The sequence below is a fragment of the Oryctolagus cuniculus genome, chromosome 2, assembly GCF_051225735.1.
Source record: "Oryctolagus cuniculus isolate XC-2025 breed Fujian yellow rabbit chromosome 2, ASM5122573v1, whole genome shotgun sequence".
Lineage (NCBI taxonomy): Eukaryota > Metazoa > Chordata > Mammalia > Lagomorpha > Leporidae > Oryctolagus > Oryctolagus cuniculus.
In genome coordinates, this window is record NC_142868.1 from 204431698 (window position 1) to 204574056 (window position 142359).

The 142359-nt window shown below is 53.9% G+C and overlaps 2 protein-coding genes and 1 long non-coding RNA gene across 7 annotated transcripts; 2 read left to right on the forward strand and 1 right to left on the reverse strand.

Moving 5' to 3' along the window:
• Nucleotides 1-22241: 22241 nt before the first annotated feature.
• Nucleotides 22242-103995, reverse strand: TPO (thyroid peroxidase). 3 transcript variants are annotated; one of them, XM_070069763.2, is made up of 19 exons: nt 103141-103260; nt 91071-91204; nt 90760-90974; nt 89182-89280; nt 88543-88627; nt 85785-85954; nt 60204-60336; nt 54101-54230; nt 51869-52075; nt 46083-46589; nt 42329-42587; nt 41025-41195; nt 39612-39849; nt 38795-39003; nt 37508-37675; nt 27462-27593; nt 26084-26183; nt 24539-24656; nt 22242-22733 (listed from the first exon to the last, which is right to left on the reverse strand). In XM_070069763.2, exons 4-19 carry the CDS (start codon nt 89273-89275, stop codon nt 22695-22697), a joined length of 2760 nt encoding a protein of 919 aa, XP_069925864.1. In that variant the 5' UTR covers nt 89276-89280; nt 90760-90974; nt 91071-91204; nt 103141-103260; the 3' UTR covers nt 22242-22694. The 3 variants fall into 3 exon arrangements, 1 of the variants encoding a protein (XP_069925864.1); XR_016230676.1 differs by lacking the exons at nt 22242-22733; nt 24539-24656; nt 26084-26183; ... (13 more) ...; nt 90760-90974; nt 91071-91204 and adding exons at nt 99223-99520; nt 99676-99921; nt 100788-100902 and having other exon boundaries at nt 103141-103995; XR_016230677.1 differs by lacking the exons at nt 22242-22733; nt 24539-24656; nt 26084-26183; ... (13 more) ...; nt 90760-90974; nt 91071-91204 and adding exons at nt 99223-99520; nt 99676-99921 and having other exon boundaries at nt 103141-103992.
• LOC149128224 (uncharacterized) lies at nt 103733-106264 on the forward strand. Its single transcript, XR_016230678.1, has 2 exons — nt 103733-103858; nt 105769-106264. It is a non-coding gene; the product is annotated as an uncharacterized LOC149128224 (long non-coding RNA).
• An 18966-nt stretch (nt 106265-125230) lies between these two features.
• TMEM18 (transmembrane protein 18) lies at nt 125231-132546 on the forward strand. Of its 3 annotated transcripts, none has more exons than XR_016230680.1 (6): nt 125232-125398; nt 125955-126075; nt 128165-128219; nt 130428-130521; nt 130603-130784; nt 132053-132546. XR_016230680.1 is itself a non-coding variant. In XM_089327887.1 (5 exons), exons 1-5 carry the CDS (start codon nt 125342-125344, stop codon nt 130690-130692), a joined length of 417 nt encoding a protein of 138 aa, XP_089184013.1. In that variant the 5' UTR covers nt 125231-125341; the 3' UTR covers nt 130693-132546. The 3 variants fall into 3 exon arrangements, 1 of the variants encoding a protein (XP_089184013.1); XR_016230679.1 differs by having other exon boundaries at nt 130603-130761; XM_089327887.1 differs by having other exon boundaries at nt 125231-125398; nt 130603-132546.
• The last annotated feature ends 9813 nt before the right edge of the window (nt 132547-142359 follow it).

Below are 142359 nucleotides of genomic sequence, written 5' to 3' on the forward strand. Positions count from 1 at the left end.
CTGAGTCCTCCGCTTCTGCGGGAGACCGGAGCCCTGCACGCAGCGGCTGTGAGCTGTACCGAGCGGCTGCCCCTTCGCACCCCAGTGTGGTCCGTGGCATCTCTGAGGACGCGGCCTCTCTCGCCGCCGTTCTCGTGTGCCACGAGCCAAGTTGTCCGTCGTGTCCTCTGGTCTTTTTCACAACTCCCCGCGACGCGTGTTGGTGATTTGTGCCTTTTCTCCTTTGTGTGCGCTCACCAGGCTTTCCTGAATGACCCCGTTTTGTTTCACTGGTGTCTGTGTGTGTGTGTGTGTGTGTGCGCGCTCTCTTGTGGTTTTTCTCACACTGAAGTTAGATTGCTGTTCTTTTTTGAGGTTTTTGGATAAACACATTATTGATTTTCATTCTTATTTTTAATAAATAGGTGTTTGTAGTTATATGCTCTTTAAATACTCTCCAAATGCATCCCACTAGCTTTGATATTTCATAACCTCAATATCATTCAGTTAAAATATTTCTAAATAACATTTTGATCTGGCCTTTGATCCATGAGTTAGAGAGGTGTTTCTCTTTTCCAAATATTTGGAGATTATTCTAATTGTCTTTTATTAGTGGTTTTAGTTTAATTCCACTTTTGCAAAGAACGTTCCCTGCCATGTGTTCAGCACCTTGAGATTTGTTGAGCTTTGCCGTAGGCTGAGCAGTGGTCTCAGCAAATTCAGGTTCTGGCTGAGCACTTCGCCTGTCTCAGTAAATTTCCCACAAGTACCTGGAAAGAACCAACTCTCACTGCCGGTGTGGTGTTCTGTTTATGACAATTAGTTTAAATGTGTTGACTATATTGTCCAAATCTCCTAAACTCTTGCTAACTTGTATCATATTTATCAATATTTAAAAATGTCCGACTACAGTTGTGGATAGGTTTTTTCTCTTTGTGCATCTGTTAGTTTGGGTTTCATGTAGTTGAACCTGTGCTATTAGATGTGAGCATATTTCTCATTACATTGTTTTGAAAGTTTTCTACCATGTAACAGTTGTACATTTTTATGGGCAACAATAAGGATTTCAACACACACGGCGTCCAGGCAACAAGCCTTCCCATTTCCTTGTCTTTGTGTTTGTCACCCACCAGCTCCGCTCCTCCAGTGCTCTGTGAGCTGTCATCACCCCCTGGCCACTGTGGACCACCAGAACTTGTCTGTTTGGTACCCATCATCCAACCTCCATCGGTGCCTCTCCCCGACCCCTTCCCAACCTTAGTGACCACCATGCCATGCTCAAACAGACTTTAAAAAAAGAACAAACTTCCCCATCTGAAGGAAACATGCAGTATGCGACTTTTTGCATCTGAATTATTTCACTTTACACAATGACATCCACTTCGCCGCAAATACCAGGTATGGCTGAATAATGCTGCATCGTGCATATATGCCACAGTTTCTTTATCCGTCCACCCACTGGCACCAAGTTTCCCACATCCTCAGCAGCATTTGTTATCTTTCGTCTCACGTGAGAAGTAGAACAACGCAGAAAGTGAGACCAAGACAGAGCTGCCATTGGCTGGTTCACACTCCAGGCGTCCCCAGTGGCCCAGGTAGGACTGGGCCGAAACCAGGAGCTGGAAACTCAGTGCAGGTCTCCCGTACGGGTGACAGGGACCCAACGACTTGAGCCGTCACTGCTGCCTCCCAGGGTCTGCGTTAGCAGGAAGCTGGAGTCAGGGGCTGAAGCCAGGAATCAACTCAGGTGCTCCGATGTGGGAGGTGAACGTCTTAACTGTGGGCCTCCCACTAGGCTGAGCACCCACCCATCTTCTGACTTTTTGATAAGAGCCGTTCAGACTGGAGTGACGTGATACCCACGAGGTTCTGACTCACGGAGTCCTGGTGGTCTCTGGGGCATCTCCAACAACTCAGGACAGGGTGAAGCTGTGAACTTTGGGGTTAACTCCCAGGCAGGTCTCTGCCCCCCCCCCCCGCACTGTGCTGGGGGTGGGAGGGGGGAGGGAATGATGTATTTTCCCATTGTTTTATCAGCAGGTTCACACCCTTCAGGTTGATAGTTGAATCTGCCTCAAAACAGTCAGCGTTCCAAGGAGGTCAGGGCCTTGGAATTCCCCAGGGACAGGCGTGGGGCGGGGGTCTGGCTGGGGGCCCTCACGAGGCTTTTGTTTTTCCTCCTTGGCCTTGCTCTGCTGAGTCACTGTGGCCATCTACAGGCTGAGGACATCCTGTTTGCTGTCCCCAGCAGACCTCAAGCATTCAAATACATCTGCACAGTGGTCCACTTGCCCAGCAGAGGGGTCAGCTGGGGCCGGCGTGGGCCAGCGTGGGTGGAGGACTGGCTCTCACGGGGGAGATTCCTTACGTCTGAGTTGCCTGAATGGCTGTGTCATCTCCTCTCCAACCCTGGGAATGCAGCTACGGCGTGACCACGGGGGAGGAGGAGCAGCCTCGCAGCGCCCCAGGCCCACCCTCCCGCATTAGTCATCTGCAGCTCGGGGCCTCTGGGGAGCGCGGGGCCGGGGCGGCCCGGAGCCCCGAGGAGGAAGCCCAGCTGTGGGGGCTGGAGTTTGCCGGGCAGTTAGGGCAGGAGCAGCTGAACTGTTGACACTCAGGCAGACGCTGGAGTGATGCCAACACTTACCCTCAAAATAACCCAGAGGTAATGGTGGCAGAGTTGTTATCGGAGCATGATGACCGAGCGCAGGACAGCCGGGGCTTTTACTAACTGTCGTGCATTTTCTCATTTTCCTCTGATCCTCCATGGAGGGGGTTTCTACTGGCCGTGGGGAGTGTGTGTCCCTCACCGTGCTGTGCATCTGTGTGCATGCACATGTACACACAGGCAGATCTGCGAGCACACACGTGCTCACACACATGCACATGTGTGCACATGCGTGGGTGCACACACACATGCACCGCTGAGGAGAGTACTGCTGAGCCGGGCCCTGCCGCCCCACTGGGTGGTCGCTCCACTGGGGGGTCTCTCCAGAGAGGAGGGTTTCTCCACGGGGGGGGGTCTCTCCACGGAAGTCTCCAGAGGGGGGGTCTCTCCACTTAGGGGGGTGTCTCCACTCAGGAGGTCTCCACTGAGGGGAGTCTCTCTGGGGGGGTCTCTCCACTGAGGTCTCCACTGAGGGGGGTCTCTCCACTTGGGGGGGTGTCTCCACTGAGTGGGGGATCTGCTCTATTTTCCCACTCGTTTCATTTATTTCTCCTTCCCATTTCCCACTGCGTTCACGGGCAGCTGGGTTCCACGCTCATTATCTCCCTCCACTCCCGAAGGCCCTGCCCCACCCTGCCCCTGGCTCGGAGCCTGCGCCCTCCTTCTCACACCTGTGACCTCACCTCTCACAGCTGCCACGTTCTCTCCATTTTTGAAAGGACAGTAAATGCAACTCAGACTAACGACTGCTCCCGGGGAATCAGCTGTGTGTGTGTGTGTGTGTGTGCACAACTGTCTCCTTCGATGGGGAGAATCTTTTACGGCTGTATTGCCCCTAACTGAATGATCTGCAGATGGAGTTGATCGTAGCCCCGGTCCCATGGCAGGGCTGCTCACAGCCTGACGTGGGCAGGGTCCCTTCCAGCACAGTGACCCAGGGTGGCCGAGCAGAAGAGCAGAGGCAGGGTGCCCATGTACGGGACGGGCTTCTCTGCAGTGGGGGGTCCCTCTCTGAGGGTCACTGCCCGGGGGCTGGAGCTGGCCTTCCTCACCAAGCTTCTTGGTGGCCCTGCCTGTTCGCGGGTGCTGCTTCCTGCCAGGCAGGGAGCCCCAGCACAGCTGCACAGTGGGGCAGCCACAGGGTCTTCTGCCTGCCCCAGGGCGGTTGCTTCCCTGGCTGACTGACTTCTGCGAGCAGGGAGGGGCTAATGCTGAATGTCCGGGGTGCCAGGATGCTGGGCTGCTTGGGATGGCGCAGAAGCCATCTGCTTCCCAGAGTGAGTTCTGTCCCAGGTCCCCTGCACCTTGCAAGTGTGGATGGCATGCAGCGCCCCCCACTGTTCGCTCCTGGAATCTGCCTCACTCCCTGCAGCAGGTGGCTTGCAGGCCCTGGTGCGGTGGCGCCTGTAAGGCCCTCGATGACCACAGCAACAGAGACCATGACATCCTCTGAATTTTAAACCTTTCCTTGCCTTGTAATAGAACTGTCAAGTTTGGCCCAAAAACCTGGAGTAAAAGCAGGTTCTCAGGCCGCCGTGTGGCTGTTCAGTTCCCTGAAATGGGGGAGCCACATGCCACAAGCATGGCCAACCCTCCAAGAACAGAGCCCCCTCCTCCCGTGACCTCCCTGCCTGTTCCTGGCTGGAATGTAGAAGTGATGACTCGAGGCCGAGCAGCCTCCAGACCACGAGGAAGGCATCCCAGCAGGGGAAGGAGCTGTGGTGCCTGCTGCCTGCCTGGCAGCCCCCCCCCACGCCCGCTCCCAAGCTCCTTAGAAGAAAGAAGGGACCCCCGAACGCCTCTTCACGGGGTCCTGATCACGCAGACGCCTAGCAAGCATCACCAGTTCATGACTGCAAACATCGCTGTGCAGGGACCAGGGGCGGCAGGAGACGGAAAGGGCGTCTCCGTGAGCAGGAGCCGGCCGCGATGTCCCTCCCACAGGGATGGTCCAGGCTGTCCCACCCCCCTGGGAGGGAGGAGTCATGCAGCACTTTAAGCCCTTCAGTTACCCCAGAGCCACTATTGTGCCCATTGGACAGCGGGGAAAACTGAGGTTCACAGCGGTTGCTTGTGCCCAAGTCCCCAGCTCATGGTCTGTCCCTTCTGCCTGGCCCTGGTCTCCAGAGCCACTGAGGTCCACGCCCGGCACAGTGTGGGTGTTTGTAGGGGTGAGTATGCGTGTGGGGGTGACCATGTGCCGTGGGCAGGAGAGCACTGGACCCTCTTCCGTTCTGAGTCAGTTCACCCACACGGCGGCGGCCTCGTTCCCAGTGTGCCCGTCTGCCAGGGAGAGTGGCTGGAGCCACACAGGCTGCGGGGGTCCCGTCTCCCCCCACACTCGGGAACTCCCCAGGAGCAGACCAGCCTCTGGCCACTGCAGGCTCAGGTGGCCATTTCAGCCTGGGCTCTGGGGGAAGGGTGCTGGCAGGACCACCACAGAGCCGGGTGTTGGCCAGGCCCTGGAGCACAGCGAGGCCAGCATGGCTGTAGGGGTGGAGGTGTGTGGTTCTCATTGTCTGTGGTCCAGGCCCCGGGTGAGAAATGCCTGGGAGGTGGGGATAGCCAGGCTGGGCGTCCACTTCCAGAATGTTCTTCCTTTGGAAGTTGGAGGACTGGCCGGGAGGATGCTGCTATCCAGGCTCCCACCTATGCACCTCCAGAACCACAGGGCCCACCTGACCCCTTCCCGATGCCCTCCTGGGTTTACAGTGGGGATCTGCTGACACAGAGGAGGGAGGGAGCTGTGACTGAACGTGGCCACACAATGGATGGAAGTGTCCTGAGCTGGCTGAGATCCAACAGCGCCTGCCTTCGCTGGTGCACGTGTGGGGCAGGGCCTCCCATCTCAGGCTGGGCCAGGCTCGCTCCCACGGCCCTGCCCGGGAGAAGATGAAATTCGGGCCGGGGGTTTGCTTCCTACTGGGCATGCACCGCACCAGCCAAAGAACTCTGAAGCTGAAACACGTGTCGAGAACCATCTGCAGTAGGAAGGTAGATTACATGTTTCATATTTCTAATCAGAGCACACAGTTCAAGGAAGGGTCAAGAATCCATTACAACAAAGGACAGAAAAGAAAAACCAGAATGGCGCACGTGTGGCACAAAGTGCAGTGAATCGTCCAGTTCGTGTGCAGGGAACGCGGCATAAAACCACCACTGACGGGGCAGGTGCAGCAGCACAGTGGGTGACGCTGCTGCTTGCAACACCAGCATTCCATGTGGGTGCGGGGTCCGGTCCCGGCTGCTCCACTTCCTGTCCAGCTCCCTGCTTACGGCCTGGGAAAGCAGCAGCAGATGGTCCAAGTGCCTGGGCCCCGGCACCCACAGGGGAGAGCGGGAGGAAGCTCCTGGCTCCTGGCATTGACCTGGCCTGAGGAGTGAAACAGTGGATGGAAGACCCCTCACTCTGTCTCCCTCTTTCAAATACTAAATATTAAAAAAAAAAAAAAAAAAAAAGGAGGAAGTGGAGGAGGAGGAAAGAAAACGTCTGGCCGTGGGAGTCTCAGACAGCCTTCGGGCTGATGCAGATACACGCGGGCTCCACTGAGGAGTTAGCTTAGGGCCGCCTCTTCTCCCTCGGTGGCCTTTGTGGCCCTGAGGCCAGCGTGAGCCTGGCTGTCAGGGCGCTGCGATCCCTCCCTCCTCTTAGTGGACGTGCTCCCATTTCAGCTCGATCCACACCACCTCTGCTCATCTGTCAGGAGGGGGGGTCACGCGCAGCGGCGTGGTGCAAGGGGCTGCCTGGATGCCAGCTCTGAGCACGGGCTCAGCCACCCCGGCTGCACTTCCAGCCAGGGCTCCTTGGGCACAGCAACACCCGGGTCCCCTGGGCGCCGACACCTGCTCGGGTTGTTGTGAACGTGCCTGGTTCCCGCGACACGGCAGGCACTCGAAGCTTCTTCGAGAACGAAGCTCATCCAAGGCACGTGGCAAAGGGTTGGGCAGAGCAGTCATTCACTCAACCAACACGAGTGACCCGCAGTGTGGTTCAGTTCTGCTTCCGTTTGCCAAGGAGTTCCATTAATCACCTGCTTCCTTGAAACACCGCCTGTGTGGGCCTCTGCGCACAGCCCCCAGCCCCCCAGGACCCACCTCCACCCCGAGCTACTGAGGGAGAGCTCTTGGGCTTTGCGCTTCTTCCCCACAACGGCACAGCCTGGCGTCCTCGGTGCCACCTGGAGGCCAGGCACTTCCCCCCTCTTCACTCAGCAGACTCTGCACTGAGTGCCACGCGCGTCTCTTCCCACCCCCATCATCACGTGTGTCATCTGCTCCACCCTCGCCGTCCAGACAAGGGAAGTGACCTGGCTGTGGGCTCCCACTCACCAAATCGCCCCTCTTCTGACACCATCAGTCCCAAACTGGCCTTGAGTCCTCCTCGGCCCCAGGAGGAAGGCCTCCCCCTTCCACCCTTCCTGCGCCAGAGGGAACGCACCGCACCTTCCACCTCCCCAGGTCACACTGGGCCCCTCCCCGCAGCAGGACAGGGGAGCCCAGCCCTGCTCCTACAAGGGTGGCGGGGGTCCCTGGAGTTTGGTCGCTGGGACTCTCTGTGAATGCTCCGTGTGGGCGAGGCTGGGTACAGCAGCTCTCCATGCAGCCCCAGGATGCAGTGGTACCTCCTCCTCGTGGTGGAGACCGGGGTCTGGGAGCTGGCCCCACCAGGCAGCCTGTGCCCCGAAGCTGTGGGGGCATCCAGCCCACACCCAGGGAGGCTGTGGGGAGGGTGGGAGGAACCAGGATTTCCTCAGGCGATACACCCGGACCCATGCCCAGGCAGGCCCTTGAGGGGAGTGGGGGCTCTTGGCTTCCTCGCAGCCTTTCTGGGCTGTGTTGCTGGATCCCAGGTCAGGAGGGCAACACCACGAGCAGTGGCTGCACAAGTGTGGACCACGGGGACCCCACGGTCTTTAATTGTGCCCGGAGCAGGAGGAAGTACTTCCTGTACCCAGATTAATGCTACGGGGCTCTTGGGAACTCCACAGACCGTGAACACACATGGAGTGTGGCACGGTGGTGGTCCAGCTGGGCGCGGTGCTCTGGGGAAGAGTGAGGTGCCTGAGCCGAGTTCCAGCAGACACTGTGAGGTAGAGAAGGCTGGGTGAGGAGGAGGATGGCGCAGGGGCAGCCATGGACAGGACGGAGAGGGAAGTTCAGGGTGATTGGACCACAGCACCCACACATGGAACATTCCAGAACTTAGGGGAAGAGGACCCCGGAAGCCAGTCCCACTTCCTGGAGGTGGGTCCTGGTGAGGCTGAGTGTCTTCTCCAGACAGTGTCAGAATGGGAACTGTGACAGGGAGGCCTCCTCCCGGCCAAGGCCAGGCTGGGCTACAGGGGCACTGCCCACCTCGTAGGGCTCCCAGGCTGGGCTGTGGGGGCACTGCCCGCTATGTGGGGCTCCCAGGCTGGGCTGCAGGGGCATGGCCCACCTCGCAGGGCTCCCAGGCACCCACGCTGCGCCAGGTGGTGACTCCGTGCAGAGAGCCGGGGCTGTGACTACAGCCCCTGTGTGCAGCTGTGGCCCACGGTGAACACTGCAGCCAGGAGACGGGCCAGGGCCCCCTCCCGAGCCCTGAGGGAGAGGGCAGGGGCCTGTGGAGAGGGGGATAGAGGAAGAGCACTGGGGAAGCGAGATGCCCAGCTGGCCGCACTGACGCCTGCGTGGACGCGAGGCATTGTGAACGCTGTGGCCTCACAGATGGGGGCACCCTGTGGCTGCACCCTGGAGGACCGGGCTACACAGCAAGCAGCACAAGGGACCAGGGTTGCTGGAAGGGCTGGGGCTGTGCATCTGCGTTGGCAGCGTCAGGCGGCCCTGCCTGGAGGCGGGCAGGGGAGCAAAGCTGTGGACGGGGATTGTGGGGTCACTCAGGGTGGTGCCTCTAAACCAGATGCCCCAGACCAACACTGAGTGAGTTCCCAAGCACAGAGAACAACTCGGGGCTCACAGGAAACAACCGGAGGCTCATGGGAATGACCCCAACGATCTGAGAACCACCCCAGGCGCATAGAGACCCCAGTGACCCTGAGAACCATGCAGGCTCACAAAGACCCCAGGCGTATAGAGAACGACCCCAAGGCTCTCAGGGCACGGCCCCAACAACCCCGAGAACTGCGCAGGCTCACAGAGAACAACTTGAATGAGCCCGAGAACAACCCAGGCTCACAAACAACAACCATGAGGCTCAGAAGAAATGACCCCGGGCTCACAGGAAGGACCCCGGGCTCAGGGAGGGCCCAGGGCCCTGGCAGCTCGGGCGCCGGAGAGCTCGCGTGCCCTCAGCCTCAGAACACCTTCATATCAGCACAGGAAGTGGGCGTCTGACTCAGCCGGCCTGGGTGGGGCTGACAATGTGCATTTCCAGTGGGTTCCTGGGGGTTCCAGACCTGACAACCACCACCCGGCAGCCCAGCGAGCCACCTGCGGCTCACCTCTGGAATCTACACGGACGGCCTGGCAGCCGAAAGGCCCTCGCCCCATATCAGAGTACCTGGGCCTGATGCCGTGACCTGCTCCCAAGCCAGCCTCCCGCTGATGCCGACCCTGGGAGGGACCTGGGCTCCCGCCGCCAGCCTCCTGACAATGCCGACTCTGGGAGGGACCTGGGCTCCCGCCGCCAGCCTCCTGCCGATGCCGACTCTGGGAGGGACCTGGGCTCCCGCCGCCAGCCTCCTGCCGATGCCGACTCTGGGAGGGACCTGGGCTCCCGCCGCCAGCCTCCTGACAATGCCGAGCTTGGGAGCACCTGGCTCCTGCCGCCCACGTGGAGAACTTCTCCAGCCTGCAGGACCTGCACCTGCCACGCGCACAGAGGGTCACCTGGCACTTGTTAATGATGAGGGACGGACCCCCAGCAACAGGTTTGTCCCATTCACCTCTTGCTTTGGGGCCCTGCCCTCCAGGGCACAAAGCCCCACATCTGTGAGATCCTAGCCGTCAGTCCTGGAAGAGCGTGCGGGACACTCAGTCATGACGTCGCTGACTTCAGCCTGGCTCAGCCTCAGCCGTGGCGGGCATCTGGGGACTGAACCAGAGGAGAGGACAGAAGATCTCTGTCTCTCAAATAAATATAAAAAAGCTTTTAAAAGGCTGTAAAAAATAAATGCATGAAATAAAATTTACACAGGAGGCTGAAGGATGCAGGAGACACCAGGACCCAGGCAGACCCTGCGGCGCCACCCTCAGAAGCGCACCCTCCTGGGGGCCGGCGTCCTGGCGTGCCAGATGAAGCCCCGCCTGCAACATCGTCATTCCACACGGCTGCCGGTTCAAGTCCCGGCCGCTCCACCCTGCTCCTTCCTTGCTCACAGCCTGGGAAAGCAGTAGACGATGGTCCACGTGGGAGACCCAGATGAAGCTCGTGGCCTCAGCCTGGCCCAGCCCTGGCCGTTGCAGCCAGCGAGTGAACCAGCAGATGAAAAATCTCTCTAACTCTTTCAACTTGCACTTGAATTCCTTTCCCAAATCTCCAAAGCCTGTGCCAGCTGCTCCTGGTTCAGCCTTGATTCCACGAAGGCAGAGTCCATAAAATTAAACGAGGTGTTTGGGGAACGCTCAGGCAAGGCCTGCAGGAGCAGGGCAGACAGCGCCCGGGCCCCACCTCTAGTGAGGAAGGCAGCACCGTGGCGCCCCTGGGCCTGCAGTCCGAGTTTGTGAAGTGTGGTTTCTTGGCCTTTGGGCTGTGTCCTTGTCTCTCTGGCCCTCCTATCTGCCAACCCCCCCTTTTCTGAGCTCCCATCCAGGAGTCCAGCTAACACGCTAAGCCTGGAGGGCCTGCCTCTGCAGGGACTCCCCGCGCCACCTCCTGGCGGCCCTTGGCTCCTCCTCCCTGGACAGGAGAGGCAGAGGGCCGGCGGCCGGCGCTGTGCTGCAGCTCAGGGCCCCAGCGGATGTTGGACTAGGAGGCGCTGGTGTATTACTTCCCTGTGGCTGCTCTGACAAATCACCACAGACTCGGTGAGACAGGGAAACGTGACGTCTCTCCCATCGGCATCCCGGCGTGGGCAGGCCGCGCTCCCTCCGGGGGACGAGGGAGGATCCTTCCAGCTGCTTCCATCCTCAGGGGCTGCCGGTGTCCTGGGCTCCTGGGCTCTGTGCTGCGATCACCATCTCCACCAGTGCCCTCTGCGGAGGACCCCTGTGACGGTGCCGAGGGCCCACCTCCCCCCAAGTTCAGTCACGGAATCCCACCTGCGAAACTGCAGATCAGTGGGACGGTGGGGACCTCGCAGGAGAGGGGCCTGGAATGGACACAGGAAGTCCCAGAAACGAAACTGGAGTTCCAGCTTTTGTCCACACCCAGCGTCGTGGAGGCTGAGGGGCCCTGGGTGCTGTTGGAGCGCTGGGTTTGTGGCCAAGCAGAGGGCACCCCTGCCTGGGGCGGGGCTTTATGATGCTCACCTGTGGGGAGTAGGGCCCGTCGTCCGGGAGACAAATAAGTACTAAGACTGGACAAATAAATACTGAGGACAAATACTGAGATTACCGAGACTAGACTAAACTACTGGAACTGCTAAGACTAACTCTATGCATCTGATCTCCCACAATATGGTGCTGAGAGGGAGTAAACAACTTCCACACAGCTGCCTCACCCACTCGACTAACAAGCTGCAGGAGCTGATCCTGCCCCTGATTGGAGGAGAGCAGTGTGCTCAGCGCGTGGGGAGAGAACACCAGCAGAGTTGGGAAGAGGACTATAAAGGAGGAGAGAGACAACATGCACCAGGAACCCTTGAGGAACTCCTGAGAGAGCCGGCCGGTGACGGTGTGCCACTCCTCCGCGGAAGTGGGGAAGTGGTGGGGGTGCCACCCCTCTGTGGGGGGTGGGGTGGGGTGGGGTGGGGTGGCAGCAAACCGGGGAAGGGCCGGGGAAAGAAACAACAGCAAATCCGTTGCTGCTCCTCCATGAGCCTGTGGAGCGAGCGACACTCACCCCTCCCTGGGGCGGGGGGACCTTTATGGAGCTTGCCCCTCCCCAGGCAGGGGGCTTTGTGAAGCTCACCCCTCCCCAGGCGGGGGGCTTTGTGGAGCTCACCCCTCCCCAGGCAGGGGGCTTTGTGAAGCTCACCCCTCCCTGGGTGGGGGGCTTTGTGAAGCTCACCCCTCCCTGGGGTGGGGGGCTTTGTGGAGCTCACCCCTCCCTGGGGCGGGGGGCTTTGTGAAGCTCACCCCTCCCTGGGGCGGGGGGCTTTGTGGAGCTCACCCCTCCCTGGGGCGGGGGGCTTTGTGGAGCTCACCCCTCCCTGGGGTGGGGGGCTTTGTGAAGCTCACCCCTCCCTGGGTGGGGGGCTTTGTGAAGCTCACCCCTCCCTGGGTGGGGGGCTTTGTGGAGCTCACCCCTCCCTGGGGCGGGGGGCTTTGTGAAGCTCACCCCTCCCTGGGGCGGGGGGCTTTGTGGAGCTCACCCCTCCCTGGGGCGGGGGGCTTTGTGGAGCTCACCCCTCCCTGGGGTGGGGGGCTTTGTGAAGCTCACCCCTCCCTGGGTGGGGGGCTTTGTGGAGCTCACCCCTCCCTGGGGCGGGGGGCTTCGTGGAGCTCACCCCTCCCCGGGGTGGGGGGCTTCGTGGAGCTCACCCCTCCCCGGGGTGGGGGGCTTCGTGGAGCTCACCCCTCCCCGGGGTGGGGGGCTTTGTGGAGCTCACCCCTCCCTGGGTGGGGGGCTTTGTGGAGCTCACCCCTCCCTGGGGCGGGGGGCTTTGTGGAGCTCACCCCTCCCTGGGGCGGGGGGCTTTGTGGAGCTCACCCCTCCCTGGGGTGGGGGGGGCTTTGTGGAGCTCACCCCTCCCTGGGGCGGGGGGCTTTGTGGAGCTCACCCCTCCCTGGGGCGGGGGGCTTTGTGGAGCTCACCCCTCCCTGGGGCGGGGGGCTTTGTGGAGCTCACCCCTCCCTGGGGCGGGGGGCTTTGTGGAGCTCACCCGTCCCTGGGGCGGGGGGCTTTGTGGAGCTCACCCGTCCCTGGGGCGGGGGGCTTTGTGGAGCTCACCCCTCCCTGGGTGGGGGGCTTTGTGGAGCTCACCCGTCCCTGGGGCGGTGTGGGGAGCAACTCAGCCTAGACTGTTACTGGAATTAAGACTTATTCTATGCATCTGCTCTCCCACAATATGGCGCTGGGAGAGGAGTAAACAGCTTCTACGTAGCTGCCTCCAGTTCAACCAATGACCTGCAGGAGCTGATCCTGCTCCTGATTGGAGGAGAGCAGCGTGCTCGGCATGTGGGTAGCAGAGTTGGGATTGGTGGAAGAGGACTATAAAGGAGGAGAGAGACAACATGCACCAGGAACATCTAAAGGGAACATCCGGATAACATCTGAGCAGTCCCCGAGAGAGCCGGCCGGTGGTGTGCCGCTCCCCCGGGGAAGTGGGGAAAGTGGCTAGGGGGAACCGCCCTTCCACGGAGGTGGAAGGGTCGGTAGCCAACCCGGGAAGAACCAGCAGCAAACCCGGGGAGAGCCGAGCAGACAAAAGAACAGCGCAGGGTCCTGTGTCGTTCCTCCGCGAAGAGGGGGAGCGACAGGGCGGGGGGCTTTGTGGAGCTCACCCCTCCGTGGGGTGGGGGGCTTTGTGGAGCTCACCCCTCCCTGGGGTGGGGTGGGGGGCTTTGTGGAGCTCACCCCTCCCTGGGGGGGGGGCTTTGTGGAGCTCCCTGCTGTGAAGTGAGGTCCGCCAGGCTTCCTTGGGCAGGACTTCAGAGAGGAGCTATACCTCTTTTTTGTTGGAGTCCTGGTTCCGATCCCTCCTGTCTCTTGATCTGGCCGGCTGGCCCAGCACACTGATGATTCCCACCTGAGCTCCTGTGTGGGGGTGGTGTGACCCGGTGCTCCTGAGTCTGGGACAGGTGGAACCGGCTTGGTCCACTGGGAAGCCTTGTCCTACTGGGGCTCTGACGGACCCAGACTCGCCCTGCGGTGGACGATCCGGCGTCTGGGCCGGAAGTGCTGGGTTCTCCAGGAGCAGCGAGAGGCAAGCACAGCCCAGGCGCATATGGAAGCACTCCCCCAGTGAAACCACAAACCCCAGAGCCCGTGCTCACCGCCGTGTCGTCCAAAGCCTGTCGAGAGGAAATTGGTTTTCCAGTGTAGGGGTGGGGAAGGCAGTTGAACGCTGCAGCAGAACTGGTTCACACGCAGCCTTGGACAACAGCACAGAGCTGCTTCCGGAGCAGGCTGTGTTAGCTCCAGAGCTCAGAAATGAGGAATCACTTCAGATGCGTGCAGCCGCACATCCAGCCAGGAGGGATTCCGGAGGTGAGGACCCGTCTGGCCTCAGGTGGAGATAGCTGGGGGTCAAACAGGGGCCCAGAGAGCTCGTCGGGACCTTGGCTTCCAACAAACGCTCAGGCAGGTGACTGCCCTCCGCCTCTGCCTCCAAAACATTCCGGAAGCACCACTGCCCCCATTTTACCTCCTCCGTCCCGGTCCCGGACACAGGAGACGCACTTGCTCCCGGGCCACCGCTCCTCCACCCACCGGAGTGCACCAGTAGGTGGAAGACATTCTCCCTGGCTCTGGCTCTCCCTCTCTGTATAACCTTGCCCTTAAATAACTATTCTTTTTAGTGGAAGAGCCCTTGAAGAAAAGACCACTGCTCTGTGGGGGTCTGGGGAAGCCCAGGGGCCAGGGAGGGGCTTCCTCTGTCCAGTCGCCTGGTGTGGGGTGGTGCTGAGGGCAAGGACAGGGCCGCCACCTGCTGGCACGCTGGCCCTGGTGGCCAGGAGCCCCATTTCAAGGAAAGAGAACAGTTGTGTGGGTTTTTGCATCCAGCTCGGCCCTGATGTCCCCTGGCGCCACTTCCGGACCAAGGGCCAATGGTGCTGCTGCTGGCTGTGCCTTGCTGGCTGTGAGGTGAGGCTGGGGCTCCCACCAGGGGCTTGCTGACTGCAGCGGCTGGGCGGGCCAGGGAGCTGCCCTGCCCTGCTTCTAACCTGCCCCTGCCCAGCCCCTCCTCAGGTCCTGGGCCAGGCCCCGGTGTGCTGGACATCGGTCCCCCCGGGGGCGCCCATCACCCGCGGAGGTGCTGTGCAGCATCCGGCAGCGCGGGCTGAAGGTCACATCCCGGGAGGCGGTCAGGACGCCCACCCACAGCTGCAGACCCCAGTGCGGCACGCGTGCCCTCATACAACTCAATGGGGCGGACAAGGAAACCGTGTGCGCCCCTGGGACCTGGGACGGCTCCGTGACAAGGCCAAATCCTGTCTAAAGCGCTGGAAACCACGCCTGGCTGGAGCGCAGGGCGACGCCCTCTGGCCCTGGCTTGCTCTTGTTCCCCACCGGCTCTCACCAGTTCTGTTCACCCAGAACACTGCTTTCTGGCCACAGATGACTAAGGAATACTTCTTCCCCACGGTTTTGTTCATGAGGAGCTGCAATGCACCCTACTAGCGTGGGGGCGGGGGGCGGGGGTACGAGTGGGAGGCCCCCGCCTGGGGTGGGGTGTACAAGTGGAAGGCTCCTGCCTGGGGCAGGGGGGGTACAAGTGGGAGGCTCCCGCCTGGGGCGGGGGGCGGAGGGTACGAGTGGGAGGCCCCCGCCTGGCCCCTGCAGTGGTCACTGCTGAGTCTGAGCTCTCTTCTGCCAGAGAAGCCACTCTGGGGACAGAGGACAGAGCACGGGGAGGGACAGCTGGCACCGCGCAGGGCCCTGGTACTGCACAGGCAGGAGACGGGGTTCCTGCCTGGGGCTTGTGTGCCAGCCGAGACTGCCCACGGGGAGGCTGGGGGCCACGCGAGCTGAGGAGCTGGCAGACAAGGACACTGGCCGGTTCCAGGTGAGCTTAGACGACCCCGTGCCCTACGAGAGATCCCATCTTTTCTCTCTGATGCGGAGAGACAGCTGGGCGGCAGGGCCCAGCCAACGGTTCTTGGGCTGGGGCCCGAGGGGACCGGTCAGCCCCACGGAGCCGTGCCTCTGCAGAGCCTCTGGCCCCAGCAGAGCGTGCAGCCCTCTAGAGGACCCACCCCATCTCCTCTTTGCAGCCGCCCATGATGGCAGCCACACTGAGCACCCAGGCTGCCCTCCGGGAGAAGTCTGGGAACACCCCGCTTTCTGGCGTGCCCCAAAATGATTCCCGGAAGCTGGAAGGAGTGGGTTCCTTAGGTCTATGGAAAACTCAGGGCATGTCCTCCACCCTCTAAGAAAACAGGTTCCCAGCTCATGTTTCTGTCTGCCGAGCAGGCCGATGCATCAGGCTTCCTGTGACTCACCAGGCCAGCGTGTGGTCACTCTGAGCAACGGTAGCAGTGCAGAGTGCCCGCCGGACATGCGGCCTGTGCTGGCCACGTCCCCCTCGCCAAGCACCTTGTTCTGAGCCTCACAGCAACCACAGCCAGACAGCTGAGCCCTGGGTGGTGCTGCTCGTGTCCAGGACCCGGTGGCGGCACAGGCGCTGAGCACTGCCCTCTGGTGTCCATGGTGTGACTTCTCCCTGCAGGGCCAACACCAGCTCCCAGGCCCCTCTGTGGGAGGCGGCACCTGCACACCTCCTGCGGCCTTCCCCTGCGTGGTCACATGACCTGACTTCTGTGAGAGAACTCTCGCGGTGGGTCTCCTGACACTGGGCACACCCGGGCAGCGGCATGATCAGGATTTCCTTGTGTGGGGGTTCCCTGCTCTTCCCAGGGTCTTCCTCGCAACACCTCCTCCACCTCTAGGAGATGGGACCCCGGTCGGTGCCATCACACGCTCTTCTTCCCAGCCAGAGTGTGCAGCCTGCACCGTGGGAGGTGACAACGCCGCTTCCCTTGAGCACACGCAGACCAGCACCTATTCTGGGCTGTCATCAGTCTGCTCGCTCCGCTCCCTTTCAAAGGGTGACTGCAGGGTGCAGAGACATCCCCCCCGCCCGCCGAGGCTGGCTGTGTGCTCCCAAAGGCCCCTGGGCCCCATCTCCACTCCTGTCCGAGACAGGTGCTGGTGAGAAGCTGGCGTGAGTGGGCTCTGGACTTCATGCGGGGAAAACGGGGCTCATGCCAGCGCTGTGCCGCCTCCTCTGCTGCCCTGTGTCTCCTAGAGATGCTCGGCTTCCCAGAACCCTGCGTGTGCAGGACAGCTTCCACCCAGCGCCTGTGCATACCTGGGGACCCCTGGCCAGCGACCAGCCCAGGAGTGGGGGACCCCTCATGGAGAGGAATGGGAGCCCCAGGACGCAGCCAGCAGGAGTCACAACACGAGAGCCGCCTGATGACCCCAGCCCAGGCCTGGGGTCTCCCAGCGAGGCCAACACCGTGGAGCAGAGTCAGACCCTGACCTGAGAACCCGTGAACGGGACGCGTGGTCACCGCACACTGAGCAGTTCCGGGGCCACCGGAAGCAGGGCAGGACTCTGAGTGCAGCCTCTCCCTGCTCTGGGGGTTGACGGAGGGGAGGGGAACCAGGAAGGTGTGGCCCATTTCCTGTTACCACCAAGAAGTAACTTGGGGCAGGCACCCACGTCCCACATCAGTTCGAGTTCTGCTACCGCTCCAGAGTCAGCTTCTTGCTGATACGACCCTGAAGGTGGCGGTAGCTGGGTCTCTGCCACCCACTTGGGGGTCTGTATTGGGCTCCCACTACCCAGCCAAGGCCAGTGCAGGCATCTGGGAAGTTAGTCAGCAGCTGGGAGCCCCTGCTCATAATCTGAACACCTGTCTGTCCAGAGGAAGGGAGGGAGGAAGAGAGGAAACAGGATATACCGAGGCTGCAGTGGACCCGGCTCTGGTGAGGGAGCCCTGTGTGAGCCACACGGTGGACAGCAGCATGGTGGGAGCAGGTGCAGGGCAAGTCAGAGCCAGAGATGGGGCCAGTAACCACCTCCCACCTGGCCACATCTCTTAGAGGTCACACAACATAACACACTGCCAGTGTGGACCAAGTCCCTGCCAGGAGCCCCTGGGGACATCCTAGCCACGTCCTCACCACACACCGGGGACCAAGCCCCTGCCAGGAGCCCCTGGGGACAGGCTGCATCCTGTTTCAATCTTCAACAGCGACCATGTGCGTTGGCCACGTCCCCTCCTCCTCTTCCACTCCTCGGTGGACAGTGAGCAGCAAAATGCCCCTCCCTGCGGGTAGGGCTCCCAGGCTTCTGCAAGAGGACGGGACAGCGCTCTCCTGAGCCTGGCTTTGTGAGAGGCTTTGTGTCAGCAAAGCCCAGTGGCTCAGCCCTTCTGCTCCCGCTCTGGGTGGTTTGGTTCCAGATAAAATGTCCTGGTGTCGGTACTGAGGCTGGCACTGTGAGGCGGCTCCACAGCCTCCACGAAGCCTCCCCCGGCCTCCACCTGTCTGCTTCCTGTGGAGGGCAGCCAGCCCTGGACGTGCTGCCTCTCAGAACGGCTCAGGGCCAGCTTCCCGATCCCCACAGGGGAAGAGGGCCAAGCAGCAGGGGCCGAGCACCGCCGGGCAGCCTCAACCACCTCGTGCGGAAGCTTCTGCACCGGCAGGCCAGCGAGCGGTGGCCGCAGAGGCGCCGGGGATGACCTGGGAAATGGGTGCCCGCCCCAGGTTGGGGACCACAGCATCCTGGGCGATCTGAGGACGTCGGTATGCAGGAAGGACAGGACGGAAGCTCAAGCCACGCGGGAAGCATTCCTTCCTGTTCACGGCAAAGGTGTAGGAGCTGCAGCAGGGAAGGACCTGGAGGTAGTGCAGCACAGCCGTCAGCTCGGCCGCGTGAGAGGGGCTGGGACCCCTGAGGCTGGGTCCTGCCGAGCACCCGCCTTCAGGAAGGGCTGTGGGCTCCGGGCTCCAGGGCTGGGCACGGGCCCCCGGGGGATGACTGCAGAGCCACAGCTGTCCTGGTGCCTCGTGAATCAGTCCCAGACGCTGCTGCCTTCCATGATGTGCACCCAAGGTCTGTGACTTGCATTTGCCTTTATGTCCCAGCTGATGCCAACTCAGCACATTTTACTGAGCCCCCGCCCTGCCCCTTGCTCTGGTGTCCAGACGGCGCCTGGCCTGGGAGCATGCTCTGGACGACGCAGTCCGCCCAGCACCGACTCCACCACGGTGCCCAGCCTTGTACCCAGGGGTTTGTGCACACGCGTCTTCTGCGGGAGTGCGTCACTTCCCACACTGCTTACAGGAGCAACGCACAGAACCCAGAACGTAGGGGAAATGCTCAGGTGGCATCCCTGCGTCCCTTGCTGCACCCTGCTGAGGTCGGTCTGCACCTGACCTGCAGTTTGTCGTGGTGTTTGGCCCCAGTGGTGACCCCAGGACTCCACAGGTTCCCCAGACACCTCCGACCTCATTCTCCACCACCTTTTCTGGGGCAGGCGTGACGCCCAAGGCCCAACCCCTGTGCTGCCACATGCTGAGCTGAGTGGCTACTGACTGTGAGCTTGCGGCATGCAGGAAGGTGCCCCTCACTGCTGCTCGCTCCCTGGCTGCTCCCCTCTGGGCCCAGGCAGAGACGTGCATGTATAGGCTTAAAGACCCTCCCGTGGCTTAAAGACCCCTCCCGCAGGCCCGCAGCCCCCAGCACAGTGGACGGCGAGACTGAGAGGGGCACAGCACCGACCTGCTCATGCTGACAGCAGCCGGGCACTGCTCGCCCTCGGCGGGCTGTGGCCTCCTGCCCTGGCCACGGTGGGCTCTGTGGGCTGTGGGCGCCGGCCCCACCCCTGGGAGCAGCACATGTGGTTTGTGATTCTCTCTCCAGTTTTCTCTTCGGAACTTAGAAGTGGTTTCTGAAACTTATTACTGCTTTTAAAATATTCTAAGAATGTTTAATAGCGAAGTGAATTCTCAAGGCGCCCACAGGAACGCTCTGAGAATGTGTTCAGTGCACCGCGGGAAGGCTGAGGGATGCAACGTGGTATAGACACGGCACTGCTCAGCCACAGCGCCCCTTGCCACGGAGGTGGCCGGCCGTGAACCTGGCAAATTCCAGGCTGAGCTTACAGTAACACACAGGGGTCCCGGCCTTTGTGCGCAGGTGTCGGGGCCTGGTGGAGGACGAGTTGGCCTCTCAGGACAAGAGCCTGGAGGTGCCGGGCCGCCCCAGAAGAGCCCCAGGCTCACTTCAGGCACAGCAGGACTTTGGGCCTGGATTCTCACCACAAAACCAGCCCAGCTACGCCCCTGCCTCCTCCCCTGCCTGGGCACTTGGCGGCCAGGGTCAGTCCGCCAAGACACACAGGGTGTGGTGCAGGACAGGCTCTGCCAGTGCCAGCAGGCCTGGGCTGCACAGCAGGATGCCTGGGACCCTCTGCTTTTGGGGAGGAGCCTGTCTTGGGTGTGGACAGGGAGGCCAACCGTCCATACCAGGGCCAAGGGCCAGCCTTGGACCAGGTCCTGCTGTCTTCCTGTGAATGAGCTGCCTGGATGTGCAGTGACTTAGTGCAGTGTCTGGGGAGCAGCAGGAAGTGGGGTGGCACAGGGGCAGCCTGTTCTCCACGTCCTGGGAAGGGCCAGGCTGTTCTGTGCACCAAGCAGAACCAGGAGGGCTGGGCCCTGCCAGGCTTGGTGTGCACATGTCAGCACAGGGCAGTGGAGGGTGTCCACGTGCCGAAGGGTGTCCACGCCTAAGGCCCACGCCCATAGCAGGGCAGGTGGAGAAGTGGCCACACATGAGGTCCACACCCAGCGCAGGGCAGGTGGAGAAGTGGCCACACATGAGGTCCACGCCCAGCGCAGGGCAGGTGTAAAGTTGTCCACGTGTCAGGCCCACACCCAGCCCAGGGCAGCGGCAAGGCATCCACGTTGTCAGGCACATGCCAGAGCAGGGCAGGTGAAGTGTCCACCCATCAGGCCCACACCCAGAGCAGGGCAGGTGGAGAAGTGGCCACACATGAGGTCCATGCCCAGCGCAGGGCAGGTGGAGAAGTGGCTACACGTGAGGTCCACGCCCAGCGCAGGGCAGGTGGAGAAGTGGCCACACATGTCCACGCCCAGCACTTTGGAAAGTCTTACAGAAAGGCGGCTGGATGAGAAACGCTTGTTGCTTCCCCAGACGCCCAGCAGGTGGCGCTGCCTGACGGAGATGCTGAGAGTTTGTTCCCTTCAAGGTCACTTCACCCAGAACCACACAGAGCGAGAAGCCCATGACCCGTAGGCGCCACGCAGGGCAGAACCCTCGCTCCCAGGTGCTGCTGGGTCCACGTGTCCACACGGGTGGGGCACTCACGATGCTTGCTGACTGACCCGGCCAGCAGGAGGACACAGAGGCCCCAAAGGCCAGCTCTGGTGGGAACATCCTGGCTGTGGCGGGCAATGCCTCCAGGTGGGCAGGGCCCTTGGCTAACTGTGAACTGCTTTCCTCTTTTGTTAAACTTGAGCTTGCTCACTGACTCAGCATCCACTTCTGTGCCCAGGACCAGCCACGTCGCTGTCCAGCCACGGCTGCACAAGGTGCCCTCTGGGATAGGTTCCAGGGCTACCATGCAGGACGCCAGGGGCCCCAGTCACAGGCCAGCCTCTGGCAGTGTGCAAGGCTCCTCTGGGAACAGCACCAGGGAAGTGACCAGAGGGAGGCCAAAGGGGAAAGAAATGGAGCAACTCCCAAGGTACCGAGCCCCGCACAAGCCCGCTTAGATTTTTAAGTGGGTCAGACCCGGCAAAAGCGCTCCAGACCCGGACAGCAGGCCAGCTCGGTTCTCACCCCAGTGCAGCAACCAAACTCCCAGCTTGGCCAGGGTGTGCAGGGGCCGTGCTTGGTGCTGAGGGGGTCACGACTGGTGGCTGAACTGGCCACGCCCACACTGCACTATCCGGGGATCCCATGATGTGGGCTGTTGTTCCTGGTCAACTGTTCACCGGCACCGCCTAAGAGGTGGGCGGGGCCGAGCACAAGGGCTCCGAGGCCGGCTAAGAACAAGTTCATTCCCCAGAGGGCACAGCAGCGCCAGGGCTGTCTCCCGGCCACCCATGCCGCAGGAGGCTCGGAGGCAGAGGCGGACTCGGCCGGTGGCGTGGCCTGGCTCCTCCGTCTCCCAGCTGCTGTCCCCTCCATCTCGGCCGCCCTGTGGGGGAAAACCTCAGCACCCTGGAGCCCAGGCCATGTCCCCGTGGCAGGAGCAGGGTGGTCACCACCGGGCTGTGCTCATCTCTGCGCCATCCTCCCACCCTCCACAAGCTTTGCATTAACAACAGGAACGGACGGAGACACCGCCCCTCCGCGAAGCGGCCCTGCTGAGGTGAGCGGCGCTCCCCGCGCCTTGCTCCCTCTCTGGTGGCGCTGCCAGCGGTTCTCATGGGCTGCGTCCCCGGGCAGACGCGTCCCCTTGTGCCTGGTCTCTGCACGGAGACAGCTTTACTCGGCCGCACCTGCTCTTGTCACCTTGGGCCAGTGAGGCAAGCCCCCTGGTTCAGGCCCTGCTCAGCAACGTAAGGAAGCCGGCGAGGGCTGGCTGTGGCCCCTGCAAGGACAGCTGGGCTGTGTCCCCAAGGGACAGGGGGCAGGGGAGGCGAGGAGGCACCTGCACCGAGAGGTCCCCAGGAGCCGGGCAAGCACAGCTGCTGGCTCCCGCGTTTGGGGGGGGGGGACGGCCGCGGTGGGGGAGACTGACCAGGAGTGGGGGAGCTTGGGGGAAGGGCAGGACAGCAGAGGCACGGACTTAAAATTGGAGCACAAATCCTGCGTCACTAAAATAAACCCCAGGCAGGACGGCAGTGTGACGGGGCCTCTGAGGTTTATCAGTGCGAGGGGTGTGTGGGTACATCTAGGGCACCCCAGCCGGAACCAGTGTTCATGGGGGGGGTGCAGAGGGGGAGGCCGGGGGTTCGCTCTCAGGACTGAGGGACTGCAGCACAGCGCGGGACTCCTAGGAGAGCAGTCAGAACGGCAACTCCCAGGCGTTCCCGGCCCGTGCCAGTGTGCCCCCACCAGATGGCACCACGAGCCCTAGCAGGGCTCTGCTCTCCACGGAGGGTTCGCACCGTGTCCAGCGTGGCCTCCGCGGCAGCACATACATCATGTGTGGAGACGTCCCAAGCAGGTGGCCGAGGCAGCCACGCTCCTTCCGACTGCACTGGGGAGGACGTTTCTGGCTCCAAGCTTCGTGGTTTGCTTCTCGGAGGCGGCCAGGGATGCACACTGGGGAGCACAGGCTCCAAAAGCAGGGGCTCCTACCTGCAGAGAAGGATCTGGGACCCACAGGCGGGCTCCTGCGGAAGGCAGGGAGTGAGACACCTGCCTCTGCCCTGGGTGTCAGCCCGGCCCACGGTGCCCAGGAGTGGCTGGGAGGCGAGCCCAGGTCCCCAATCACACACCTGCCTCTGGCCTGGGTGTCAGCCCGGCCCACAGATGCCCAGGAGTGGCTGGGAGGCGAGCCCAGGTCCCCAATCACACACCTGCCTCTGGCCTGGGTGTCAGCCCGGCCCACAGATGCCCAGGAGTGGCTGGGAGGCGAGCCCAGGTCCCCAATCACACACCTGCCTCTGGCCCAGATGTCAGCCCGGCCCACAGATGCCCAGGAGTGGCTGGGAGGCGAGCCCAGGTCCCCAATCACACACCTGCCTCTGCCCTGGGTGTCAGCCCAGCCTCCGGTGCCCAGGAGTGGCTGGGAGGCGAGCCCAGGTCCCTGTCCAGAAGACCTGCCTCTGGCCCACGTGTGGCTGGGACGAACGTCCCTTGTGCACTGAGGCTGGCCAAGGCATCACTCCATCGGGGGGCTGGTGCAGGCTCCCAGGACAGCTCTGGTGGGGGCATGCAGCAGTCCAGATTGGAATCTGATGTTGAACTGACAGACATGCAAGTTCTGTATTTCTGTTGCGAAGCCGGATGTTCTGATGGAAGCTTGTGGTTCCTTCAGTGACACGGAAACCCAGATGGCACTGCCACTCACCATGGCCACGTGCCGGGCTCGGGGCTGCAACCGCCCTGTCTCCCGGAGGCTCTGCCTGTGCCCCATGCCCGCTGCTTCTGAGAGCCCGGGAGTGGGACTCGCACGGTGGCTGTTTCACCTGACACTGTGTTCGGAGGTGGGAGTGCTGGAAGGCACTGAAGCCTGCTTTCGCACGTTAAGCACAACTACGCCTTGGGAAGCCAGTGTTTTCCAGGCTGGCGCTGTGGTGTAGCAGCTAGAGCCACTGCCGGCAGCGCCAGCATCCCATGTGGGCACTGGGTGGAGGCCCGGCTGCTCCACTTCTGATCCAGCTCCCTGCTAATGCACCTGGGGAAGCAGAGGAAGATGGCCAGAGTGCCTGGGCCACTGCACACATGCAGGAGACCCAGAGGGGTCTCCTGGCCCCTGGCTTGGCCCAGCTCCAGCCACTGCAGCCATTTGGGGAGTGAACCAGAGGATGGATGACTCATTCTCTTTCTCTCTTTCTGTGCCTTTCTGTAACTATTTTTTTTTTTGAAAGATTTATTTATTTGAAAGTCCGAGTTACACAGGGAGAGGAGGAAAGGCAGAGAGAGAGAGGTGTTCCATCCATTGGTTCACTCCCCAGTTGGCTGCAACGGCCGGAGCTGCGCCGATCCCAAGCTAGGAGATTCCTCCAGGTCTCCCACATCTTCTACTGCTTCCCCAGGCCACAGCAGAGAGCTGGATCAGAAGTGGAGCAGCCGGGACTCGAACCAGCACCCATATGGGATGCCAGCACTGCAGATGGCAGCTTTACCCGCTATGCCAGGGCAGCAGCCCTGACCTCTGTAATGCAGCCTTTCAAATACACACATCTTAAAAGTCAACACTCTCAGGTTCTAGCAGGGTTCCTGTGGGGGCGGGGCCGACTCCGAGGTGAGGTCCAGGTGACTGTGCATGGAGGGGCGCTGCTGCCTTCTCCCTCAGGGTCCCAGTTCTGTCCGCCTTGGGCTGTCTCACACTGGCTCGCTTCTGACAGACTTAGTGTGGACAGGAGAGCCACAGGAGGACGTGTGGGATGGGCAGCAGAGCCACAGCCACTTCTTGGACGCCCTCGCTAGAAGCGGTAGTGCTGTGACCCCGAGAGTCTGCAGGGAAACTCACCTGCGCCAAGTGCGGAGCGCAGAACCCCGTGATCTGACGCCGCCTGCGTCCCAGGGGGGAAGTCGCTCTCCCACCGCTCCCCGGCACCGGCAGTGTGGCCTCAGACCCTGACCGCGACCTGTGGCAGACACCACACACGGTCACCGCCATCATCCCCGGAACGTGCCTTCTGAGCCACAGCAGGACTCTGTGCTCTGCCTGGCTTGGCTCAGGGGAACCCCGTGGCTGCAGCGTCTCCCCCGTGGCCCTGGCTTCAGGACAGTGAGGAGTGCAGGAAGAGCCTGGTGGTGACTCAGGGGACAGCCTCGACTTTCTCCATCAAAGGTCAAAGGTCAGGAGTGTCCGAGAGGCTGCTTTCTAGAAGTTTCTTGGCCTTTTCTTTATACAGGGAGGGAGCTGCAGTGTGAAGCTGGCATAGATTAAGTGGTTCACAAATTGGACTGACCCTGGATTCCAGGACTCTCTGACTTGGATGCAATTGCTACAGACCATCCATGTTCAAGGCGGGGAAACGTGTGACAAGTCCTCTGTAGGTCAAGGGCAGGTGTGCCTGGAGTGCCAGGAGGTGCCTGTAAACATGGAGGCTGCCAGTCTCCCACGGGATGAATGGCATCCGATGAACACCTTGAGTGGGAGCGCAGCCCATCACCCACCGCGGCAGGCCTTGGAGAGAACTGAACAGACCCGTGTGAGAGTGACAGGAAGGAGGCGGGAAGTCGCCTGCGGGGCGGAGCCAAGCCCGTGGTGTGGTGTGGAGGAGCCACAGGGCCTCAGCGTGTGTTCAGGTGTCCCGGGGCATGGGCCCATCCTGGGCTCCAGGCTGGGGCGGCACTCACACCTTGTGGCCTATGTGGAGCCTTTCTTAGTATTCCCGGTTTAGAACAGGCAATCGTGCATCAGGAAGTTAGTAACGCTGACCAGCTGCCAGGGAAGCAGCCGCCGTGGGGAGTGGAGGCAGGTGCAGCCCACCAGGGCCAAGGAAAGTACCCCCCCGCCCTGCCAGGCCCAGCCAGGTTCCTTCTGCACAGACTGCCCTGCTGGGACAGAGGCTTGCACACCTGGCCCTGGGAAGAGTCCACGACAGGGGGCAGGAGTGCACCTTTCATCCCCGAGTGACCTTGGTTCTCTGAGGAGCCTCTTGGGAGTCTTCACCCCAATAAGAGCCAAGCGTGTGCTACCCAAAGGGTGCAGGTGGCCACCCCACTCACTGCCTGAAGCAGAGGAATGCGCCAGCAAGTCTAATGTGCTGCTCGGAGTGGCTCTCAGGCCAGTGCCTTCAGACTGCCGCTGACCTGTATCTGCCTGGGGAGAAGTGAAGCACTGGTGACTGGCTGTGCCAGACCGGCCGTGCCAGGAGGAGAGCACTGGGCTGTGCCGGACCGGCCGTGCCAGGAGGAGAGCGCTGGGCTGTGCTGGACCAGCTGTGCCTGGAGGAGAGCACTCGGCTGTGCTGGACCAGCCGTGCCTGGAGGAGAGTGCTGGGCTGTGCTGGACCGGCTGTGCCCAGAGGAGAGGACGCGGCCTTGGAAGGTACATGGCACTTACCACCTGCAGATCACCGTCCACGTGAGCACCGCCATGCCGCCCACGAGCAGGGCGCCCAGCGCGATGGAGACCCAGGACGCCCGAGGGAGCCTGCCGGAGTCTGGGCACAGAGGGGCTGGGTTAGCAGAGCCTGCTGGGTGGGCAGCATCCATCTTCTCGGCTGACCCTGGCCCACACTTGATTCTGGGTCAGCTGAGCCCATGGAGGGGTATTTGTCTGCCTGGAGAAGCCGTTAAAACACTCAGCCCAGAACTGGCCATGGGTGCGGGGAGTGAGTGGGACAGGTGGCTCCACCCTGGGAGACACTGCCTGCAGAGGTTCCCACGGGGCAGGAAGCATCCCTGTGTGCCGAGACCAGGGAGCACTGAGCACCCTGGGTGCGCCCACCCCAGAGACCCTGGGCCCGAAAGGACGGGGATGGGGCCGGGAGGGCGCAGTGACTGCTCAGCAGAGCAGGACCCTCTGTGCCTTTGGTCATATCTCGTTCCACACACAAGCAACGAGGTCACCCTGTGGCTGAGGGCGTGTGGAGCCCTGTGTATGCCTGTTGCTGGCTGGGACACCACCTGGCCTGTGACATTGTGTCTCTGTATGCTCCTGGACCTGTATCAAGTCTGCCTGTGCATCTGAGTCTGCAGGGAACCTGCATCTACCCACACACCAGCCTCTTCATCTGCAAGGGGCCCTCCTGCTTGTTCTGGAGGTGACTGTCCCAGGTGCGTCCAGCCTGGCGAGCCCTGACCCCTCGTCCATCATCCGGGTCATGCTGGGCCAGTGACTGCACCGTGTGGGCCTTGTGTCCTCTCACCCCACCCCACTGCACTGAGAGGGCCCATGAGCCCCTACCAGGCTCAGGGCAGGAACACTCGTGGATGTCCTTGAAGGGGGCGGGCCTGGGAGGGGGTTGGGGGGGAGGTGCAGGCAGCAATTCCTGAGCCTGGAGGTGGTGCTGGCAGGGGGCTCGCTCTGTGCAGCAGCAGCTGGAACGCAGTCCTCCAGCGGCATCTGGCGTCCAATCTGCACGCTCACCGAGCCTTCCTCAGAGCCTGCACAGGCTTGCAGGGTCGCACCTGGACCCCTCATTGCTTGGGGATAGACACACACGAACCATTGCCCAGGCCTGTGTCAGGGCAGGCGGAGTGTGTTCAAAGGGGCCTGGAGCGAGTAGTACCCAGGGAACCCAAATGTCCTCGGCCACCCCTCGGCTGAGGTGTGCCCCTGCACCGGCTACAGGAACCAAGGCCGCAGGCTTCCCTGACATCATCCGCCTGTCCTGCAGTGCAGCCGCCCCTCCCTGCCCACGCTGCAGAGGGGCTGAGCGCATTTCCCATGCCGCAGGCTGCAAATGCAGCCACCAAGTAGGCGCGCCCACACTTACCTACACAGGTTCTCCCGTCGTCCCCCAGCACATAGGGGTCTGTGCAGGTACAGCGGAAGCTACCCTTGGTGTTCCGGCACCGAGCTGAGGGGTGGCAGGGCGCATACGCCGGGTCTGCGCACTCATCCACATCTGCAGAAATGATGAGCATGAGTGAGTGTGGGCCAGGGCCCAGGCAAAGCTCCTGCGCGCCCGCCCCTCCTAGGAAGGAGGCCGGCCTCACACCCAGGTCCAGTCCAGGTCCAGGAGGACAGGGAGGCCACCTCTTGCTCCCGCAATTCTCAGGAGCAAAGGCTGCAGAATCCTCTGCCACAAGTCCCTGGACTCAGTCTGAGCCACCTGCCACCCACCCCCCCCCCCTGCAGGACCCAGAGCCACGGCCCTGTCCACTCTGCTAACATGGACCCTGCAGCCACCCTCCCACTGTCCTCTGCTGTGATGTGGGGGTCACTCAGACCACGGGAGCCAAACGCACTTCTCCTGCCAGATTGCAGGGCCAGGCCCCGCTGTGGGCCCTGCCTCTGGCAAACAACACTGGCTTTAAGCCCGCAGATCCCACATCCTTCCTGCAGCTCAAATGTGCACGTGATGGGAGCGAGCGTGGCAGACATCACGGGCACCTCCTGGGCACAGGGTCTCCCGGGGCATTTACAGCCCTGGGATCAGAGTCGCCTTCTTGGAGGAGCCCAGTGCTGCCAGGGAGCTGGCCCAGGGCTGCAGCAAGTGAGGTGGGGTGAAGGTGAGGACGACCTAGGGCCGCCCAGGCTGGGGACTTCCTGGCCAGCCAGCAGGCACTCCAGTGGGAATTCAGGCCTACTCCTCCATGCCACCTCCCCCAACCCAAATAATGCACCTCTGCCGCTAAGGCCAGGAATGAAATCAGGGCTCTGGAGCGCGATCTGCAGTATGCAGACGTGGTGATGAGGGAGCGGCTGTCAGCTGGGCCCAGATCCCCCTCTATGCACAAAGAAGGCGAGCTGTAGCCCTGGGCCCTGCCCAAGTCCATCTGTCCCTGGGGGCTGCAGCCCTGGGCCCTGCCCGAGTCCACCTGTCCCCGGGAGCTGCAGCCCTGGGCCCTGTACCTGAGTCCACCTGTCCCTGGGAGCTGCAGCCCTGGGCCCTGCCTGAGTCCACCTGTCCCTGGGAGCTGCAGCCCTGGGCCCTGTACCTGAGTCCACCTGTCCCTGGGAGCTGCAGCCCTGGGCCCTGTACCTGAGTCCACCTGTCCCTGGGAGCTGCAGCCCTGGGCCCTGCCCGAGTCCACCTGTCCCTGGGAGCTGCAGCCCTGGGCCCTGTACCCGAGTCTGCCTGTCCCTGGGAGCCACAGCCCTGGGCCCTGTACCTGAGTCCACCTGTCCCTGGGAGCTCAGCCCTGGGCCCTGCCCAAGTCCACCTGTCCCTGGGAGCTGTAGCCCTGGGCCCTGCCAGAGTCCACCTGTCCCTGGGAGCTGCAGCCCTGGGCCCTGTACCCAAGTCTGCCTGTCCCTGTGGGCTGCAGCCCTGGGCCCTGTACCCGAGTCCACCTGTCCCCGGGAGCTGCAGCCCTGGGCCCTGCCCAAGCCCACCTGTCCCTGGGAGCTGCAGCCCTGGGCCCTGCCCGAGTCCACGCCTGTCCCTGTGGGCTGCAGCCCAGGACCCCAGCCTGCGTGCGCAGTCTGACCCTCTCCCGGTGACTTGCTCCACAACTGCCCTTCACAACGCGCAGCGTCAGAGGCATCTGCACATCACTGAATGTTCTGTGAGCGGCAGAGACCGGTGTGTGTCTTCCTAGGATGTCCTCGGACAGGAAGGACTGAGTCCCCCTGTGCTCTGTGCTGGCCTTCTCGGGGCCAGCACAGGGTCTGTGAACCCCTCTGGTCCTGGGATCCTGGCATCAAGAGGGTCAACAGCCTGGAGGCGGCTGCGTGAGTTGTCCAAGGTCTTGGTGCTGAGTGGACAAGCTGGACTGGCCCGGGCTCTGGTGCCACGCGGGTGAGAGTGCCTAGTGTGTGTGGAGCCAGTGAGTGAAGCTGCCGTGGGAGCCCCCTACCTGAGGGACACCTGGTGCTGCCCACGTGCACTGGGCTGAGGGACACCTGGTGCCGCCACGTGCACTGGGCTGAGGGACGCCTGGTGCTGCCCACGTGCACTGGGGCTGAGGGACGCCTGGTGCTGCCCACGTGCACTGGGCTGAGGGACGCCTGGTGCTGCCCACGTGCACTGGGGCTGAGGGACGCCTGGTGATGCCCACGTGCACTGGGCTGAGGGACGCCTGGTGCTGTCCTCGTGCACTGGGGCTGAGGGACGCCTGGTGCTGCCCACGTGCACTGGGGCTGAGGGACACCTGGTGCTGTCCTCGTGCACTGGGCTGAGGGACGCCTGGTACTGCCCATGTGCACTGGGCTGAGGGACACCTGGTGCTGCTCACGTGCACTGGGCTGAGGGACGCCTGGTGCTGCCCACGTGCACTGGGCTGAGGGATACCTGGTGCTGCCCACGTGCACTGGGGCTGAGGGACGCCTGGTGATGCCCATGTGCACTGGGCTGAGGGACGCCTGGTGCTGCCCTCGTGCACTGGGGCTGAGGGACACCTGGTGCTGCCCACGTGTACTGGAGCTGAGGGACACCTGGTGATGTCCACGTGCACTGGGCTGAGGGACGCCTGGTGATGCCCACGTGCACTGGGCTGAGGGACGCCTGGTGCTGCCCACGTGCACTGGAGCTGAGGGACACCTGGTGCTGCCCACATGCACTGGGCTGAGGGACGCCTGGTACTGCCCACGTGCACTGGGCTGAGGGACACCTGGTGCTGCCCACGTGCACTGGGCTGAGGGACACCTGGTGCTGCCCACGTGCACTGAGCTGAGGGACACCTGATGCTGCCCACGTGCACTGGGCTGAGGGACACCTGGTGCTGCTCACGTGCACTGGGCTGAGGGACACCTGGTGCTGCCCACGTGTACTGGAGCTGAGGGACGCCTGGTGCTGCCCTCGTGCACTGGGGCTGAGGGACACCTGGTGCTGCCCACGTGCACTGGGGCTGAGGGACACCTGGTGATGCCCACGTGTACTGGGGCTGAGGGACGCCTGGTGATGCCCACGTGCACTGGGGCTGAGGGACACCTGGTGCTGCCCACGTGCACTGGGCTGAGGGATACCTGGTGCTGCCCACGTGCACTGGGCTGAGGGACGCCTGGTGTTGCCCACGTGCACTGGGCTGAGGGACGCCTGGTGCTGCCCACGTGCACTGGGCTGAGGGACGCCTGGTGCTGCTCACGTGCACTGGGCTGAGGGACACCTGGTGCTGCTCACGTGCACTGGGCTGAGGGACACCTGGTGCTGCCCACGTGTACTGGAGCTGAGGGACGCCTGGTGCTGCCCTCGTGCACTGGGGCTGAGGGACACCTGGTGCTGCCCACGTGCACTGGGGCTGAGGGACACCTGATGCTGCCCACGTGCACTGGGCTGAGGGACACCTGGTGCTGCTCACGTGCACTGGGCTGAGGGACACCTGGTGCTGCCCACGTGTACTGGAGCTGAGGGACGCCTGGTGCTGCCCTCGTGCACTGGGGCTGAGGGACACCTGGTGCTGCCCACGTGCACTGGGGCTGAGGGACACCTGGTGCTGCCCACGTGCACTGGGCTGAGGGACGCCTGGTGCTGCCCACGTGCACTGGGCTGAGGGACGCCTGGTGCTGCCCACGTGCACTGGGCTGAGGGACGCCTGGTGCTGCCCACGTGCACTGGGGCTGAGGGACGCCTGGTGATGCCCATGTGCACTGGGCTGAGGGACGCCTGGTGCTGCCCTCGTGCACTGGGGCTGAGGGACGCCTGGTGCTGCCCACGTGTACTGGAGCTGAGGGACACCTGGTGATGTCCACGTGCACTGGGCTGAGGGACGCCTGGTGATGCCCACGTGCACTGGGGCTGAGGGACACCTGGTGCTGCCCACGTGCACTGGGCTGAGGGACGCCTGGTGCTGCCCACGTGCACTGGAGCTGAGGGACACCTGGTGCTGCCCACATGCACTGGGCTGAGGGACGCCTGGTACTGCCCACGTGCACTGGGCTGAGGGACACCTGGTGCTGCCCACGTGCACTGGGCTGAGGGACACCTGGTGCTGCCCACGTGCACTGAGCTGAGGGACACCTGATGCTGCCCACGTGCACTGGGCTGAGGGACACCTGGTGCTGCCCACGTGCACTGGGCTGAGGGACACCTGGTGCTGCCCACGTGTACTGGAGCTGAGGGACGCCTGGTGCTGCCCTCGTGCACTGGGGCTGAGGGACACCTGGTGCTGCCCACGTGCACTGGGGCTGAGGGACGCCTGGTGCTGCCCACGTGCACTGGGGCTGAGGGACACCTGGTGATGCCCACGTGCACTGGGCTGAGGGACGCCTGGTGCTGCCCACGTGCACTGGGCTGAGGGACGCCTGGTGCTGCCCACGTGCACTGGGCTGAGGGACACCTGGTGCTGCTCACGTGCACTGGGCTGAGGGACACCTGGTGCTGCTCACGTGCACTGGGGCTGAGGGACACCTGGTGCTGCCCACGTGTACTGGAGCTGAGGGACGCCTGGTGCTGCCCTCGTGCACTGGGGCTGAGGGACACCTGGTGATGCCCACGTGTACTGGAGCTGAGGGACGCCTGGTGATGCCCACGTGCACTGGGCTGAGGGACGCCTGGTGCTGTCCTCGTGCACTGGGGCTGAGGGACGCCTGGTGATGCCCACGTGCACTGGGCTGAGGGACACCTGGTGCTGTCCTCGTGCACTGGGCTGAGGGACGCCTGGTACTGCCCACGTGCACTGGGCTGAGGGACACCTGGTGCTGCCCACGTGCACTGGGCTGAGGGACGCCTGGTACTGCCCACTTGCACTGGGCTGAGGGACACCTGGTGCTGCCCACGTGCACTGGGCTGAGCGACGCCTGGTGATGCCCACGTGCACTGGGCTGAGGGACACCTGGTGCTGCCCACGTGCACTGGGCTGAGGGACGCCTGGTGCTGTCCTCGTGCACTGGGGCTGAGGGACACCTGGTGCTGCCCACGTGCACTGGGCTGAGGGACGCCTGGTGATGCCCACGTGCACTGGGCTGAGGGACGCCTGGTGATGCCCACGTGCACTGGGGCTGAGGGACGCCTGGTGCTGCCACGTGCACTGGGGCTGAGGGACGCCTGGTGATGCCCATGTGCACTGGGCTGAGGGACGCATGGTGCTGCCCTCGTGCACTGGGGCTGAGGGACACCTGGTGCTGCCCACGTGTACTGGAGCTGAGGGACACCTGGTGATGTCCACGTGCACTGGGCTGAGGGACGCCTGGTGATGCCCACGTGCACTGGGGCTGAGGGACACCTGGTGCTGCCCACGTGCACTGGAGCTGAGGGACACCTGGTGCTGCCCACGTGCACTGGGCTGAGGGACGCCTGGTACTGCCCATGTGCACTGGGCTGAGGGACGCCTGGTGCTGCCCACATGCACTGGGGCTGAGGGACACCTGGTGCTGCCCTCGTGCTCTGGGGCTGAGGGACACCTGGTGCTGCCCACGTGTACTGGAGCTGAGGGACACCTGGTGATGTCCACGTGCACTGGGCTGAGGGACACCTGGTGATGTCCACGTGCACTGGGCTGAGGGACGCCTGGTGCTGCCCTCGTGCACTGGGGCTGAGGGACACCTGGTGCTGCCCACGTGTACTGGAGCTGAGGGACACCTGGTGATGTCCACGTGCACTGGGCTGAGGGACGCCTGGTGCTGCCCACGTGCACTGGGGCTGAGGGACGCCTGGTGCTGCCCACGTGCACTGGGCTGAGGGACGCCTGGTGCTGCCCACATGCACTGGAGCTGAGGGACACCTGGTGCTGCCCACGTGCACTGGGCTGAGGGACGCCTGGTACTGCCCATGTTCACTGGGCTGAGGGACGCCTGGTGCTGCCCACATGCACTGGGCTGAGAGATACCTGGTGCTGCCCACGTGCACTGGGCTGAGGGACACCTGGTGCTGCCCACGTGTACTGGAGCTGAGGGACGCCTGGTGCTGCCCTCGTGCACTGGGGCTGAGGGACACCTTTTGCTGCCCACGTGCACTTGGGCTGAGGGACACTTGGTGATGCCCACGTGTACTGGAGCTGAGGGACGCCTGGTGATGCCCACGTGCACTGGGGCTGAGGGACGCCTGGTGCTGCCCACGTGCACTGGGCTGAGGGACGCCTGGTGCTGCCCACGTGCACTGGGCTGGGGGACACCTGGTGCTGCCCACGTGTACTGGGCTGAGGGACGCCTGGTGCTGCCCACGTGCACTGGGCTGAGGGATACCTGGTGCTGCGCACATGCACTGGGCTGACCAGCAGCAGCTTCTCACGCACAGGCCAGGGCCGCAGGTCTGCCGCGAGCCTGCCTTCCTCACTTTGCTGATGGGCAGCACGGTGCAACCTGTGGGACCTGGCCAGGGAGAAGACCCTGTGGGCGAGGGGAGCTGTGGGCTCCCGAGACTGGTGATGACAAGGGCACCAGAACAGCAGTGGGGCTGAGGGGACCGGAGCCCTGTCTGAGCCGGGTCTCTTCTTATTGCTGAGGATGTCTGTGTACTGTTCACCACATTCCACGCAGGCCCCAAGCACGGGTGCTGTGGGGAGGCATCTGGGGCCCACAGGAAGGGGTGTCCCTTTTGCTGTGGCTCTGTTAGGATGGCACCCATGGGTGTGGCAGGTCCACTTTCTCCTCCTAACCTGGGATGGGGGATGAGGTCAGCAGAGAGGAGCAGCTGTCCTCGTCCTGGAGGCACCATGCGGGCTCCATTTCACATGTCCAAGGCAGCGCCTCCAGGCCAGCTCTCTCCAGTCAGTACAGCTCTGCTCCCCAGTGCCGCCTCGATGCTGCCGCCCAGACGCGGCCTGCAGCTCCCACAATGCTTGGGGACTGGAGTTGTCCCCTCAGCACCTGCAGGCCAGCGGTGCCAGCAGGTCGCACGCACTGCCCTGCTGCCTCCCCCAGCTTCCAGCAGCTGCTGGCCCTCAGCGTGCCTCGCCTCATACCCCAGCTGCACCCTGCCGTCCACCATGTGGCTTCTCGTAGGAGGGCAGGCCTTGTTTAGGGCCCAACCCCGCGACCCCATCTTACTCAACGGCATCTTCCGACCCCGTGATCCCAGGTGAGGCTGCACCCTGAGGAACCAGGGGTTAGGACCTGAATGCGTGTCTTTGGGGGGCACAGTGTGACCCCCAGCACTCTCCATGTGATCGGTGTATCCTCAGGACGCCCCAGCCAGGAACCTGCACGTCCCACTTCTCCCCATCTGAGGACCACCGCTGAGGGCCAGGTGACAACTCCCCCTGGCTGGACGAAGAGAGGGGGAATCCCAGCGTCCCAGACTCCAGATCCAGCCTAATAGAGGCCAGGCCTCGCCGGTCTCCAGGTTCCCTTGTTTGCTGCTGTGTGCATCCCAACGCCCCACCCAGGCAGCGAGCCAGCACGGGCTTCCACTGCTCTGAGCACACCTGTGCTGGCTGCAAACCAAGAAGCAGACACAAGAACCTCGTGTCCATGCACGCATCACGCATTGCTTCATCTCGACGGTAAGTGGTGTAGAAGGCCACAGACTCAAAGGTGTTATCCACCTGCAAAGTACAACCTTACAGCCCCCAGATGGGGATGACTATGCTAACTTGTGAAGGTTTCTTTTTTTTTCCTTCTATCAGATCTGGGTTTCAGGGAGGAACTCGGATTTGAACGGTGAGAGGTGATATCCTCATTAAATGCTCAGGAAAACCCAGAGCCTTCCCTGCTGCAGCCATCGATGCGGAAAAGGCAGATTTTGTTGACCAGCTAAACACTGATGTTCTTAATGAAGAGTTCTCTTTCTTGTGTGCTTACTCTGTTTTTTTTTCTCATAATTCTTCACTGAGAAACTTCTAGCATAGGGAAAAGATGTGGTGAAAATATTTGTGGGGGTCTGCGCCGTTGTGCAGGTTAATCCTCCACCTGTGGTGCCGGCACCCCATACGGGCACTGGTTCTAGTCCCAGCTGCTCCTCTTCCAATCCAGCTCTCTGCCATGGCCTAAGAAAGCAGTAGAAGATGGCCCAAGTGCTTGGGGCCCTGCACCCACACGGGAGACTGGGAAGACGCGCCTGGCTCCTGGCGCAGCTCCAGCCGTTGCGGCCATCTGGGGAGTGAACCAATAGAAGAAAGACCTCTCTCTCTTTCTGTCTCTCCCTCTCCCTATCTGTAACTCTACCTCTCAAATTAACAATAAATAAAATCTTAAAAAAATTTGTGTTCATAAATGAATGCATTTAAGTCTTATCATGACTTCTCCTATGGAGCATTTTCTAAGTTAAGATGATGCTTTAATGAGAAAAGCAATAAACGAAAAGGACAGAGTTGAGTAAACAGTAATGCCCTCCCTTTCTGCTTCTCACTGGGGATGTAACTGACATTCAGAAGTTCTCTTCTATGTTTATAAATACGACCCGCAGAAGTAAACACTCTAAATGGCTTCTGATTGTGCCAATGCTCTGAGACTCGTGTTTGTACTGGGTGGGCTGTGGTCCCGAGTCCCACTCGCCTCCCTCACACCCACTCACCCTGCACCACGGTGCACCACACATATGGAGCTCAGAGTCTCAGGCTACACTGCTGTTCACGGGTGGAACGCACAGCCCGAGAGCTGAACCTTAGGCTCATCCTCCTCTCACACGGAGCACACAGGCTCACAGAAACCAGGAGATTCTGGGGAGACAGAGCCAACGGCTGGAGCAGCCCTGCTGCCCTGGTGGAAGGGGGTGGTGGCTGTCAGGAGTGAGGACGCGGCAGATCACGTAATGGCAAATGCACCCAGGGTCCGCAGGAGGCACAGCCGCGGGGCTCCAGGGAGCAGCCTAAGCCAGACCAGCACAGCCCACTTCCTGCTGGCGGGAGTCTGGGAGTGCGGAACCATTTTAAGTCCAGAGGAAGGTTTCCTGGGCCAGGGGCCAGGCTAGCGCCACTGGCAGTAGCCTCCTTGCCCTGATCCGTGCGCGCTGGGTCAGCTCCCAGCCTGCCTTCTCCAGCCGCGGGGCCCTGTCTCTCCATGTGAACCTGAGACAGCTGTGGGGACAGCAGTCGGCCTCTCAACCTGAGCCCAGTCCTCCAGGTCCACGGGGCCCACAGCCCCTCCACCACTCTCCTGGCCATGCAGCTGTGGCACTGCACCAAGGATCTGCAGTTGAACCCAGAGCCTCACCACGGCACTGCGTTGCATTCAGCGGCCGGACAACCATCTTCACCACCCACAGAACACCCTCCTTCCTCAGCCAAACGCCAAAACCTGAACCCAGGGACTGCTCGCATTTCCGCCGGACTCTTCCCTGTGCTGCGCGCGGCTCACTCAGTGCAATTCTGATGCCATCCCCCTCCCTCCTGGGAGACGGCCTTGGTGGGGGAGCCTCTCCAGGCCCTGCCCCAGGGCCCCGCAGGGGTGTGAGTCAGGGTTGGTTAGGGGAGACCTGGCCCTGGGCCACCGGGTCACTCTGTGGCCAGAGCAGTCTCATGGGGATGTCCTGCTGGCCTCCCTGCATGGCCACCCAAGGACCCACATTCTGCCAACTGACCCATTGGCCATCCAGGTGCCCTGGGGGTGACGCCCACTCATGGGGTCACAGGGAGAAGCCAGTAGAGTGGCTGGCCGTCCCCCACGTGCTCTCCAGGAATGGCGCGGGCAGCTCCTGGGCACCCCTGGGTGAGAGGAGGCTTGGGAATTGGGCCCAGCGGTCCCTGAGGGAGCAGAGAGAAGTCACTGGTCCCAGATGGCTGGGGGCTCACCACGTGGACTCTCAGAGGGCATGCTCCCGACATTTCATTCCCAAAGTCAGCTTTGCAGATCCGTCTCTCCCTGACCCTCTCCCAAGGCCCTGCCTGGTGCCATGCTCCTCAGGTGACTGCTGTCACGCTCTGCTACCTGAGCACAGATGCGCCCACGGCACTGTCTGGTGGACAGCTTCCTGGCCCATGCTGCCTGCCGACACGTGGAAACGCAGGCTCTGGTTCTCACCCCGCCCCCGCACGCCCCGCCCCAGCCTACTAAATGACTGACCTTTACAAGCAGGGGGCCGGGAGTCCCAGCCCTCCGGGGTGCAGGTGACTTGCTCTGGCCCTTGGAGCTCGTATCCATGACGACAGGAGAACACCAGCCTGCGCCTCCCCGCCTCTTCACAGAGCACAAAGTCCCCGCCATCCACCGGGTCTGGGAGGCCACACCTGTCTGTACAACGTAGAAAAGTCTCCTGCTTGGGGCTGCACCCACGCCCACCATTCCCTTAGCTCCCAGCCCCCGGGCCACGCCGGGGCCAGGGCCTTCTGAGGGGGATGTGCTGGTCATCTGCCCTCCCCCCCAGACAGAGGGCGATGGAGGCGCCTGTGTGGGGTGTGTTCACTCCCCAGCAGGGCCCACCTCCCAGACAAGGGCCCGCTGTATGGAAGGCACCAGTGACCGAATCTTCAGCTGCTGCCAGTAGCTGGTCTACCTCTGGGGAGCTGGTGGTGTCCACGAGACCTGACCAAGTGCCTGGTGCCAGGGACCTCTGAACACCTGCAGAACAGAAGCTGAGGCGACCAGTTGCTCTGAACTAAACCCTGAAAACCCCGGCTCCTGGTCCTCGTGCATCTTTTCTATGTGGCCAATGCTGACCTACACTGACCAAGATTTGCTCCTAGAAATGTGTGACATCCAGCCCCCACCTACAGCACTGGCATCCCACAAGAACACTGGTTTGAGTCCCAGCTGCTCTGCGTCTGCTCCAGCTCCCTGCTGATGCACCTGGGAAAGCAGCAGAGATGGGCCAAGTGCATGGGCCTCTGCCATCCACACGGGAGACCCAGAGTTCCAGATCCCTGGCTTTGCCCTGGTGCAGCCCTGGCTGTTGCGACTATCTGGGGAGTGAACCAGCGGATGGAAGATCTCTAGCTCTATCTTTCAAACAAATGATAAATCTTTAAAAAATAAAAGTTATGTGATCTCACCTGCTGCTTTCAACTGGGGCAATGTGCCCACAGGAACGGAGCAGCTTGGTGGGTGATCCTGGGGGCCCTACCGAGCCAGCACAGACCCTGCAGGCCAGTGCTGGGGTACTGCACCCCAACGACTCCCTGAGCCCTTTCTCCATGGCACTGCTCGGCAAGGCCATCTGTCCCCTGGGACCAGGGTGCTCAGGCTGGTGGACTCGGACTTCCTCAGTGGAGGACACAGCCACTGCGTGGGGCTGGCAGCGGTGATGACGCTGTTTGCTCCACCAGCCTGGGTCAGACGCGGCTCTCCGGGAAGTCGCCCTCCTCTGCTACAGGCTGTGCTCTGTGTGGTGACGCAAAAGGGGCTTAAAATCACCTTGAGGGAGGGTCTCCCGCCACGCGTCCAGGTTCATGCCAGGGATGTCCTCACAGGACTCAAAGTCTTGAGGGAACTGTCCACCTTGGAAGGCATCGCCCGGCACCCTGGTGAGGCCCGTGTTGTCACAGACCACCCGGGACAAGGAGTGCTTCTCCAGTTCCAGCCGCTGGGCCTCAGTGAAGACTGGCCCGTGCTCCCACCAGAACCTCGGAGGAGAGAGCAGGAAGCGTGGGTGAGCGGGAGTCTCTCCAGTTCACTCACACACCAGGCACCCCAACATCACAGTCTGCAGGCCCAGCAAGGAGAACACAGTGTCTGGACCAGGGCAGGACCAGGTGCCCAGAGAGGGAGGGGGAGGAAGGAGGAGAGGGGCGAGGAAGGGGGAGCAGGAGGGGGAAGAGGAGGAAGGTGGGGAGAGCCAGGGAGGAGGGGGAGGAGGGGAAGGAGGAGGGAGGTGGAGGAACAGGCAGAAGGGAAGGGAAGAGGAGGGAGGGAGGAGGGAAGAGGGAGGGAGGGAGGAGGGGGAGAGAGGAGAAAGGGGGCAGGGGGATGAGGAGGAGGGCTTGTGGGCACCCAGGCCTGGCCTTTGCAACCTGAGCCTCGGCAGGGGCGTGGCCTCCATGGTAAGGGACACAGTGCCATTTCCCTGCCTGCAGCCCTCCACACCTGCTGGCTTCTGGGGGGCCTTGTGCTGTGTCTGCACCCCCTTCTGCGCCCACCCTATCCTGCAGCAGGGGAAGCTGTGGCTGAGGGAGGTATCCCGCCAGGGTCTCCGGAAGCCACAGGAGGCAGCATGGCCGCCATGGACACCTACCTGTCCCCGTCCCTCAGGGCCTTCATCTGCCTGCCGATGATGCACGCGAACAGAGGCCCCGTGCGTGCCCCGGGGAGCAGCTTCTCGGCCAGGCCGCCCAGCCAGATGTCGATGTTGTCGGGATGTCCGTACAGATCCATCAGCCTATGGACAACGCCGCGGTCGGCTAGGACCTCGCTGAGGTGGGCGGGGGTCTCCAGGCGCGGCAGGCCACAGAACGCCCTCCACGCGTTGTAACCTGGGCAGGGGGCTGGGGTGAGCCATCTTGGTGTGCAGCTGCTGCCGCCCCTCCCGCCGCAGCCCAGCCCCGAGCTCAGCATCCTGGAATATTCCAGCATGCAGCTCAGGACGCGCACTGGAGGGGGTCACGCGACCCCCCCAGAACGTCCATGGGGGCTCCTCTCACCCAGCGACGCTCAGCTCTGCCCCCACACAGACCCTGGACAGCAACTCCCCAGAGAGACGCCGCCAGCCCCTCTCGCACAGGGCCCACAGGCATCCTCCCTCTGACCGTCACCTCTCACCAGCGCTCAGGGGACCTGGTCAGTGCCTGAGGTGGAGCCTCTTCTGCCCCGGGAGCCCAGCTCCTCATCACCCTCTCCAGAGTCCCCGTCCATGCTCGTCCTGCCTCCCTGGCCAGGCACTTCCCCTCCCCCTCAGCTCAGCGCCTCTCTGCCCCACATGCTCTCCTCCCCACTCCGCCAGGCCAGACCAGAGCCTCCAGCAGCTGCCTGCTGCGGCACCGCCGTCTGACGGGAGCACGCACCAGGGTCCTCCACTGCCCCCCCTGCTTGTCTGGGCCTGTCTTACTTCTAGGGCCTCATCAGCCGTGGGCTCTGGAGCCCGGCACTCAAACACAGGCACAGGCACAGCCACGTGGGGAGGACTGCGCCGGGTCTCTCAGGTGGTGAGGGACTCAGAGAGAAAGGGGGCAGCTCGCAGGAATCCTGGGTTTGGACAGGATGAGAGGAAAAGCACACACCTTCCAATCCGCCTGGGCGGGGCGCAGAGGTGATGGAGGCAGCTGAGTAGGGGCTTCCACCTACAGGTGTGGCAGTGCCAAGGGCAGCACCAGATGCTGCTGGCCCCAGGGCAGGGGGAAGGGAAGAAGGGGACAGGGGTGGGGGTCTGACCATCTCCAGGGCTTCCTGAGAAACCAGACGCAGCCTTGCCAGGATCTGCCCAGAAATTCTGTCTCCCTGTCTGGGGCCGGAAATGCCTCGCTCATGTGTCCCTGGGGCTCCCGTACCATTCCCATTGTCTAAGAAAAGCTGGACGGAACCTCTGGCTGAGGAACAGGAGTGCCCAGTGGCCCACTGCTCAGACGCTGGAACAGATTTGCAGGTACATCTTCACCTGAACCAGTTTCCCCAAGAATGGCCACCCTTGCGGCACGCGCACAGGCCAGCAGACCTGGCAGCCCGTGGTCCCGGCCCCTCTGCAGGTTCAGCGATGCCAGATCCAAGGTGCCCGAGTTCGACAGCACGAAGAGCCTTTCCGTCAGCTCCTCGTTCATCAGCTGGTCGTGCGCCTGCAGTTTGGCGGGTCTCGCAAGAAGGCCTCTGACCAGTGGGTCCACCCCACCTGGAAGATAGCACCCAAGTTGCTGAGACTCGCTGCTCAGTGCTAGTGCACAGTGCGACATCTCTGTGAGAGCGCATCCGTTCTCAGCAAAATCCTGTGTATAAGCTCATGAATGCCAGAACGGACTCCAGAGTGCTCCCATCAAGCTGAGGACCCTGGCCCGCATTGGACTAGCCACGTGGGGCAGGCCCCGCGCCTTTACAACCGAAGGGGCCAGAGCCGGGGCCCGCCAGTCGTTCCAGTTTTAGGTTTTGTTTTTGGTGGCAGAAACATCACAAAGAACTTGTAATGTCTGGAACGGGAAAGGCAGACTGGGTCCGAGGGCTGTCTGGACCCAGGTGGCCATGCCCACCCCCTCCAAAGGCCCTGGGGTCACCTTCACCGAACAGACCCAGGGGCGCGTGCACCCACACTTGAGTGCAGTCAGATCTGTTTGGGGTCAGTTTGACTTCAGGGTGTCCCTGAACGTACAACTCAGGGCCCAGGATGTGTTTCTGCTGGTGTGGAAGCAGCTTGCCTAAGACGTAAGATGGTGCTGGGGCTTTCAGACAGATGTGAACACCGGGAAAGGGCCAGAAGGAAGGAGGCGGCTGCCCAGGGATTCGGATTCTCTTCTCAATGTCTCTCCCAGAGGCAACCCAGGTCCACATGTCCTGAGCTCATGGTGCCGATCATAACCACAGGACGCGTCAGTGCTTCGCCATGAAGAACCAACGGCACCAGCTACAACAGGACATATAAAGGCAGATTTCTCCCTCTATGTTTTCTGAAACCACGAGCAGAGAGTTAGCTGCCCCTGAATGGGTCATCCTGTGGATCAGAAATGTGACAGAAGGCATTTTTCATGAACAAATTTATCTTGCCTGTGGCCCGTGGGCCACGAGGCCCATGAAATCTTTTGGTCTGGTCCTGCCAAGGCAGCTGCAGGCAGGACTCAGAATTCAACACATCTATAGCAGGTTAATTAAGTTGATGATGTTATATGACCCGTGACATTATAAATATCCAAATGGGCTGGGCAGACACACGGTTCCCACCCCTGGTGAACACTGGAAGCTTGGTCAGCAGCAGCCACATGGACAGCGGGGCGGTGGCTGGAGGAGGTGGCGAGCGCCCGGTGGACGGACACGCACCTTCCTTGATGAGCCTCCAGGGGCTGAAGAACACGTCACGCAGCTGCAGCCTGGGGAGGCCCAGGGGCTCCTGGAAGTGGGCGTCCAGCCGCCGCACTCGCGGGTGCACTGTGGAATGGCCGAAGCGGAAGGCAGCCGTGGAGAAGACATTGGACACGGTGGGGTTCACGGTGGGGTCATAGCCTCTGTAGGGCCCCACATGCTGCTGGAAGGCCTGGGGTCCCAGGATCCTGGGGACGTAATCCCGCAGGGTGATGATCTGCAAGGAGAGGGAAGCAGGTGAGCTGCTGAGCAGGCCCCGGAGGCCCCAGTGCCAGTGAGGGCGACGGTCAGAGTGGCAGGACGAGCGGCACCTTCCTAGCACCCCTGGGGACGGATTGTCACGGGTGGGGGCGTGCAGGTAGACGGGGGCAGGTGGGGCGCCAACCTAAGTCCTAACGGCCTTTGCTCCTGCTTGTAGGATTGTGTGAGGCATGTCACAGACGTCCCCAGGCACCCTCCGGGGGTCACACAGAACCTGCTGCCCTGCACACAGGCAGGACAGGGGTGCCCGCCACTGTCCCCTAGAAGACATTCCCGTCACAAGCCACCTCTCCCCTCCTCTCCCGCTGTACCGCACAGTCCCCTGACCCTGAACACAAGACACACATCTGAAACCAGCTCCCCTCAAGGACGCTGGCCCTGGAGCCCAGGAGCCGGACAACCTGAGCTCCTACCCCGCCCCCGCGTGTAGCTGCCTGACTCTGGGGAGTCTGCTAAATCTGTGCTCTCATAGGGAAAAGCCTCTTTCCAGGGTTTTGGTGAGAACAAAAGATACCCATGGCTTTACACACATAACAGACAGCAATTTTACAAAGATCCCAGTTCTGGTCTACATACATCAGTGGATTTCCATCCTCCAGTTTAAAGCAAATCAACGTAGGCCAGGCAGGGGGTCAGGAAGGGATGAGGAGCCAAGTCTGGCCAACACCGAGGCCATGAGCCCTGCCCAGATCCGCCACCTTCCAGCCAAGGCCGGGCACACCCACTGCTCATCCTACAGCTGGGCCTCACTCTCCATCATGCCCCAGACGCAGGACACCTTTCCGGAGACCAGCACGTGTGCTGCAGCCCCACCCATGCCCTGCCTCCTTGGGATCTGGGGTCAGGCCCTGGCCTGAGTTCTCCCAGCCCTGGCTGAGGGCAGCTCTCTGGCATGAGGTTGCCGGCACGCACACTGCAGTGTGCACCATCCCTTTGCCTTTCGGTAAAGCCTGCTCCATGGTTCACATCCACCTGCGTCTCCCACTTGTATTCTCGCAGAAGGGAAGAGAAGAACCTGGACTGGCTCTGGCCCAGCCAGGGCCGTCAGTCTCCAGAATATAACTTGGGGATCCCCATCTCCGTAACAAAATGACACCCAAATTAAAGAGTGTGTGGTGTGCATGGCTCCCCGGGATTAGCATCCATGCCAGGACGAAGCTCCTGGGTTTCTTCTTCCTCTCCCCCTTCTGAATTGTGCTCCCAGCTCTCTGCTGGTTCTGTGAGAGACAGAGACAACATGGGCGGTGGTGGCCTTGGCCGTGTCTGAGTGCATGGGATTTCACAGGGGAGGGGGGGGCCCCTGCTTCTGTCCTTCCTTCATAATTTCAGCTCGTATTATCAAGCGCCTGCTCTGGACCAGGCATACTGCAGGTGTCGGGAAAAAGAACTCAACGCCCAGAGGACAGTCCGTCATGGAGGAGCTTCTGTTCAGAGAGGAGGACACAGAACAAAGATGACAGAACAGACCAGCTCCTGAGGCGTCGTAAAGTTATCAGCCCTGCTCCAATCTGCTCACCTGTGACCGCCTCATCTCCCATTCCACGCTGGATGTCAGGTGGCGTCTGAGCAGCCGCGACAGCAGCATGGCCACTGATGCAGAGTCCTACAGCAACACGGTCTACACTGGCTTCACTGCTCCCTCAAACACCCATTGTGGGTGTTTTGAACATTCTATCAATCTAGTTTTGTACACCTGTCTTGTCAGTCACTTGCTTATTCTCAATTCCACTGTGTAAGCTTCAAGTCAGGCTCTGTGTATCCTGTTCCTGCTTTATTACTGACTCCAGTACCCTACATACACAGGCACACATACATGCACATGCATGCCTAACCTGACACGCATGTAGACACACATACATGCACACACATGCCTAACATATCCTGCACAGACACACATGCACACACATGCCTAACATACCCTGCACACAGACACACATACATGCACATGCACGCCTGACATGCACATTCATGCACACACATGACTAACCTGACATACACACACATACATGCACACATATGCCTAACATACCCTGCGCACACACATTCATGCACACACATGCCTAACCTAACATGCAGACACACATACATGCACATACATGCCTAACCTGACATGCACATAGACACACATACATGCACACACATGCCTAACTTGACATGCACACACATTCATGCACACACATGCCTAACATATCCTGCACACACATTCATGCATGCACATGCCTAACATGCAGACACACATACATGCACACACATGCCTAACATATCCTGCACACAAACATACATGCACACACATGCCTAACATGCAGACACACATACATGCACACACATACATGCACACACATGCCTAACTTGACATGCACACACATTCATGCACACACGCCTAACCTGACATACACACACATTCATGCACACATATGCCTAACATACCCTGCACACACACATTCATGCACGCACATGCCTAACCTAATTTGCACACATACATGCACACACATGCCTAACCTGACATGCACACAGACACACATGCCTAACCAGCCTTGGCTGTGGCTGACAGGCACTGAACACTCACACGGTCCTATGTGGTCGATAAAGACAGACTCACTCCCTGCTGCTGCCCAGCCTGTCCCCGAGGCTCAGGTCCCCTCACCACTCAGCAACCAAGGGGTCACTGCCTGGGCCGTGGGGGCTTCCAGGCTGGGTGCCTGGACTCTCGCCTGCAGCAGTCATGAATGCTTGGACAAGACTCACTTTGCTTCTCCGTAAAATGGGGTTGCCCATCCAGGGCCTGGAGCGATGGAGACACACGGGTGGGAACTACTAACACAAGGTTCTGCACTCGTCTTACATCACCCAGCAAGACAGCAGATTCAGCCATGGTGTTTTACCTGTGCAAGTCACTCTCACATTACCATGAGTACACAAACGGTCTCCATTCGAGACAGTCAGATTCAGTGTTAAAAACAATCACAACATGAAGAGAAGAGTTAACACGGCTGCTTAGTTTAACTTGCTGTTTCAGAAATCTCACCCAGGAACATGGAGTCCTTTATTTACTCCACTGTTCGCAAAACAGAAAAACACCAGAATCATTGGCGTCCACCACCTGAAGGGTTCTTATGAGGGCTGTTCAATGGGCTAAAATCTGCAAAGTGTGGAAGTCCTGGGTGGGCTGAGCCTGTCACTAGGGTGGGACTGGCATTGGGATCATCATAACGACGGGGGGGTGTGTGGAGGGAAGCCTGCAGCTCCTGAGTTAGCCCCACGTCCTTGGGCAAGGTGCCCACGATGACCTTGCCTGCACCTGCTGCAGGGCACCCTGGATTCTGTGCCCACCTCTACGGGGCATCCATAGCCGCCTGTGTAGCCACCGGTAGCTGGATTCTGCACTCTTCCAAACAGGGCGCCCAAGGCCTCAACCCACCCTGCAGGGTGCCCACGGTGACTGCTCACTCACTTGGTGCAGGGCGCCCACCACCTTGCGCGCCTCCTGGTATGTGGTGTCCGCACTCCAGTGCGGGTTGAGGGCCTTGAACTTGGCAGCCAGGCGGTTGTGCTCGCGCACCCACAGCGTGTGCACGGCTGTCAGGGAGGGGACCTCGCTGGCACGGCCATCCCCAGCCAGGAAGCAAGGGGCGTGGGGCTCTCCCGGGGCTCCAGGCTCTGGCACGCAGGCGGCGGGCACGTGCTGTGCAAAGGGCAGGTAGGCACGGCCTGCGTCCCGGTGGCGGGTGTTGACGCGGAGCAGCCCCTCGGCGCTGGTCCAGTTGCGCAGCTGCTTCTCAGAGGCGGGGGAGCTGCCGTACACGGTGGAAGCGTCGAGGAAGGAAGTCAGCCCGTTCATCTGCTGCCGCGGGTTTGCCTGGGACAGGTTGCCAAAGAGCGCGCCCTGGTCCCCAGTGCCGCAGGCGGGAGAGGAGCGGTAGAAGGGCAGACAGGCGGTGGGCGAGGCGTTCCCAGGGAGCTGCAGGGCAGAGGGGAGAGTGGAGGTCACCTCGGGCACCCTCTTAGAGACACGAGGAGCCCTAGGCAGGGACGACCATCAATGCCAGGGTTTCCTGTGCCCCTGTGCTCTCCCTGTGGGATCAGCCCACAGGCCCTTCCTGCCCTTCCTGGGACAGGCAGAGCCGGTGGGATGGAGCCCTCACCAGAGGAGAGGGTGTCCCTGATCAGTGTCCTGCTCCTGCCCCTGGGGTCCTGCTGACCTCTTCGCCCCCATTACCTGGGCTTCCGTTAAGGGCATGGGGCAGAGTCACAGGGGGTTGCTGGCTGGAGGAGCAGGGCCGCTGGGTCCGGTTCCAGCTCTGCCTGTGGTCTGACAGCTGCGTCTGTGGTCAACACCGAGACCCTGCACTCTCCCGGCACCTTCACAGCTTTCCTGGGCAGTCAGGCCGGGGCCATGCAGAGTGCGCAGCTCTGCCCCACTGGGATGTGCCCGGGTCAGCCCTGCTCTGGGATGCTGGGCCTTTCCCAGCTCCAGGAAGTAGAATCCTCACAGGTATCCTCCTGCCTTGGGTCTGAGGCCCAGAGGTCAGACCACCTGCCCACAGAGGCAGGGCACAGGGGATGGACAGGTTCTGGAGGGAGGCCTCTTACGAAAACCCCAGAGTACACAGCCCTGCCTGGTGAGGAATGAGGAAGAGAGGACCTGGGGCCACTCAGGTGGGCACGGACCTGAGGGCCAGGGGCAGCTCACAGAGGACCTTCTATACCTGTGGCACTGGAATTCACGCACATGACAAGGCCACAGAGGGAGTCACCCTGGGGAAAAGGAGAAGGCTGGGTGAGCCCAGGTCCAGCCCACAAGGAAGGGGTGTCCACTGAGACCCCTCAGGAAGCTGGGCCCAGGCTGGAGTGCAGAGCAGGAGGGCTTGGACCGCTAGGGCCACCAGGAAACCACAGTCAAGAGCCCAGAGTCTCATCAGCTAAAATAAAGCTAAAGAATGGAAAAGCTCAGAGGACCCCGGCAACAGACACGTCAGTCTTCACCCTTCACCCAAGATCAGAAAAGAAAGAATGGGGTTAAGTTAGAGAGCACAAATAATAAGCTGGCCATAAAATTCTCCTGGATAACCACTGATCAAAGACACATTTTAAAATAAATTGAAATCTTTGTAGAAATAGATGAAGTGGAGCCAGGAGGCAAACCCAGGCACAAGACAGCATTCAAAAGCATCAACGTGTCTCTGCAGATGTGGGGGCTGGGCGATTACAGATACACTTTAGCCGGGTTTTATTCACTATGGCAGAAAAGCAATCATGATCTGTCAGCGTTGATGCAACACACTAACAGACTAACCATCAAACTCTAGGAGCGTACACAAAACGCCAGGGGGAAGTGAGCCGGTGACTGAAGAGGACAGGTCAGTTCATAAGGCCTGAGGCTCACAGACCCGCGTGCGGAAACGCAGATCCTGGTGAGCCTCTCAACAGAACTGCCCCAGCTGGACAGGGCCGGGCTGCAGCTCCGTGGAGGAGCGAAGAGTCAAGATGGGTTCCTAAGACGGAAGACAGCGTGGAGGACACGGCTGTGATGGGGTGTCCGTCGGGAGGCCGTGGTGCAAGGACTGAGCGGGGGGCAGGTGGGCGTCTGAGAGGACTGCGTCGGAATCTGTGGAAAAGGGAACCTGCTCAAAGTGATCACCACTTAGAAAAGCACCCTAGTAGATCCCGACCTCTCACTGTTGGTCAAAGTAAATCCCTAATAAAGTTTTCTATAAAACCCCCATCTGGAAAATATTCAAAGGAAACCATACCGCGCATTCACACCTTCAGGCCGGGAAGCACTGCTTAGTAAGACAACTCACGTGGCACAGAGGGCACAGGCTGACTCACTGAAACATCAAAATTGAGAACCCGACGAAAACAACTGCACCACCAGCAAAATTACAAGGCGAGCAGTTGTGTACGACTAAGCACTGATGCCGAGACTGTGCAGAGACTCTGTGTGTCCAGCTATGGAACCCGAACTGAAGGGAACAAAGGTGGGACCAGAGGGCGGCTGTCATTCAGCAGTGACGTGCAGTGCACACTGCTCCTTTCTCTGCTCCTCAACACGTCAAGTTACATTCATGGCTGCTGAGAAATAACCGATTAGAAAACACAACTTACGATCCCACTGTTCTTGGGCACTTTGCGAGTATTCATTACAATTAAAGCATGCACATAACCCTGTCTTCTAGTTCCACTTGTTATAAACCCAGAAACAAATGGCCGCGTGCACAGGACACATCTCTACTTTTATCTTGTATCCATCTACTGGTTGATTGATTGGCGCCTTGTGGATAATAATAGCAAACCAAACTGAGTGCATAATCAATTCCAGAGAGCAGAATTGAACTGAGAGTGAAAGACAGCAGCGACTTCAGCTTATAGTAATATTCGAATTTTTACAATGTTCATGTATCTGCGAGTGATGCATACAGTTATTACTAAAAATGGGTAACTATTTTAAAAAGAAAAATGCAAAAAGAGGTAAATAGAAGGTTGGAGTTCAGACTGGCCAATGGGTGGGAGGGACATGACAGGGACAGGCCAGCCCCATGCACCATGGCAAAGCGTGGGTGCATCAGAGAAACTTTACGGAGCAACACAGGCACAAGAAACGATGCAGAGTTTAACTATGCATGCGATTCTCCTGCTGCTACCTGCAGCACAGGCGAGCGATGCAGAGAACCAAGGAAATAACAGCCCCAAGGAAGCACACACGGCCAGAGGGAGGGGACACATGGAGGAGAGGGCTCAGTGAGGGCCGAGTGCAAGGCCTGGCAGCAAAGGCACCAATGCCCTTGGAGAAACGGCGCCGTGGTGCTGATGGCCCCAAGCAATGAGCACAGAGAGCCAGGGAGAGACAGTGCCGTGAGAGTGAGGACAGAGGGGGCAGAGACAGAGGGGGGCCGCCCTTCCATGACGGACACTGGCTGGAGACTGGTACCCGTATACCAGCTCACTGCTCAGCAGAAATCAGCAGCAAAACCGGACTCAAGCCATACAGTGCCTGCAGGGGTAGCTGAAGCAGCTAAGTGATGAATTCCTTAGCAGAGACGGTGATAGCTGCATCTAATTAAGCTTTCTAAAGCAGACCTTCAGTTATCAGTGCCTGGAGCCCATCCACAAGCAGGTGTTTTCTGCAGTCCTTGGTCTCCCGCTGCCCTGCAGGCCGAGGTCACATGTGGGGAGGGGGACCCCTAAGACCAGGGAGGTGCAGAGGTGCCTTGGCAGTGTGAGTCCGTGCACAGGTACTTAAAACACTTTGCTTTATAGTCTCAGGCAGATGCTGGAAGCATGTTTGCCTTAGGAATGGTGAGCAAACATGGGGCTGAGAAACTGGATCATTTTGTTTTTATTTGGGATTCAGAAATCCCAGCTGCTTCCAAGCTCACCGCCAACCTTCCAGCCTCACATTCCTCTGCAAATACTCAGAGGCCACACTCGGTCTGCCAGAGCCAGGCCACCCAGCACTTCCAACACTAACGGGGGATGCACCGACTGGTGGGCTCGAGGGGTTGGTTCCAGGGGTTCTCATGCTTTTCATCTCACTGGAGTGACCTTCAGCTAAATCATTTGACACAAAACCCTACCCTGGAGAGCAGAGGAGTTGGATAGCTGACAGAACACTTATGTACAAGCCAGGGGGCAAATTCCCAGGATGCACAGGTCCCAGAGGAAGTCCTAGAAGGGCAGGCCTGCTCTGCTGTTCTCACTCCTGGCACACAACCATCCCTCCGCTAGATGGAGTCATGCCTTTTACTTTTATTTTTCAGTGTCAATTTGTTTACTTTCATTCTATCTGAAAGGCAGGTAGAGAGATCTAGCCAGGAACTCAGAACTCAAATTGGGTCTTCTATGTTGGGGGCAGAGAAGCAAGTACTTGGGCCATCACCTGCTGCCTCCCAGGGTGGACGTTAGCAGGAAGCTGGACAGGAAGCGGAGGAGCTGAGATTGAAGCCAAGGTCTATGATGTGGGATGTGGGATGTGGGCGCCCGAAATGGGAAGACTGTTGCACCACAGGCCCACTCCCTTACTTTTTAAATGATCTAAAAACTAATTTTCTATAAATTCAAAAGTAATATATGCTCAATAATGACCACTAGAAAAATGGCATATCAATTTCACTAACTCAAGAACCATTTTACCATTTCCAAGAACATCATTTTGTAGTGGAATTACTGACAGTTATATTTCCCATGTACTAGAGTCTACTTAATTCACATTCTGTGATCAAGTTATTTCCACTATTTTCTGATGCAAATGATCGCCATGAACAAGTGCTACATTAGCAGGTGGGAACAGACTTTTCTTTTCTTTCTTTTTCTTTTTTTTTTTTTTGTATAGACAACAAACCTGTGTAGTCATAGCTAAGGAGTTACAAGGCAAGGCTGGAACCCAAGATCTGTGTGAGAGGTGGAGGTAAAAACCGCTTCTCCAGGCTGCATAGCTCAGTGGGTTTGCAGTAGTTCAGGTTTGGAGCCACTTAGGTGAGAACTGGGCTCTGGTCGCCAGAGACACCGCAAATAGTTTCCACCTCAGATGGAGAGGAAGGGGGACAAGGGGTGCCCTTCCCTGGGCAGGGGGAGATGGGACCTGGTTGGGGCTGCTTCTGTGACTCTCACAGCGTCTCCTGTCCTGGGTCCATCCTGGGTCCATTCAGGGCCTTGCCAGTTGAGGCCTCCTCCAGAGAAGCCCAAAGTCGGGTTGCTGGTTCACTCAAGCGCGGCGCGCACAGAGCAGCTGCCAGCAAGGGCTGCCGAGCGAGCGTCAGCGAGGACGTGGGCTTGAACAGCCCAGGCTTCTATCAAAAGACGTTCTTGCTGGCTTCAGGCTGCTTTCTGTGGAGAAGTAATGAGAAATCCTGGGACAAAATCCAGCACTGTCCCTGTCTGTGCTGGTGACAGTGGAAATGGGTGTGTGATCAAGGGAAGGCAATGCAGCAGAGCCCCTCGGGCTCCCTGACTTGTCCATCAGCTGCAGCAGCTGACACAGCTCAGTCACGTTCCTGCACCGAGCGAGATGGAGAGAGCATGCATCCAGTACACGCACACACGCATTCATGTGCGAGACGCACAGGGTCTGAGATGATTGTGGTAACCTCTGGTGGGGAGCCTAGGAAAGTCACAACAGCTGGTAACCCCTGGGAATGGGACAGGAGCGGGTTCTGGCGTTTCGCTTTACATTTTCCTGCTTGATTTGAAAAGTGACATTTGCTCACATCATGATGACATTTTGGAAGGCTTCAAAATTACCTGTATGGGGAAACATGGGCTTTGGTTCTCACATGTCAGCTGGCAGTCAGCTCCCCCCCAGAACGAGGCTCTGCTGGGGCTCTGGGGTGTGAAGGCGATGTCGTGACTGATGTACTGTCCCCATGCCGTCAGGAAATCCGAGTGCTGCTCATCATCTGTCACAGCCTCATTGGGGGCTCGAATCACTTGTCTTGTCACCTCCCGAACCTGGGGATGAAGCTATGGGTCACCCACATAACGCGTAACCATCAGGATGAAACAGTGCAGGGCTCAGGGCACAGCCCGGACACAGGGGTCACCCAGGTCAGGATGAAACAGTGCAGGGCTCAGGGCATAGTTCCAACACCAGGGCTCACCCAAGGTCATGATGAAGTGCACAGCTCAGGGCATAGTTCCAACACCAGGGCTCACCCCAGGTCAGGATGAGGTGGTGCACAGCTCAGGGCATAGCTCCAACACCAGGGCTCACCCCAGGTCATGATGAAGTGCACAGCTCAGGGCATAGCTCCAACACCAGGGGTCACTCTCAGGTCAGGATGAGGTGGTGCACAGCTCAGGGCATAGCTCCAACACCAGGGGTCACTCTCAGGTCAGTACAAGGCGGTGCACAGCTCACAGGGCACAGTCCTGACATCGGGGGCTACCCTAAGGCCCAGGAACGCGAGGGAGTTTGCTCGTCTGGATTTCCGAAGTGCTTGGGATTGACTTAGCTTTCCCATTTCTTCCTTTCTGCACTGGGCTGATTTCTCCTCCTCACACACCTTGAGGGAGGAATTCTGCCCCAGGATGGATCATACATGGGGCTCCCCACCCCTGCTGTGGACGACTTCCATGCTGAGATCAGGAGCTGATGCTGAGCTGGGATGGGATTGGGGGAACTCGGGAGGGAGCGGATGTGCTGTGCAAGTGTGGTGAACACAACTCTTTGCGGGTCAGAGGGCACCCCCTCCCCCATCCTTGGAAGCTGCAGTTGTGTCAGTTGAGGGCCTTGCGAGGTGACTGTCCGGGATTTCCAGGGAGTCCAGTCTAGTCACATAGGTGCTGGAAACCCGAGAACATTTCCTGGCTGCAGTCACCGGGTGTGCTCTGGGAGAGGCCCAGGCAATGCAACCAGGCATGAGCTGACCACGGCCTCGAGAGGCTGGAAGAGGCAGACCCGGGCCCGGCCCTGGAGCCTCCAGAATGAAGCAGCCCTGCCAGACCTCAGCCGAGCCCAGGGGAACGCGCCTCTGGCTTCTGACACGTAACTGGAAGGCAGTCTGCTTGGGTGATTGAAGCCATGAAAATCCCTTAATCAATCTGCTACAGCAAAAGTAGGAGGCCCATGCAGTCCGTGTTTAAAGATACTTGGGCTTGGATCTTTCTAAACAGTGTAATTCAGAGCGAGCATGGGTTTATGGCATCAACGTGTCACCAAACCTAACCATCAAAGCCTCAGCATTAAACAGGTGAGGCAGCATTGCCCATGCTGCAGAGTCTGGCTGAGGCCAAGAATGCAGGTGACTTGCAGGAAAGTAACTGTGGTGCCCACTGCTTCATCCCCTGACCTCAGCAGCCTCTGGGGACACTGGGTCCTCTCACTCCAGCATCACCTGGCACAGCTGCCCAGGGACAGCTGCTCGCCTCTCAGGGGAGCCTTGTGATGCCGTACCAGTCCGTGCCGGCCTGTGTTGGACCTCACTCCTGACACCGAGTCCTCTGGGCTGAACTGAGCATCCCATACCGAACACTGGACAAGGACGCACACTCGTTCACTGCAGGGGGTGATCACCTTGGTTAAATGACCCCTTGTTTCACCAGACTGACCAGTAGGTTAGGTGTGAGTTCATTTAACAAACGCATTGAGCTCTGGGAGCAGTGATAATCACCTTTGTATACAGGAGTGGATTAATTAATGTGTGTCTTTCAGTGCACCTCAGCTTCTACCTGAGCAGCAAAGGGATTTGTCTGCAAACACCGCAGTGACCGTCAGGGCCGAGAGAACAGTGCTGGGCAGACCTTACCAGGAACGCTGTCCCTATTCTGTGTGGCTTGCAGATCGCATGGAGCCTTGGCTCCTTGGCTTCCTAGCAGGGACAGTGACCTCAGAGAGGTTGGGGGCCACGAGGAATTATCTCAGTGTAAGGCAGCGCCAGCACACGGAGCAAGAGCACAGATAAAGGTTAGTTTCCTCCACAGCTATGTTGGGAAACCAATCCCGACCCAGTTTAAGTAGCGTCCGGAGGTACCAACCGCAGGCAGTGGAAAGCCGTGGTGTAGGAAGCCGGGGTTCCAGCCCCTGGGCTGACTGAAGCCATCTTCGTAGACAGGAGGGAGCCATCTGGCCAGTGCAGTGTTGGAGGCACCCCATCTGGGATGGTCTCTGGGGAAACAAATGTGCACGTGTTTGAGAAAGCAGCATCAAGTCCCAGATACGACACCATTCTCAAGGACAGGAAAGGGGTAGCATCCCTGGGACTCTAGGCTTAAGGAGGTGCCCAGCTGGGCCAGCTGTCTGGTGGGTCTGCAGGCTCTCCTGGGTCCAAGGGTGTGGCTGGCCTGCAGGGAATCGCTTTCCCATGCTTCAGGCCACTGCTCTTCCCTAAGCCTAAACACACCTGTCTACAGGAGTCCCGCCAGGCAGTGTCCCTTTCCCGCCTTCCCTCCTGAAGCACTTGCTCGACTTCGCTTTCCCAAAGCGAGCCTCCCTCCCTCCTAGAATCACCATGGGATATTTTCCCTGCAGGATGGAAACGTCTGGGCTCCGAATGAGGAGACATTTTTAAAAATCACGGTAATTAAACATGCTTTAGCAAAGCTTCATAAAGCCCCCTACATCTCATCTTTTCTGGTCCTGTGTTTGCAAGACAGAATTTCTGCTGGAAATGGGCTGCTTGGAAACTTGCTGCAGCGTCTAAATTCAGAAGTGAGATGGTTGTCACGGGAACAGGTGTTAATACATTTATTTGAATTAAAAATAAGGTTTTTAATACATTGTGCTTTTCTGAGATTGATTTGGCAGTGAGAATGGATTTAGATGGGAATATTTTCTTAAGTAGAATGGTCTGCAGTTTAATTCTGTCGATCAAAATCTATTTTGACCAAAGTATATCTAAAGTGCATGATAAGACAAAGGTACGCTTCAGTTTACAAACTACTTCTGAGTATATTCTGTTAAGTAAGGTCCCTCTAAGTAGAAAGGAACAGGTATGACTAATTTGATATGTCTTGGATAATTTTCCAGAAACTGAGAAACCTGATTGCTGATAAATCAATAAAAGTCATGTTAATGATAGCTTGCTGCATGTTAATTTTCTTATATACCTCAGAAAGAGTTTTGAGGACCAGGTTCCACCACTGTAACAAACCTGTCTCCAAACACACATTACACCTCTCATCTGTAGAGGCAAAGAAGAACCACGCAGGTATTGCCTCGTCTCGTTCTGCACCGAGTCTGGCAATCATGACTCACTATCCACAGTGGAGTGCTTCACGGAGTGAAGGGGCACTACCCACTGTGCACCAGTGCAACGATACGGCAGGCGCAAACAGGCTGCCAGCTCACCGCAGTGCCTGCTCCATCAGCCAGTGGGGGACGTTCGCCCAAGCGGCAGGAGAACTAACCATGCTTCTGTCTGTCCTGTCAGTAATTCCATCAGAAATCTACCTATGTGCCAATTACCCATCAACATCTGTAATATATCTGGGCTGATTTCTTGTGTTTTGTCTTAATAACAATCATAAAATTATCTAAATATTGAAGAAAACAGCTAATATTTTTACTCTTGTGCTCACTGAATATTTTCTGAATATAAAATTGCAATTTCTAAAATATACACAATTAAAAATGTATAAATATACAAATATATATACAAATATATGATGTAATTATATGAATGTATAAAATAAGTGAATAAATTTAAATCTTACATATCTGCACAAGTTATGTAAAAGCAAAGGGATATGCAAAAGAAAAAAAAAGACTTTTAAGCATAAAACATCCTACATTTGGAAAAAAGCAAACGAATAAAATTATGAGCTCAAAGGACAAAAACCTGAGAATTTTCTGGTAGAAAAAAGCTTGTTCTTTAAGACTGGATTATGTGGGCATCAGGCTCCCGGCATGTCAGGGCCATCAGGGTGGGCTTGGCTGACCCCTGCCTGGCTCTCCTCTCACTTCTAGACTCGGATCAGCTGCATCTCCCAGAGACAATCATGGCACCACATTTATCAGATATGGATTAATGGCAGCACTGGAAGCATTCCTGGAGGGCAGTTTGGGAGAGAAACAGATGTGTTTGCTCCCACTGGGGCTCTAAGGTGCCATGGTTTACGTGCAGTGCCAGCTCCCGGCTCCCGGGCAACAGTGGACCATGTGATGTTCTGGTACCCGGAGGGAGAGGACATTCAGATCTTGTGAAGATCCAGCTTCCAGAGAGAAAACATTCGGACCCTGGGAAGACCCAGCTTCCAGAGAGAGAGAGGACTTTAAGACCCATGAGAAGCTGAAAAGCTGAACCAACTGAAAAGAAGAGTGGTCACCAGAGGCTGGAAAGGGTGTGAGGGGATGATGATTAATAGGTACGGGGTGCAGCTGGACAGGAGGAGGAACTTCCAGTGTCCACAGCACAGCAGGGTAGCCATGGTTGACAGTAGTTAGCTGCTTCAATATAGCCAGTAGAGACGATTCAGATGTTCCCAACACAAGGAACTGATAGGTGTTGGAGGTGGTGGGTGTGCCAATCACCCTGACCCGGTCATCAAACATTGTGTAGATGTTCTGAAATGCCACAGGCACCCCACAAATAAGCACAATTATAATGCGTCAATTAAAAATAAAAATACATTGAAAATCTACCACTAATACAGAGCTTTTAAAAGTTAAATCCAAATACCATTTGGCTTCAAATGTGCTCATAGTCAACACCCAAATATCCGAAATCCAACACTGCTCTGCCACAGCAGCGGCAGCATCAGCAAGGAAATGACTTTTTTTTTTTTTTTTTTTTTTTTTTTGACAGGCAGAGTGGATAGTGAGAGAGAGAGACAGAGAGAAAGGTCTTCCTTTGCCGTTGGTTCACCCTCCAATGGCCGCCGCTGCAGCCGGCGCACCGCGCTGATCCGATGGCAGGAGCCCGGAGCCAGGTGCTTTTCCTGGTCTCCCATGGGGTGCAGGGCCCAAGCACCTGGGCCATCCTCCACTGCACTCCCTGGCCATAGCAGAGAGCTGGCCTGGAAGAGGGGCAACCGGGACAGAATCCGGTGCCCCGACCGGGACTAGAACCCGGTGTGCCGGCGCCGCAAGGTGGAGGATTAGCCTATTGAGCCACGGCGCCGGCAGGCAGAGTTAGAGAAAGAGACAGAGAGAAAGGTCTTCCTTCCTTTGTTTCCCCCCCACCAAATGGCCGCTATGGCCGGTGCACTGCGCCGATCCGAAGCCAGGAGCCAGGTGCTTCCTCCTGGTCTCCCATGGGGTGCAGGGCCCAAGTACTTGGGCCATCCTCCACTGCACTCCCGGGCCACAGCAGAGAGCTGGACTGGAAGAGGAGCAACTGGGACAGAATCTGGCACCCTGACTGGGACTAGAACCTGGAGTGCCAGTGCCACAGGCAGAAGATTAGCCTAGTGAGCCACGGCGCCAGCCAGAAATGACTTTTAAGAGAGAAAAAGAAAGCAATAAAAACCCACTACATATGCAAGTTAGATTCTAGAAGCACAATGTGTGAAACTAGCCCAAAAGAGAAAAGAAACACTGGTGATGTTTTAGAATTAAACAGGGGTGAAGTAGACAGGCATACAGGTTAAAATCGATTAGGTTTGTGAGCTGGAAGACCAAGGCTTCGTTACGCCCCTGTGTGACCTCACGCCCTACCTGATACCTTCACCATGCCATGTGTGACCTCATTCCCCTACCTGGCCACACTTGAGTGCCCACCTGTGGATTCATTTCTCAGAGGAGGAGCGTGGGGGTGGGGGGCAAGAGGCGCAAAGTCACCACACAGACCCCGGGAGTCGGGTGAAAGCGGGCCTGAGGGAGCAGCCTGCAGACTCATTTATTTCAGTTGCTACAGCTGCTCATATAGCCAAGGCAGCCAATCCAGTCAAGGGGCAGTCTATGCCCTAACCAATCACAGCCTGTTGCCAGTCAGTTTCTGAAACCATCCAATCACGGCCTGCCGTCAGTCAGGCTCTGTTGTCATGTGGTTTCCAAAGCCATCCAATCGCGGCCTATTGCCAGGCAGTTTCTGTTGTCAGCGGCCATCTTGGCATGACCTTCTCACCTTCTCATTCCACCACATGTGGCCAATCAGGGTAACTAACCACTCCCCTATGGAAGTGGGTTAAAAGCTGGGACACGATGTGTCTGTGCTCCCTCTTCTTTTCCCTGGCCTCTAGCCAGGAGGGGGCTGGCTGTAGCCCTGCACCCCCAGGACACGTGGCCTTCGGGCTACCTGCCCTAGGCTTCCTGGCCTAGATGCTCCTCCACGTGGCTGGTTGCTGGTGCTCAGTATGAACCCAGATTTATTCCTCTTAGATAAAGCTCTCACTCTCCTCTGCATCTTTCTCACTAAATAAAAGCTTAAAATGCACCATGCTGCCTCGTTTATCTGTGCCAGTATTTAGAATTCTTCTCTAAATCTTAGGCAAGAATGCTCTGGATCTTATCAATACTGGGGACTTATTAATAAGCATATGGTGATGTCGTATGGCACCCCAAATCCCAGTAACATGTGTGGCACCCCAGATGGCACTTCTGGGGAACTTTAAGGGGCCACATTTTCATATATATTTTAGAGGGTCATTTCCGATATCAGGGGGGCCAGCGCTGTGGCATAGCAGGTAGGGCTGCCGTCTGCAGTGCCGGCATCCCATATGGGCATCAGTTCAAGTCCCAGATGCTCCACTTCTGAACCAGCTCTCTGCTGTGGCCTGGGAAAAGCAGTAAAAGATGGCCCAAGTGGTTGGGGTCCTGCACCCACGTGGGAGACTTAGAGTTGCAGCCATTTGGAGAATGAACCAGCAGATGGAAGACCTCTGTCTCTGCCTGCTTCTCTGTAACTCCACTTTTCAAATAAATAAATGAATAAATCTTTTAAAAAAGAATAGAGAACATGACATGGTGGCCACGGTCCATAAAGAATTTTGACCATTAAGAGTCTCAAACAAAGATCCTCGCTTACTGTAGATGAGCAACATGCCCTTCATGACTGATAAAAATCATCATCTACACCAGCAATGATGAGACTGATTCAACAGAAAAATACATTTTCAAAAAAAAAAAAAGATGTTTCAGGATGAAATGTCTGATTCCAGGAGCAGTTCCCAAATACAGCAAGCATTAAGTAAGATGAGGCTGGAGATGCTGAACGGAAGCTGCAGCAAACCCTGTAAGTCGTGCCGAGCCTTAACTCATACCTGAGCCTGCACTGTCTGGGCCCACACCATGCACACAGCCACAGCAGCGCCCCAAGACTGTCGCGGGGGCTCGCAGCATGAGGTGGCCAGCTCGGGATTTCACCAGCAACATGGAAACTAGAATCAAAGCCACCGAAGCCAGGCAGGACAGCCAGAGCCATTGCAGGAGGAGGACTGTCTCCACAGGGGCCAGGTATCTCCTAGGGTCAGACAGGACCCAGGGGAAGCCACAGAAGCTGAGCCCAGGATGCCAAGGGTAGGCTGGCACTCAGGTGCGAAAGAGCCCTGGAGAGTGTTGGTCACAGCCAGGGCACACCTGGGAGGCCAGCTCAGGGTACCAGGGTCCACCAAGGCACAGGAGGCAGGGCCACACCAGGGCATGGACGGGTTGCAGGAGAGGGACAACACTCATGCAGGAGACCATCCAGAGGCCACATGAGGGGCTATGGCCAGAAGGGGAGCAGCTGTAGGACCCCGATCTAGGGGTCACCTGAAGGACGTTCACCAGAGAGGGGCTCCATGTCTGGTGATATCACTCAGCAGCCAGTGGGGGCGGGCATGCTGTGGCTCACACAGCTCTGAAGGGCAGCGGCGGCCTGGGGTGTGATGACCACCTGACCCTGCGACTGTCTCAGCAATGGCCAGCGTGTGCTGAGGCAGACTCCCTCGGGGATGCAGAGCAGGCTCCAAGTGACTGAACAGCACTGATTACTGTTACCACCATGGATGTGTGCAGACTCCATGCTGGGCATAGGGCATGTTGGAGGTGAACCCCAGGGTGCAGGTGACGAAGTCAGCTGGCCAGAGGAAGGAGGGCTGAGGAGCCCAGGGTTGCATGGGGGGACACTCACAAGTATTCCCCGGAGCCCCATTCCTGGTGGCATCCAAGCCTGTCAAATCCAGCCTCCGTGAGGAGGCGAGGGAAGGCCGCAAGCCGTACCTGTTATTGCAGGCTCCGGTGATCAGTCTGTACTTGTCTGCTAGGCAGGTGTTTGGGCATTTGGGCGGCAGCATGTGAGGGAGGCAGCCAGACAGGTTGGCGATCGTGCCCAGCAGCTCTTCCGATAAGACGTCTGAGAACCAAGAAAGAAGCCGTGAGTTCTCGCTGTAATAGCACACCCGTGTGAAGAAGCTGGCTTCACACTGCAGTCTCCCAACTGCCCAGCACCTGGGCTGGGATTCCTCTGCAACTCGAGTCATTCTTTCCAGAAAATTACCGTCTCCCTTCCATCAGTCCCCTGAACTTTGTTGTTGCTCAGAATGTGTGAGTTAAAAACTAACAAAAACGCATTGTGCTCTGTGATGTCTCAGAAGAGGAACGTAAGAGCTCCAAGCCCCCAGGAGAGGCCAGAAAACGAGGCCTGAGGGGCTTCAGGAGCTGTCACTCAGCACATCTCCAGTGTCAATGCAGAGCAACTGGACAATGGCCCAAGTCTTCAGAAGATGGACACACCATTTATTTTCCCCTCAGCGAAAAAATACCTGCCCTGCTCAGGTTTGCTGACTGTACAGTCCTCACCTGACATCTACAAAACACTTCATTTTCTTACTGTTTTTTTTTTTTCATTTTTGATTCTCTTTATATACAGAAGATCAGTTTAGCATACATTAAGTAAAGATTTCAACAGTTTGCTCCCACACAGAAACGCTTATTCTCTTTTTGTAGGTGTCTGGATTGGGGTCCCCAAAACAGTCTCATATTTTGTATTTATTTTGTCAATCCTATCATATTCAGGAAACCAAAGTGAGGGCTGCCTGTTATCCATTAGTAGAGTGATTATCTATTACCTCTCTAAGAGTTTCTAGAAATCTCTGAAGACAAAACTGGTTAACCAGATACTCACGAAATAGAGATATGCAGGGGGAAAAACAGGAAGAAACACATGTCCTCAACAGTCTCAAAGGGATGACACTAGAGAAGTAGTTAAATAAGCATAGATTTCAGTCTACACTGTTAGTAGAGAACTATGCATTTCTTAAAAAGCTGAGAAGAAAAACTCTGTAATAGGAAAAAGTTCAAGTAAATGCCTGAGCAGAACAAATGATGTCCAATAAAAAGGAACCGCACATGCAGCCGATTAAGCTGCTGCCTGCAACGCTGGCATCCCATGTGGGTGCCGGCTCAAGTCCTGGCTGCTCCTCTTCCGATCCCGTTCCATGCTAACACATCTGGGAAAGCAGCAGAAGATGGCTCAAGTACTTGGGCTGCTGCACCCATGGGGGAGACCCAGATGAATCTCCTGGCTCCTGGCTTCAGCCTGGTCCATCCCTTGCTGCTATAGCCATTTGGGGAAGAAACCAGAGAATAGAAGATTTCTCTGTCTCTCCTTCTAACTCTGCCTTTCAAGTAAATAAACAAATCTTTAATTAAAAAAAAAAAGTAGTCACCTACATACATACCCAACTGACACTCTATAACCCCCAAACAACAATAACAAAAATCTACCCTTTCAACAGCTGCTCCTAAAACTGGAAGTGGTGTCTGTTAGACAAGGTGGGCAGACATCAGTGTAGGATGCAAGAAGTATGAAAAGCAAGGAAACAAAACAAACAGTGACTCTCTGGAAAAGACTCCAGTGCGGGACAGGCCTGCAAAGGAATTTAAATAACAATCCCTGGGGAAACTCAGTGAGATGCAAGAGGATACAAAAGACATTCAACCAACTGAGGAGCAGTTCAGGATCTGAGAAATCAATGAAGAGACAGAAAAATCCTCCAAAACAGCCAAATAGAAATCTGGGAGTTGAAGAGTTCAGTGTGGGGCAGACATGTGGTCTAATGATTAAGATGCATGTATCTCCTACGTAGTGCCTGGATTCAAAGCCTGCCTCTGGATCCTAATGCACACCCTGGGGGCAGCAATGATGGCTCAAGTAATGATCCTTGGCACTCATATGGAGGCCAGTACTGAGTTCCTGGTTACCAGCTTCAGCCTCAGCCCACACTTGGCTGTCCTGGGTATGTGAGGAGTGAACCAGTAGACAGAAGTTATCTATCATCTCTCTTTTTGCCTTTCAAATAAATAAATTAGAAAAGAAAGAAGAATTTGGGGTCCAACATTGTGTCACAGCAGGTAAAGCTGCAGCCTGCAATGCCGGCATCCCATGTGGGCGCTGGTTCATTCTTGTCCGGCTGCTCCACTTCTGATCCAGCCCTCTGCTAATGGCCTGGAAAAAGCAGTGGAAGATGGCCCAAGTGTTTGGGCTCTTGCCACCCATGTCAGAAATCCAGCTGATGCTCCTGGCTCTGAGATTCTGCCTGGCCCAGCACTGGCTGTTGTGGCCATCTGGGGAGTGAACCAGCAGATAGAAGATTTCTGTTTCTCCCCCTCTGTTACTGTGACTTTGAAAATAAATAAATAAATCTTTAAAAATTAAATCAATGAAAAAATATATAACGGATTAAACGAAGAAAGAATTTCTGAAGTTAAAGATGGATTTTTTTAAAAGATTTTATTTATTTATTTTTTTTTGTCTTTTTTTTATTTTTTTTTAAACTTTTATTTAATGCATATAAATTTCCAAAGTACGACTTATGGATTACAATGGCTTTCCCCCCATACCGTCCCTCCCACCCACAACCCTCCCCTTTCCCACTCCCTCTCCCCTTCCATTCACATCAAGATTCATTTTCGATTATCTTAATATACAGAAGATCAGCTTAGTATACATTAAGTAAGGATTTCAACAGTTTGCTCCTGCACAGAAACATAAAGTGAAAAATAATAGATGATTTTTTTTTAAATGATGATGAAATCAGATCAGACCTATTGTCATGTTTAATCCCAGTGAGAGTCAAGTTGGGAATTGATAATTTCTTTTTTTTTTTTCTTTTTTTTTTTTTTTACAGAGGATCAGTTTAGTATGCATTAAGTAAGGATTTCAACAGTTTGCACCCCCATAGAAACACAAAGTGAAATATATTGTTTGAGTACTCGTTATAGCATTAAATCTCAATGTACAGCACATTAAGGATAGAGATCCTACATGAGGAGTAAGTGCACAGTGACTCCTGTTGTTGACTTTACCAATTGACACTCCTGTCTATGGCATCAGTAATCTCCCTATGCTCCAGTCATGAGTTTCCAAGGCTATGGAAGCCCTCTGAGTTCTCCGATTTTATCTTGTTTAGACAAGCTCATAGTCAAAGTGGAGGTTCTCTCCTCCCTTCAGAGAAAGGTACCTCCTTCTTTGATGGCCTGTTCTTTCCACTGGGATCTCACTCGCAGAGATCTTTTGCCAGAGTGTCTTGGCTTTCCATGCCTGAAATACTCTCATGAGCTTTTCAGCCAGCTCCGAATGCCTTTAGGGCTGATTCTGAGGCCAGAGTGCTATTTAGGACATCTGCCATTCTATGAGTCTGCTGAGATTCTCACTTCCCATGTTGGATCACTCTCCCCTTTATTTACTCCATCAGTTAGCGTTAGCAGGTACTAGACTTGTCTATGTGCTCCCTTTGACTCCCAGTCCCTTCACCATGACCAACTGTGAACTGAAACTGATCACCTGGAACATTGAGATGGCATTGGTACATGCCACCTCGATGGGATTGAATTGGAATCCCCTGGTATGCTTCCAACTCCACCACTTGGGGCAAGTCAGCCTGAGCATGTCCCAAATTATACATCTCTTCCCTCTCCCATTCCCACCACCATGTTCAACAGGGATCACATTTCAGTTAATTTTCAACACTTAAGAATAACTGTGCATCAATTACAGATCTAAACCAGTCATATTAAGTAGAACAGATAAAAAAAACTACTAAGAGGGATAATGTATTTAGTTATTCATTAACAGTCAGGGCTATGCTGATCAAGCCACCATTTCCCATAGTGTCCACCTCACTCCAACAGGTTTCCCTCTTGGTGTTCAGTCAGTCGTCACCGATCAGGGAGAACATATGGTATTTGTCCCTTTGGGACTGGCTTATTTCACTCAGCATGATGTGTTCCAGCTTCCTCCATTTTGTTGCAAATGACTGGATTTCGTTGTTTCTTACTGCAGTATAGTATTCTAAAGAGTACATATCCCATAATTTCTTTATCCAGTCTATCGTTGATGGGTAAAGATTTTATTTATTTGAGAGGTAGAGTGACAGACAGAGGGAGAAACAGAGAAAGGTCTTCCGTCTGTTGGTTTACTCCCCAAATGGCTGCAAAGGCCAGAGCTGGGCCAATCCGAAGCCAGGAGCCAGATGCTTCTTTCCGGTCTCCCATGTGGGTACAGGGGCCCAAGGACTTGGGCCATCTTCTGCTTTCTCAGGCCACAGCAGAGAGCTGGACTGGAAGAAGAGCAGCCAGGACTAGAATCAATGCCCATATGGGATGCCAGTGCCTCAGGCAGAGGATTAACCTACTCCGCCACGATGTCGGCCCCAAAGATGGGTCTTTGAAATAACCCCATCTGACAGACAGGCAGACAGATATACATGCACACAAACACACATCAAAGAAAAAAAAGAAGAAAAGGAAGGAAGGAAGGAAGGAAGGTAGTTTTTTAAAAGATTTATTTATTTACTTGAGAGGCAGAGTTACAGAGAGAGAGTTCTGCCATCAGCTGGTTCACTCCCCAAACAGCCTAAGCAGGGCCAATTTGAAGCCAGGAGCCAGGAGATATTTCTGGGTCTTCCACGTAGGCACAGGGGCCCAAGCACATTTGCATGGAGCTGGATCAGAAGTGGAGCAGCCAGGATTTGAACTGGTGCCCATATGGGATGTGGGTGCACTAGGCGGATCCTTAACCTACTATGCCACAGCACCAGCCCCGAAATATAAAAGAATAAATTCCATGAGACTTATGGATGTCATTAAGCAAAGAAATATGTGTATTATGAGGATTCCAGAAGTAGAAGAGAAGTGAAAAAGCACTGATAACCCATTTAACAGATCAATGGCTATAAATTTTCCAAGTCCTAGAAGAGAGCTTGATGGGTCCCAAGTAGCTCAAACAAAAATAGATCTGCTCTAATGTGGTAGAATGAGGTGAAAAAGTCATATCAAGATGGCCGCTGAGGTGAAAAGTTCATGCCAAGATGGCCGCTGACAACAGAAACTGCCTGGCAATAGGCCATGATTGGATGGCTTCGGAGACCACATGACAACAGAGGAAACCACATGACAACAGAGCCTGACTGATGGCAGGCCATGACTGGATGGTTTCAGAAACTGCCTGGCGACAAGAGCCTGACTGGCAACAGGCTGTGACTGGATAGATTTGGAAACTGCCTGGCAACAGGCTGTGATTGGTTGGGGCACAGACCGCCCCTTGACTGGATTGGCTGGTCTCAGCTATATAAGCTGTTGTACTAACTCAAATAAACGAGTCTGTGGGCTGCTCGCCTCAGGCCTGCTTTCACCCGACTCCCGGGGTCTGTGTGGTGACTCCATGCCTCTTGCCCCCACCACGCTCCTCCTCTCAGAAACAAATCCACTGCAACATTGTTGAGAAATCAACTGCAACACTCCAAGGCATGTTGTAGTCAAACAATCAGAAGTCAAAGAGAAATCTAAAAGCAGAAGACAGAAAGCATGAAGTCACATATGATGCACCCTGCATATAAAGACACACATGAGGACTCTGCATAGGAGGACACACATGAGAACTCTGCATATGAAGTCACATGTAAGGACACACATGAGGAACTCTGCATACGAGGACACACATGAGGTCCTCCCCTTATGAAGTCACATACGAGGCACTCTACATATGAGGACACACATGAGGACTCTGCATAGGAGGACACACATGAGAACTCTGCATATGAGTTCACACATGAAAACTCTGCATGTGAAGTCACATGTAACGACACACATGAGGCACTCTGCATATGAAGTCACATGTAAGGACACACATGAGGAACTCTGCATACGAGGACACACATGAGGTCCTCCCCTTATGAAGTCACATACGAGGCACTCTACATATGAGGACACACATGAGGACTCTGCATAGGAGGACACACATGAGAACTCTGCATATGAGTTCACACATGAAAACTCTGCATGTGAAGTCACATGTAACGACACACATGAGGCACTCTGCATATGAAGTCACATGTAAGGACACACATGAGGAACTCTGCATACGAGGACACACATGAGGTCCTCCCCTTATGAAGTCACATACGAGGCACTCTACATATGAGGACACACATGAGGCATTCTGCATACGAGGACACACATGAGAACTCTACATACGAGAACACACATGAGGACTCCCCTTATGAAGTCACATATGAAGCACTCTTCATCAGACTAACAGCAGATTTCTCTGTGGAAACCTTACAGACCAGGAGAGAATGGAAGATATTCAGAGCCCTGAAGTTAAAAACATGCCCACAAAGAATACATCTTTCTCAGACAAGCGAAGACAGAATTCATCAACACTAGAGCAGTCTTACCAGAAATGCTTGAGGGAGTTCTACATAAGAAGTGAAAGGATGATTATTGCTATCAGGAAAAAAATCTCACTGATAAAGCTGATAAATGAAAAAGTACAAGAATACAAACAGCAGCAGCAACTTATCACTACAGAAAACCACCAAACCAAAAAATAAAGAATAAGACAGAACAGAGAATATGCAAAATGACTAGAAAAAAAAAATGACAGGAGTAAGTTCTTACCTATCAGTAATAATGAATATAAACAGCAACATATTCTACTATCAAAAGATATAGGTTGGTCAAATGGATTTTAAAAAATTGAAACATGGCTACGAAAATAAAGTCATTTTCTCAGCAAAGACACATATAGACCAAGAGTGAAAGGATGGCAAAAGATATTCCAGATGAATGGAAACCAAAACTGAGCAGGTGTCACTATCCTTATATTTGATAAAAGAGACTGTGAATCAAACTCTGTAAAAAGAGATGGACTAATTCATCATTATATAATGATGAAGAAATCAATTTAGCAAGAAGCTAATTATAAATATATGCACTTCATGCTGGGGTACCCAACTGTATAAACCAAATGGTTGATCTAAATGGAGAAATACACATCACAATGATAACAGTTGAGATCTCAATACTCCACTTTTATCAATGAACAAATAATCCAGATGGAAAACAAACACAGAGATATCAGAGTTATCTGCACTATAGACCTAACAGAAATGCAGAGAACATTTCTCCCCAAACCTGCAGAACACACATTCTCACCAGCACCTGGGACAATGTCCAGTACAATCACCCATTAGGCTACACGATAAACTTCAACAAACTTTAAAATATTACAAATCAGATCATGTATCTGCTCTGACCACAAAGAAATGAAACTATAAAGCAACAAGAAGAATAATGGAACTACAAAAATACAAAGAAATTGAGTAACATGCCCCTAAAGAGCCAATAGGTCACTGAAGAAATTAGAAATGAAATTAAAAAATTTCCTGATGCAAAATGAAACAGAAAACAGGGCACATGAGAATCCCTGAATAAAGCAAAAACAGCAGTAAAGGTGGAAGGTTAGAGCAGTAAATGTCTATATCTAACAGTGGGAAAAATTCAAATTAAAAAAGTAATCATGCATTTAAAGGACCTAGGAAAGCAAGAATAAACCACCCCACAAATTAATAGAAGAAAAAATATCAGGGCAGGAATAAATGAAATCAACACTAAAGCATAAAAAAAGTTCAACAAAAGTTGATATTTCTGAAAACAAACCAAATAGACAAATAGCGAGATTATCTAAAAAAAAACACAAGAAAAAAAATTAAAATGAGAGATGAAAAAGGAGACATTATGAATACAGCACAGAAATACAAGGGTCATACATAATTACCATGAATAATTAGTTAGCAATTTGGAAAACTTAGCGAACTATAGAAATGATCCCTGAAAGTATAGTTTGCAATTTGAAAAACTTAGAAGAAATAGATAAATTCTCAGACATACAGAACTTACTAAGATTGAACTAAGAAGAAATAGAAAAATTAAACAGACCAACAATGAGTAGCAAGCATGAGGCACTAACTGAAAGTGTCTCAGCAAGTAACAGTCCAGAAACGTATGGTTTCAATGCCAAATTACATTAAAGACTCTTAAAGAAAAACTAATTCCAATTCTTCTCAAACTATCCCCAAAAATGAAAATTCTGCCAAACTCTTTTAATGAGGCCAGCATTATATTGATATAAAGACACAACACATAAAGAAAAATGAAAAACCAATTCCAGTTCTTCACAGACTAGACGAAAAATGAAAATCCTGCCAAACTCTTTGATGAAGCCAGCATTATGTTGCTATAAAGACACAACAAATAGAGAACTACATGGCATTCAGCTCAGCTTTTAGATGACAGTTAAGATGTGACGTCTCACGTGAAAGTACCCGAGTTCAATACCTGGATCTAGCTTCCTGCTAATGCAGATCCTAGGAGCCAGCAGTGATGTCTCTCCTATGCTGGAGACCTGAAATGAGTTCTTGGCTCCTGGCTTTGGCTCCAGCCTTGGCTGTTGTGGACATTTGGGGAATGAGACAGTATATAGGAACACAAGCTCTCTCTCCTCTGTTTTCCATCTGCTTCTCTTTTTTCTTTTTCTGCCTCTCAAATAAATAAATAAATATTCAGGGAAATGCAAATCAAAACCACAATGAGGTTTCACCTTACCCTAGTTAGAACGGCTCACATACAGAAATCAACCAACAACCGATGCTGGCGTGGATGTGGGGAGAAAGGGACACTAATCCACTGTTGGTGGGAATGCAAACTGGTTAATCCACTATGGAAGTCAGTTTGGAGATTACTCAGAAATATGAATATAACCCTACCATACAACCCAGCCATCCACTCCTTGGAATTTACCCAAAGGAAATTAAATTGGCAAATAAAAGAGCTATCTGCACCTCAATGTTTATTGCAGCTCAATTCACAATAGCTAGGACATGGACTAAACCTAAATGCCCATCAACAGAAGACTGAATAAAGAAATTATGGGATATGTACTATAGAATACTATACAGCAGTAAAAAATGAAATCTGGTCATTTGCAACGAAATGGAGGAATCTGGAACACATCATGCTGAATAAAATAAGCCAGTCCCAAAGGGACAAATATCATATGATCTCCCTGATCAGTGACAACTTAACTGAGCACCTAAAAGGAAACCTGTTGAAGTGAAATGGATCTATGAGAAACAATGACTTGATCAGCCCTTGTCCTGACTGTTGAGGAACAATTTACTATTTTATTCCTTTTAGTATTTTTTTGTTTTACTTAATACCATTGGTTGAACTCTTTAGTTAACACACAATTATTCTTAGGCATTTAAATTTAACTGCAAAGTGATCCCTGTTAAATACAACAGTGGGAATAAGAGAGGGAAGAGATGTACAGTTCGGCACATGCTCACTTGGACTTACTCCTAATGGTAGAGTTAGAAATGTGCCAGGGGATTCCAATTAAATCCCATGTACCAATGCCATCTCATTAGTCAAAGTGCTCAGTTTCAGTTCATAACTGATCATGATAGGACTAAGTGTCAAAGGAATCACATAAACAAGATTAGTGTCTGCTAATACTAACTGATAGAATTAAAAAGGAGAGAACGATCCAACATGGGAAGTGGGATACACAGCAGACTCATAGATTGGCAGATGTCCTAAGCAGCACTCTGGCCTCAGAATCAGCCCTTAAGGCATTCAGATCTGGCTAAAAAGCCCATGAGAGTATTTCAGGCATGGAAAGCCAAGACACTGGGAAAAAAAGATGACCTAAATGAAAGATCTCTGTGAGTGAGATCCCAGTGGAAAGAACAGGTCTTCAAAGAAGGAGGTACCTTTCTCTGAAGGGAGGAGAGAACTTCCAATTTGACTACGGCCTTGTCTAAATAAGATCAGAGTTGGCGAACTCAAGAGAAGCTCATGACAAGAGCCTAGGGTGATTACTGACATCATAAATAAGAGTGTCCATTGTTAAATCAACAGGAGTCACTGTGCACTTACTCCCCATGTAGGATCTCTGTCTTTAATGTGTTGTACTATGTGAATTAATGGTAAAACTACTACTAAAACAGTACTCTATGCTTTGTGTGTCTGTGTGGGTGCAAACTGTTGAAATCTTTACTTAGTAAATACTAAGTAGATCTTCTATATATAAAGATATTTGAAAATGAATCTTGATGGAGAATGGGATTGGAGAGGGAGTGGGAGATGGGATGGTTGCAGGTAGGAGGGAGGTTATGGGGGGGAAAAGGCCGCTAAAATCCAAAAGTACTTTGGAAATTTACATTTATTAAATAAAAGTTAAAAAATAATAAAAAATAAATATAAAAAAGATTTTAAAAAGACAACAGCAGATCAATAGCCATGATGATCTTAGGTTTAAAACTTCTCAACAAAGTACTGGCACACTGAACCCAAGAGCACATCCAACAGATTAGACACCACAATCAGGTGATGCAAGTATGGTTCAACATTCACAATCAATGAACATAAAACATCACATCAACAGAATGTGGAAAAAAAACGCATGATCATTTCTATAGATATAGAAAAAGCATTCAATACTATTCAGCACCTCTTCATGGTAAAAAGTCTCAACAAATTAGGTATAAGAAAAATGTACTTTAACATAATAAAAGTCATATATGATAAACCCACAGCTTTCTCAGATGAACATGTAGAAGCTTACAGGATTTCCTTTAATACTTTAATAAGACAAAGATGTTCACTTTGGTTACTCTGAAGCAGCCAGTTTTGGAAGTCTTATTCACAATTTGATAATAAATAAAAGACATCCAAATTGGAAAGGAGCAATTTAATTTATCCTTGCAGATAACATAATTTTATATAGAGAGAAATCTAGACTTCACACACCATAAAAAAACTGTTAGAACTGATAAATCGATTTAGTAAGATTTTAGGATAAATGAAATTCAAAAATAGTAGCACAAATTTACTGAAAAAGAAATCCAGAAAGCAATCCATTCATAATACTTACCAAAAAAATCTAGCAATAAATATAACAAAGGAAATTAAAGATCCCCTCAATAAAATTATACTGATGAAATAAATTGAGGACACACAAAAAATCAAATGTCATCCTACTTAATGATACTTCCCAAAGCAATGTATAGATTTGAAGAAACTCCCTTAAAAATACCAATTATATTATTCATAAAAATAGAATAATCTTAAAATTCACATGGACCCACAAAAAATTTCAAATAGCCAAAGCAACCATGAGCAAACAGAACAATGTAGGAGATATCACAATATCCGACTTCAAAACATACTGCAAATCTATAGTAACCACAACAGCATGGTACTAGATGAAAACAGACATCTATGCTAATGGAACAGAATAGAGAACCCAGATATTAATCCTGACACACAGTCAACTGCTTTTCTTTAAAAGATTTATTTGAGTGCTGGGGTCATTGTGGAGGGTTCTGGAGTAACACTGAGGAGAGCACAGATCCCCTGTGTGGTTTGTGCACTTGAATGTGTGGGGTGTGCAGGCACTGTGAGCTCCCCTAGATGGGTGAGTCACCTTGGCACTGAGAAGGGCTGAAACTGTGAACACACCAGCCAGTGTGATAATCCTTTCTGCTCTAATGACAATAGGGGATACTAACCACCAACTTGGACTCTCACTCCACCCTTGAGCACTGGCCAAAGCTCCCTGCCCTGCCCCTGGACCTCTAGATGTCCACTACATCCAGTGAAGGAGTTACATTTCAAAGAACAAAGCCTTCAGAGGGAAAACCAAGTATTTCCATAGATGCCTAAAACAAATTTAGATGAGATTTCCCAAAAGGAATACACCCCCAACTCAAAGCTAGAATGTGAAGATGAAGAGACTGATGAAACACCTGAAAAGGAATTCAAAGGAATGACCATACTACTCATTAAAAAACTCCCAAGAGGGCTGAGTAGGGTGTAGCCACACTAATGTTAGCTGCTCTGAGATGAAAAGAATAAAAAGAATCCATGTTTCCAGGGGCCTGATGGAAACCTTTGGTGAACAAGTAAAAAAAACAGTGAAGATTCCATAGGATAAGAGGAGAGAAGACAGAGACACCCTGGGCATTGATCACTTTGGCAGAGAGGAGGTGAGGCAGTAATCACACCCTCCCCCTACTAACGACAGGGGAGCTCCATCACACACAAGCTGGGTATTAACCTGGACTCTTGCACTAATCCCAAGAACTGACTGGAGCTACCAGGCCCCAACCAGCACACACCTCTGGATATCCAGTGAATGAGCAGACACTGCACTAAGCCACTGAGATATATTTCAAAGACAAAAGCCATCAGAAGAGAAAACAAGTGGTTCCACAAATGCCTAAAAATAAACAGAAACACAAGACACATGAACAAGGAAGATAATAAGATACCTCCAAAGGAACACAACAACACCTCAATATTGTAATATGAAGATGAAGAGACTGATAAAATGTCTAACAAAGAATTCAAAAGAATGATTATAAGATTACTCAAACAAATGAGAGGGAAATTAATGAGTTAAAGAAATGCTTACACGACATGGATGAAAAATTTTTCCAGGAGATAGAGATTCTGACGAGAACTCAATCTGAAATATGATAAGAAACAATATCTAAGCTAGAAGACAAATCTTTGTGAAATATGCAGACAAAAAATAGAAAAATTAAGAACAGTGTTTGAGGTTTATGGGATACTATCAAACAACCTAACATATGGGTCTTAGGAATTCCTGAAAGTGTGAGAAAAGAGAATGGATTAGAAGGACTATTCAGTGAAATAACAGCAGAAAATTTCCCTAATTTGGAGAAAGAAAGAGACATACAAGTACAGGAAGCACATGAATTCCTAATAGACATGATCTATAAAGCTCTTCACTAGGACACATTACAGTCAAGCTTTCAACAGTAAAACATAAATAAAAATTCTAAAATGTACACAAGAGAAATGTCATATTCCTTCAGTGGATCCCCAATTAGACTAACAGCCAATTTCTCATCAGAATCTCTACAGGATATGAGAGAATGGAGAGACATAGTCCAAGTCCTAAAAGAAACTTCCAGGGCCTGCACCATGGCATAGCAGGTAAAACTGTTTCCTGTGATGCCCGCATCCCAAATGGCCACTGGTTCAAGTCCTGGCTGCCCTACTTCCAATCCATCTGTCTGCTATGGCCTGGGAAAGCAGAAGATGGCCCAAGTGTTTGGGCCCCTGCACTCACGTGGGAGACCCAGAAGAAACTCCTGGCTCCAGCCATTGCAGCCATCTGGGGAGAGAACCAGCGATGGAAGACCTCCTCTCTCTCTCTGCCTCTGTGTAACTCTGCCTTTCAAATAAATAAACAAATCTTTTATAAAAAGAAATGAAACTGTCAATCCAGAATACTATACTCAACAAAGATCTCATTTATTAATGGTGAAATAAAAGCCTCCCCAAAAAAACAGAAACTGAAAGAATTTGTCACCACTGATCTAGCCTTACAAATTACATTTAAGGATTAGCTACACAGAAACAGAGATAATCATTATGAAAGAATATGAAGGCAGAAAATCTCCTAGTAAAAGTACAATGAAAAGCCAAAGCAAGGGCGGAGCCAAGATGGCGGAATAGTGAGGGCGCGCACCGATAGTCCGGGAAAATTTAGTTTAATAAAAGCGGAGTTACGGTAGCCTCAGAAAAAGGATCAGGAAAAAATTGCAGAGGAAACTCTTCCGGAGCTATTCGCTGTGACCCAAAGGACCTACTGGGAGAGCAGGGTCGCCCACCACGTGGAAGCCGAACTGCGGGAGCCGCAGAGTCTGAGCGCCAGTGCGGGAAGGGGAGTCGATGTGACACAGACACCAGCGGGGAGAGGAAAGACACTAAGGGCTCCAAGTCCACACATCGGCGCTGGAAGCGGAGGTGAGCTCAGTAACCGGAGACATTGGCGGGGAAACGGCAGACAGAATTTTAGAGGGACGCGGGTTTTGAAGCGGGAAAGTCCAACAGACTACAGGAGAGAAGGAAAAATAAATAAATAAATAAATAAATAAATAAATAAATAAATAAATAAATAAATAAAAGGTGGGGGCATACTGGTACAGACAAGTTCCACTCTCCGCCAACCTTGCAAAGGTGAGCAAGAGACAAAGAGCTGGGATATACATAATAAAAGGGGAGAGTTGAGCCTACAGTTCAGTAGCCTAGGCAACCCAGTGGGAGTCCACAGGAGAAACGGAGCCTGGGACAGACTCTGGGTAGAAGCCAGCAGAACCTAAATACCATTCATTCTGCTCAGCCTTGCAGTATTACTTACCTCCTGAACAAAAAATAAAATAAAATAAAATAAAATAAAATAAAATAAAATAAAATAAAATAAAATAAAATAAATAAAGAGAGATTTACCACGCATAACCTGAGGGTGTCACCTTTGCACACCTGTAACCCTGAAGAACCAAGCAGAGCTCTCAGGCCACACCCATCTCAAGCCTCCAAGGCTCCTCCAACAGCAGGCAGTCCACTTAACACGGACATAGTAAAAAAAAAAAAAAAAAAACCTCACAGTGAGGGAAACATGCCATGCCAAGCAATAAACATAGAAATTGAGGGAACAAGATCAACGATGACATTATGATGCCTCCAAATAAACAAAACACCCCAAGCCAAGATTATGAAGATGATGAGATAGAAGAAATGCAAGATACGGATTTCAAAAAATTTATGATAAGAACATTTAGAAGTTTTCAAAAGCAAATGTGGGGAGCAACTCGGACTAGACTAAGTTACTGGAATTAAGACTTATTCTATGCATCTGCTCTCCCACAATATGGCGCTGAGAAGGGAGAAACAGCTTCTACGCAGCTGCCTCCAGTTCAACCAATAAACTGTAGGACCTGCTCCTGTTTGGAGGAGAGCAGCGTACTCGGCGTGTGGGCAGCCGAGTTGGGATTGGCGGAGGAGGACTATAAAGGAGGAGAGAGACGGCATGCAGGGGGGAACATCTAAGAGGAACATCTATTTGAAGGAACACCTGTGCAGCCCCCGAGAGAGCCGGCCGGCGGTGTGCCGCTCCCCCGCGGAAGTGGGGAATGTGGCAGGGGGAACCGCCCTTCCACGGAGGTGGAAGGGTCGGTAGCCAACCCGGGAAGAACCAGCAGCAAACCCGGGGAGGGCCGAGCAGACGAAAGAACAGCGCAGGGTCCTGTGTCGTTCCTCCACGAAGACGGGGAGCGACAAGCAAATCCTTGAACTACAGAAATCCTTATTGGACAGGATTGAAAATCTCCCTCGTGAAAATGAAATTTTAAGGAAGAATCAAAATGAAACTAGTAGAGCAGGAAAGTGTGATAGTGAAGAGAAATCAAAATGAAATGAAGAGCTCAATAGATCAAATGACAAACACATTAGAGAGCCTTACAAACAGAATGGGTGAAACAGAAGAGAGAATATCGGACTTAGAAGACAGAGAACAGGAAAGGATACAGTCAAACCAAAGAAAAGAAGAGGAAATTAGAAATCTAAAAAATATTGTTGGGAATCTACAGGATACTATTAAAAAAACCACATTGGGGTTCTAGGAGTTCCTTAAGGCATGGAGAGGGAGAAAGGATTAGAAGGCCTTTTTAGTGAGATACTAGCAGAGAACTTTCCAGGTCTGGAGAAGGACAGAGACATCCTAGTACAGGAAGCTCATAGAACCCCCAGTAAACATGACCAAAAGAGATCCTCACCACGACACGTTGTAATTAAACTCACCACAGTGAAACATAAAGAAAAGATCCTAAAATCTGCAAGAGAGAAACGTCAGACTACTCTCAGAGGATCTCCAATCAGACTCACAGCAGACTTCTCATCAGAAACACTACAGGCTAGGAGGGAATGGCGAGACATAGCACAGGTGCTAAGAGAGAAAAATTGCCAGCCCAGAATATTATATCCTGCTAAGCTCTCATTTGTGAATGAAGGTGAAATAAAGACCCTTCATAGCAAACAGAAATTGAAAGACTTTGTGGCCACTCGTCTGGCCCTGCAAAAGATACTTAAAGATGTGCTACACTCAGAAACACAGAAACACGGCCATCAATATGAAAGAAGGGAAAGGAAGAACACCTACCAGTAAAAGAGCATGGGAAGCTCAAAGCATATACTAGAAAATATCTCCGGGAAAATGGCGGGGCAAAGTCACTATGTATCAATAGTCACATTAAACGTGAATGGCCTGAACTGTCCAGTTAAAAGACACAGACTGGCTGACTGGCTTAGGGAACAACACCCAACTATCTGTTGCCTACAAGAAACACATCTCTCTAACAAAGATGCATGCAGACTGAAAGTGAAAGGTTGGAAAAAGATATTCCATGCCAACAAAAACCAAAAAAAAAGCAGGTGTAGCCATATTAATATCAGACAAAATAAACTTTAATACAAAAACTGTTAAGAGAGACAAAGAGGGGCACTATATAATGATTAAGGGTTCAATTCAACAGGAAGATGTAACTATTATAAATGCATATGCACCTAATTACAGGGCACTGGTCTATTTAAAAGATATGTTAAGGGACTTAAAGGGAGACTTAGATTCCAATACAATAGTACTGGGGGACTTCAATACTCCACTCTCAGAAATAGATAGATCATCCGGACAGAAGATCAACAAGGAAACAGCAGATTTAATCGACACTATTGCCCAAATGGATCTAACAGATATCTATAGAACTTTCAATCCTACATCTAAAGACTTTACATTCTTCTCAGCAGTGCATGGAACCTTCTCTAGGATTGATCACATACTAGGTCATAAAGCAAGTCTCAGCAAATTTAAAAGAATTAGAATCATACCATGCAGCTTCTCAGACCACAGTGGAATGAAGCTGGAAGTTAGCAACTCAGGAAACCCCAGAAAGTATGCAAACACATGGAGACTGAACAACATGCCCCTGAATGAACACTGGGTCATTCAAGAAATCAAAAGAGAAATCAGAAACTTTCTGGAAATAAATGAGGATAACAACACAACATATCAAAACTTATGGGATACGGCAAAAGCAGTATGGAGAGGCAAGTTTATAGCAATAGGGGCCTATATCAAGAAATTGGAAAGGCACCAAATAGATGAGCTTTCAGCGCATCTCAAGGACCTAGAAAATTTGCAGCAAACCAGACCCAAATCTAGTAGGAGAAGAGAAATAATTAAAATCAGAGAAGAAATTAACAGGATTGAATCCAAAAAAACACTACAAAAAATCAGCCAAGCGAGAAGCTGGTTTTTTGAAAAAATAAACAAAATTGACACCCCATTGGCCCAACTAACTAAAAAAAGAAGAGAAAAGACCCAAATCAATAAAATCAGAGATGAAAAAGGAAACATGACAACAGACACCACAGAAATAAAAAGAATCATCAGAAATTACTACAAGGACTTGTGTGCCAGCAAACAGGGAAACCTATCAGAAATGGATAGATTCCTGGACACATGCAATCTACCTAAATTGAACCAGGAAGACATAGAAAACCTAAATAGACCCATAACTGAAACAGAAATTGAAACCGTAATAAAGGCCCTCCCAACAAAGAAAAGCCCAGGACCAGATGGATTCACTGCTGAATTCTACCAGACATTTAAAGAAGAACAAATCCCATTTCTTCTCAAACTATTCAGAACAATCGAAGAAGAGGGAATCCTCCCAAATTCTTTCTATGAAGCCAGCATCACCTTAATCCCTAAGCCAGAGAAAGATGCAGCACTGAAAGAGAATTACAGACCAATATCCTTGATGAACATAGACGCAAAAATCCTCAATAAAATTCTCGCCAATAGAATACAACAACACATCAGAAAAATCATCCACCCAGACCAAGTGGGATTTATCCCTGGTATGCAGGGATGGTTCAACATTCGCAAATCAATCAATGTGATTCACCACATTAACAGACTGCAGAAGAAAAACCATATGATTATCTCAATAGATGCAGAGAAAGCATTCGATAAGATTCAACACCCTTTCATGATGAAAACTCTAAGCAAATTGGGTATAGAAGGAACATTCCTCAATATAATCAAAGCAATTTATGAAAAGCCCACAGCCAGCATCCTATTGAATGGGGAAAAGTTGGAAGCATTTCCACTGAGATCTGGCACCAGACAGGGATGCCCACTCTCACCACTGCTATTCAATATAGTTCTGGAGGTTCTAGCCAGAGCTATTAGGCAAGAAAAAGAAATTAAAGGGATACAAATTGGGAAGGAAGAACTCAAACTATCCCTCTTTGTAGACGATATGATTCTTTACTTAGGGGATCCAAAGAACTCTACTAAGAGACTATTGGAACTCATAGAGGAGTTTGGCAAAGTGGCAGGATATAAAATCAATGCACAAAAATCAACAGCCTTTGTATACACAAGCAATGCCATGGCTGAGAAAGAACTGCTAAGATCAATCCCATTCACAATAGCTACAAAAACAATCAAATACCTTGGAATAAACTTAACCAAGGACGTTAAAGATCTCTATGATGAGAATTACAAAATCTTAAAGAAAGAAATAGAAGAGGATACCAAGAAATGGAAAAATCTTCCATGCTCATGGATTGGAAGAATCAACATCATCAAAATGTCCATTCTCCCAAAAGCAATTTATAGATTCAATGCAATCCCAATCAAGATACCAAAGACATTCTTCTCATATCTAGAAAAAATGATGCTGAAATTCATATGGAGGCACAAGAGACCTCGAATAGCTAAAGCAATCTTGTACAACAAAAACAAAGCCGGAGGCATCACAATACCAGATTTCAGGACATACGACAGGGCAGTTGTAATCAAAACAGCATGGTACTGGTACAGAAACAGATGGATAGACCAATGGAACAGAATTGAAACACCAGAAATCAACCCAAACATCTACAGCCAACTTATATTTGACCAAGGATCTAAAACCACTTCCTGGAGCAAGGACAGTCTATTCAATAAATGGTGCTGGGAAAACTGGATTTCCACGTGCAGAAGCATGAAGCAAGACCCCTACCTTACACCTTACACAAAAATCCACTCAACGTGGATTAAAGACCTAAATCTACGACCTGACACCATCAAGTTATTAGAGAACATTGGAGAAACCCTTCAAGATATTGGCACAGGCAAAGAATTTCTGGAAAAGACCCGGGAGGCACAGGCAGTCAAAGCCAAAATCAACTATTGGGATTTCATCAAATTGAGAAGTTTCTGTACTGCAAAAGAAACAGTCAAGAGAGTGAAGAGACAACCGACAGAATGGGAAAAAATATTTGCAAACTATGCAACAGATAAAGGGTTAATAACCAGAATCTACAAAGAGATCAAGAAACTCCACAAAAACAAAACCAACAACCCACTTAAGAGATGGGCCAAGGACCTCAATAGACATTTTTCAAAAGAGGAAATCCAAATGGCCAACAGGCACATGAAAAAATGTTCAAGATCACTAGCAATCAGGGAAATGCAAATCAAAACCACAATGAGGTTTCACCTCACCCCGGTTAGAATGGCTCACATACAGAAATCTACCAACAACAGATGCTGGCGAGGATGTGGGGAAAAAGGGACACTAACCCACTGTTGGTGGGAATGCAAACTGGTCAAGCCACTATGGAAGTCAGTCTGGAGATTCCTCAGAAACCTGAAGATAACCCTACCGTTCGACCCAGCCATCCCACTCCTTGGGATTTACCCAAAGGAATTTAAATTGGCAAACAAAAAAGCGGTCTGCAGCCTAATGTTTATTGCAGCACAATTCACAATAGCCAAGACCTGGAACCAACGTAAATGCCCATCAATGGTAGACTGGATAAAGAAATTATGGGATATGTACTCTTTAGAATACTATACCGCAGTAAGAAACAACGAAATCCAGTCATTTGCAACAAAATGGAGGAATCTGGAACACATCATGCTGAGTGAAATAAGCCAGTCCCAAAGGGACAAATACCATATGTCCTCCCTGATTGGTGACAACTGACTGAACACCATAAAGGAAACCTGTTGAAGTGAAATGGACACTATGGGAAACGGTGACTTGATCAGCATAGCCCTGACTGTTAAGGAACAACTTAATACATTATCCCTCTTAGTAGTTTTTTTGTCTGCTCTACTTAATATGACTGGTTTAATTCTGTAATTAATACACAGTTATTCTTAAGTGTTGAAATTTAACTGAAATGTGATCCCTGTTAAACATAAGAGTGGGAATAAGAGAGGGAAGAGATGTACAATTTGGGACATGTTCAGGCTGACTTGCCCCAAATGGTAGAGTTAGAAACATACCAGGGGACTCCAATTCAATCCCATCAAGGTGTCATGTGCCAATGCCATATCACTAGTCCAAGTGATCAATTTTCAGTTCACAATTGATCATAATGAAAGGACTAAGAGTCAAAGGGAGCACATAAACAAGTCTAGTACCTCCTAATACTAACCGATAGAATAAAGGGGAGAGTGATCCAACATGGGAAGCGAGATACTCAGCAGACTCATAGAATGGTGGATGACCTAAACAGCACTCTGGCCTCAGAATCAGCCCTAAAGGCATTCTGATCTGGCTGAAAAGCCCATGAGAGTATTTCAGGCATGGAAAGCCAAGACACGCTGGCAAAAAATAAAAAAAAAAAAAAAACTAAATGAAAGATCTCTGTGAGTGAGATCCCAGTGGAAAGAACAGGTCTTCAAAGAAGGAGGTACCTTTCTCTGAAGGGAGGAGAGAACCTCCACTTTGACTATGACCTTGTCTAAACAAGATAAGAGTCGGAGAACTCAAGGGGCTTCCATAGCCTTGGAAACTCATGACTGGAGCATGGGGAGATTACTGAGGCCATAAACAAGAGTGTCAATTTGTAAGGTCAACAACAGGAGTCACTGTGCACTCACTCCTCATGTAGGATCTCTGTCCTTAGCGTGCTGTACATTGAGACTTAATGCTATAACGAGCACTCAAACAGTATATTTCACTTTGTGTTTCTATGGGGGTGCAAACTGTTGAAAGCTTTACTTAATATATACTAAACTGATCTTCTGTGAAGAAGAAGAGGAAGAAGAAGAGGAAGAGGAGGAGGAAGAGGAGGAGGAGGAAGAGGAGGAGGAGGAGGAGGAAGAGGAGGAGGAGGAGGAGGAGGAGGAAGAGGAGGAAGAGGAGGAGGAAGAGGAGGAAGAAGAGGAAGAAGAGGAAGAAGAGGAAGAAGAGGAAGAAGAGGAAGAAGAGGAAGAAGAGGAAGAAGAGGAAGAGGAAGAAGAAGAAGAAGAAATTATCAATTCCCAACTTGACTCTCACTGGGATTAAACATGACAATAGGTCTGATCTGATTTCATCATCATTTAAAAAATCATCTATTATTTTTCACTTTATGTTTCTGTGTGGGAGCAAACTGTTGAAATCTTTACTTAATATATGCTAAACTGATCTTCTGTAGATAAAGAGAATCGAAAATGAATCTTGATGTGAATGGAAGGGGAGAGGGAGTGGGAGAGGGGAGGGTTGCGGGTGGGAGGGACATTATGGGGGGGAAGCCATTGTAATCCATAAGCTGTACTTTGGAAATTTATATTCATTAAATAAAAGTTAAAAAAAAAGAAAAGCCAAAGCAAACAATATGAATATGTACAAGAAAATGGCAGAACCATTACTGATAAGTAATGATCTTTCATGTAAATGGGCTAGATTATCCAATTAAAAGATACAGACTGGATGAATGGATTAAAAAGCAATACTCATCTACTTGCTGCCTACAAGATATACCTCACTAATAAAGATACACAGAGACTGAAAGTGAAAAGATTGAAAAGATATCCCATGCTAACAGAAAGCCAAAAAGAGCAGGAATAGTCATCCTAATGTCACACAAAATAGACTTTAACACAAAAACTGGTAAGAGACAAAGAAGGCCATTATGTAATGGTTAAGGGATCAGTTCAACAGGAAGATGTTACTATAGTAAATGTATATGCACCCAATGCCTGGGTGCACAGGTATTTAATACAAATGTTAGTGGATCTAAAGGGAGACATAGACTCCAATACAATAATGGGGAACTTCAACACCTCACTTTCTTCAACAGACACATTAACTAGACAAAAAAATCAACCAAACCTACAAAGAAACAACAGAGCTAATCTACACTATGGACCAAATGGACTTAATTAATATCTAAAGAACATTTTATCCCACAGCTACATAATGCACATTCTTCTCATTAGTGCATGGAACTTTCTCTAGTACAGCCATACACTAGGCGATAAAGTAAGTCTCAACAAATTTTAAAAACTGAAATTATACCATGTATCTTTCCTGACCATAATGGGATCAATGTGGAAATTAACAACTTAAGAAACTTTTAAAAATATGCAAATACATGGAGACTGAACAACACACTCCTGAATAAACAGTGACTCATAGAAGAAATCAAAAAGGAAATAAAAAATTCCTGGAAAGAATGAAAATGACACCACAACACATCAAAACTTGTGGGCTACAGCAAAAGCTGTAGAGGGAAGTTTATCAATTAGTTCCTGTATCAAAAATTGGAAAGGTACCAAATAAATGATCTAACTCCATTTCAAGGACCGAGAAAAAGAAAAGCAAACCAAACCCAAAAATTTTAGGAGGGAAGAAATGATTAAAGTTAGAGAAGAAATAAACAAAATTGAAATAAAAAATCATACAAAATCAGTGAAATGAAGAGCCGATTTTTTGAAAAAATAAACAAAAATGATACACCATTGGCCCAACAACCAAAAAAAGGAAGAAGATCCAAATTAATACAATCAGATGAAAAAGAATATGTTACAATGTATACCACAGAAATAAAAAGCATCAGGAATTACTACAAACAGCAATATACCAACAAACTAGAAAATAAAGAAGAAACAGATAGATTTTTGGACACATACAGTCTACCAAAATTGAATCATGAAGACATAGAAAACCAAACCGATAACCAATATGGAAATTGAATCAGTAATTAAGAACCTCCCAGCAAAGAAAAATTTCAATTCTTCTCAAACTATTCAGAACTATTGAAGTGGAGGGAATCCTCCCAACCTCCTTCTATAAGGCCAGTACCACCTTAATTCCAAAACCAGAAAAAGATACAACAAAGAAAGAAAAATATAGACTAATCTCTCTGATGAACAGAGATGCAAACAGCCTCAACAAAACACTAGATAATCTAATCCAACAACACGTCCAAAAAATTATCCACCTGGACCAAGTGGGATTTATACTTGGGATGCTGGGATGGTTCAACATACACAAATCAATAACATGAAATTAGCAAATTGAAGAATAAAAGACATATAATTATCTCAATAGATTCAGAGAAAACATCTGATAAAATAAAATATCCTTACATGATAAAAACCTTAAGCAAACTGGGTATGGAAGGAATATATCACAATACAATCAAGGCAGTATCTGAGAAAGCTACAACCAACATATTGAGTGAGGTAAAGTTAAAAGTATTTCCACCAAGATACAGAACCACATAAGCATGCTCTCACTATTCAATATAGTTCTGGAAGTTTTAGTCAGAACCATTAGACAAGAAACAGAAATAAAAGGGATACAAATGGGAAAGGAGGAGCTCACATCAGCTCTGTTTGCAGATGACATGATCCTGTATTTAGAGAAACCAAAAGACTCCACTAGGAGATTACTGGAACTCATAAGAAAGTTTGGCAAAGTTGCAGGATATACAACCAACACACAAAACCAATAGCATTTTTATACACAAACAATGCTTTGGCTAAGGAACAACCTGCATGATCAGTCCATTCATTATAGCTAAAAAATTTCAAATACTGTGGGATAAATTGGACCAAGGATGTGAAAAATCTCTACAATGAAAATTAAAAAACATTAAAGAAATAAAAAGAAGAAGACACAAAAAATGGAAAAATATTCCATGTTCAGGGATTGGAAGAATCAATACTGTTAAAATGTCCATACTACCCAAACTAATTTACAAACTCAATGTGATCCCAATCAAAATACCAATGATACTCTTCTCAGATCTAGAAAAAAAGACCATAAAATTCATATTGAAACGCAAGAGAGAGACCTGAATAGTTAAAGCAATCTTAAAACAATACAAAGTGAGAGGCATCACAATATCTTATTTCAAGACATATTACAGGGCATTTAAAATCAAAACAGCCTGGTACTGGCATAAAAAAAGAAACAGATTAGAGACCCCAGAAATTAAACCACGCATCTACAACCAAATGAGCAAACATCAATTCATGGAGAAAGGACAATCTCTTCAAAAAATGGTGTTGGGAAAATTGGATCTCCACATGCAGAGGTATGAAACAAGATCCCTACCTTAAACCTTATACAAATCAACTCACAATGGATCATGGATCTGAACCTGAGTCCCGAAACCATCAAATTACTAGAGGAAGACATAGGGGAACACTGCAAGACACTGGCAAAGGCAAAGACTTCTTGAATAAGACCCAGAAGCACAGGAAATAAAAGCAAAAATAGACAAATGAAATTTCATCAAGCTAAGAAGCTTCTGCACTGCAAAGGAAGCACTCGGGAGAGAGTATTTGCAAACTATGCAACTTATAAAAGATTAATATCCAGGATCCATAAAGAGCTCAAGAAACTCAACAACAACAAATAGTCCAGTTAAGAAATGGGCAACAGACATGAACAGGTACTTTTTAAAGGATGAAATACAAATGGTCATCAGACACATGAAAAAAATGCTCAGGATTACTAGCCATCAGGGAAATGCAAATAAAAACCATGAGATTTCACCTCACCCCAGTTAGACTGGCTATGATCCAAAAATCATAAAATAGTAAATGCTGATGTGGATGTGGGGAAAAGAGTACACTAATACACTGTTCGTGAGAATGTAAACTAATGCAACCATTATGGAAGACAGTGTGGAGATTCCTCAGAAAAGTTAAAATAGATCTACTAAGTGACACAGACATCCTACTCCTGGGAATTTACTCAAAGGGGATGAAATTAGCATATGAAAGAGTGATCTGTACCCTGAAGTTTATTGTAGCTCACTTCATAATAGCTAAGATACGGAATCAACCCAAATGTCCACCAAATGGTGATTGAATAAAGAAATTGTGGCATAAACACATGATAGATCCTGCTCAACCATAATAAAGAATGAAATTCTGCCTATTGCAACAAAATGGATGTAACTGGAAACCAATATGCTTACTGAAATAAGCCAGTCCCCAAAAGACAAATGTCAAATGTGTTCTGTGATTTGTGGCAAATAATATAAGAATACAAAAATGTATATGAGTGTAATTGACATTCTGAGATTTGATTTTTTATAGCCCTTGGGCCCCTGCACCCACGCTGGAGACCCGTTGGAAGCTCCTGGCTCCTGGTTTCAGATCAGCTGCAGCCATTTTGGGGTAGTGAACCCAGTGGATGAAAGACCTCTCTCTCTCTCTCCACTTCTGCCTATCTGTAACTCTGATTTTCAAATAAATAAATAAATCTTTTACAAAAAACTGTATATATGAAAAACATGAAATGTGTTCCCATTATATAAATAAAACACTTAAAATGACTACAGCACACAGGTGCTCACCTGCTGGATGCTGGGACCATCCAGGCTGCAGGTGTGCTTTCCCTCTCACTGCGTGTACTGAAGCTTCCATGATCTCTGCTGCTCGGGAGACAGCTCTGCTGGTCGGCTCCGGGAGTTTGGAAAGAGACAGAAGCTGAGCTGGGGAAGTGACATCCCTTTTCTTGAGGTTTCTGTGGCACAAGATATAAATATTCATTAGAGAAATACCACCTCTGTCCTGTGCTTCTTGGCAGTAGTGCCTTTCAGGTATCCTTCCCACTAGCCCGTCATCAGATAATGGTAATCTCTTTGCCGAGATTTGCAGTCTGACATGATCAGAAGGGACATGTGGGAATTTATTTGTTCTTGTTCCAGAGTCCTATTAAGACCTTCAGTTAGTTCTGCCGAATTGATTCCCAGGATAACTGTGGATGTTATTCCATTTTGAACCTGGTTCTCTGGGCTGTGTGCTTCCTTCTATTTTCTCAATAAAAGTATGTTTTTATTTTTTTGCTTAAAAAAGATATAAATATTCATTTGTGGCTGCTTTAGGATGTAATTTCTAATTAATCAGGCATCTACTGAGTAACAACTGCCAGGTAACACGCTGGGCACTGCATGGATACAAAGATGTGAGCCGCGGTGAGGGTGGCCCAGCCAACATGATGGTGGCAGGTGTAGGAAGGCTGTGGTAAGCACAGGTGTGGAGCTGGCAGGGAAACCCCGACCTGCTGAGTGTTCCATCCAGAAGCATCTTCTCAGAAGCACCCACCTCATAGCGTTCTGTTGTGGGAGAAAAAGCCCCTCATTGCTCTTTGCAGTCATTTGTTAGCTACAGGTCAATGGATCACTTACATTTTTCTTCTATTAATAATTACTCAAAATACATAGAGCTTGCTGAGTGGAAGTAACAGACACGAATCCAAAATCCATCTCAGCAAAAGACTAACAGGAAAAAGACTAACAGGAAAATATTCAGACATAATCCAACTTGACGGCTGTGCAAAGGGCAGTGGCAGTGGCAGGCCCCTTCCTAAGGTTGATGGTGGAGGCAGGGCAGACCCCACCTCCCAGAAGCTGTGCCTAGAAGGGACCCTCAGTGACAGGCCATGCAAAAAGTATAAATGTCTGGGCCCTGTCAAAGGACAAATTATTCCACCATCCCTACTCCACCCAAAAGATGTAAAATCAGCACCCAAGTCCCTAACTCCCCAGTCAGGCTCTCCTTCCTGAAGGTACCTGCGAGGCTGTGGAGACTTAGTGACCTCCCAGGCCACAGCCCACCCCTGTACCCAGAGCAGCTGGCCACATGTGTGCTGCTGGCTTTCCCTGATGTGAGCGCCTCCCTGGTTGCTCTCGGAATTCCCCACCACCTCTTTACTCCCCACCAGTTTAAGGAAACCAAATGTGGAAGGAATGCAGATATTTTAGCTTTAACACCATCAGTATTCAGAAATATCTGAATAATTAGCTCCCTGTTCATTGCTCATGTGTTCCCTGAACTGACAGATTCATATGTACATCACACACATGCACACTCATCACCTACATTCATGTGTATCACACATTCCTGCACATGTAAAAACTCCCATGCACTCTCACGCAGACACATGCTTATGCTTCTCCCGTTCATCTCTTGGTGCCACACCACCTAACGTCTCAGACTTTCTTGGACCAGATCTGAAGGTGGCATCTGATGGCACTTGGACAGTCTCATCACCTTCTCATCCTGCACCAACCTGTGTCTGCAAGTCTGCTGGTTCAGTCTCTGCGTGCGTGAAGAATCCGCAAACTCCCCAGAGCACGGGGCAGAGGGCCCCACGTCTAAGGAAGCAGGCTCCTGACCCTGCCAGAGCAGCGTTGCACCTGTTCCAGGGCTTAGTCCTGAACGTTCCCTCAGCTGCACGCAGGAAGATGGGAAGGGCAGAGACGAGGCCCCGGGAACCTGAGCGCAGCTCCCAGTACTGAGCTGGACGACAGCGTCACCTTGCAGGTGCCTGACCTCCACTGCACTCCGGTGAGTCCAAGCCTGGCAGGTCTGCAGGTGCTCTTGCAGAGGCAATTCTGCAGGGCAGCCTTCATCTGCAACCGTGCAGCTGTGAGTGCACAACGCCACTGCAACGCTCACGTGCTTACTACACAGTGTACACACACGTTCTTAGTCTACAGATACACATCTGGGCATTGACACATGCATACGCAAACAAGCTCTTATTCTACAGTGTATGCACATGTGCAGGTATGTGTTCTTCTGTAGGTATGTGTGTGCATTAACACAGGCATGTACATATGTTGTTCCATAGTCTATGCACATACATATGCTCTCCTATTATAACCGTGTCTATGCACTGACACATACATGAACACAAATGCTCTTATTCTATGGATAAATGCGCCTGTGCATCAGCATGTGTGTGCGCACACACATTGTTTTTCTACAGGCACATGTGGGTACGTCGGCGCAGGACCAGGCACCCAGGCAGGGGTGGGGGGTGTCTCCGGTGGCGTCTCTTTTCCCCCAGCTGTCCTAGCTCCTGAGGAGGGGCCCCTTCCTCCATCAGGGCTTTGGTGGCTTTCTGCTTTTAAACCAGGTTATGTGGAACAGTGTCATGGATCACGTGCTTTTCTTCTCTTTTGCTAAAGAAAGACTCAGAGTAAACACGGTTCTGTCAGCTGCTTACACGGGTCACGGGAGAAGCGAATCATCTCGTGTGGGAAACGGTGGCTGGGGCCTGTTTAGGAAGCCACGGAGAAGGCGCGGGCGCCGGCCGCATCCTACCTGCGCATGGTCAGCTGCAGCGCGCCGTCCACCAAGGCCCTGCTCTCCTCCAGGACGCGCAGGACCCGCGCCGCGCCCGCCTGCCCTGCGGAAGAAGCAGCGGTCACTGGACGTGGACACGAGGCGCGGCCAAGGCCAGTCGGGGCTGCCTGCCCCTGCCCGTCTCCCTCGCATGCTCATGTGACAGAAGCCTTGGGATTCAAGAAACCAGCACGTCCAGAAAGACAACAGCCCACGAGGTCAGCAGACCGGAAGCCCCGCCCTCCCTTCTCCAGCACCACACCCGGCACCAGGCTCCTGAGATCCCCTCTGACCGACCCCAGCTAGGCCGCCGCTCAGAGCTGCACTGCGCCCCCTGCTGGTGAGACCGCAGACTTGGAATAAGGCTGCACACCTTCCTGGTAGACTTTCCCATCAGCAGGAAATATTTTTCAGATTTGAGCCGGGGAGAAATGGAAATTTTCCACCGGGCAGTCATCGGAAGATTAGCTCTTCAGAAGGAAGCACATCTTCACTCTTCAAAAATGAGCACAGAGCATGCGCCTGCTGCTCTCCACGGACTCAGGGCGGTCCTTTGCTGTTGGTGATGGTGAAAAGTAACTAGACGAGGCCCCAGGCCCCGTCTTACCTGTTACTTACCCCCGAGGCGCTGTCTGCCTCTCAGGATGAGTGGGAAGAAGACGCAGGTGCAGGCCACCGCCAGTGTGAGAGCCAAGGCCACAAGTCCTCTCATTCTGCCTGCAGGGAGCACACAGCAGGCCGGGGTCAGGGGCCGGACCACTGGACCTGGTTCTTAGCATCTGGCCAGTGAGAATCTGCACTAACTGGGCCGTCCAGCCCCTGCCTGGAGGCTGAGGCCCTACCCGCCCAGGGAGGGATGGGAGCCCCATGAGAGCCTGAGCGCCCTCTGGAGTCGGTGGGATGCATCACCACGGCCCCACGCAGGCCCTCAAGTCCTAACTCTGAAAACAGCTCTCTCCTGACAGGCAGCTGCAGCCGCCACAGTATCTCAGCAGCAACTACTCTGATGCACAGTGATGTCAATCATGTGAGATTACTCGGTCATGGGGAATAACATAATTCTGCTTCCCCAGTATGTCACATGGAACAAAAATCCCACGCCAGGATTTCAGCCTTTATAAAAGCAGGAAACGGGGCCTCTCGCTGCCCCTGAACCTCTCGCTGCATTTTTGCACTCAGCAGGCTCAGAGCTCCGGAGCCGCGAGATTCAACTTCAGCAGTTCCTCCTTTCAAATCTTTGCTTCACCTTGCGCTTGCTGAGGCTGCTGCTGAGCCACTGGGCTTGCTGAGCAGGGTGGCGCTGGTGACGCCGTCCTGACGGGATCTGCCTCGCTGCAGGGCCGGACACACCCGCACACTGGAGCTGGAGCCCCTGCACACCCAGCCCTCATCCGCCCATCCTATGCTAATAGCAGCTCCCCGTGTCTGCCCCGACACTGGCCTCTCCTGGACCACTTCACAGGGTCACTGATGGATTTCTCCTGGAAAGTAGAAAAATTAGTTTCCCAGCCTGACCTTTCTTGCTCTCTCAGCCGACACACAGCAGGGTCCTCTGTCGCTGGCTGGGACTCTGCCCAGGTGTCACCCTCACTTGCTTCCCAGGGGTCAGCCACCACCATATAAACCCATGCTATGCTCTGCTGCCCACTCGAGCACCTGGGAAGTGGGGAGGCGTCCACCTCTGTGGCCGCAGAGTGGCGGCTGGTGCTGTGTGTGCGCCAGTTCCTCCGCCCTGGCTGGTCAGAGGCCAGGCGTCACATCACTGAGGTCACACCTGAGGTCCAGCCCCTCGCCACGCGTGCAGAAAGGAAGGGAAAGACGTTTGCATGTGGAGAAAGGGCAGACCAAGCAGGACCATCACCACGTGACAGCAGCACTGTCCTCTGTTGTGCTCAGAGTTGAAGGGTGGGAGTGGGGGTGGGGGACAGACAGTGAGTCTCCAGTGTCAACTGGTTGGAGCTGCTTCTGGGCCTGTGGGTGACCACAAGGCACTTTGGGCTGGCCCCGAGTGGTTTCCTGGTCACTGAAAGGTTGATCTCTTTGCTGGGGGAGTGACGCGTGCCACCCAGGGTGCTCGTGCAGGACAGAGCCCCACCCCATCCAGAGAGGCCCAGAGTCCTGCGGGATGCTCAAGACAAAGGCCACAGTGACTCCTCGGAGAGCCGGGGGCATGTGGTCTGTGTCCAGGCCGCTTACCTCAGAGAACGCCAAGCTAACATGCACAGTGGGTGACACAGGCAGACCTCCACGGAGATTTTCATCCCGGCTCACCGCTGATCTGAGACTCTGACCTTCTCCATTTCCATGAAAGTCTTTCGAGTTCCCACTTTATGAAAACCGTCACTCTTATTTCCCTCATTTGACTCATCCAAATCTGCTGCTTCTTCCTCTTGGAGGAGAGAGACTAAGCCCTGGAATGTAAGGTGCCTGAGTGTCAGCCTGCGGTGGGGCACATCACGCCCAAGTGTGGTGGTGGGCACGAGAAAGGGACCGCTGAAGGTGCTGACCTGGAACGTCAGAGCCTGTGCCATCAGCTGGCTCTGGAGGCTGAGGCTGAGGCTGAGATGCGGGGCTGGAGGCAGCCGGGACTCACTGGGGAACGCCGTGGGCAGCTCACGTCCTTTGCAGGAAGAGAAGCCGACTAGAGAGGTGAGGTGACCACTCAGAATCCAGCAAGGAAGGGGTAGCGATGCTCTCCCGCTGCTGGGACTCGTGTCCATGTGGGGAGCCCGCACCCTCCCCGTGGGACTCGTGTCCGTGTGGGGAGCCCGCACCTTCCCCGTGGGACTCGTGTCCGTGTGGGGAGCCCTCACCCTCCCCGTGGGACTCGTGTCCGTGTGGGGAGCCCTCACCCTCCCCGTGGGACTCGTGTCCATATGGGGAGCCCGCACCCTCCCCGTGGGACTCGTGTCCGTGTGGGGAGCCCTCACCCTCCCCGTGGGACTCGTGTCCGTGTGGGGAGCCCTCACCCTCCCCGTGGGACTCGTGTCCGTGTGGGGAGCCCTCACCCTCCCCGTGGGACTCGTGTCCATATGGGGAGCCCGCACCCTCCCCGTGGGACTCGTGTCCGTGTGGAGAGCCTGCACCCTCCCCGTGGGACTCGTGTCCGTGTGGAGAGCCTGCACCCTCCCCGTGGGACTCGTGTCCGTGTGGAGAGCCTGCACCCTCCCCGTGGGACTCGTGCCCGTGTGGGGAGCCCGCACCCTCCCCGTGGGACTCGTGTCCGTGTGGGGAGCCCGCACCCTCCCCATGGGACTCATGTCCGTGTGGGGTGCACACACATAGGCTGGCATAAAGGTACGTGTACAACTGTACAACTGCCAAGTTCACACAGTACTAAGGGGTCTTGTGTGTCTGTGTGGCTCAGTGACCCCCACAACTCCACAAAAGAACATTGTGACTTTGACGTCAAACCTTGAGTCAACAGCAGGTGTGCCTCCTTCAGCAGCCCGTCGAGCGTGGAGAACCCTTTGCGCCCGTCAGAGCACTCCAGCTGCTTCTGTGTCACCAGGCACTCGTGTCCCAGCCCTGGGGGAGGCTGCAGGGCTCCCCACACGGACACGAGTCCCCGCCCGGCAGGTGCTGCGTGCTGTCCATGGTGAGGAGGATGCTTGCCTGCTGCCTCCCGAGTCACACACAGTGCACATCTGCCTCAGACCACGGCTTTCCGTGCGGGGCGGACAGGCAGGCTCTCCCCAGGCTCTCACAGTCCCAAAACTGCTCTTTCCAAGCTCCCCTCCAGCCCAGGACACCAAAGTCCACGGATCCCTCACTACCCTCACCCAGGACACCCACACCCACACCCACAGATCCTATACTACCCTCACCCCAGGACACGATACCCACACATCCTATACTACCCTCCACCCCAGGACACAACACCCACACATCCTATACTACCCTCACCCCAGGACACCCACACCCACACATCCTATACTACCCTCACCCCAGGACGCGACACCCACATATCCTATACTACCCTCCACCCCAGGACACCCACACCCACACATCCTATACTACCCTCACCCCAGGACACCCACACCCACACATCCTATACTACCCTCCACCCCAGGACGCGACACCCACATATCCTATACTACCCTCCACCCCAGGACACAACACCCACATATCCTATACTACCCTCTACCCCAGGACACCCACACATCCTATACTACCCTCCACCCCAGGACACCCACACCCACACATCCTATACTACCCTCACCCCAGGACGCGACACCCACACATCCTATACTACCCTCCACCCCAGGACACAACACCCACACATCCTATACTACCCTCCACCCCAAGACACCCACACCCACACATCCTATACTACCCTCCACCCCAGGACACCCACACCCACACATCCTTACTACTCTCTACCCCAGGACACCCACACCCACACATCCTATACTACCCTCCACCCCAGGACACAACACCCACACATCCTATACTACCCTCCACCCCAGGACACCCACACCCACACATCCTATACTACCCTCCACCCCAGGACATGACACCCACATATCCTATACTACCCTCCACCCCAGGACGTGACCCACACATGCCACACTACCCTCCACCCCAGGACACCCACACCCACACATGCCACACTACCCTCCACCCCAGGACACCCACACCACATATCCTATACTACCCTCCACCCCAGGACACCCACACCCACACATCCTATACTACCCTCCACCCCAGGACACGACACCCACATATCCTATACTACCCTCCACCCCAGGACACAACACCCACACATGCCACACTACCCTCCACCGCAGGACACCCACACCCACACATCCTATACTACCCTCCACCCCAGGACGCAACACCCACACATCCTATACTACCCTCCACCCCAGGACACCCACACCCACACATCCTATACTACCCTCACCCCAGGACACCCACACCCACACATCCTATACTACCCTCCACCCCAGGACGCAACACCCACACATCCTATACTACCCTCCACCCCAGGACACGACACCCACACATCCTATACTACCCTCCACCCCAGGACACCCACACATCCTATACTACCCTCCACCCCAGGACACCCACACCCACACATCCTATACTACCCTCCACCCCAGGACACCCACACATCCTATACTACCCTCCACCCCAGGACACCCACACATCCTATACTACCCTCCACCCCAGGACACCCACACCCACACATCCTATACTAGCCTCACCCCAGGACGCGACACCCACACATCCTATACTACCCTCCACCCCAGGACACCCACACCCACACATCCTATACTACCCTCCACCCCAGGACACCCACACCCACACATCCTATACTACCCTCCACCCCAGGCGCAACACCCACACATGCCACACTACCCTCCACCCCAGGACACCCACACCCACACATCCTATACTACCCTCCACCCCAGGACGCGACACCCACACATGCCACACTACCCTCCACCCCAGGACACCCACACCCACACATGCCACACTACCTTCCACCCCAGCGCTGTGCTGTCCTTTCAGAACTTTTTTCTTTATTTTGTTAAGACCACCAGGTTGTCCCCCTCCCCTCTGAGCACTCCCAGTGTCCTCTGCTCCACATCTATGATTTCTACCTCACCCCAAATGTAGAATCCCCAAGTGCTGTCCTCCTCCTCCCTGTGCAGGCTCTTCCTAGACGTCACCAGATCCCCGGGCTGCACACACTGCTGAAACCCCTCACAGCTCCTGTTTCCAACTCTTCTGAGCCCAGAGCGCGGGCCAACCTTGCACCGTTCACATGGGCACCTCAAAGACATCTTAACATGCACATCCCGTACTCAGCTTGTGGCTCACCCACCCAAGCCCCTCCCCACCGTGGCCAGAGGCTGCGCTGTCACCAGCACCCACATCTGCGCTCTCTCCTCTGTCGTCACAACCCTGCCTGGTCCCAGAGAAGAAGAGCTGCCACAGAACAAAGAGGCTCGCTCACTGCCAGCCCCGGAGAGACCGCCTCCACCCAGAGATGCCAACCTTCCAGCCGAGCACACAGAGGAAGCCACGACTCCCAGTGGCCACACGGATCCACAATTTGGCCACCTCCTTACCCTTCGTGGCCCAGCAATTCCACTGGAAGTCACATTTATGATTCTGTGACCGAGAGTGCAGGATTCAGGGGCAGGAGTTCTGACAGCTCCCCCCTCAGAGAAGCCAGGAAGGCTGACCTGGGAACATGCGCTTACCGGGGGCCACACAACAGTCTACCCATACATGCCGCAGGGAACCAGCCTGCATCACACCCATGAACACGACGTAGGAGGCTGTGTGCTGCTGAGCAGGAAGTGCCTCGGCCCCCTCCTTTCTACATCTTGGACACCCCGAGCCCTTGCTGTAAAGTCCTGGCAACTGCTTCTCAGGCAGCTCCTCTAGAGAGCGACACCGTCCCACTGCTCGTCACAGGAACACAAAGCTTCCCTCTGGGCAACCCCCACGTGCGGCTGACTCTTCAGTGACACACCAGGTGGGTGGAGCGCCACTGTCTGCTGAAAGCACTGCACTGATCTGTCATCTTGGGATCTGCGCCATGTCCAGATGCAGCTGTCACTGGTGCCATCCTGCTTCCCAGCTGTGCCGGCTGAACATCGGATGGACGTGCTGTCCATGTCCGAGAATGAAATTCCTCACGGCAGTCAGGGGAAGCACTTTGCAGCACTCAGGAAGGGAACCTGAGGAAGGGGCTTAAGTTCAACAGCACTGTGTACCACTGAGCCAGCGGAAAACACAGCGCCTTTCAGTAAGAAGCCAGACCAAACAGTGAACCGGTTCTGAGAGGTCTGTGACATGAAACAACTTAGCCTAACAGTTTATGGCACGAAAAGTGGGCAGGCTGAATGGGGAAATATACAAGTGAGCAAATTGAACAGCTGGGTGTCAAGATGCTGAACACAATGGATTGTGTCCTAGCCTGTGCCACAGATACAACATGTTAGATTCTCAAGTGGAAGGAAAGACTTGTCAAGTGTTATTTTTAATTAAGTTATTTATTTAAGAGTCACAGGGAGAGAACGGGCTCCCATCACTGGTTCATTCCCAAATGCTCACGATGGTTGAAGCTGGGTAGAGCCTGAACTGAGTAGCCGGGAACTTAACCTGGGTCACCTGACTACCACTGCTCAAGGTCTGCATCAGCAGGAAACCAGAAGGAATCAGGGGCTGCATCCGGGGACAAGACCTAGAGACACTGAAGTGGGATGTGAGTGTTTAACCACTAAGCTAAACGCCTACTCCCTCAGCACAGTTTTAAATACCTGGGAGAATCTATCCTGGCCAAGCACTGGGCTGACAGAGACAGCAATGAGAAACCACAGGGAACTGGACTTCCAACAAGAGAATGTTTAAGCACAGGTAAACAAATATTAGAATGTCATGCATTGGGAAAATTTTCTTGGTTTTACTATCTTACTCTCACACAATTTGTGCCATATTTTTAGAGATCATTTAGTTAATCCTTTTTCTCACAAGTGAAGACTGAATCAACAAAGATTTTGCTACTTTTCCAGAGCTTCACAGAACATGTGAGAAAAGAGGTGAGTGGGGCCGGTGCTGTGGCGCAGAGGGTTAAAGCCCAGCTTCACAGACCATGTAAAAACATACAAGTGTCATAGCTTAACAGGCCGTGTAAAAGCAGACATGTGTGTCACATTTCACAGAGCATGCAGACAGTGTCAAAACCTCAGATAGTGTTAAAGCAGACACAATCGTCCAAGCCTCACAGATGGTGTAACAACAGAAGGGTTTCAAAACCTCACAATTCATATAACAACAGACACAACCGTCACAACCTCACAGACCATGTAAGAAAACAGAGTGGTGTCACAGGCTCAGAATGCATAAGAACAGACAAGGGGATCACAGCCTCATTGATGGTGTGAGAAAAGACACGAGCGTCACAGCCTCAGAGCTGTTAAAACAGACATGGGTGTCAGAGCCTCTCATGATATGTGAGAATTGACATAAGCAGCAGTCTCACAGACCATGTAAGAACATGCATGATTGTCTCAGCCTCATAGACCACATCAGAACAGACTAACAGACCATGTAAGAATAGACACAGTGTCACGGCCTCACAGACCGAGTGAGGTCACAGCATCACAGACTGTGATAGACGTGAGTGTCAAGTCTCACAGACTGTAAGAACAGATGCGGTTGTCAGACTCAGACTGTGCAAGAATAGACAGGAGCCTCACAGCCTCACAGAGCATGTTAGAGCAGACTCAGATGTTACAGCCTCAGATGACACATAAAACAGACACGGGTGTCACAGCCTCAGACCACGTAAGGACAGACACGAGTGTCACAGCCTCACAGACTGTGCAACAACAGACATGAGCATCAGTCTCATAGCCCTTGTAAAAAGAGACACGGTGTCAACACCTCAGACTGTGTACGAATAAATTCGTCACAACCTCACAGATTGTATAAAACAAACATGAATGTCACAGCCTCACAGACCATATAAGTACAGACATGGTAGTTATACACTCACAGTCCATGTGAAAACAGACACGGGTGTTACAGGCTCACAGACCATGTTAGAGCACACATGATTGTCACAGCCTCATATACCATAAAAGAGCAGACAAGTTCACAGTCTAACAGACAATGTAAAACAAGACAGTGTGGGGAGCAACTCGGACTAGACTAAGTTACTGGAATTAAGACTTATTCTATGCATCTGCTCTCCCACAATATGGCGCTGGGAGAGGAGAAAACAGCTTCTACACAGCTGCCTCTCGCCAATTTGATGAGCTGCAGGAGCTGATCCTGCTCCTGATTGGAGGAGAGCAGTGTGCTCGGCGTGTGGGTAGCAGAGTTGGAATTGGTGGAAGAGGACTATAAAGGAGGAGAGAGACGGCATGCACCAGGAACATCTAAGGGGAACATCCGGATAACATCTGAGCCCCTGAGAGAGCCGGCCGGTGGTGTGCTGCTCCCCCGCGGAAGTGGGGAAAGTGGCAGGGGGTACCGCCCTTCCACGGAGGTGGAAGGATCGGCAGCCAACCCGGGAAGGACCAGCAGCAAACCCGGGAAGGGCCGAGCAGACAAAAGAACAGCACAGGGTCCTGTGTTGTTCCTCCATGAAGAGGGGGAGCGACAAGACAGGAGTTTATAGCCTCACAGGCTGTATAAGAACATACAGGAGTGTACAGCACACAGAACTTGATAGAACAGACATGGATGTCAAAGCCCTCAGACTGTGGAAGAACAGCCATGAGCACTGCAGCATCACAGATGAAGGAAGAACAGACATGGTGTTACAGTCATACAGATCATGTAACAGACACAAGTGTCATAGCCTCACAGACCATGCAAGAACACACACAGACGTCACAGCCTCACAGACTGTATGGACATAGGTGTGAAAACCTCACAGATGGTGTAAGAACAGACATGGTTTTCAAAGCTTCGTAGATCATGTAAGAGCAAACACAGGTGTCAAAGTCTCACAGATGTGAAAACAGACATGAGTTTCACAGCCGCACAGACTATGTGAGAAAAGACCTGGGAGCCAAACCCTCACAGATCATGTAAGAACAGAAACAGGTTCTAAAGCCTAACAGATACAGGTGTCACAGCCTCACAGCGCCTGGGAGCACAACCCAGATGTGACACATCTCACAGGTGGTGTAAGAAAAGCCACGGCGTCAGAGTCTCACAGACTGTGCAAGGATGTGCGTGAGTGTCACAGCCTCACAGCCGGTGTAGGAACAGACGCAGGTGTCACAGCCTCACAGTACAAGAACAGACACGGGTTTAAAACTTCACAGACCACGTTAAACAGACACAAGTGTCAGACACGTTTCAAAGCCTCACACACTGTGTAAGGACTGACTCGAGTGTCACAGCTTCACAGATCCTGTAAGAACAGATGCAGCTGTCACAGCTACACAGACCATGAAAGACAGACACAGTGTCATAGCTTCACAGACTGTATAAAGCAGACACCCATGCCACTCCCTCACAGACCAACATACAGGGGACAAAGCCACATGGTCAGTTTAAGAGCAGACGTGAGTATCACAGTCCACACTCAGTGTGAGAACAGACTTGGGTTTCAAAGCTTCGCAAGCGTCACACCCTCACAGACCATGTCAGGACAGACACAGCGTCAAGCCTCACAGGGCACAAGTGTCACACCTCTGGCACGCGCATATCAGAGCACCAGACTAGTAAGAGCAGACACGGTGTCAGAACCTCACAGATGGTGTTAGCATAGAAATGTGTTCCAAAGTCCCATGTTAAGCACAGACGTGAGTGGTGAGGCCCAGGCAACTCTGGCTTGCTGACCAGGTCATAGCAGAAGGTCGTCTCAGCAAGGCCTGAGAAGGACATCTTAGAGGTTTCAGGTTTGTTGGGAACTACACTCTGCATAAGCAAGCCGGAGCTTCCTGGTGGTCCCACTAATGATTGCTGTATTCCCAGTTTTGGGGAAGAACACTTAGTCACGTTATCCCCAAAGTGTCCGTTGTTTGTAGAATTTTAATCAAGCAGAATGTTAGTGTAGAAGAAAGGGTTGATGCTTTACACAAGGTTAAGCTGTTTGTGGAAAAGAAAAGGCAACAGGCTCTCTGGTATGTACCTCCCACTAGAATAAAGATAAATGTTATTAAAGCTTTAATTCAATATATACTACAAATACAACAATGGTTAGGATATCAAAACTGTGGAATAGATCTAAGTGAAACTTTAAATAAATACAATAAAGAAATGAGAGTTACAGAAAGAACTGCAAAGGGGTTACATTTTAAAAAGGGCCTGCTTTGAACATTGGGGCTTCTAGTAAAGATTAGACTAGGAAGGTAATACTCCAGCTTGTGTAGCCAATTCCTGCATAGCTCGACAGCACTCCAGGCCTCGACTTTTGTGGGCAGTCCGTTACCTCACACCTGTCCGTGATTGTAACCCATGCTCTGAATATGCCCTTGAAAATCAAAGAAATTGTAATTAGAAAAAAAACCAGACTTGTTATTGTGAGAAAAAAGAATCATTATGTGACATGATATAAAAATAATCTGGGGCTCGAGAGCCAGAGCCACGCCATCAGCCTTGCTGTGAGCGAGCGCCGACACCTCTCACCTTGGGCCCCTGGACTGGCTGGAGCTGGTCTCCGGCACGTGAGTTTCGAAGCTCCCAGACAGCGTCAGAAGACACTTGTGTCACAGCTTCACTGAGCATGTGAAAACAGACTCAGGTGTGAAAACCTCACGGGTGGTATAAGAAAAGCCACAGGTGTCGCGGCCGGCCTGACCGTGTAAGGATGTGCGGGAGTGTCACGGCCTCATAGTCCACGTAAGCGCTGATGCACTGTCGCCGCCTCCCAGGCTGCACAAGAACAGACACAGGTGTCAGCGGCTCACAGACCACACGAGGACACGGGTTTCCATACGTCACAGACTACATTAAAACTGACAAAATATCCCCTCTTCACAGACTGTGCAAGAAGACATGAATGTCACAGCCAACAGATAAGACCGAGCACACAGGTGTAGTGGCTGCAGACTGTCTAACAGATAGGAATGTCACAGCCTCACAGATCATGTTAGAACCGAAACGGGAAGAATAGACTTAGTCGGTGGAAGGAGAGACACCAGTGTCACAGCCACACAGAGTGTCAGAACAGACTTGGTTTTAAGCCCTCACAGACCATATATGACCTGAGTGTCACAGCCTCACAGATGGTAAAAGAACTGCCCCCAGTGTCCCAGCCTCACAGATGTCAGGTCATACATGAGTGCCACAGGCTCACAGACTAAGAACAGACACGGGTGTCACAGCCTCACAGGCAGTGTAAGAACACACAGCCAAGTCACATCCTCATAGACCGTGTCAGAACAGACAGGAGTGTCAAAGTTTCACAGACGGCATAAGAACAGAAGTGGGTTTCAAACCTCACACACTGTGCAATCAGACACGAGTTTCACAGCCTCACAGACCGTGTAAGGCTGGGGAGTTTCTCAAGGGAAGAAGCGTGTAGCTCAGTGCTGGAGTTTCAAGAGCGCCTCCCAGCGGCTCAGCCCCAGCATCACACGTGTGGGTGGCATCATGGAGGCAGCAGGTGCAAGGGGAGACTTGGGAGAGACAGGAAGCCAGAGAGCCAGGCTTGCTTTTCTCACGATAACCTGCTGTCTCAGGAGCAACCCTGGGTCCTAGGAATGCATGTTAACTCCGTCATGGAGGGACCTACTCACCTCCACCAGGCTCCCACCTCTTATGGGTTCCAATGCCTGGGGACTGGGCTTCCAGCACATGAACCTCTGGGACACACATGCCCAAGCCAATTCACGAATTTAGGTTCAGAGTTTCCTAGGCGTAAGTTAAAAACTGAAGTGTTAGATTAGTCTAGTCGGTGCTTTCTCTGAGAATTATAGACTGAAAATCTGTAAAGTATAATTACAAGGTGGCTGTGGAGGCACACGAGTGTGCGCATGGTCACAGTAATCAAGGTTCTAGACATCTCATCTAGAACACTCCTTGCTATTGTAACAGGAATTCCGTGAATGAGTTCATACGTGATCTTCAGCTCCTAAGTTTCCTATCCGAGTCACAGCACCATTATGTCGCTCCCCCTCTTCGTGGAGGAACGACACTAAACCCTGCCTAGGCTTCATATCAGAGTCACGGCACCATTATGTCATTCCCCGTCTTCGTGGAGGAACGACACAGGACCCTGCGCTGTTCTTTTGTCTGCTCGGCCCTCCCCAGGTTTGCTGCTGGTTCTTCCCAGGTTGGCTACCTGCACAGGTGTTCCTTCAGATAGATGTTCCTGGTGCATGTTGTCTCTCTACTCCTTTATAGTCCTCTTCCACCAATCCCAACTCTGCTACCCACACGCCGAGTACGCTGCTCTCCTCCAATCAGGAGCAGCTCCTGCAGCTTGTCAAGTTAGTGAGAGGCAGCTGTGTAGAAGCTGTTTGCTCCTCTCCCAGCGCCATATTGTGGGAGAGCAGATGCATAGAATAAGTCTTAATTCCAGTAACAGTCTAGTCCGAGTTGCTCCCCACACAATAGGTGAAAGATGCGATGCCTCCAACCACAGTAATAAAACACGCTCTCTGAACGATGGAAAAGTTAAGAAAGCAGGAAGGTGGTGGCAGGCTGGGAGAAAACACCCGACAAAGATGCGGCTTCTGCTGTTCCCAACTAAGAAGGAACTCTTCCAACTAAGATGGTGAGAGTGGGCAGAGCTTTGGACACACGTGTCCCAGAGATGAGCGCCAGTGCCGCTGAGGCTCCCCCAAGGCTCCCGTGTGGCAGGCTTGGGGGAACTGTCACCGTGAGGCATGGAGGGGCTGCGGGACACATGTTCAACAAAGCGTCGGGAGCAGAAGACAAGCCCTGCACGGTGTGAGTCTTGTCTCTGATCCCACAGCTGGTGTGCCAGCACACACGTGACTTCCTGTGTCACCCCGTGTCCCGCAGCCCTGCTTAGTGGGCTAGGGGTGCTGGGATGGTACCTGGGGCTCTTTCGCAGCAGACTGGCTGTCACCTGAAGCAGGCACTGCCGTGTCGCCCCAGCCGCCTGCTGCTGGGTCTGAAGGCTGGTGCTGACCCCGCCCCTAGTGTCACTGTGGAGTCCTGGCCTCCAGGGTGACGGCAGGAGGAGGTGTGCTCCCCTGGGCACCTCATGGTCAGTCTCACCCTAGGGAAGTGTGCCCCGTGTGCTCCCCTGGGCACCTGACAGTCAGTCTCACCATAGGGAAGTGTGCCCCGTGTGCTCCCCTGGGCGCCTCACGGTCAGTCTCACCCTAGCGAAGCGTGCCCCGCGTGCTCCCCTGGACGCCTCACGGTCAGTCTCACCCTAGGGAAGTATGCCCCGTGTGCTCCCCTGGGCGCCTCATGGTCAGTCTCACCCTAGGGAAGCGTGCCCCGTGTGCTCCCCTGGGCGCCATCATTTAATGCGACAGGCCGGCTGGCCTCAGAAATAGCACTGGTGCCCTAAGAGAGGCCCCAGGGAGCCCCGCGCTCCTTCCCCAGCGGGTGGAGGAGCCGTAGGGGACCTCAGACCTGCAGCCTGCGTGCAGGAGAGGTGGGGCTCCACCCGCGGGAAGCTCCATTGTGCGGTTTGGTCCCCACAGCCCAGGGGAGGTCACACAGCCACACTGCCCTCTCGGCAACCCCACCCAGCTCCTCAGGGCTGGTCGTGGGAACCACGGGGGCGGGGCCTTGGGCAGGGGGTCTGTGAGGGGTGCGAGCCTCAGGCCTCAGGGACCCTGCCGGGCCCGGGAGGGGCGGCGGCAGAAATGGAAGCGTAGTGACAGGGTCACAGGGTGCGCGGCTCAGGACGCAGGGGCCGGCTCCAGCGGCGCCCTCAGGCCCTGGGCTCGCACAGGAGGGCGGGAGGTTGCCTGCTGCCTCCCCTCCAAGGGGGCCGCGCCCCAGCCCGGCGCCCGCGGGTCCTGGGGGCCCCGCCAGAGCTCCTGTGCCTCGGACGCCAGGCTCTGACCCGGTCTTCGTCCCGCACCGCCCCCTCCGCGAGCCGCCCCGGCCTCCTCACTGCAGCGCGTGCCGCAGGCTGAGACCCACAGTGACGGAGACCCTCACCTCAAGTCAGCGTCTTCGTCCATTTCCAGGACAAGATCCCTGCTCCTGGAGGGTCCGAACCTTCCTGGTGAGCAGCGCGCACCACACGGCGGCCTGGCGGACCAGCAGACGAGAACACCTGCGCCTGTGCGCACGGGCCTTTCTTTACCAACGCGGTCTCGCGAGAGAACGGGTCCAGTCCCTGGAGCCCCAACCACTCCTGAGACAGCACTAATCACACCCCCACTGCCAGGGCCCTGCCCAGGTCTCCCACCTGAGTCTCACCTCCTGCTGAGAGACCGCCAGGCCCTCCACCAGGGCCCGGCACCGCAGGCCTCTCTTCCCACCAGGCGCTCCTCCTAAACTCCACCACCTGGGGCTCCCCACACTCCAGACCACAGCTGCAGCACCTGGACCCAAGCCCTCCCGGGACCAGCCACAGCCAGCCGCAGTGTGCAGGGGCCCTGTGGATGGGTCACTGCTGTCACGTACAGCTGCACCGGGGACGTCCAGTCCCAAGTGCAAGTTGCAGTGTTACCACGACCCAGCTCAAGCGGCGCTAAGGAATCGGGCAGAGGCCGCTGACGATTTGCGGGGACACAGGAGACGCTGTGGCGCCTGACCCTACAGCTTGGCGTGTGTTTTCTCACCGTCCTCAGTGGTGACATTCAGCTGCCCTCAATTCAGCTCTCACTTGATGCAAATGAAGTGGAAAAGCGCCCTCCCACTAGCACTCAAGGTGAAACTCTGGCTCATCTTCGGGGTCCCCAGTACGGTGTCCTGCCTGCAGAGGCCACCACAGAGGGTAGGGTGCGGAGAAGGGAGGAGAGAACCCAGAAGCCCCTGTGCCTGGGCTGACCTGGGCCCTGCGGAGGCCATGGGGAGCTGATTCGGAGTCTGGGGGCTGTGATGGGTGGGGCGGCGGGGGGGGGGGAGGTTGATGATGTGGGAATGTACTGTCAGAAAGGTGACCCTGGGAGCAAACACGGCCGAGCACTCACAGCACTGCAGTAAAGACCAGCTCCCAGCAGAGATGCTCACACTCACGGGGCTGAAGCCGGGACGCTCCTTGTCACGGGTGCACCGTGAGGTTCCTCAGAGATGAGCCCGGCCTCCGGTCACCTTCAGCACAGGCTGTCTGAGGTCTCCTTGGACCAGGCTCACTGAAGTGGTCCCTCCTGATGAGGGGACAGTGGAACCGGTCGCTCGTCAGACCGGTTAGCTGAACTCCAGCGGGTAACTAACTTGGTGAGTTTTTTATTGTGCTTATCCAGTTTGGGGTAAACAGGTTTGACTTTCACCTCTGCTCAAAAGCAAAGAAGAGTCAACCACTCTCCATTTCTACTGCATGCTATTCTTTTGGTAAAAATTTTCACTAATTTCCAACAATAGGAGGGAGTATCACTAAACTGCAATAAACTATGTGACAGACTTGTTTTGAAATTGTCTAGGGACTGGAGAAAATATTCAAGTTGTTATGTGATGGTCTGTGGCAAAGCAAATAAAACATGAGGCAAAGCCCTGAAGACACACATTCACACACATTTGCACACGAGTGTACGTTTTACACATTCACACTCAGGCACACATTCAGTCACACTCACACCTGTGTTACATACGTGCACCCATGTTCACAGGGGAGAGCTCAACTCTGGTGACATCTGGATGATGGCACTTTGATGGCCGCCGTCTCACGTGAACAGTTAGAATGAACAGCTTCCATGATGAGGAGAAATAACTTCCGCAAGGTGCTACCTCCGTCACGGTGTGAGGAGCAGAGCTGTGTTGAGCAGCCATGGCCCCGACCCACGGAGATCCCTGCGCCCGCTTCTCCCTGCCTCTTCCCACTAAGGTGCCTCTGAGGCCGACTCCCACCCTCGCCTCCTCTCTCTCCGCCGTCTCGCGGCAGCGGAGCCTTGCCAGCCCCCGGCGAGCCTCAGGTTCCTCTCGCGGGAGCTGGGTCTTCGCCTGCGTGGTTGCTCCTGACTTCAGCTGGAGTCACAGACGCCACGAGGTCGCTTCTGTTTTCACCGGCTCTCCTTTTCTACCAGCCTCTGCTTTCTGAGTTATTGCAGTTGGAGTAGATGCTCGTGGTGGACTCTGCATGTTCCACTTCTTTTTAAAAAAGTTTATTTGTTTGAAAGTCACAGTGACAGGAAAGACAGAGAGACAGAGAGAGATCTTCCACCCACTGGTGTACTCCCCAAATGGCGTGACAGTCTGGGCTGGGCCAGGCTGAAGCCAGGAGCCAGGGACTCCACCCGGGTCTCCAAGCACTGGAGCCCTCGCAGGTGTATCAGCAGGGAAGGGAGCAGCTGGGACAGACACCCGAGGCTGGCCTGCTGCTCTGATACAGATGCCGGCTCACCCCACTACCAACACCCGCCCCTGTACGCTCCATTTCTAAAGCAGAGTGTAACATACCCGTGCTTCTGCTAACTTCCGGTAGGTTAACACCTAAAGCAGTGTGGTCATTTGGCTACAAACGCACGACGTCGCTACCTTCACTGTGATCTTCACCTGCGCGGGGAACGTAGTGCTCAGACCAGAACTGGGAGCTAATTAACTGTAAAACTTACACGTGATCAAATCCCGAGTGTCTAGTGGGTTTTAGCCTCTGTCTCTTAATTTTTTTTTTTTTTTTGACAGGCAGAGTTAGAGAGACAGAGAGAAAGGTCTTCTGTTTTCCATTGGTTTACCCCCCAAGTGGCGCCGCTGCAGCCGGTGTGTTGCGGCCGGTGTGCTCCGTCGATCCGAAGCCAAGAGCCAGGTGCTTCTCCTGGTCTCCCATGCGGGTGCAGGGCCCAAGCACTTGGGCCATCCTCCACTGCACTCCTGGGCCACAGCAGAGAGCTGGACTGGAAGAGGAACAACCGGGACAGAATCTGGAGCCCTGACCAGGACTAGAACCCGGGGTGCCAGCGCCGCAGATGGAGGATTAGTCTAGTGAGCTGCGGTGCCGGCTCTGTCTCTTAATTTATTTTTCTCCACAATTATTTGGCCTCGTTGCTGAAAGATAATAGAAACCACACAGATTGGCCCAGTCTCGAGTAGAAAAGTGACTAAAAACAGGCTGTGTCACGTCCTCTGCTGCACTCCGTGTGCTTCCACCCAGATTGCAGTTACCTTTTGAAGTACAGAAACACCGGATTCCCAAAAACTACATCTCTAAAACACCCTGATTTGTAAATCAAATATATAAAATACATGCAAATTAAATGCCCACCTGGAAGATGTTATCAACAATAAAAATAAAATACCTCTGTTCCTAAATGCAGAAGATTCTAAAACACACATAAAATATTCATGTTTTCTTTGAAACTGAACACCTTTTGAAGAGAAATGTGATGGGAGGAAAAAAGACTCTATAACCTTTCAAAGCAAAAGGCTTCCTTGAGGAGCTTAGAAGAATGGCAGGTCTATACTTTCATAGATAAAATCATGAAAATCATGTCTATTTCTGAGACACCTTTGAAACAGCTTCTTAAAATTCTTTTGAGAAAACCCTAATTATTATTTGAAAAAAAAAAAAAAAACACTATTCAACATTCTCATCTTACAAACTGCTGCCTAAAAACTAACCCTAGATCAAGTTGAAGATATTCTCTTCCTTGCTTCAAAATTCCTGATGTCAAAGCCATTTAAATTCAAAAGAACGCACTGCACCTGTGCTCTCCTTTGGCGGGCCTGGGGTCAGAAGCACACCTGTGCCCCTCAGGTGTGTGTGTGGGTACTTGGGGCCCTCTACCGCATCAATACTCAGATGAAGACAATTCTAGCTCATTTAGTTACACTAGAGGCTTCAAAAGTTCCTTGAAATGTGATTTATATTTATGTGAACACAGTATTGTAGGAGTTTCTCCTATTGCCAGTTGGTTATTTTGATGGTACTGCCAATGTCTTGTGTAGGCTACTTATTCTTCCCACCTCATCAAGCACAGTGACGTTGCTCGCTCATTAGCGTTCGCTCATCATAAACCGGTTCCAAGTCCCGGCACTCACTGGGAGCCGTGGAAGGAACTGAGAATACGTTTAGCTGACGTTCTCCAGGATGCGGTTACTGTGGCTTTCTTTTCTATAGTGAGTATTTTCAGATTCTCTTTAAATTATAATGAAATCAACACAGCCCCAATCATGCCAAACAACAGCTGTGTCCTCAGAGGCTTCGTGCCCAAGCTTGTGGGATCTGGCAGTCACAGAAGCATGAAAATACTGACAGCTAAATCACTGTACTGGTTTGCCTTCTTTCCTTTTAAAAAAAGTTTTATTTATTTGAAAGTCACAGAGAGAGAGGAGAGGGAGCAAGTGAGCTTCCATCCACTGGTTCACTCCCCACAGAAGGCCACATGGCCAGTGTTGGGCCATGAGTTACATCTGGATCTCCCCCATGGGTGGCAGGGGCCCAAATGCTTGGGCCGTCTTTGACTGCGTTTCCCAGTCATTAGCAGGGAGCTGGATTGAAAGTGCAGCAGCACTCAAACTGGTGCCCAAATAGGTCCTGGCATCACAGGAGTGGCTTCAGGCACTAAGTCACAACGTCAGCCCCGGCCACCTTCCCTTGGTGTGGCAGGTGGTGGAGGGGATGGGAGTTCTGGGTCTCTACATGGACGCAGGTCCTCTTTCGAGGCTCTGCTCCGGTGACCTGCTCACCTCCCAAAGCACCCATGTCCAACACCACCACTAATGAGGCTTCAGTGTATAAAAGTTGAGGAGACACATTCAGACAACACATAGAACACACACAGACAACACATACACATACAGAAACACATAGAACACACACAGACAACGCATACACATACAGAAACATAGAACACACTCAGACAATGCATACACATACCGAAACACATAGAACACACGCAGACAACACACATACACATACAGAAACACATAAAACACACGCAGACAACGCATACACATACAGAAACACATAGAACACACAGACAATGCATACACATACAGAAACACATAGAACACACAGACAATGCATACACATACAGAAACACATAGAGCACATGCAGACAATGCATACACATACAGAAACAGAACACACGCAGACAACGCATACACATACAGAAACGCATAGAACACACGCAGACAACACACATACACATACAGAAACACATAAAACACACGCAGACAACGCATACACATACAGAAACACATAGAACACACAGACAATGCATACACATACAGAAACACATAGAGCACACGCAGACAATGCATACACATACAGAAACAGAACACATGCAGACAACGCATACACATACCGAAACGCATAGAACACACGCAGACAACGCATACACATACCGAAACGCATAGAATACACGCAGACAACGCATACACATGCAGAAACGCATAGAACACACGCAGACAACGCATACACATGCAGAAACGCATAGAACACACGCAGACAACGCATACACATGCAGAAACGCATAGAACACACGCAGACAACGCATACACATGCAGAAACGCATAGAACACACGCAGACAATGCATACACATGCAGAAACGCATAGAACACACGCAGACAACGCATACACATGCAGAAACACATAGAACACACGCAGACAACGCATACACATACAGAAACACATAGAACACACAGACAACGCATACACATAAACACATAGAACACACGCAGACAACACATACACATACAGAAACACATAGAACACACGCAGACAACGCATACACATACAGAAACACATAGAACACACAGACAACGCATACACATACAGAAACACATAGAACACACGCAGACAACACATACACATACAGAAACACATAGAACACACGCAGACAACGCATACACATACAGAAACACATAGAACACATGCGGAAACACAGAGAGGGAATCCTTTCATCTGAGCTTCAATTTCCAAGCTATAAATATGCAAATGCAGTATAAGATACCACTTCACACCCAACAGGAACCTCCACACCCACTGGAATGGCTCTTGTTGAGAAGCAAAATCAAACATGAGGCCATCCAGTGGGGCTGGGGTCTGTGGGCCCTCAGACACAGGCAGAACGTCCCACACACGCAGGCTGCCAGCTGTGCCTGGAAAGCTGCCTCCAGACCGACCGGCATCTCCCCCACTAGCGGCTCCTTGAGCTGCACGTGTGACCTCATGGCTTTAAGTCACGCCTCCAGGGCTAGAGGAAGGGGCTGAGCCCCTGAGGAGAATCAGGCTGGCTCCAGGAGATCCCAGCTATCTCGTGTGACCCTTGTGGTTTTAAATCATGCCTTCAAGTTGGTTGCAATCTTCCATGCAGAGCTAGCAGAGGCGGGGGCTGGGTCCTTAAGGGGGAGACAGGTCGTCTCCAGGAGACCCCTGCATCTCCATGAGCTCCAAGCCAATCAACATACGCATGTGAAGCCCCCTGTCCAATGGGCACCCCACAGAATGACCCAACGAGAAAGCAGTAATGGCTTGAAAACCCAGACACCTCCTCCAAGCCAGTGTCTCTCGGGCCCTCCGCCTGGGCTCCTCTCAGACCAGACACTTTTTCTGTCACTTGCCAATCAAATAAAAGTTTCCTTTCTGTCAAATAAAAGTTTCTGCCTCTTTGCAAATTGTTTCTGGCTTTTGAGTTCTCTACCAAGCTGAGGAAAAGAACCCACGGAACTCGCTCTGGCAAACGCCCTCCCCTCTGCACCCAGTAACAAAACACAACAGAAAAAGACAAGTGCTGGCAAAAATGTAGAAAAACTGGAACACTTCAGCACTGGTGGAAATATCAAACAGTACAGCCATGGCAACTCGAAAGCTGAAACGGGGATTACTGTGTGACTGGTAGTTGTGTGTTCCCGTGTGTGCACGTTTGCGTTGACTGTTACGAGACAAATGATCAGGCCCTTGCTGCTCAAAGCTTGGATAGCCAATTCAACCATGAGATAGGCGAGAGGAGAGGGTTTATCTCAAGAAGCCGGAGGAGTGGTGAATGAGCGATGTAAAATGTGCGCTTTCCACCCAACAGACCAGCAGAAAGGATTTGTAAAGGGAAAAGGGATAGCTGGAGGGGCGGTTATACAAAAATGAATTCGGTCAGTTGATACCAAGGCAGTTGTCAGTCTCCGTTCTGATGGTCCTCCAGGAAAGTCAGCTGGTGGAGTTCCTGGAGCTTGTCCTCCGTCAGGTGAGTCTGGCGAGGTCTGCCCTGTCAGGAGGTCCCTGGAATTCTCAGGTAAACCTTCCAATGTACAGGACTAGTACTGGGTACCTCACGGGACTAGTCATGGGTAACTTCACAGCATTAGCAGGTGGATTTTGTTAGTTAAAATGTGAAAAGGAAAGGAAGGTAGGATGCCTTTATTATGGTCACAGCGCATGGCCTCATAGCTGCGCATTTACAGCAAGAGATGGAGAACAAGTTGTGGAAAACTAAAACTAAATGTTACTTAGAGAATGTGTCGAGCATGAAGTCTGAGAAAGAAATGTGACTTGCATGGGCGAAACATGTAATGGCATCCGGCCAGAGCAGCCTCAGCACAGGATGGAGTGGGGGTGGGCACCAGGCACGTGTGCTGCCTGTGCGCGTGAGCTGCTGACCCAGCACTGGGGTGCGCATGTGTGTGCATGGACATCCATCTAACATACAACTCTATGGTGTGTAGAGGGTCCTGCATTTGCCCAACATAACAAAAGCCCATGAGTTACCAAAATGAGACTCAAGGTTAGGTGAAAATGAATATAAATCTGTGCAAAGATCCCTAAACTCTATGACGTTCTTCCTCCTCTGTTTTCCAACAACTGCACGTTCTGTGATCCAAGGATGAAACTGGACAGCAGTCCAGGAACCCCCGGCGCCCTCTCCGGGCCATCTTCTCAAAGGCATCCACCCCCCCAGTCTTTAGCAGGGGATGACCCGTTTGCCTCTCAGGTGTGGGACACTCTTCCACTGCCTACTGTCATCAGCACTTTAGAACTTGGTTTCGTGTTCTTTTTTTATGGTAGTAATTGCAATGACAAGCCAGCCTTGTAAAATTCTCATTGTATTCGTGGTTTGTCCAGTCACATTAGCAACACTGAAGATGTAATTATTGGACAGCCAAGAAGATTGAATAGAGACTGCAGGAGGGCTACGGAAATAGCGCAAGGGGACTGGCCAGTGAGGGTCTCTCTGGCCCAGTGACCCACTGACAACAGCAGCAAAGAGTGTGCTTCCACGTGGCCACGCTGTGGCTGGCAGCCGGGTTACACATTTCAGTGCTCCGCAGCTTTTCCATGCACAAACTCCTTCAAATGCATTCGAGAGTCCAGCACAGGGACTGACTTCCAGGGGCTCTCGAAACTAAGGGCTTTCTGAACCTGTTTTCCTGTGATAAGACTCAACGGGTGATTTTGTAAATGATTTTTCAGGGGTTGAATCCTGCACGTTAAACATGATGTCACCCACCTCATTATCTAGAACACCTGGAAGAAACCCCACTCTATCAGTTCATGAATTTCTCAGCCAGCCCAACAGAAGAATTAGACGGGACTCTTCACAGTGCCGGGAAAGAAAACTGTTGGGTATGATGAGTTCAGAAATTACTTTCTCCTGAGCTTCACTGCACCTAAACATGTATTAAAACGGTAAAAAATGCACCCGCAAGAAAAATAGCAAATTAAAATAAATGATAAACCACAAGATAATTCATCCTTCCTGCTTTAAAAAATCCCTGACCTTAATTGCTGAAGGTTGTGGGGAGCAATCCGGACTGGACTAAGTTACTGAAATTAAGACTTATTCTATGCATCTGCTCTCCCACAATATGGCGCTGGGAGAGAAGTAAACAGCTTCCGCACAGCTGCCTCCAGTTCAACTAATAAACTGTAGGACTTGCTCCTGATTGGAGGAGAGCAGCGTGCTCGGCGTGTGGGCAGCCGAGTTAGGATTGGCGGAGGAGGACTATAAAGGAGGAGAGAGACGGCATGCACCAGGAACATCTATGGGGAACATCTAAGGGAACCCGTGCAGCCCCCGAGAAAGCTGGCCGGCGGTGTGCCGCTCCCCTGCGGAAGTGGGGAATGTGGCCAGGGGGAACTGCCCTTCCACGGAGGTGGAAGGGATAGTAGCCAACCCGGGAAGAACCAGCAGCAAACCCGGGGAGGGCCGAGCAGACGAAAGAACAGCGCAGGGTCCTGTGTCGTTCCTCCACGAAGAGGGGGAGCGACATAGTGGTGCCGTGACTCGGATATGAAGCCTAGGCAGGGTTTAGTGTCGTTCCCCCATGAAGACGGGGAGCGACATAATGGTGCCGTGACTCGGATATGAAGCCTAGGCAGGGCTTAGTGTCGTTCCTCCACGAAGACGGGGAGCGACAAAGGTGAAGGCGGGAGCACCAGAGCAGTCCCTGTGCCCACATCAGAAGTAACTGACTGGAGCTGCAGGTCTGAGTACAGGCGGGCGGACTGGGAGGAAAGCGCCAGAGAGGCCCTTTGGCGAGGGGCATTGCCGCAGAACCCAGTAAGTGGAGGTCACTGCTGCGACCTTCAGGAGAGGACCACGGTGAAAACAGAGCTACCACGTCCAGCTTTTCCAGGCTGTCGTGATCAGCCTCATTGACTCGCTGGTTGACCTACTCAGCAGCTGTACCGAATGCCTTCCACAAGCCAGGGAGGCAGCACTGACCAAGCCAGAACAACCTACAGCAGCAGGGCTCACAGTCCAGGGGAGAGGTAGACAGATCAGCAGAAGAGCTGCCCACGCCCGGCTGTGAGGTTCGGTGGGTGGAGGTCGTGACACTGAGACCTGAGGGCTCAGAGCCAGGACGAGTGGCTCGGAGGCAGCCAGGCATGTGTGCACACCCAGGAGAGGGAGCCGCTCTCTGGGGAGGAGAAAGTCCGTGGGGATGGCAGTGGCTGGCCTGGTGACATCGCCACAAAGCAAAGGCCCTCGGCTGGTGTGCCAAGAAGCACCCAGTTCTAGTGGGGGAGAGCTGTGCACCAAGTGTGCAGGAAAAAGGCAGAGAGTGAGCAAAGCAAAACCAAAGCACGGAGCAGACAGAGAGGTCGTCCGAGGGCCACGTGGACAGACACAGACCGCCCAAGGACCACCTGACACCCCTGAGAAGGTGATGGGGTGGAGTGCGGAAGAAGGAAATCCCCTCTCCCTCCTCCTCTCCTAGTGAGACGGTGACCCACAGCGGCCACGTCATTCGCTCAGCTGGATTCTTGCTCTAGTCAGCCGGACTGAGTGCTTCTCGTTCCCAGAGATGCGTCTGCTCACGTGGGTGGTTTTGCCCTCCACCTCCAGCCCCAGGGGAAACCACTGCGAGCCACAGCTCCGTGCCAGGCGCTCCCTCTGCGGTGACCGGCAGAGAAATCCCGGCTCGTGCTGTGTGTGTGTGGAGATGTGAGAGAGGAAGGCAGAGTCCCCCAGGTAGAGAAACTCACACTCCGAGAGCAGCTCTGAGCCTTCCGTCGTTGGGGAAGGCGCGGTGTTTCATTTCCGCTGTCCTGGGACTAACGGGTGGCACAGCCTCGCACACGTGCGCAGGTCGTCTGCGGATCTCCTCTTCTGGGCTGCATGCTCCTGCTTGTCGCCCTTTTCATATTTTCTTCATGGAATTATACACAGTGTCTTCACGGGGTGATTTCCTGGACACCTATCTATATAGCAAATCTTTTCCTCTCAGTGACTCTTTTCAAGCAGTACTAGTAGGGTCTGTGATACACTGAGGTTACTTTTCCTTTATAACCAGGGCTATTTAATCCACTTGAATTTCCCATTTCAAGTAACAAGCACAGCATCCTCACCTGATGGTTTCACTGGCACCTGCAGACTTACAGTCCATCCTGACTGTTCTTCACAGTTGTTCCAGTTGGTTCAGCAGCACTGAGTCCTCCTCTTTTCCCGTTGGTATTTGAGGTCTCTCACTGTAAAACACATTTCCCTGGGAGCTCTCTTCCTGGACTCATAACCATTGACCTGTCTTCCCTCCACATGCTGGTGCTACCTGGCCATGCCCATTCAGTTTTCCAATGAATCTTTTCTGTTCAGATTTATTAATCTATTTGAAAGGCAGAGATAGATAGGTTAGATGATAGATAGATAGATAGATAGATAGATAGATAGATAAATTATCCACCTGCTGGGTGTCACTCCTTAAATGGTCACACCAGTCAAGCCTGGGACAGGCTGGAGCCAGGAGACAGGAACTCCATTCTAGTCTCCCACGTGGGAGGCAGGGATCCAAGTAACTGGGCATCTACTGCTGTCTTTCCAGGGGCATTAGCAGGGAGCTAGACTGGAAGGGAAGTAGCAGAGACTGGAACTGGCGCTCTAATATGGGTGTCACAGGGGAGACTTAACCCAGTGTGCACACTGCCAGTCCTGAGCCTTCCAACGGATCCTGATACTCAGTAGTATCTATCCACATCTTCGCCGCTCGAGAGTCTTTGATATTGCAAGTCCTTCTTCTCCATATAAATCTTAGTTTTCTGGCAAAAAAAAAAATGCATCCTTTTTTGTAATAACATTGAATGCAGGGAACCTGTCCAACCCACCTGCTAAATCTAATAGTTTTATTTTATCTATAAATGGAGAAACGTTTACTTCTTTACTTAAAATACTTATTCCACTGACAGGTTACTCTAATAAAATGTTGAGTAAATATGCTAACAATGATTGTCTTCCTGTTATTCCTGGTCTGGAGTTGGGAGCCATCAGTATATGCACATTAGGTGTGAGGCTACTGTTGGAATTGATGGCACCACCCACCACAGTGAGGAGATCATTTTCCACTGCTGATTGGATAGGAAGTACTTTTTTTTAATAATTAATGAATGTTGAATTTTATCAAATGTCTGTCTTCATTTACCTATTTTAAAACATTTTACATGCAAAGTTATAATAACTGGTTTTAGAATTTAACACAATCTTGGTTTAGATATATTAATCCTTTTATATATCAATGAACCCACTTATTAATATTTGTTAGTCATATCTGAGTTTATATTTAAGGGAGACAACGACCAGTCACCTATATTGACAGATCTGGAACCTAGATAATATTGGTATCGTAATTTCCACTCTAATGAACTCTATCATTTTGTATTCTCTTGAAGAATTGATAGAGGGTTGGTTATTCATTTAGGAAAAGTTTAGAAAAATTTATCATGAAGACATCCGATCCTGTAGTCAACAATGCTGGGTGATTTTAATAGCAGTTTCTATGTTTTTAAGAGATATGGGTATATTCAAATTTTCTATTTATTCTTTTATAGTTTTAATGCATGGTGCTTATCTAGAAAATTGTTTCTTTCACTTAAATTTCCAATCATATCAACATGAGTTTTTCCATTATTTCCTTTTGTACTAGTTTCTACTGTGTTTTCCTGCACTACTCTATATTCCCCATATTGGTGATTGAGAATTACAACTGGGGCACAGGTAGACAGAACTCCCCGTCTTTTCAAAGTGCACAGTGCATAGTGACTTCATTACAAACAGCATGGAAAGAGGGGAGACAGGAAATGGACTGTGAAAATCCACACAGACTACTTCAGTCCAGCGGTGTGGTCACATGGATAGTATGTACCCTTGAGGGAACGTCTACAAAATATCTGACCACTACTCCTCACACTACCAAGGTCATCAAAAACGAGGAAATCCTGAGCAACGGCCACGTTTTAAACAAGACCTGATGACTCAGTGCAAAGTGGTGCTGAGTGCGACCCCGCAACAGGAGTGGACATCAGGTTAGAGCTGGGAATCTGAATAATGATGGTGTTAGTTAATAATTATTAGTAAGCCAGTATTTCACCATTCTAACCAATACAGCCTAACAATTATAAGATACAGACAACAGGGGCAGCATTGTGGTGCAACAGGTTAATCTGCCAACTTGCAACACCAGATCCCATGTGAGCACCCCATCAGCGGTACACACAGTCTCCTAAGTAGCCCTTGGCTTCAATGGTGCAAAAGCTAAATCTGGGGCCTGCACTGCGGTGTGTCGGTGTGTCATCCCTTTTGGGCCTTGGTTCCGGTCCTGGCTACTACACTTCCTATCCAGCTCCCTGCTAACACACCTGGGAAAGCAGTGGAAGATGGCCCAAGTCTGTGGACCTCTATACCCATGTGGGAGATCTGCAAGAAGCTCCTGACTCCTGGCTCCTGGCTGTTGCAGCCATTTGGGTACTGAACCAGCAGATGGAAGATCCCCGGCCCCTGGCCCCCATAACTCTGTCTTTCAATTAAATAAATCTTTAAAAAATGATATGGACAATAGTGGAAAACGGGTGTGGGTACATGGGAATTCTCTACACTATGTTTACAATTTTGCCGCCAATTTAAAACTTATAAAATTAAAAATTATTTTAAAAATAGGAAGCATTTAATAGCAGAAAATTTACAAAATTAGTACAGAATCTATGTCTGTCTGCCTTTTAAATAAATAAATAAAATTTTAAAATCTGACATTCTCTCCACTTTTGCTTGTCCTACAAATGGCTTATTTTTCTTCCACTTGATGAGCTGTGTTTCTGGGTGTGAAATTCAAAGTTGGCAGCTACTTTCTCTCAGGGAACTTCAAAATGCTCATAAATTAAAAAACACATTTATTTTGGCAGAAAAAATTCTGTGAGTGTTTAGCATAGTGGTTAAGTCCTGCTTGGAAACCAGCATCCCCTAGTGGAGCCAGGGTTTGGATACTGACTACTCCACCTCTAATTCAGCTTCCTTTGTGTGAGTCCTCCGGGAGGCAGCTGGTGAGGGCTCAAGTGCTTGGGCCCTGCTACACACATAGGAGACCTGGACTGGGATTCGGACTCCTGGTTTCAGCCTAGCCCAGCCTCGGCTATTCTGGTCATTTGAGGAGTGAAACAGCAGATGGAAGATCTCTATCTCTAATTTTCTCTCTCTGCGTTTCAAAGTGAAAGTAATCAACAAAATTTTTTTTGAAGTGTTGTTTATTTCCAAGACTTTTTAAAGAGCTTCCGGATATGCATGGATTTCAAATATTTACCCCAAATTATCTTTTTTTTTAATTATTTACTTATTTGAAAGTCAGAGTTACACAGAGAGAAGGAGAGCAGAGAGAGAGAGAGAGAAAGTGTTCTATCCGCTGGTTCACTCCTCAATTGGCTGCAGTGGCCAGAGCTGTGCTGAACCCAGGAGCCAGGAGCTTCTTCTGAGTCTCTCATGGACTTCGGCCATCTTCTGCTGCTTTCCCAGGCCATAGCAGAGCTGGACTGGAAGTGGAGCAGCCAGGATATGGGATGCTGGTACTGCAGGCGGCGGCTTTACCCTCTAAGCCACAGCGCTGCCCCGAATTTAATTTCCAATGAATTTTTTGAGTGACTGCCCACAGATGCCACTCTGTGGTCGTTTGGCTTCCGTTGTTACAGCTGGGAAGTCAGCCACTGGTTTACCTTTCTCCCTTATAAATGGCACACTTCTTTTCCACCCCTACTGTGTGGCTTTGTCCATCTCTCTGTTTCCAGAGCTGTACTATGATTTGTGCCCTTCAGGTTTCGTGATACATCTTGATTCTCTGAGTTGATGGTTTACACTATTTTTTGAAAAAATGTTGCTACCTGTTTTTAAGTTGTATCGCAGATGCACAAGGCAACGTGTGAACCGGGGAGAAGGCCTGGCGTGGTCATTACTGAAAGCCCAAGGGGAGGAGAAATGCACGTGCAGTTGCTGACAAATAAGCGGCTGTCTCCGTCCTGGCTGCTGACAGAAGCGAAGCCCTGGGATTTCCTGAGAGGCAGGTACGACGGGGACCCTCGCAGCCAGGCTGAGCACACGCTCACGAGGTGGGTGCCTCATTAGTTTCGGGGGGGGGGGGGCTGGTTACTAGGGAGACAGATCCTGTGTTCACAGGCCTGGCGGGCCCCACCCTGACCTGAGAGGAAAAAGGGGCTGGGGACTCCATCTCTAACGGCAATGATGTCATCAGTCATGTTCATGTGATGGAGCCTGCAAGACTCCCAGACGGTGGGTTCAGAACGCACCCAGCTCGGCTGGCACAGCGTGTGCTGGCAGGGCGGTGCATCCCCTTGCCATGGCCAGGACCCTCCCAGGCAGCAGTCCCTAGGCCTCCTCACCTGGCTGTCCACCGGCATCCTTCCTAAGAACCAGTGATGGCAAATGAAGTGCCTGAGCTCTGTGAGCCATCCCAGCAACCGCAGACCTGGTCAGGGAGTCCCAGGAATCCCCAAGTGGGACAGGCGTGTGGGTGGCCTAGAGCCCCTACTTGCAATAGGCCTGTGATCTGGGGTAGCCCTGTGGAAAACGAGCTGGCTGGGCAGTTATCAGAACCACATCAACGGGGAGATGCCAGGCAGTGCTGGAGAATTGGTGGGTGTAGGGGGGATGTCCTCAGGACTTGGCGTCTAAATTGTGAATAAACAGTTCACACTGAACTATTTCATACTCTTATTTGTTTAGTTCTCCATCCAGACTGGATGTTTCTCTTTTAACTTACAGTTTACTAATCTCTAGATACATCTGATATCCCAATAAACTCATTTAAGTAATTAAAGTACAATTTCAATCTAGAATTTGCAAATTTGATTCTTCCCTTGTTGATTTTTAATTTTTAAATTTATTTAGTTATTGGGGCCGGTAGTGTGGCATAGCAGGTAAAGCCGCTGCCTATAATGACAACATCCAATATGGGCACCAGTTCGAGTCTCGGCTGCTCTACTTCCGATCCAGCTCTCTGCTATGGCCTGGGAAAGCAGTAGAAGGTGGCCCAAGTCCTCGAGTCCCTGCACCCATGTGGGAGACTCAGGAAGAAGCTCCAGGCTCCTGGCTTCGGATCAGCACAGCTCCGGCCATTGCAGTCATCTGGGGAGTGAACCAGCGGATGGAAGACCTCTCCCTCTGTTCATTCCCTAACTGCCTGCAATAGTGAGGGCTGAGCCGGGCTGGAACCAGATCAGAACTCCATGCGGTGGCAGCAACTCAAGCACTTGGTCTTCACCCACTCCTCCCAGTGGACTAGAGGGACCTTGACTCAGAACCAGGCGCTCTGACATGGATGCAGTTAGTCTGCTGCACCACAATGCTGGCCCCTCTTCGTTTCTGCAATGTAGTTTTAAAAGGCAGACAAATGCCAAAAGCAAGTGAACATGAACCTTAGGGGTTATTGTTATACCTTCACACAGAGGCACCCAGAAGTGAGCAGGAGGAGGCTGGTGAACGTGTAGGAACCGTCCGACTCGCGCCAGTGCTTGCTGCCACGGCCTGTGTGTGAGGGAGGGTGGGAGGGGCGACCACATGTGGCCGCAGAGGCGGGACAGTTCCTCCCGCCCAGCTGCTCTCCTCCCTGCACACTGACAGCGCTCACGGCGACAGATCCTGCAAGACAGCATAAATACACGAATGCAGGAAAGGAAGCTTTCGAAGACGTCGGAGGCCTGGCAAGGCTGTGAGGACCTGAGAGGCCGGGGTGCGTGCGAGTCCCTGGAGGGGAAGGAGGAGAGGAGTTGGAGGCCCGCGCTGTCCTCGTGAGGAACTCGGTGTGCCAGCGGTCTTGTAGAGAACCCTGACAGCTGTCAGTGCTCCTGGTCAGGTCAGCACTTGGCGACTCGCGGGGTTCAGGCAGCGTGGCAGTGTCACCCAGGACATCCTCTTCACCAGGCGGGGGCGCTGGCCATGTCCCTGCCGGTGAAGACTTGCAGAGCTGTAAGCACAGCACTTCCTGGGTACACACGTGTCCTTCTTGACAGCATCGTCACAGGCACTTCTCCACCCAAGTTAAATGGTGAATGCTAACCCCTCTCACCTCCACAACTGTAAAAATATGAAAAGTCCTTTCTCACGAACGAGGGAAAGTGAACCGGTCTTCAGGGCAGAGGCAGGGCCTGACGGAGGCGCAGTGCTGCCACCTAGTGGGCGCCTCTCAAGGCGCACCCGGCGCAGCGCCTGGTCTTGTTCTAGGACCTCCCTTGCCTTGGGAAGGCAGCTGCGACGGAGGCCCAGGAGAAGGGTCCATCTTGCACCAATAGGACAACGTCAGGGGCATTCTTATCAGGGGGTAAGGCCCCGGCCTGCAGTGCCAGCGTCCCACATGGGCGTCAGTTCAAGTCCCGGCTGCTGCACTTCCCATCCAGCTCTCTGCTACGGCCCAGGTCTTTGGGCCCTTGCATCCACGTAGGAGACCCGACGGAGGCTCCTGGCTCCTGCCTGGCACAGCTGTGGCTGTTGCTGACATCTGGGGCGTGAATCAGTGGATGGAAGACCTCTCTCTCTCTCTGCCTCTCTGTGACTCTGCCTTTCAAATACATAAATAAATCTTAAAAAAAAAGACAACAATAGGCTGGCGCCGCGGCTCACTAGGCTAATCCTCCGCCTAGCGGCGCCGGCACACCGGGTTCTAGTCCCGGTCGGGGCGCCGGATTCTGTCCCGGTTGCCCCTCTTCCAGGCCAGCTCTCTGCTGTGGCCAGGGAGTGCAGTGGAGGATGGCCCAAGTGCTTGGGCCCTGCACCCCATGGGAGACCAGGATAAGTACCTGGCTCCTGCCACCGGATCAGCGCGGTGTGCGGGCCGCAATGCACCGGCTGCGCCGGCCATTGGAGGGTGAACCAACGGCAAAGGAAGACCTTTCTCTCTGTCTCTCTCTCTCACTGTCCACTCTGCCTGTCAAAAAAAAAAAAAAAAAGACAACAATGTCAACTCCACTTTACAATTATGATTACAGATCTACAGCAACATCTGGTCTGTGTTTTTGCTCTGCAGACGGACCCTGGCTTGAGGAACAGTCTATGCTAGAGTCTGGGCAAAGGTCGAATTTGCAGCCCTACCAATGAGGCAGAAAAGGGAACTCCAGGAGCAGCAGTGGTCAGCCTGCCGGACGCAAGTCACTGAGGTCTGGGTTTTACAAAAGCCATGGACACCTCTGCAGCATAGGACGAGGCATGCTGTACCAGTCGTGCTCTGAAAAGTCTGCAGTGGAGGTGAGTGGCAAGAGCGCCTGCGCCAGCCCAGGATGCGGTGTCCAGGGACTCAGGAAACGGGAGAACCCAGACACCGCGGGGCAGGACGGCCAGGGCCTCAGTTCCCCGAGGGGGACGGCCAGGGCCTCAGTTCCCCGAGGGGGAGGCTTCTGGGCTGGGGTCCTTCGGGCACAGGAAGAGAAAGCCGACGCCGCTCACACCCTGGCCCCACCCTGCAGTTCAGTGCCACCCAAACTGCACTCCCTCCCGTCCTTTCTGCTGCCTCCGCCGTGCTGGGTCACCACAGGCCGAGGCAAAGGGGCTGCAGCTGCTCCTTCCTTGGCGTCTTCCTTCCACTGTGGCAAGAAGGAAAGTGCCGCCCGTGGGAGCCCTCAGACGACCACCCAGGGCCTTCACCAGCCTGCCCCCCACAGCCCCACCCCCAAACTCCCTTCTCAGAACTCCCGGGATCCTAAACCACCGGCCCTCAGAATCCCCACGGCCCCAGAATGCCTGTCCCCACAGAGCCCACACCTCCCAGAACCCACGTCCCACAGGGCCCACACCTCCCAGAACCCACGTCCCACAGGGCCCACACCTCCCAGAACCCACGTCCCACAGGGCCCACACCTCCCAGAACCCACACCTCCAAGAGCCCACACCTCCCAGAGCCCACGTCCCACAGGGCCCACACCTCCCAGAACCCACGTCCCACAGGGCCCACACCTCCCAGAACCCACGTCCCACAGGGCCCACACCTCCCAGAACCCACGTCCCACAGGGCCCACACCTCCCAGAACCCACGTCCCACAGGGCCCACACCTCCCAGAACCCACGTCCCACAGGGCCCACACCTCCCTGAACCCACAAGCCCACACCTCCAAGAGCCCACACCTCCCAGAACCCACGTCCCACAGAGCCCACACCTCCCAGAACCCACAGAGCCCACACCTCCAAGAGCCCACACCTCTCAGAACCCACGTCCCCACAGAGCCCACACCTCCCAGAACCCACGTCCCCACAGGGCCCACACCTCCCAGAACCCACGTCCCCACAGGGCCCACACCTCTCAGAACCCACGTCCCACAGGGCCCACACCTCGCAGAACCCACGTCCCCACAGGGCCCACACCTCCCAGAACCCACGTCCCCACAGAGCCCACACCTCCCAGAACCCACATCCCACAGAGCCCACACCTCCCAGAACCCACGTCCCACAGGGCCCACACCTCCCAGAACCCACGTCCCACAGGGCCCACACCTCCCAGAACCCACGTCCCACAGGGCCCACACCTCCCAGAGCCCACGTCCCACAGGGCCCACACCTCCCAGAACCCACGTCCCACAGGGCCCACACCTCCCAGAACCCACGTCCCACAGGGCCCACACCTCTCAGAACCCACGTCCCACAGGGCCCACACCTCCCAGAACCCACGTCCCACAGGGCCCACACCTCCCAGAACCCACGTCCCACAGGGCCCACACCTCCCAGAACCCACGTCCCACAGGGCCCACACCTCCCTGAACCCACAAGCCCACACCTCCAAGAGCCCACACCTCCCAGAACCCACGTCCCACAGAGCCCACACCTCCCAGAACCCACAGAGCCCACACCTCCAAGAGCCCACACCTCTCAGAACCCACGTCCCCACAGAGCCCACACCTCCCAGAACCCACGTCCCCACAGGGCCCACACCTCCCAGAACCCACGTCCCCACAGGGCCCACACCTCTCAGAACCCACGTCCCACAGGGCCCACACCTCGCAGAACCCACGTCCCCACAGAGCCCACACCTCCCAGAACCCACGTCCCCACAGAGCCCACACCTCCCAGAACCCACATCCCACAGAGCCCACACCTCCCAGAACCCACGTCCCACAGAGCCCACACCTCCCAGAACCCACGTCCCACAGGGCCCACACCTCCCAGAACCCACGTCCCACAGGGCCCACACCTCCCAGAACCCACGTCCCACAGGGCCCACACCTCCCAGAGCCCACGTCCCACAGGGCCCACACCTCCCAGAACCCACGTCCCACAGGGCCCACACCTCCCAGAACCCACGTCCCACAGGGCCCACACCTCCCAGAACCCACGTCCCACAGGGCCCACACCTCCCAGAACCCACGTCCCCACAGAGTCCACACCTCCCAGAACCCACGTCCCACAGAGCCCACACCTCCCAGAGCCCACGCCTCCCAGAGCCCACGTCTCACAGGGCCCACACCTCCCAGAGCCCACGTCCCACAGGGCCCACACCTCCCAGAGCCCACGTCCCCACAGGGCCCACACCTCCCAGAGCCCACGTCCCACAGGGCCCATACCTCCCAGAGCCCACGTCCCACAGGGCCCACACCTCCCAGAACCCACACCCCATAAAGCCCACATCCCACAGAGCCCACACCTCCCAGAGCCCACGTCCCACAGAACCCACGTCCCACAGAACCCACACAAAGGTGTCCGGCGCGTAACAGATCTTCCCAGGCAGAGGAATGGATTAATTCACAGGCTTTTATTGGGGTTCCGCTCCCAGGCGAGGTTCCCCAGTCCCAACAGAGCAACAGAGCGGGGCTGGGAAGTGAGAGGTTGGGAAGGCTCCTCTTACAGATTCAGGGCATGGGGGTTAAAGGTTGAGGCGGGTCTGACCTTGAGGCACCAGCAGGAACCTTGACAAGGACTTTCTTCCCCGGAAATAGAGGCCTTCCCTCCTTGCGGGTCCCAAAGCTACCATCAGAGCCCACACCTCCCAGAACTCCTGACCCTGACCCTGCAGAACCCACATCCCAGAGCCCCGTCCCCACAGAGCCCCGGCCCCCAGAACACCCCTCCCCTCCAACAGCCGTCCCACAGAAGGCCCCGGCCCCACAGGACACCCCATCCCCACGGAACACCCCGCTGGGGGCTGCTGACTCTTCACAGCCACAAGAGGTTTCGAGCTGAGGCACCTGCGCTCCCGGGGCGGGGGTGGGGGGTGGGGGTGGGGGTGCAGAGGCGCGGATCCGAGCGCGTGGTCCTCGACCCGGGTGCGCCAGCGAGGGGGTGGGACGCAGCCGCGGTGCGGGAGCCCCAGCGGCCACCAGGCCTCCTGGACCCTCGGGTGCCCGGGTCGGCTGCTTTGACTGAGGGAAGCTCAGGTCAGGCTGTGCGTGAGGGGCCTGGGAAGCGGGGCTCCTGTGCGGCTGCCAGGGGCGCCCCGGACGCGGCGTTCCCACAGCCCAGAGTCTCGCCGAGCAGATGGCCTGCCCTCTCCGCCCCGCGCCCGCACCCGCACCAGGTGGCCCGGCCCTCCCCGCCCGCACCCGCACCCGCACCCGCACCAGGTGGCCCGGCCCTCCCTGCCCGCACCCGCACCAGGTGGCCCGGCCCTCCCCGCCCGCACCCGCACCCGCACCCGCACCAGGTGGCCCGGCCCTCCCCGCCCGCACCCGCACCGGCACCCGCACCAGGTGGCCTGCCCTCCCTGCCCGCACCCGCACCAGGTGGCCCGGCCCCCCCCCCCCCCGCGCCCGCACCAGGTGGCCCGGCCCTCCCCCCCCTCCCGCGCCCGCACCAGGTGGCCCGGCCCTCCCCCACCTGCGCCCGCACCAGGTGGCCCGGCCCTCCCCCACCTGCGCCCGCACCAGGTGGCCCGGCCCTCCCCGCCCGCACCCGCACCCGCACCAGGTGGCCCGGCCCTCTCCACCCCGCGCCCGCACCCGCACCAGGTGGCCCGGCCCTCCCCACCCGCACCCCCACCAGGTGGCCCGGCCCTCCCCGCCCCCGCCCGGTGCGCCGCAGGGGCCGAGGCAGGGAGGAGTCGTCGTGGGCCCAGCGGTGCCCCGCAGCGCGTCCCCGCGCCCGTCCGTGCCGTCCACCCCGCCGGGCCTGTCAGGGGAGCGTGGCGGCCTCGCTTACCGCCTCTCCTTGCGCAGACACGAGAGCCTCCGACCCGCCATCTCCCGCAACACTTTTATTTTAAAAAGTAATTTGTTTAAAAATCTTTTTCAAGGCGGAGAGCGAACACCCATTGCCCGTCCCATCGCACTCCCCAAGCGGCTGCGACAGTTCCATCCGGGCCCCCATGCACTTGCGGCATCACAGCGGCGTCCTGCGGCTCGCCCGAGTGGGTCTCGAACCCGTGCCCTCCGATAGAGGACGCCGCCCCCTTTCCAGGCAGAACACGTGACACTGCGAGCTCTTGACTCCGTAGGACCCTGAGCTCTCGCGAGAAGTCCTCCCGTGGACAGCGGCCGCAGCCGTTGTCTCGCGAGAGGACGGGGCCGCGTTCTTCCGGGTGAGGCTGGTGGGCGGCCGGGCGCAGCTCCGCGCGGTGCTGAGGGTGGGCTGCCAGCGAACCATGCCGTCGGCGTTCTCCGTCAGCGCCTTCCCCGTCAGCATCCCCGCCGTGATCATGGTAACTCGGAGGCCTGGGGCTGCGGGGACCGGGCTGGGAGGCGATGCGGCCCCAGGGGCGGCGCCGTGGGCGCGGGTTGTGCGTGGCCGGGTGGGAATCTCGCGGCTCCTGGAACTCCGTGGGGCCGGGGTGCCGCAGGAGCTGTGCCCGCCGTCCCTGCTCGGGGGCCCAGGAGGGCGTGGGAGGCCCGAGGCGGCCTGCGCTGGGCGGCGGTGGCCCGGGGTCAGGGCTCAGGGACGGTGGGAGCGCGGCGCCCCTGGGCGGCTGGGGAGGGCCGAGGCAGCCGGGGCTCGGGGCTCGGGTGGCGCAGACTAGCCGTGGCTGGGGCGCTGGTCGCCGGTTTTGGGGCGCTCGGCCTTGGACAAGTCGCTCGCCTTCCTTGTCCTCTCGGGACAGGAATCGCTCAGATCAGCCCGGCTTCCAGACGCGCGTCTACCGCGGCGAGTCCGCGTGCCCCCAGCCCAGTGGGCTGACTGCACCACGCTTCCGGGCGGGAACTCCTAGCCCGCGGGGTTGCGGGGCCTGCGCGTCGCTAACGGCCTGTTCTGCCCCACAGCAGACAGACTGGACCGAGCCGTGGCTCCTAGGGCTCGTGCTGTTCCACGCGCTCTGCCTGTTGCTCACCTGTGTCTCCTCGCAGAGGTACAACCTGCAGGTCGGACATTTCCTGTGTCTAGGTGAGTGGCGCGATCCGCAGCCCTGCACCGGGTCGCCCCGCGGCAGGTGCTGTGCCCCGCCCCGCCTTACATCTGGCCTTCCGGGAGGAGTCTGCTCTGACTCCGGGAACTCGGAAGATGAAGCACCTTCAGCGCTGGACTTGAGGGGTCTACCGAGTACCTTCTGCGGGCCAGGGAGGTGCTAACCGCGGTCTGCAGGGACGCGTGTGGCTTACTGCGTGCTGACTGCCTTTTCACGGGGTGCTTCCTCCGTGATCTTAGTCCTGCGTTGCTTGCTCTTGGGAGAGGAGTGCACACTTGAAAGCGAAGTTCGGAGCATGAAAGAATTTTCCCAATTAGTTTTGAAGATAAGAGCTACAGGAATGCAGAGAAGTAGTAGAATTGCTTGATTGGCAAAGGTTTCACAGAAAAAGTAGTCACCCAGTGCGTGAAGTGTGGATACAGGTGCCCACGTGAGGGCAGCAGGCAGCAGCCCCTGATGCCCAGAGACCGGGCTGGCGGGAAGGAAGCACGGGTCAGGGTCAGGGTCAGGGTCAGGAGCCGCCAGCCCTGCAGGAGCTGAGCCTTCCTGGTGCAGCGTGCAAGTGCTCTGCACACAGGTGTGCTGGGGCCGCGCACGGTCGGTGCTCCTGGGTTTGCGACCTGGGAAGGGTGCTGAAGTTTTGCTTGATTGTTAACCCCACAGCTGACTTGGATAGATTTGGTTAGTTGGCTGTGTGCAGGGTAGGAAATCTGGACAGATTATTAGAAAGGACAGAGTGAATTAACGGGTCTGTATTACAGAGATAATCCGTACAAATAATGGATGGGCAGTGCTGTTACTTTCATTTCTTCCCAAGAAATTATTTATTAGGAGTGTGCTAAGGAGTGCTAGGGTAAATGGTGCCAAAGTGCATTTGCTTCTTCACTTGACAGAGCTCCACCAGGTCCCCAGCACATAGCAAATGCTCACCACTAACTCAGCTGTTGCCACCTGTGACAGGGACACTGAAAGAGACTTCAGCTGTTGCCACCTGTGACAGGGACACTGAAAGAGACTTCAGCTGTTGTCACCTGTGACAGGGACACTGAAAGAGATGAGCACAGGAGGCGTGACGAGGGCCTCATTTAAAACGCTGCACTTTCACCTACACTGGTTGTAAAGGATATGTGGGAATCGGCCAGGCGAAGTCTGGCAGGAGGTGTGGGACGTACTCCACGCCAGGGAATACGGTGTGCAGAGACCCTAAGGTGAGCCCCTGGAGCAGGCTGGGCAGTGTCCCACCTACGCAGAATCGTCTGGTCTGGTGCTGCCCAGGCAACCACAGGTGGACTCGAAATTCAGTACTTCTATAGCGGGCTGGTTTTTAAGTTGTTCATTTTGTGTGGCCTGTGCTTGATATTACAACTATCCTAATGGCTCTTGGCAGAAGAAAGGTTCCCCAAAGGCCTTACCAAGTGACAGTTGTCTGTGGAGCCGGTTTGCTATGTCCAGGCTGCAGGGGGTGACTGCGCACTTGGGGAGTGATGGCCACTGTTCCCAGCTGTACTGTGTCTCATGACGCTTTTCATTCTCAAAGCAGCCTAAGAGCTAGTATCTGCTGCGGTTTAGAGATGAAATACCACAGAGGCCACAAACGGCGGGATCCAGGCTTGGACCTGAGCAGCTGCTCCAGGGGAACAGCCCCTGGGCCGCCTTGCCCGGCCACCCCTTGGGCGCCAGCCTTTGTTCCTCTTCTCTGGGTCTGTCTGTCCCCTTGCCTGCATGTGCCCCTCTGCCCACTCCTGGGGAAGCCTTGGGTTAAGATTGGAAGGATTTGTGCATTTTGACTTAACTGACAAATTAATACCAGAAATTAAAGCAACAGGTTTTAGCATTTTCTTTGTCATACTTTCTGTAGCTTTTATGCAGGTCGGTGTGTTAGCAAGGCCATTGTTTCCTAGTGTGGGCCTTCACCCTTGAACTGACGTGAGACCTTGGAGCCTGCTCCTGTGCCCTGGGGCTGGCCCATGGTGCCCTGTGAGGGTTAATGGGGTGCTGTGAAGAATGCGTATTTTGTTCTGTGACGTTTAATAAGTCCTAACACACACAATTCCTATCTGTTTTCAGTGATCCTAGTCTACTGTGCTGAATATATCAATGAAGTGGCAGCAATGAACTGGAGGTGAGGCCATTTTTCCTTCCTGTTTGGTGGTCCCTCAGGTGGCACTGTCCACACTGGTGATGTCACAGAGAGCAGTCTGCAGCCAGAGAACTCGAGAGACTGGAGCCACACAGACACTGAAGCACCTTGGTGTGGGTGGGTGTGCCCTGAGGAGTGGCGCGACCTCGGCTCAGCAGTGCTGGCTGAGAAGCATTGGTTGATGTGGCCAGTGACGGTGTGAGAGAGTTTAGTTGTAGAATTTAACTGTACACATTGTCGTTAGCGCAGGAGGTGGAGCCTGTGAAACCTCCCACCCACCCTGGGCTGCTGAGTTGGATCCTCCTGGCCCGAGTATCCTGGGCAGCCCCTCCTTGGCCACATGCCTATCTCTGCCCCTACAGCCATGTTGGCGTCTCCCCCACTGCCTGCTTTGTAAGCTCAGGGTCCTGGTGGCCTCGGATGCCCTCCTCTGTCCTGGCTCTTGCTCCTCTTCTCCTTCCTCCTCGGTTCCTTATCCTGCGAGAGTGTCAGAGGCTGGCCCCTGTGCAGCCTCAGTGCCTTCCTTGGTGTGAAAGCCTGACTGACCGTGGCCACCACTGCCAGCTGGACTTCCCACAGCCCAGAAGGACCAAGCCTGGCCGTGACGCGTGTGTGGCTGTTTTTACACCTTGCGGGGTTTTCACACTTAGTGTGCAGAGAGGAAAGCCTACTACAGTCTGATCAAGAGGAAGCTGAGGTGGGTGGCCTGTGGCCTGTGGCCTGCAAGCCCGAGACAGCTGCTGTCCCTTTCAGGAAACGTGAGCTGAAGCCCTCCTGGGCCTCATTCAGGTGCTGCTCCGCCCTGCACACCTCCCTCTGTCCCCAGCCACCAGCACCTCCCTGCACAGCTGAGAACTCAGGAGATGTCAGAAAGGGCAGCTCCCTGCTGACACTTGCAGACGTGGCTGTCCTGTGTGACATCACCCGTCGGTGGAGGGATGTTCTGTGGCCCCTTCACGGGACCCAACATCCTCAAGGCCCCTCTGCTGGGACGTGCAGTGCCAGCTTGCGGGAGAAAGGCTCAGCCGCGGACGGCCCTGTGAGGCCATTCCTCCTTGTCCTTGGTTTGCTTGCTTTTGTGATGGGGTTGACGCAGGCAGGATCTCCCCAGAACTCTGGCTCACGTGGTTTCCAGCGCGCAGCCCTGCCCTGGCTGCCTCCCCCTCACCAGCCACCTTGTTGCTTGTTGTTTTCCCGAGTCTGATCTCTGTTAGGAGGTACAGGGTTTCTCTGTGCACCGTAGGCCCCCAGGATATCTCATGAACTGAATCCTCATCTGATCTTGTGTGGCAGCCCCTCTCTCTGCATCTGCACCCCCTCAGAAGTCCTCGGGTGCTGTCCCTCTGCTCAGCCATGGTCCCGTCTCCCTCGGGGCGGTCACCCTTGCCCTTGGCTGTGTTGGGCCCAGATTACGCAGTGGTCTGCTGTGTCCCTTTGCCGTCCTGGCCCCTCAGCCATCGTAGGTGTTCCCCAGAGTTGCAGTTCACTGAAGCAAACGCACTCATGCACTGATGCCCCAGCCCCTGGGTTCTGGCATCTGCGACCCCTCCTGCCATGCGCACTGTGGTGCTGAGGATCCTGGTGGTACATTGTTCCTCCTCAGAGTCAGGATGCTCCCTGCATCCCCCACAGACACCTTCCCACTCCATCAGGATCACAGCACGTGGCTGTGTACCTGAGCCCCTCTTGCCCCGGAACACAAGCTCTGCCTAGCAGTGAGTTCACTTTTCTGTTCACTGCTGCAAGTGAGGAATGGTCTCTCCGCTTGCGAATCCTGATGCGTTACTAACTGCTGGTCAGCCTGCCTGCTGCCTGCTTTTCCCTGGCTCTGACCTTCGGGCAAGGCAAAAGGATCTGAACTTGGAGTCCCTCGTGTGCTGCAGTGATAATCTCTACTTCAGTGAAGTGATTGTGAGAATTGAGAAGAGACTGCCTGGCACGTTACCTTCAAGGTAGCTGCCGAGTAACTGCATCCGCCACGGTGTCGCCGTGTATGAAGTACTGGGGTCGTCACCGCACAAGTCCTAACAGCTCTGCCATCAGCACCTGGTGATTAGCACCAGGTCTGCTGTTGGACAGACAGCGTAGTGTGTGTAAGTGTTCCCTTGCACACTCTTGCACCATCCTCCTCCCTGTAGTGACGGGCCCCTGTTTTTATGCTAAATAATTTTCTGTTTTTTCTTAAAACAGGTTATTTTCAAAATACCAGTACTTTGACTCCAGGGGCATGTTCATCTCCATAGTGTTCTCGGCGCCTCTGCTGCTGAACGCCATGATCATTGTGGTATGTGCGCTCCAGAGTCCCGCTCCTGGTTTCTTCTGTCGCTGCTTTCCTGCTCTAAACGCTGCAAACCATTGTTTCCAGATGATGTGGGTCCGCAAGACTCTGGCCGTGATGACCGACCTGAAGAGCCTGCAGGAGGAAAGGAAGCGCAGGAGGAGGAAGGAGGACTGAGGTCGCGGGAGCCTTGCACTTGATGGCGGTGTCCCCTGTGCTGTGGCTGCCTCACTCGAGAGTGCGCAGGTGCCTTCCTGAGTAGCTCGCCTGTGGGTTGAAAATTGGGTTATTTTTTCCCGATATTTATAGGCTCAAGATGGTTTTTAAGACAAACACTGCTCTGTCCACCAGACTGTTCCATCCTGGGAACGTCCAGGGTCTTTCTGGTTGAGCCGTTGGAAGAGTCTCCTTGCAGAGCCCTTTGGAGTTTGTTCAGTTCACATCATTTATGTCATTAGGTTCCTGGTGAACAGTGTTGGGCACGGAAGCTGCGTAGCAAACAGCCATCCTCTTGTGGCACCATTGCAGCCCCAGAGGACATGGGCGTGTTTGCTGTCACCAGCGGAGAGAGCCCCTCGTATGCACAGGGTTGCCACCAGCCACCTCTAGTGACTCAGTGTGTGCAGTGTCCAGGTCTGGTGAGCTTTGGAGCAGCTCTTGAAAAACATGATGTGTCCTAATGAAGTGGCCAGTGCCCGTGAGGAGAGGCCCTTTGAAAGTGAGGAACTGCATCACTGAAAATACGTGGAGGTAGAGATACAAGAAGAGAGTGAGAACTGTGAAGTCAGAATGCTCTGGCAGAAAATATCTTGAGAGCCCTTTGTGTTTTCCGGGACGCAAAATTAGAAATAGAGAAGTGGTAACTCAGTCAGGATGTGTATGATGCGTACAAACCGACTGGTTCCCTCCTCCTCAGTATTTCCCCTGCAGTTCCTGCTCGGGAATGGAGCAGGGGTGCCACAGCTCTGCCACGCTCTGCCCAGCACTCCCCTCGGGCTCGCTGGGGCTCGCTGGGGCTCCGACAGATCCAGTTCTGCCTCTAATACAGCGTGCATGGAGGGGGTGCTGTTGGCTCTTCATTCTGGTTTAAAAAATAATCTTAGGATTGGGTGCCTTAATCTTAACAAGATTTTTCCCTTAAGTAAAGCATTCTTTAATTTTGTAAATTTACAAAATTGAAAGCATTTGGATTTAGAAGATTGAAAATTGACAGTTTTACTAGGTTATAAATTGTCTTGAAATCCATATAGTGTTTTATAGCTTGATATAATTTTTAAGCTCTTGGTAAAGAATATGTTTCCTTGTTCTGACAATTGTTTACTTGAGCCAGTGGAACTTTCTAGAAGAATCCCCAGAGCCTGTGGCTGGAGCAACTTCATTCCTGTCTTGCTTTGTTCAGTTTTTGCATTGAACATAAAATGTGATTTAAAAAATAGCATCCTGTAGTAAATCAGATTCTAAATTATACCCAATGCTGTTGTGTGCCTTGTGCCTCAAGTCAAATATAATTGTGCATTTCTGAAAATTGCCACCTCAGGAGGTTTAGCCCTGTTACAGCTTCAGAAGAGCTTCACTGCATCGCAAGTTGGTTTCATGGGAAGTGAAAACAAGTTGGACCAGTCACATCTGAGTACACAGCTTGGCAATGGAGGACGAGTCTGCGTGGAGTGGAGACACAGGCTGAGTGGAGCAGGACGTTGTTGAAGGTGGTGCCTTGGCCCTGCCTGTGCAGCACGGCTGTGTAGCTAATGGAAGAGAACCCGCGAAACTGGGCGCTGTGTTTGCACTCACCAACTGTATGTTGTGTAGGTTGTTGAAATATGGACTGTCTGAACCGGTTTTCCTGTGAAGACATACAACAGTATTGTTTTGCATTAATCTAATGTTAATGACCTGTTAATGTGCAGCTGTGACATGGACTAGGGCCTTTTTGGTTTTCATTCTGAGTGTGTTCTTTGGAACACTTATATTTTGATTTTGCAAAACCAAACTTCACTGTATTTTTTAACTTCAATAAATGCAAGAATGGGAGTTATGGTGCGGTGGATTAAGCTACCACTTGGGATACCAGCATTCCCACATTGGATCGCTACTCTGCTTCTGCCCCAGCTCCCTACAGGGTGCCAGGGAAGCAGCAGATGGTGGCTCCCACGTGGGAGGCCCAGCTGGAGTTCCTGGCCCTGGTTGATGCAGGCCCAGGGAGTAAGTCAGCAACTGGGAGCGCGCTCACTGCACTTCAGGTCAATTAGATTCGTACTGTGGTGACTTAAATCGCATTGTTAACGAACGTCTTCCTATTTTCTTGTTCTCACACTAGGGAAAATCCTGCAAGCCAATGTATGCACAGCTTAGTAGTTTATACACAGTGTGCAGGTGAGCCAGCCCCACCTTACAGAGTGAGGATGTGTGAAATGCAAGGGCGTCACAAGTGGAAGGTCTGTGCGATGGGCCTGTAGAGGTAGTAGGACTCTGAGGCAGCTTTCACTGTGCTCATAAACCAGGAAGAGGAGAGCACATTTACAGTTCAGAAAATTATTTACGTGATCCAAACCTGTGACAGCTCCAGGTACTCATTGCTGAGCCGAATGATGCCTCTCTCTCGTGTGAGCTGTAAGAGCCCTTTGACACACGTGGTAACTGTCGGGTGCACTCTGCTGCGTGCCTGGAACGTTGCCCCCACTCTTCCTGCTGGGGTTCTCCAGGTCTGCTGCTAAGCGCCAGCCGTCCAAGAAAGTCGATTTAACCAGAAGAAACTTGGCTCAGGCACAGGTGCATGGAAACTGAATGGTTAACTTGCTGTGAGCAGGGAGGCAGCAGGAAAGGAGAACACATCTCACCCCTCACAGAAGAATTACATGAGAAAGATCCCGTGCATCCCGTGTGTGAGGACAGGATGCAAGCATTAGGACAGAGCTGGGTTAAGGGAAGGTCTGTCCTCTGACCCCTCTAGGGAGGGGAGTTTGTTGCCTGCTGGGGGAGGGGGCAGGTTTCCCATTGAGGAGCAGGTGACACTACCACGCAGTCCATGCAGGGTTCCGCATCTACCTTCTTAGGTGCGTAGAGCAGCAGGTAGAATGAGAGTAAGTTGACCAGGGAGACAAGGACGGGAGATGTCAGTGTGTCTGAAGCCCGATGCCCCAGTGTGACAGTGATGTTCAGGTAGAATCGGGACCGAATGGGCCTCCCTTGAGCCACACTGGCCCCCGAGGGCCTTGGCAGAACACCAAAGTGTTGGTGTGGGAATGCTCCAAGAGCATGCGCTCGTCCTGCTGATTGGTCTGTTCCCCGTGCTGTCACTGACTGCAGGGCGTGTGCCCAACACTGATAGGTCCTGCTTGGCTCTCAGGCTGAGGAGAGTTCTGGCTTCTCCACTTGATAGCACGATGAGAAGGTACATAACACCCGCTCAGGCCAGCCTGGGCGCTGACCGGCCGTCCTGCCTTAAGCATGAGGGCACAGAGCCCAAGGGTGACTCACTGGAACCCTGTGGTGTGGGGCTGACCCCCCAGCCCAGGCTCTGCAGCTCCAGCTCTGCCTGTGGGGCCCGTGGCAACGCGGCCCTGCTGTGCTGTCTTGCACGTCCTGTGGGCCTCGGGCAGTGTGGCAGTTGGTCTTGCCTCGATCCTAACCGTTCTGTCTCTCTTCCACCTCACTGGCACCAACCGTGCGTGTGAGAACTCCCCTTTCCTTTGATGTATTCCTGACAGTGGATTGCCTCCTATTAAGTGTCTGCCGTTTGCTTGTTTCTGTTTTCTTCCCTGTGGCTTTAGCAGTGTACCGCTGCCCTGTGGAGAGGCTTGAGCTGTGTGTGGAAAATGGTGGTTACAGCTCTGTTCTCAGGGGCAGGGCGACTCGGCCGAACTTCCCGTGCCACACCGCATGCCACGCTGGGCAGATGGCGTGCAGGCCTGTGTCAGCCTGTCCTGTGCTGTGTGGTGTTGTGACACATTGTGTTGTCACATTGTGTCTTGTGTCTGTCTGTGTAGCTGTGCTCATGGCTCCCCCAGCAAGGCGCAGCGCTAGAGCCCCCAGTTCTGTGTGGAATTTGGCACTTCAGGTCCCTGTCCCACCTCGCTCAGCCCTACACACTGCCTCAAGTGTTGGCCCCCGTTAGGGATCTTTGCCACCAGCCTGCCCGTGCTTTGTTATTTTTTGTTGGAGAACCTTGGCTGCATTCAGAATAGGAGGAAGTTGTCAAAAGCCGATTGTGTTTCTGTGTCCCTTTCTCCTGATATTTCATCACACTGATGACATCATTTACGACGACTGCCTCGCAACCAGGCTACATGAGTGTGTGTTCTCTTCACCTGACCAGTTACTATTAGGGACACATGATTTTTCTAATTGTTTTATGAAATGCGCAGCTTAGAAATATGCTGCCTTGGAGACATACTTATTTCCAGTGACTTGGGATCTCTTTCTGCAAGTGAAATTAAGTCAGAATATGCATCTTCAGAAAGTTCCTGCATGATTCATATTAAAAAACATGATTATCAAGAGTGTCCTGCACCCAGGTAAGCTTGCACTCAGTTGTTGGAACACGACTGAACAGACTGCAGTTTGAGGTTCTAAGACATTAAAGGAGCCCTCACCAGAGTTCTGCTGGAACTGAAGCACGGGCACATGGGATCTGTGTGCAGTTTTGGTGGAAGAGCAGTGATCAGTGATGCTTTATGAAGTGTCTTGGGGTGTGGGGGGGCTGCGCTGTGGTGCAGTAGGTTAAGCCTCTGCCTGGGGCATCCCATATGGGCGCCAGCTGCTCCTTTTCCAGTCCAGCTCTGCTATGGCCTGGAAAGGCAGAAGAAGATGGCTCAGGTGCTTGGGCCCCTGCACCCACGTGGGAGACCCAGAAGAAGCTCCTGGCTTCAGATTGGCACAGCTATTTGGGGAGTGAACCAGCAGATGAAGACGTTTGTCTCCCTCTCACTGTAACTCTACCTCTCAAACAAATAAATCTTAAAAAAAAAAAAAAAAAAGTGTATGGGGACAATGCCCTCAAGGAAATCAGCAGTTTGCAAATGAACAGCCCATTTGAAAAAGGGGTGGGATGATGTTGAAGACAGACCACGGCAGCTGGCCGTTTACATCACTGTGCAAAAATTCATCTCATTCGTGCGGCAGTTGGGGAGGACCCAAAATCGCAGTGGAAATAACCAGCGACACCTCGGAGTCTCGGTGCAGCTCTCTGACAGTCGAGCGGAACAAGCTTTGTGGTCATTGGCTGCCGTGACGATCGTGTCTAGCTCACTGCAGACAGCTCTTCATGGAAATGTTCAAAGTAGGATCAAGACTCTGAAACATTCCCTTGAAGAATCAGGAGACGAAGCATGGCTTTCCCAGTCGGGTCCGGAAGACACAGCACAATCAAAGCAGTGACTCCCAGGAGGTTGAAGTGGCCCAGGCACAAAAGTGGACTGGTGGGGCCGGTGCTGTGGCACAGTGGGTAAAGCTGCCATCTGCAGTGCCGCCATCGCATGTGGGCACTGGTTCGAGTCCTGACTGCCCCACTCCGATCCAGCTCTCTGCTATGGCCTGGGAAAGCAGTAGAAGATGCCCAAGTCCTTGGGCCCCTGCACCTGCGTGGGAGACCCAGAAGAAGCTCCTGGCTCCTGGCTTCGGATTGGCACAGCTCCAGCCATTGGACCATCTAGGGAGTGAACCAGTGGATGGAAGACTGACTCTGCCTCACCTTCTCTCTGTGTGTAACTCTTTAAATATTTTAAAAAAATTAAAAAGTGGGGTGCTCCAGCCATTTTACTTGTTGACTTTCTTGAGAGCCCCCAAATTAAAACATCTAGTTGTTAGGAGAGTGGCTTGGGAAAGGGAGCCAAGGCTTTAGCAAAAACACCAGGAAAGGCTCAGCAAAGAGCGCGCCGTGACGAGGCTCTGCTCCTCCCTCGGCAGGCACACACGGAATCCACCTCAAGGCCCTGCTTTGGACCCTTCCAACTTCCTGTATTTCTTTTTAAGATTTATTTATTTATTTGAAAGACTTACAGTGAAGGGGAGAGACAGAGAAATCTTCAATCTGCTGGTTCACTCCCCAGATGGGTGCAGCAATAGGCCGGGCCAGGCCAGAGCCAGGAGCCAGGAGCTTCTTTGGGTCTCCCATGTGGGTGCAGGGCCCAAGGACTTGGGCCATCCTCCACTGCACTCCCAGGCCACAGCAGAGAGCTGGCCTGGAAGAGGAGCGCCCGGACCGGGACTAGAACCCAGGGTGCCGGCGCCGCAGCTCACTAGGCTACTCCTCCGCCTGTGGCGCCGGCCATGTTTTTCTTAATCTTAAAAAGTCTTTAAAAGACACCTGTTTTTCTTCAGTTAGTGAAGTCAGAACACTGCACTGGTACTGCTGGGTTCTCAGCACCCTCAGTTCTTCAGTGATGAGCTCGGTGGCTGGCACCGTGGCTTCCAAAAGTGTCTTGAACAAGGTGAAGCTTGTGTTGAGAAATAAAGTTTAAAAATCCATGTTTTCCACAAACACTTCAAATTTCCCTGTATGTAATTGGTAAATGCTGCTAACTCAATTTTCAGAAAGCATATACTGATATTAGTTATGTACAGGTCCTGAAATGCTTTTCTATGGTAAATAGCAACATTAAAAATTAGTTTCCAGGTTAATAGGTAACAGTTTCATCTCATTGTTTTAACTCACATTTCCTTGTACTCATGAGTTTTAACATTTTTCAAGTGATGATTGGCATTTTGCATTTTTGTGTTAATCGGTTCATGTACTTTTTATTGCATTATAGTGATTTTAGAATTGTATTTATGATTTTTATGTTAAAATTAATAACACATGTAAGGTAGCTATGTTTTCCAGTCTGCAGTTCGATTTTGGCCTGTTAAGGTTGTAGAACTTTGAAAAATTCTTGTTCTTTTGAGTCGTTGTTAAGAAAAGGACTGTGAGGCCTGAGCCCCCCTCTGCTAAGCTGAGAAGTGAACGCCTGCCGTCCCCGCGCACTGGAGAAGCTGCGGGAACATGCGCGCGGGGAGTCAGCTCACAGCGTGTGAACACTGCTGGGGCGGAGGCTGCCCTGTTCATTCATGACACAGACGTGCACCACACCCCGCACGCACTGGCCGCCACCAGCTGCCAAGTCCTGCCCCAGCGCTGGGGCACAACATAGGGATTTGGATGTCAGAAGCCATGGTTTTCCTCCTAACATCTGTTTGCTAAATTCTGTGATTTATTTGTTTGCAAATTTATTCAAGTTGGGGCGTTTGAACTTAAATTATTTTTAAATTACCAATGTGATGATTATTAAAATAATATAGTTCAGGTAATGTATATTTTGACAATAGAAAGTTTATCCTAGAATCTCTCAAAACATACTTGGTTCGTAATTATCATGAATTTTACATTTTAAACACGCGGAGTGGACACTGGTCTCCTGCCTTACTTGCAGCCTCAGCCAGCACTGCCCTACCTCTGGGACTGGACACCCACTGTCAGCCCGAGCTGGTGCCCAGGTGTGCGTGGCAGGCAGGCTCATCAGGCAGAGGGAGAAGCCAGAAGCAGGACTGAGTGGGAGTGGAAACGCAGACTGGACAAGTCCAGGCTCCCTGCTGCTCGGGGACATGAAGCACTTTTGTATTTATTTTCCTCCAGAGGTTGGAGAGCCACATCCCGTGCGAGGCAACTCTGTGTCAACAGCGAGTTAAAATACTTGCAGAGTGAACCGATATTCCACAGTAAAGCTATGCTCCGCTGGTGTGGACACATTAATACATGCACGGGCTCATGGAAAACACGGCTGATGTGTCGAACGGTAGACTCAGAGTGAAGACACTGCCTGCGTCTTTGTGCAGTGGCCTCAGCTCTAGCCCAGTGTCTGCTGGTCTTGTTTCAAGTATCACTCGGTGGGCATCGGGTAGGGTGTCTTTGGAGTTGGGTTGGTTTTGCATCATTACTTGAATTTGCTAGAAATTCGATGGCAGCCCAATCGCTGGATTTTCCTTAATTTATTTCCCCGTGTGAAAAAGTGCACAGTAATATGTGCCGCACTTGATGAGATCCCTGTGAAGATCACGAGATGTGTCCCTCATCCGCGTGTGTGAGAGCTGCTCTGGCTTTAATCTGGACGGCACTGGCTGTGCGGGGCCCGCGTGTTGGCTCCCTCCAGGCTCCTGCGAGTGACAGGAGGAGTGAGTGCTGGCCTGATGTGCAGATCCCGAAGACCTGAGCTGTAAAAAGCGTGCCCACGGCGAGCCCCCACTCTCCATTCTGCACGGCTGTACCAGTGCATGGCCCACTCCACTTGTGGAGAGCGCATGTTCAGCCGAGCCTCCAGGGGGCACTAAAGCGCCGTGTCAAACGCTCTCGGCTGTCCTGGGCTCCTTGTGGCTGCTTCAGGAAGGGGCTTGCCGCTTGCTCAGAAAGTGGCGGCCTGTATTCAGTTGATGAACCGGGAGAAGTACTGCTTTGGGTTCCTTGGTTCTGGTGAACAATGTTAACAATGTTCAAAATACGTTGTCAGTTTTCACTTGGCCAGAAGCAAATGCAGAAGCAGACACATACACGCTTGTAGTCACGCACGTGCATGCACACATGTGCGTTCACACATGGAGTGAACGTGGCTGAACTCACCTTTCCCTCCCATCGGCAAATCCACGCCGTTGCACCTGCTCACCCAGGCTCTGAACCGTGGCCGCGCTGAACTGACTCCCGCCCTCCGGAGCCCTCACGGGACACACGCACATGAGCACTGGGTGAAGGAAGGAGACTGCGCTGTTCCCTGGGGAGTCTGCGATCATAGGATGTTGAAGCCTCACAGGGCACGACGTGCTCCACGTCCACCCCTGCTGAGAACCGACAGCCGAGTGTGGGCAGCGGGCAGAGCAGAGCTCGGGGCTGTCCCGGGCTCTCTGGGCTCGCCACGTCTTTGTCAATGATGAATGCGGGTGGAAGCCAACCATGCACATCGTCCCTCACGTGGCTTCGTCCACGGCCTCAGCTGGTGTCGGATACGCTTATGCTTTGCCCGAAGACTGCAGGAGCTGAGGAGCCTGCCCTGGGACCTGTGAGACGGCACCCGCTCTCTCCTGGCGCAGGGCAGCGACCCGGGGACTCTGACTCCTTACCTGAAGAGCAGTCCCCACCTGCTGGAATCTCCAGGTGGAAGCAGCCCGTCCTTGTCCTTGAGCCCTAACATGGCCTGCAGCCCGAGGACCGGATCCCAGCCACGCGTGTTCCAGCCCGGGGCTGTCACGCCTGCGCTGCCGCCTCCTCAGCCAGGACGTCTGAACAAGGCCTGACATTGCCCTCATGCCCCAGAGCTGTCTCAGTCCAAGTGCGGGGACGTGGGCGGCAGTCTAGCATTGCCCCCGTGCTTGCTGAGGCCTCTAGCATTTGAAGACCCCTGCCCCCCAACATCACTTCCAAGGCACGCTGAGGATAGCCACCGTCTATGCTCCAAAGAACGGCAGGCCGCTTTTACGTTGTCACGTTAGTCTCAGAATTACAGAAAACTGAGTCACAGTCGAATATCCCCTCACCCCACCCCCACATTCCGGCTTCGGTGACTCCTGAGGGCAGCAGGGCCGTGCGGGGGAGCGCCCTGGGCCTGGACGTCGCGTGGAGTAGATGTCTTTCACATCAGAGAGCTCCCTGTTGCAGGCGAAGACCTTCTAGACCACGGCAGCCGCTGTATTCTGGGAACCGACTCCTTTCATGGAGCAGCCGACCTGTGTCCTGCGGCCGGGCTCCGTGCCGCACACTCAGCCTCACCCTCTGCACACAGAGGACTCGGTTCTTCGTTCAGACACGGACACGCAGTGACAAGGCTTTTACTAAATGGCTGAGCTCATGGAATCCTGCAAAGGATCCTGAGAAGCCCGGTGCATATCACAGAACGCAGACCTGCCCCGTCCGGGTGCTTGCCCCGTGTCTCCCACAGGGGTCTGTGGCCCCCAGGCCGTGCCAGCTGCCCTCCCCTGGTTCTTGCAATGACAAAAACCCCTCTGCCTGTGACTGCATTCAGAGAACCCCACTAACCCTGTCTCGTTACAAGAGACCTGTGGCTTTTCTTTGTCTCAACTTTATCGTCTAAGGGAACATGTTCTTTTTAAAATTTTTATGAGATTTATTTGAAAGGCAGAGTGACACAGAGAGAGACAAAGACAGAGATCTTCCATAACCGCTTTACTCCCCATATGCCCACAACAGCCAGGGCTGGGCTGGGCTGAAGCCAGGAGCCTGGAACTCAGTCCGGCTCTCCTCATGTGGGCTTGAGCCACCACGTGCTGCCTACCAGCTGCATTAGCAGAAGCTGGGGCAGAAGTGCAGTCGCCAGGACTGGAAGGAAACCGAGCCCTCTGATGTGGAATGTGGGCGCCCCCGCCGTGGCTAACCTGCTGCGCCAGCACACCTGCCCTGGGAACTCAGGGTTGAAACTAGAAAGGCTCATCTAGAGAGGAAAAGACAAAATCAGAAACAAGCGCTGTCACGGCCCTCCGATGACGAGAGCAGACAGCCTTCCCCAAGTGAGGCTGTCCCTGGTTCCTGCCCCGCACCCAGGAGCACCTCATGCGTGGAGCTGGAGCTTGTCTCAGTGCCAGGGACACCTGTGTCCTTCCGCCTCCTCTCTCTCCATCTCTCCGAGTCTCTGTCTCTGTGTCACCATCTCTGTTGTTGTCTCTCACTTTTTATCCCTTGCTCTCTCTTACTGTCTCTATGTCTCTGTCTCTCTTGCTGTCTCTGTCTCTCTCATGGTCTCTATGTCTCTGTCTCACTGTCTCTATGTCTCTGTCTCTCTTGCTGTCTCTGTCTCTCTTGCTGTCTCTATGTCTCTGTCTCTCTTGCTGTCTCTATGTCTGTCTCGCTGTCTGTGTCTCTGTCTCGCTGTCTCTATGTCTCTCTCTCGCTGTGCATCTCCCTCCCCAGTTCATCTTCCTTCCTCGGCCTCTCTTGGCAGGAGGTGTCAGTCAGGATTGAGCCGCAGGCAATGCCTCTGCAGAGCAGATCTGTTGTGAAACAACCGAGCAATTGAAGGCAGCTGAGTGAGAAGGGCTCTGGGGCCCCGCATGTGAGGGTCTGGGGAGCAACAGCATCCAAGGAGTGACGGGAGTGACAGGGAAGTCACAGTAGGGCTGGTGTTGGGCAGTCCCGAGAAGAGGGCCAGCAGGACCCTGATGAAGGCTGGACTGAGCTGGGCTGAGCTGGGCTGAGCTGAGCTGAGCTGAGCTGGGCTGAGCTGGGCTGGGCGGAGCTGGGCTGAGCTGAGCTGAGCTGGGCTGAGCTGAGCTGAGCTGAGCTGAGCTGGGCTGGGCTGGGCTGAGCTGGGCTGAGCTGGGCTGGGCGGAGCTGGGCTGAGCTGGGCTGGGCTGGGCTGGGCTGGGCTGGGCTGGGCTGAGCTGGGCTGGGCTGGGCTGGGCTGGGCTGGGCTGAGCTGAGCTGAGCTGAGCTGGGCTGGGCTGAGCTGGGCTGGGCTGGGCTGGGCTGGGCTGGGCTGGGCTGAGCTGGGCTGGGCTGGGCTGGGCTGGGCTGAGCTGGGCGGAGCTGGGCTGAGCTGAGCTGAGCTGAGCTGGGCTGGGCTGAGCTGGGCTGGGCTGGGCTGGGCTGGGCTGGGCTGGGCTGGGCTGGGCTGAGCTGAGCTGGGCAGAGCTGTGCTGAGCTGGGCTGGGCTGGGCTGAGCTGGGCTGGGCTGGGCTGGGCTGAGCTGAGCTGGGCTGGGCTGGGCTGGGCTGGGCTGGGCTGGGCTGAGCTGAGCTGGGCGGAGCTGTGCTGAGCTGGGCTGGGCTGGGCTGAGCTGGGCTGGGCTGGGCTGGGCTGAGCTGAGCTGGGCTGGGCTGGGCTGGGCTGAGCTGGGCTGAGCTGGGCTGGGCGGGGCTGGGCTGAGCTGAGCT

Excerpts from the sequence above, each read along its gene's own strand:
- TPO (XM_070069763.2), bottom strand. The coding sequence starts at position 89,275 with ATGAGAGGACTTGTGGCCTTGGCTCTCACACTGGCGGTGGCCTGCACC. Across the intron at positions 46,590-51,868 it reads GCCCATGTTTCCCCATACAG|CTCCCTGGGAACGCCTCGCC; the intron begins GTAATTTTGAAG and ends TCTGCCCTGCAG. Across the intron at positions 39,004-39,611 it reads GCCCTGAGGGACGGGGACAG|GTTCTGGTGGGAGCACGGGC; the intron begins GTAGGTGTCCAT and ends CTCTCCTCCGAG.
- TMEM18 (XM_089327887.1), top strand. The coding sequence starts at position 125,342 with ATGCCGTCGGCGTTCTCCGTCAGCGCCTTCCCCGTCAGCATCCCCGCC. Across the intron at positions 125,399-125,954 it reads GCATCCCCGCCGTGATCATG|CAGACAGACTGGACCGAGCC; the intron begins GTAACTCGGAGG and ends TCTGCCCCACAG. Across the intron at positions 128,220-130,427 it reads GTGGCAGCAATGAACTGGAG|GTTATTTTCAAAATACCAGT; the intron begins GTGAGGCCATTT and ends TTCTTAAAACAG.